Source organism: Helobdella robusta (genome assembly GCF_000326865.2).
Source record: "Helobdella robusta unplaced genomic scaffold HELROscaffold_31, whole genome shotgun sequence".
Lineage (NCBI taxonomy): Eukaryota > Metazoa > Annelida > Clitellata > Rhynchobdellida > Glossiphoniidae > Helobdella > Helobdella robusta.
In genome coordinates, this window is record NW_008704544.1 from 1,764,023 (window position 1) to 1,874,491 (window position 110,469).

Genomic DNA, 110,469 nt, shown 5'->3' on the forward strand with positions numbered 1-110,469 from the left:
TACATATATATATATATATATATATATATATATATATATATATATATATATATATATATATATATATATATATATATATATTCTTGTTATTGTTATTGTGTTTATTGTTATTTTTTCTTATTAATATTATTATTGTTGTTGTTATTATATACCAATCTTTAAAAATTTATTTTCAATCATTAAAAATTCTTTGAGTTATAAACAGCTCCATCAAATGTTGTTTCTATTCAAAATTTAATACTTTAGCTTAAACTTAAATAAATTTATAAAAATATCAATACTAAACAGTAATATATTGATAAATAAATTTATAACTAATTAAATTTAATAAATATATGAATAATTAAATAATAAAATCACAGAAAATAAATCGTAATGGATGGCCGAAATTCAGTTAACTCATTCACAGTACCTACTCTGATTTATCATAGTTGTATATACGGTATGCTGTATCGTATCATGATACATTGTTGCTCACAAGTCAGTCGTTCTGTATTTAAGATACACACACGCTAACTTTAACGACAATCCTTATTTGATATCATTGTTTAGGGATGATTATTACATTAAGAATTATTACATTATGAAATCGCGTGATGGCAATGTTATGCAATGTAATGTAATGATGTATCGAATGATTGTTCATTCGATACATACATTAAATTGGATGTTACAATAGCGACACGCGCACAATTCACGCATACATACACACATACACCCACACATACAATCACACTCACGTACACACACACTCACGTACGTACGTACGTATACACACTTTTCAATGTTTCAACGTGTGTAATAAATCGTTTCAACAGGATTTTTATTGCAAGAGTCTTTACAATGATAAGCAAGCCAAATAATTTTTACGATACTCTCTTGAGTAGAGAGTTTCTCAAATGTAATTACAAGAAACACCCAGCACATGTAAGAAATACACGCGAATCAAGGCATTACATAGACGTTGCATGAAATAGGCAGGAGTTTCTTGGCGTTCGAATCCAGTAACTGCAACATTGCTGCTAGATAACCTAGCCATTACACCACCGCGCCGCCCAGATGTGATAAATCATAAAATATCTATAAAAAATTAAGTGAAAAATAATTTTCTTCTAATTCTATTTTCACCAGTTTAAAAATGAAACCAGACAAAATTATTCATCTGAATTATAGTGGCAAATATCTTCAAGAGGTTTTTACTACTTGTTGTATGTAGTACGTTGAAATCTACAATAAATTCTCCCTACAATAAAGATATTCAAGAAGTCCTTTTCAAATGATGCCGATTTTGGGCACTCGAGATTATGATGAATTTCATTTAAGTTTGCTGCTGACTTATGAAATGCTAACAACCATGATATTATTATTATTATTTGTGGTAGTAATCGTTGTAGTAGGTGTAATTGTAGAAGCAGCATCAATAGTAGCAGTAGTAGTAGTAGTAGTTGTTGTTGTTGTTGCTGTTGTTGTTATTGTTGTTGTTGTTGTTGTTGTTGTTGTTGTTGTTGTTGTGGTAGTGCTAGTAGTAGTAGTACTAACATCAGCAGTGTAGCTAGCTATTGATTATTATTATGCAATGCAAAAAAACATCAATAATAATAATAATACATTTTATTATTTAGGCGTATATGCAAATATACATTACCCCCTCACAAACACACACGTACACACACATAATATATAAATAAATTATAAATAAATATATATACATAATTGTTATTTCTGTTATTTGTATAGATTATAATTGTCGTCGCTTTAATCTCTTCTGAAAGAATGCTACATTTGGATTGAGACTTTGTTGTTGTATGTTGTAGTATCGCTATGGCTGATGTTGTTGTTATCGACGTTGTTGTTATTGATGTTGTTGGTGTAATTATTATAATTATTATTACTATTATTATTATTGATGTTTTGATGTTATTGCTGATGTGATAAAGTGTCTCAACATTAACAGCTTAATAATGGATTATAACATTCGCTAACCTAACGAAAACCCTTTAAGACACGCACACTCACGTCTCTACGTAAAACACACGCACACCACACACCACACACACACACACACACACGTACACACATGCACAAATACACACACACACACTTAAAAAGAGACGTATAAAAAAAACCTAAAAAACCTAAAACTTCAACATTTTAAAAAACCTAGGTTTTTAAAAATTGGTTTTACAGCTTAGACACACACACACCTACACACTCCACTCACTCACACACACACACACACACACACACATACATATATATATATATATATATATATATATACCAATATATATATATGTATACCAATATATATATATATGTATATATATATATATAGCTTCGTTGTTAATTATTATCTGCCCTTTACACACACATTCTTGCAAACAAATAATTTATTGCTCATTGTTAGAGCTGTTCATTCACTGCAAACGGACAAACAGATGCAAACAAACAAACGCACAAACCAACTAACGAACTAACAAACAAACAAATAAAAATAAAAGTAATACTGAGGTGAAACTCAGATCAGCTAGTTAAGTATGTGTTATTGTTAATTATTTTCATTTATAGTTAAAGGCAGAGTCTAGCTCAACACAAACACACACCACACCACACACACACACACACACATACACCGTAGAGCAACACATACACATTGAATTTTAATAACATAATATATAAAACAATATATAAATATGTATAAATATACCCTTAGATACGTGTATAAACATTGATACACTTGTATTTATTATGTTCATATACAGATACACGTGTTACACACGCACGCACGCACACGTATTCAACAAATTCAATAACAATGATGATAGCAATGTGGATTGTAATTTGCAAATTTTTCTCAAGCTCGTTGTCGGTGCTGTGTTGTTAACGATGTTTCTTACTGTAGTTACTATCTTTATTAATGTCGATATTAATGCTAGTGCTAATGCTGGCTCGATTTGAAATCGTTGCTCTATATTCTGACAAAACTTATTTGCATTAAGAATATTATTTGAGGCTCTTTTGGCTTATGCTTTGTTGGTTAAAAGCTAAAATATTGACAAACCAGATTGAATGGTTGAATTGTTTGTTGGTTAAATATTTAATTGATTGAACAGTTATTCGATTGAATAGTTACTTGACTGAACAGTTGATTAACCGATTGAAAACTTAACTGATTTAATAGCTAAATGATCGAAATAATTTCAAGACTGTTGTTTGATTAAACAGTAAATTGGTTGAAATGATTGAATTGATATTGAATTGATTGAATAGTTACTTGATTGAACAGTCGACTACAGAACTTGAAATGATCCTAACGTATAAAAAGTTATTTGGACTGACGATCATCACCAATGATAAACTGATCGGCTCAGAGTCATCTCACAATGAAGACAACATCAAAAAAATTGTAGTATTTTTATACGATTTGACACTAAAAAAGGTTAATTTGGAGTCAAAATTTTTTAAATCTTAATAATTTATGAAAAAAAATTTGATTATTTCTTGAGAAAACACCCCTCTTATTAAATACTGAAATACTGAAGTTTATCCTATTAGTATATTTCAATTTCATAACGGCATGTTTGATGAAAATTCCCATGCAAAAAACCACGCTCATGCAAATTACAACACAATAGACACAAGACACTTATGCGCGTATGATATAAAAGAAAAGTGTGGTTTCTGTTTGCATTTGAAAGAGGTCACTTCAGAGCAAGTCTGTAGTTCCCTTAGTGATAAATGACTGCGGTTAAGTGACAAACAATAAAGTTTAAGTTAAATAAACAGTAACACGTGACAGAAGCTTGCTTAAGTAGCTTTGAAATGACAACAGAATAAAAAAAAATTGTTTCTACTATGTTTTTCTAATATTTTAAATTTAAAATTATATCATTTAACCGTTTTAACTCTTGTAATAGTAATTCTTTTAAAAATGTTGCCTATACTTCTTTCTACATTTTTATAGATGACGAGTCACCAATATGCGTTAAATCGAACGTTCTTATGTTATCATAATGAGTGATTCTAACATTAAACGATGATGTGATGATGCAGTGAGGATGGAGGCAAAAAAATTAACAATATGATCATAACACTGATACTGTTTTCCTATAAAACTGTTGTTGCTGTTATCATCTTCGTCGTCGTCGTCGTCATCATTTTAATCATTTACTCATTCATTACTACAGATGTTTGAGGTTTAATTGATTTTTTTTCATATCCCATGCAGTTGCTTTATTGCAAGAAGATTGTTATCGATCCCAGTCTAAATGATCAGAATGTTTCTTCATCAACATCTTCGTCATCGTCATCAACAACAACAACAACAACGCCATCATCATCATCTTCATCATCATCGTCATCCTTGCATGGCGAAACGAGTTCCGAATACTTCATCACCGTCAACTGTAAACACGTCAAAAGCCTGAAGGATGTCATAGTTGAAGTAAAATTTCATTCATTTATTAAACTTTCAATCGATCGAACATTCAATCAGTCAATCAAGTAGTCAATCGATCTATCTATCAATCATTCACTCATTCAATCAAACAAACAAACAAACAAATTCACAGGGGCATTTTTTAGCGTTCATCTTTCCAACGTCTGTTAATTAAAAAGACACACGTCCTGTGAGCTGCCTACATACACGCCTGCTAAATGGCGTCGTTTTACAAACCCTCTTTCCGTTCGAACACACGCACTGCGTACCTACTCGCACTAGCCAGCACAACTCGTCAACTACATTACGACCGTACGAAACTTTAAAAATATCAATATATTTTACCAAGGGTTGCGTTTCTTCGAAACGTACAGATTAACCACTGAATTGATGTTAACACTTTTCAGATGGACCTTTTATTTGACGAGAACCGCAGAAGTGCGCAGCAGAGCAACTTGAAATCGTCTTTCTGCACGTTTGGGCCAAACAGTCTCAAAACAATTCTCCTTCCCGAGTGTCAGAAGAAAAGTATTTTTCTCCAGCAACATTACCACTCCTATTTTGACGTGCAGAAAATATTTTACGAAAAGTTCAGTGCCGACTTCAGAACTGATGCGGATGCGATCACTATGAAAGACGTTCTTACCTGTATCTTTTTGGGTCTTGTGTCCATTCATTTATTCATTCGTTCGTTCATTCATACATTCATTCATACATTTGTTCATTCATTTGTTCATTCATTCATTCATTGATGCATGTCATGTGTTTTCGTTAACTATATCGTTTAATATTATTACTAAGTACTGTCAGTACTACATTCAATATCAACGTTGTTAACTCAAAATACACACGCGCACACACGCACACAGACACACACGCACACATAGAAGCAGCAAAATTGTTTTGAAATTAAGAACATTGACATACATAAGCACGCACACTACAACAATCCAACGAATGTAGTTTAGTTGCAATTTATTTGCTTGATAAATTTGACTGAGTTGCTATAATTTAGCTATTTAATTTAAAAATGACGAAAAAACTAAAATAACACACTTATTTAATTGCATTTTTATTAATTAAATTAAATTAAATTCTTTGATGAATTCACGGCATTATCACACTGAGCATGTTTAATGTGGCCAATCACAAATATTTGTTTTGTTAAGGTTGGCTGGCTACATATTGTCATTAATTAATAGTACGCTTTTATTTGTTGTTACTGTTATTATCTCCTCTCTCTCTCTCTCTCTCTCTCTCTCTCTCTCTCTTTTCTCTCTCTTTTCTTGCTGTTTCTCTTTCTCTCTCTCTCTATAGATACATTGTAATATCTTTAAGTATATTTATGTTTCTTATATGTTTTGGGTGTTGTTTCAACGTTAAGAATGTCTGACTCATTGATAAATATTTTTATATTTTATAAGAATTATCTGTTTATACTGTGTGTATATGTATATTTGTGTGTGTGTGTTTGTCTATTTGAATACTGTTACGAATTAAATACAAATTTACCTAATGACAACCGCCTACCTCCATCTTCATCTATCTATGTACCTTAACAACTGTCCTTTGACCCAACGCGTGAAGATTTCAACATTCAGGTCAGCGCTACTTGCGAAGATGTAGCATTGAAATGTGCTGCTGATCTACTGAAAATCATCGAAAAACTTGCCGACTATGGTTACAATAAATTTTTAAATTTATTTATTTAATTTTTTTTAATTTGAGAAAAAATAATTATAAATGCAAAAATATGCAGAATGATATAAGAACACAACATTTTAATTCATAATTAGTTGAATGAATGATTTGGGTGTCGTCGTGTTTTTTATAGACTTGCACTGTTGTGTCTATATTTATGTTTGTTATCATTGTTATGCTCAAGTTTGTGTTTGTTACATTTTGTTCTATTGTTTGCTAAGGGTTTCATATTATTTAGAATTTTCTTTTCTTTTTGGAGTCCGTTTTCATGTCCGTTTTTGTGTTTCACGAAATAAACTTGTATAAAAAACTTTATAATTTTAAGAAAATTTTTATTCACAAAGGTAACGCATTCGTGAAGCCAGAAGCAATAACACAATTCTACGAACCATCCCCATGGTTATTAATCGCATTTCTCTCATTCTTTTATTCATTTATTCACTCAATCCCTCTTCCATCCATCACGTGATCACATCAAATCACTCACTCAACCAATCACGTGACACACCCATCAGGTCAGGTGACAAGGTCGAGGATGATTGCGTCACGAAAGCCAGAGGTCTGCCGTGGCGATCTACAGAGATGGACGTCGCCAACTTTTTCTGCGGACTCAACATCAAAAAGTTTGTAATTTTTTTCACAATAAAATTTAAACAATTTTTACCATTTAGAATATAAAATAATTTGTCTCTTCAAGAAAAAACCATCTCTTTTTTACTAACTTCCATTATAATTTCTTCAAAAAACTTGTAACTTATTAATAAATATACCTATTTAAAATGGTATCAATGACTTTCGACCAGAGGGGGCATAGTCATCTGCATGAGTAGCGAAGCGCGAAAAAACGGCGAGGTGATGGTTCACTTTGACACCCCAACCGACCGCAACCTGTCAATAAAACGTCACAAACATCATCTGGGGGGCCGCTACATAGAAGTCTACAAGTCTAGCGCAAGAGATTTTTTAGGAGCATTGTCCTCCAGTATTTTTTTCAAATAATTTTTATTGTTATTATTATTATTATGAGTAGTAGTAGTAGTAGTAGTAGTAGTAGTAGTTGTAGTAGTAGTAGTAGTTGTTGTTGTTGGTGGTGGTGGTAGTTGTAGTAGCTGCAGCAGCAGCAGAGTCGGATTTAAGAATGAGAAAGGTCTCGGCAAAAAAGCGGTCTCCATAATAAAAATTGAAAACGTATCGAAAGTGTTACTGGTCAAGTTGTGTTTTATTTTTTCTAAGAGCAAAATTTTTTAAAAACCATTTTGATTTTTTAAAAATTACCAAATAAGGACCTTAAAACTTATACACCTCTGAGTCCGGACCTGAATACTTGTTTTTTTCTTATTATTTTGAAATTTTAAAATGTTGAAAAATGATACAAGATGTTAAACTTTCCTCCCAAGATGGCAACAAAGTGGCACAAAGGATGTTGATTGAGAAGTACGAGCTCTTGAATCCTGTTATCATTAGAATGAGAGGACTTCCTTATACCTGCAAACCTATACAAGTGGTTCGTGTGTGTGCGTGCGCGTTTGCGTGAGTTTGCGTGCGTGTGTGCGTGTGTGATTGTTGTGGTGTAAATCTTTTTTTTAAATTTAGATTATCAAATTTTCAATTTAATTTTTCCATATTTTAACATCAAATTCGTTTTCCCCCGTTAATTTTATATAATACACGAAATACAAATTTCAATAAAACTAGGTGGAGTTCTTCAAACAAGAGCCCAATTCGTGTTCGATACTGGATGAGGAAGATGGCGTTTTGTTCGTGTACCATTCAGAGGGTAGGAACACCGGTGACGCCTTTGTGCTCTTGGCCAATGAGGAGGAGGGTGCCAAAGCATTAAAGAAACATAAGCAGTGCATTGGTGCCAGGTACATTGAGCTCTTTAAGAGTACCACGGCTGAAGTACAGCAAGTTAGATTTAGATTAGTTTCGGAGATTTTAATAAATTTTAAAAATTATCATATCCGAAAAATATGTCTTGAATGTTATTATATGATGATTCAAGTTGTTGTAGCTATAAACATTGAGTAATTAACGTTTCTCGATCGCTTAACCCTTAGATAAACAATATTTCATAAAATTTTTAGATGTGATTATGAATGATAAATTGTATTGAAGATATTTTTTATCTTTATAAAAGCGTTCAACAAATGGCATTGAAATTATTTTTATATATTCATCTTTGCGAAAACTATGGTATAAAATTGTTTGAACTACCTCAGGTTCTGAACCGAAGTTTTGACCCGCGCTCAGCGTCCTTGCTCTTCAGCTCCAACCCTCACCTCATATCGTACCTCGGATCCTACGATGTTCTCTTGCCAAAAAACCAACAGACAAACGACATCTTCAAGAGCCAACAGCATCCACAGACGATTAAAACATTCCAGACCAACAAAACTCTGAACAATCTTCAGCAGGATTCAACTTTTAAATTTCAACAAGACTTTGCAACAAAACTCCAGCAACCCATGCCAGCAACAGCAGCCACAATGATGACAACGTCCCAACAGCAGCCGAAGCAGCAACAGCAGCAACACTCCACAAGAACCACTTCCTTGCAAAGCATCAGTTCAGTTATGGACTGCCTGCACATTGTCGGAACACCACCAGACGCCACCGTCAACGACATTGTACATTTCTTAGCCGATCACGCCAAAGATATCAGACATAAGGGTGTACACCTGGTCTACAACTGCGATGTAAACAGTTTCATTTCATTCAACATTTTACATTTTTAAAATAAACCAAATACTTTTTCAAGAAAAAAAAACTATTAAATTTTAACGAAACTTCAACAAAATCTTTAACTCCAACAGAATTGTAACCAAATAAACTTGCTATTACATTTGCAATCTTTATTAACTGTACCAGACTGACACTTCGCAACAAAAATCCTCTCCAGGGCACAGCGTCAGGGGAGGCCTTCATAGAGATGGTGGGTGAGAAACAAGCTGAAAGCTCGGCGACGAACAAGCACAAGAAGATGATGTTGGTATCGAGCAGACGACACATAGTCGGAGTTTTCGTCTGCTCTTTCGATGACATCGCTATGCACTTGTGCTACGGTACGCTGTACAATCAGCTAAAGATCAACTACATTAATGACGGTTGTTGCACGTCCGAGAAATGTACCGCAGGCGTTACTAACTGCATCAAAAATGTTAACGTTACTACTACTGCCGTCAGTAACACCACGAATACTCAAGCTGATTCTCCAACTTATGAAATCAACCCAATCGTCCCCACCAACAACAATAACATCGGCAACAACGGTTTCATTGCGTGCAACAACCTAGCCAACTATGCCAACAGCAGCAGCTACATCAGCAGCGGTAGTGGCTGTGGTGGCGGCGGCAGATGTGATGCTGGAATGTATTACGTGGACGGGGGAAGTGTGGTGATGATGTCATGTGACTGGCCGATGGTCAATAATCACGTGACCTGCAATCCAGGTACGTTGTTGTTCACGTTACGGTAATGATTTCAATGATAACGATTGTGATGATGTTAATTATGATTGTGGTACTGATGATAAAGTATCTTTACCTTTAAGATTGCGGATTTCATCAAGAGATTTTAAGTGTTATAAAAATTTATTATCTGGCCAGTTGTTAAGGATCCTAATTTGTTAATTACTAAACTTAATCATCTCATTCTATGATGAATATCTTATAGGATATTAACAGCGTAAAGTTTGAGCTAGCAGTCAACTGTTTTTCATCACCATAAACAGATACGAAAATTCAACAAGCAAAGACCACTCAATGAATGTGTAACGATTAATTAAGCCATCACTACTAACCCAACACTTATTCGCCGTTCATTATTAAACCAATTTATTAAAAATACATTAACGTAATTTATTTGAAGTGGCTGTCCTACCAGTTGCCATCAACAACATCGGGGCTAACGTGGTCATTCCATCATCGCCTCTCACTCCTATTTCTCCATCTCTCCCTCCTCCTCCTCTTCATCATCTTCCTCTCTCACCTCAATCACCATCTATAATGTTTAATCCAGCGCCAGTTACCTACCTACCATATTATGTAGCCATTCCAACAACAACAACACCCATCTTTATTAGCAGTAGCAGCAGCAGCCAAAACATCAGCGTATATGACAGCAACAACAACATCAACATCAACAACAACAACCACAACGTCGAAAACTACACTAACACTAACGACGTTTATAACATCAATTGTGCCAACAACAACAATTACAGTAACGACGACAACAACACTAACAACAACAATATGGACAATATTAGTGGCGACACTTGAAAGGGCTAAAAACAACAACTACAATAATAACGACAATAACAACAATAGTGACGACTTTAAAGACTGAAAATATAGAAACAAGTGAAAAACTAAGCGCTACTGTTTTAAAACATAATACAGATGACATCATAATAATACCGTGACGTCAAACAGTTCATGAAAAAAAACAAAATGAGATGGAAATAAAAAATTTTATTGTGACTATTTTTTTTAATAATAGCAATAACAACAACAATAATAGCTATAATAATGTTAATAATAATAATAATAATAACAACAACAATTATAACGATTAGTTTAATTTTAGACATAATTATTATTACCATTAGAAATTCTTTTGGCATACTAATCCAGATTCTTATCCATTACATTCCATTCACTATTTATCGATAATAAAACTTTAATTTCGTTTTAAATTACACACGCGCACGCGCACGCACACACACACACGCACACATATGTATGTGTAACAATTCAATTTGAAAATTGAATAGTGGAGTGAAAGAATAAACAAATGAATGAGTGGATGAATGAAAGAACGAATGAGTGCGAACAAAACAAGTACAAAGCTAAATTAACAGAAAATTTACAATTTCAACACATTCCAACTAAAAGTTTATTGACAGAGCAAGTCAAAGAATTGAATTATTTAACTGACTTATTTAAATAACTAGAAAATACAAAAATATTTGTCAATAAATTAAAATAATATTTAAAAAAAAACTAATCACTAAATGATAGCGACGATGATGATTACGTTGATACTGATTGGTGATAGTGATGATAATTGTACTAATGATAACGATGATGATGATTTAATCAGAGATGTATGTCATCAATGCTCTGCACTGCATGGCGATATGCTGGTAAATATGGATGTCCAGTTGATGAGGGCAAAGGCCAACATGGCCCCGAGAAACGAGCCCAACTGGGTGACGGCCCCGCACCATTTCAGGGCTCTCCTACCCCCGTATGCGTGCATCCTCGATGCCGCCGTTACTTTTGCGAATGAGAACAATGACGTCATTATAAGGGCTGTGCACACCTGAAATTTTAGAATAAAATTTGATTAAAAATAAATTAAAAAAAAAATAAAGAGGTTATTTAAGAGAAGATCGCAATCATTAAAGTAGTAAAAAAATTCCTCACAATAAGTATTGGACCGTAGACAGTATTTACGAGAGGTGGAGTTGGACTGAGAACAGCGATGACAACATGGAACACGACCACAGATAGTGCAGTCAATATCATGAAGAAAAATACTTTTATGCTAGGTTTTGGTATGAACATGGATGATAATGAGGACAGTGATCCAACAACTGATGAAAGCCTAACAGTAAGTGTATATACCACATTGCTGTATGGCAAACAGGTGTATGATTGTGTAGCTGGAATGATTCCATTGGTGGCCATGTTGATTGCAACTATTGATGATAAGTAGAATGCCAGGTGAGATTTCGATAGCTGAGGTTCTGCTAGATTCTTAACGACAACTGCAGACGTTGATGCATTGGAGTTTGTCTCTGAAGCTGACAGTGTGTATTGTGAGGATGGTGATGGAGAGATTAATTTTGATTCATCCTCAACATCTGCTGCTGCTGCTGCCCTCACCTCCTTATTATCTCCAGAACTTCGGTGGTGGTTATTTGAAACCAGGCCATTGTTTTTTCTATCAACATCTGCATTGGTTTTGTCATCGCCAGATACTGTTGCTACATTATCTGATGAGGCATTCTTCCTCAATTGATACTGATTCAAACGTGAGAAATTGAGCAAATAAAATGCTAAGAAACTAACAACTAGCAACAACGAAATAAGTATTAAGAATATCTGTACAGAAAATTTGGGTTGCGGATATACTGGCTTGAGTAAATATTTCACATCTTCGCTAGAGCAGTTACTGAATGTAGCATTGAGACATGAGGAATTCCACACAGTCACATTAGCACAAGTTGGGTTGCCTCCTAATCCTTGTCCTAAACCAATCAAACCTGGCAAAAGACCAGATAGTCCCTGACCAAAATAAAATGCTGACAAGTAAACTGAAGGGTATCTGGCCATATAGGGTAGGTACACCAGGGCCGATAAACAACTTGCCACAGATGAAAGTGAAAGGAAAAACATGAGGGCTACACTTCTTTCTGCCCTGCCAATGTAAGCTGTTCGGTCCCAGAAGAATGAATTCAACAAAGCAGACGATATACTGATGAGGATGATGATCATTGGAAGAGCTACGTCTCTCTTAGCATCTGAACACCCTGAATTTGATGAATTCTGCTTCTTCCTACATTTAATCTTCCCTGCTAGTGTATAAATTGCAGGAGCAATGTTGCAGCATTGGATGACAAGAGTCATGTAGGATGGCAGATTCCATCTTTCTGGTAACTTTTGGACCATGATTGGCAGTTCAACCCATAGCCCGACAACGTTGATCCAGGAGGATAATGAGAACATTGAGATCAGCGCGAACACCGGCACTATGACTGAATGATTGGTAGTGCAACCCATTTCTGATTGTATTGTATTATTTATTTATATATTTATTAGTGAAATGAAGAGCTTGATTTAATTAATGCTATGCTACTTTTTGTGGTTTGTCAAATCCAATTGCTATTTATTACGAAAGTAAAGTATTGTATAAGTGAGTGAGTAAGTGAATGAGCTGTACGTACAGTGCATGTACAAGTCTCCACTGATTAGAATTAGTGCTTACTACTGATAACTTAATATTTCAAATTATTAAAAATTAAATTTGTTTCCTTCTTCTTCTTGTGGTCATTTTTTAATTTTTACTGTCTGTTCCGTTAATTTCATTTATTTTAATGAAATTATTTTATAACTAAAAAAAAACAAAATTAAAATTGAAATTAATTAATTAATTTAGGACATTAATTAATTAATTAATATTAATTATTATTATTAAGTTATTAAATTTTATTTAAAAAGATATGAAAAATTAAAAAAAATAGAATTAAAATGTGATAGAATTTTTAGAATTGAAATTTATAAAAAAAAAATAAATACAAGGTTTAAAAACGAAATGATGAAATGCGAATGGATAAAATACGGGTCGAAAAAAAAACCTCGGAACGTTAATAAATCCACCTTATATCGCCAACAGCTTGCTTACATTAAAAATTAAATACTAAAAAGCATAGAATATAAAATTAAAAATTTTTAGCACTGATACATTCCAAGGTAGTTTGAGATCACATACGATGGAACGATGATAATATTATATATAAAACAGGTAAAATATAATTGTAAAGCATGTTAAATGAATCATTTATTTACAAATTATTTTGATAAAACACATCCTGTTAATTTTTAAGAGATAATTCTGAGGTATATTAAAGTAGTCACAGGAAAAATCATTTTAAATATAGCTATTTCATTGAAACATGCATCTTTTTTAATTTAACATTTGCAGTGTGCAAATGCAAAGTTCGAAGAATCATCTTAACATATAGTTCTGCAAGAACTTCGAATTATATGCTTCTATTACATAAAATCTAAATCTATATGTGAATGTGTAAATCCAGATGATACGTGATGTGTGCGTGCAAATATTAAAATGAGCACATGTTAGTTAAGATTAATTATTTCTAATACTTTCTAAGTATAAGTTTCTATTCACGTTTGCACTATGTCAAATGAAATTACAGCGGTCTATGTAGCAGATTTAAATTTGACTGGTTAACGTCTCTTTCAAGGTCCCGAATAGTTTTTAATTATTTTTCATCTTAAATTTTGTAGAATAATCTATGAATTTGCAAAACTACGAATAAATATATATATAATTGTTACAATGATATATTAATATGAAGCTATTGATTCTGATGAGTTTATTTTTCAGAAGAACTTCACTCAAAGGACTCTTGTGGTCATCATAACGAGCTTAGATCAAAATTATGCTTGATATGCCAATATCCTGATGTAATAATGCAGATAGTATATTTGCTGGGAATGTAGGCATGGATGCAAATGTAAAAATTTGAGCAATAAATGTATTTTAGTAAGTAAAGAGACATCAACCAATGTGAAATCGATGACATTTTATTCCTTTTTTTGAATATGTACTAGTAACTTTGTCTCCATGTTCATGACGTGTTTGTATGTTTTTTGTTCGTTATACTTAATGTGTTTGTCTATCTTTTTAACTGTCCGTCTGTGTGAATGTTTGTCTAAGTGTCTGTCTCTATGTCCGAATGTCTGGATATCTATTTTAAAATCTGTAGTGTTAGCTTTTCACTGAAAGGTAGTCGCTCTTCAACGCAAGTGTTATTTGTCTTGAGGCGTACAACACGTATGTATACGGTGCGTGCGTGCCCATGTGTTTGTGTACATGTTTGTATCTGTATGTGTGCATAAATCTGTGTAAATTTTATATGTTTCTCTGTTTATACATTTGCGTGTGTGTGTGTGTGTGCATTTGCTAAGTGTATCCATATATTGTACTCTGAATTATGTATTCATCTATTGGCGTGCATGCAATTTGTATGCAGTCTGAAGAAATGTACATTCGTATAGTTTATGTGATAGCCACTGCATCATCTTGGGTTATTTTTAAAGTCAAATATGACATTTGTTCGTTCCCTTCTTAAATGCAATACAGTCTGCCTGTGGAGTCATTGTACACGTTTGTGTACAGATTGCTCGTACAAATGTATACACATGTAAATCACATCAGTGTATATTAACAGGGTATCAGTGTACTTGTATATATGTAGTATGCTGTAAAAAGATCTGTCATTCATTCCTTCATTCTTTCAATCAATCATATTTTCTTTTCTCATTTACCAGCTTATTTAGTTCATCATTCATCTCTTCCTTCACCCGGTTTCATTCATTCATTCATACATTCATTCATTCATTCATTCAACCATCCATCCATCCATCCATCCATCCATCCATTCATTCATTATTCATTCATACAAATTTTCGTTCCTCCATTAATCAATTCCTTAATAAATCAATTAATTTAATTACTTCTGCTTTAACTTTGGCGCAGCTATTTTTATGAACTTGTATATATATATATATATATATATATAGAGAGAGAGAGAGAGAAAGAGAGAGAGAGAGAGAGAGAGAAAGAGAGAGAGAAAGAGAGAAAAATAGAAAGATGATGATTTTCTTGTTTATCCTGGCGTATTTTTCTTCGTAAATACATTGTGGACAAAATAAATTGTGGATACCGAACCGAGTGTCCAGGTATTCATGCAAGCAAATACCCATAAAAACTGACAACATTTATTCATACAGGCATGTGTGTGCTGGTATTTACGTAAGCAAATACGCGTTTATTTATGTATCAATGTCTGCCTGTGTGGTACGGCGAGTAAGGACGGTGTAAAGTAGGTTAGTGTGTCCTTCAAGCTTTGCACGCACACGCACGCACACGCACATATACGCAGATACGTCGCATACGCGTATACATTTAACGCAAGCACATACGCACGCATAAATTGATACATACGTGTGTATTTATTGCTACAAACGAGACTATACTATCAATACCATATACTTTAAAGATGACTGTATACATACATACAGACCTATATATATATACGCAAGATGTACCTCACAATACCAATGAATCTTGGTACTTATATAAAAACGAAAGCGACAAACATTCGCTGTACATACGTAAACGTACATATGAACACACAAAAAGAACATCCTTACACACATATACGCATGTGTATCAAGTAAATTTGTATGTACGTGTGTACATACATATGTACGTATGTACGTAATACAAAAATCTGTGTACAATCAATGTGTTTTTATTAATGGACATTTATATAAAGAACAAATATAGGTCGCAAAAATATCCTCAAATTATATATATATGTAAATTTATATAAATAAATGTCTATATATATAATATTTACAATATAGGTAATAGACACGTATGTATGCGTGTATTATACGTATGTATGCGTGTTTTATACGTATGTATGCGTGTATTATACGTACGTATGCGTGTATTATACGTACGTATGAATGTACGCTCTAGCTGCGAGAATGGTAAGATGGTGCTTCTATGTATATAGCGCGTGATCATCGGAACAAGTGTACACGCAGAAAATTTGCGTATACGCACACTACTAGTACAACAACAACAACAACAACAACAACAACAATAAAACATCAACAAAAATAACATTATTAATAATAAAAATAACAATAATTTGTTGTTGTTGTTGTGTATGTTCGTTCGTTAGTGCGTAGTGTGTTTGTGCGTCTGTCTGTCCGTGAGTCGTCTGCTGGCAAATTGTTTGTATGTCTGTTTGTTTGTTTTTGATTTTCTGTTTCAGTTTCATCTCCACTTACTGACCGGGAGTAGTTAGTTTGGTGGGTAGGTGGCTCTGAATGGGTAGCGCTGTAAAAATCAGTAAATAGGTTTTCGTCTAAATTGCCAAGTTTTGAAATTTATCGGATATCACTTTGAAGTTCTTGAAGCTGCTGCTTGCGCTAATGTCGTTGGCGGTTGAGTAGTTTGTTTTGGTAGCTGGGGTATAATGCATCAAAATAAGGCATTCATGGATTTATTAGTATTTATCGTCGTTATTGGATTATATTGAAAAAATATATTCGTGTATAAAATGCATTTGTTTTCGTCCATTGCCAATGGATAATGACCTGAAGAAGAAAATAAATTTTGCGGCGTTATAAAAAAAATTATTTTTGTCGAAAATTCAACACTGAAATTAACAAATTGACATGGAAGTTGTTGTATAATGAACAGAGTTAAGTTGTTTGTAGCGTTTCTCATGGGTTTAGTTTATAAACTATTAAGTTTGAAATATTGAAAATTAAAATGGTTTCTGCGTACTTTTAAATAAAACCAGTCACAGAATACGTCCATTTAGTTTGGAGCTATCATTTGGATACGTTTTTCAAACAGAAAAAGTAATTCATTTGATTTTTTTACAGTGAAAAAAAATTCATTTTTTTTATATTTTAATGTAATATTTTCAAAAGAATACAACCCAACCCACCCACGCACGCACGCACGCACACACACGCACACACACGCACGCAAACCAGTAAAATTTTCACGTGTATCTGTGCTTATTCCTACACATGTCTGCCTATCTGCTCATCTGTCCGTGTGTGTGTGTGTATGCTTGCATGCCATTGTGTGTGTAAATTATATATGAAAGCGTGTGTCTGGCTGGGAGCATGTGTTTAGATTGGAAGGTCGTTTTTAAATTGTAACATTGCAAAGCAAATCTTGCAAGGCTGTGAGCTAATTGAAATTAAGTCAGTGAAAATATTAAGAGTGGCAGAAAAGAAAACTGGGAGAAACATGCACGTACACAAACAAACACAAACACACACACAAATACACCCATACACACACGCAAACACATATACATACTCACAAATTTATATTTACAGTACGTACGGGTATGTGTATATTGAACGCTTATATATGACTGCAATTGTATTATTAATGTGTAGTACTTGGTATGTCAAGTGCGTGTGTAAATAACTGCAATTTTATATGGAAAAAATTTTTGGGTTCAGTAATGTTAAGTATCTACGTAACAAAAGTGAAAGTAAAACACGTTTTGTACGCTTTCATTACACTAGTGTACATCACTTTTACGGACTAAAATATAACTTATGACCTTCATGTATTTTGAGGTTCTCATTCCAGATATCATTCCCACGTCACCCTTCAGTCATATTAAAATTAGGAAAACTAATCAGTATTAACGCATACACATACACGCACTCGAACAGTCATATACACAAAAACATACATAAACACACGCATACACACACATGTATATATATATATATATATATATATATATATACACTATATACACTATATAAATACCATAACAAAATCATTAGAACATCATAATAACGTAAATTTAAAAAATGAATGAAACCAATGAGCGAACGAACGAACTAATGAACGAACGAACGAATGAGCGAAGGAACGAATGAATGAACAAATAAAATATGTTAATTAATTATTTATTTATAACATCTTCATGTGTTCATCAGAGAAAAAAACTTGATAACGATAAGCTTGAAGTGAAAGAAAGCAAAATATTTCTTTTATGTAGGCATACAGATAGACATAAAAATGTGTAATTAAGTTGGTATTGTATATATACAAACACATTTTACACATACCTTCTCATATTTACATACACACACACATACATGCATACATTCATACATACCCACATACACGCATATACGTACGTATACATATATACAAATACATACATATACAGAAATAGACATTCATATATACATACACTTATATGTATATATACATACATACATACGCACACACACATCAATATACCATAAATAGATAATAATTATATTTACCTACTTTTATCAAGGTAATAACAAAAAGATAATTTAATTGTATACATAAAAACCAGTAAAAAGTAGGTATCAGTTTAGATGCTTTGAAAAAACTGATGACAATTTCTTCAACACCTACACTTGCAAACACGGTCTTCCGAGTCAACAGTTTCATGTCTTTTTAAATTAATAGTGTACAAAAATGTTGTTATTAATTTATCTTTTTTAAATTTTTTATTGTCGTTCGCTCGTTCGTTCGTTCGTTCGTTCGTTCATTCACTAATTCATTCATTTTTTTATTGGCGCGTTTGTTTGTTCGTTATTTCATTTGTTCATTAGTTCTCTCTTTCATTCAATCGTTTAAAACATCGCCTGTTTATCAATAGATTGATTGAATTGCACAATTTAATGAATTTATATTTGATTCATATTTACAGTTCAACCAACGAGCCAACTAAATTGAAAAAATGTCTGCAATGATTTATAAATTATCTTCTTCATGCCATAATCAACTACCAACAACTCTTATTTGAAATCACAAAACAACGAGTGCTGCTACTACCCAAACTATTACAACCGCCACTAAAGTTACCGCAACTACCACAACACAAGCAAGGAAAACTTACGAAAAAAAAGTTTATCAATGGCAGCAACCAAACCTACGTCAAGTGGGCGAGCATCAACAATAACATCAACAACGGCACCTACTGGAACAACGTCAACCACAAAACAACAAACTATTTCCTGTCACCTACTGGAACAACGTCAACCACAAAACAACAAACTATTTCCTGTCAAATTCATAAACAACAACAAACAACCACAAAACAAACAAACATACATACAAACAAGCAAACAAACAAACTAATTAACTAACAAACAATCAAGCAAACAAATAAATAAACAAGCAAACCAACAAACCAACAAACAAACATGATAATAGAAGTTGCCCAAAAATTACCTCATGCTCGCGTTGACCTCATATCTATAATTAGCAACATCGGGATTTCCACGATTGTTTGTGTCACGTGATCGTCCATGTATTATGCACGTTGGTTATTGAAGCTGTTGGAATTATTCGACACAATGCTCTGCTGCGGACGGAAAAAGGTACCCACCCAGTACTTGAGTACTCTGTACTTCGATACTTAGTACTTGAGTACTTAGGCACTTAGTACCTTAATACTGATACTAAGTAACGTTGTAAATGTTGATGTCAAGTATGAACATTGGACATTGTTTTATGTGTTGGGTATATTTTTTTTGCATCATGTTTGATGAGTTTCATAGTTTCTGAAACAAATGTAAACTTAACAGTTGCCAGTTTAACTATAAACACACTTTCACGCACATACATACAAACACGTACACTGCACACAAACATACATACACACACACACACGCACACACACGCACACACGCAAATAATCCAGGAGAGCATTGAATCAGGAACCCAACGCCAGCAACAACAACCTCTCTACCAGCAACAACAGCAACCGCAACATCAGTCGCTCGTAGACACTGGGAGGAAATCTCTAAGATCAGTCCCTACATCCAGTGACGGCAAACGCGTGTCTCGCTACGCCTACAGTCGCTCGTATCCGGAATCGGAAGCTGTTGCGTTCGGTGGTCGCCCGCATCTCAGGGATAAAACTCTTGAAAGAACAGGAAGAACCGCAGACGGACATAGAGAGAGGTTGTGGGGATGATGAAGATGATGATGGCGATGATTGAATGATGAAATAAATGAATGAAAATGACGGGAATTTTAATGTCGTTACTGATTTAGCGGAAGTTTTAAAAATCATTTTCACACTTGCTCAATCCTCTCAGAAAATGGTTGAAAACGACATCGGCGACGACAACTGCACCTACCACAACAACGACGACGACGACAGCAACACCAGTTTCAACAATTCAAAAACAGCAGCATGTTCCTCATCATTTTCATCACCATCACCCTCATCCCTCCGAATCATATCACATCCATCGTCCAACTCAACAACAAAAACAACTAACTCAGCAGCAGCAGTACAAACAACAACCGCAAAGTTTAGATATGGGAATAAAATCGATAGAGACATTTGTTGACTACACGACAGTTGAGACTGTTGAAATAAACAAACGACCCGGTCAAACTTTGGGATTTTACATAAGAGAAGGTTGCTGGCTTTGTTTCTTGGGATAAGAAATATTTGAAACTCGTGATGTTTAAATGGAATTTACGATGAAATTTGCATCTAGCTTGTTGTATCTGAAACATCAGTCTAAAAAAAAGCGCTGCAAAAATGATTGTCTATGATGTTTTATACGCTTAGGTTGCTTTTAATGTTGTTGTTTGTGGTGGAGTAACGCTTGTTAGGCTGTTGGTGATGTTGTTTTCATGTTGTCTATGTTTATTAAACTGACGTACGTGCATTTTAATGCGTTTGTAATGCTTATAACGTTATTTTTGTAGCTGTGTTTGTTCATTATGTAGAAGTTTTCTAGTTAATATGCTGTTGCATTGAAGCAACTGCCGATATTAAAGACGCCGGTTATGATTTTTATCGTTTAACCACAACTTGCTTCATTTTGCTGGTTGCTAGAGGACACGTAATGCGTCTAAAGACACACTTAAGCGATGCAAGCAGCAATGTAGACGTTGTTATTTTTCGCCATTTAAATTTTTTTCTGTTGAAAATATTATCTTGTCCGATTTTTGTTACATGTCTTGCTCTTGTTGTTGTTCCATGTAGCGTTTTATTAAACGGTGAGGTGCATTTCTCTTCAAGAAATTAAATTCATTCACAACGTTCATTTCTACGTCAGCAAACTATGAAACCACATTTTCGCAATTCACAACATCCTTGAACTTGTACATTCAAAAGAATTCATGGTTACAAATAATTTTTTCCAAAAAAATTTGAAACACTAATTCAAATTTGTTTTTGATATCCGCGAAGGCAACGGCATCGACAGGACGGATGGAGTCTTCATATCGAGGATAGCAGCGGGCAGCGCTGTGGAACGCAATGGACTGCTGAGAGTAGGCGAAGAAATTTTGGCCATCGACGGGCTTTCTTTAAAAGGTGATGACGTCATAAACAATTACGTGATTCTTGTCTGATGACGTAATGATGACGTCACGGGACGATGTCGCGTAAGCCTGCGTTTAAGGAAGTATTTTTACGTGGTGGGTGTCTTATGACGTAAAGATGACATCATAACGCGTTGTCGGGGAAACCTGATGTCGTGTGGAATGTTGTTGCCATGGATACGTAATGACATGACGTCATGATGGGACAGTGATGTGGAAAAATAATGCTGTCGTAGAATTTTTTATTAACTTTAATTTTACGCAAAAAATTTGTAATTCAGTAAAATTTTCCTTCAAATCATTTAAAATTCTTTAAAAAAAACCAGAATTTTTTAAGAGAAAAAAATTTGTTTGTTTGGCAGGCGTCTGTTTGGACGACGTGGTCATCTTGATGTCTATTCCGAGCAAGCTGCTTCTAACGGTTCGAACGACGAGCAGCTGTTGCAAGAACATCTCATGTCCAAGCTTGCCTCTCACGCCGACAACCAGCGCAGCTACCGCAGTGGCTCCATCCTCACAGCAATCTCAGGTTCACATCTGTAGAATTGTAAATTGAATCAATTAAATGGTTTCAAAGGAAAAGATTTGATTTTAATTTTTTGTAAAATTTTAAAAATTTATTTGTTAGTTTTGAACGTTTAACGAGAAATTGATATACTGGAATATTTTAAAAGGTATTCGTAAATAGGAAATTACAACGCCAACAAGCATCAGTATTCGATCAATCTCACATCATCCAACAACAGCAATTACAGCAGCAACAAAAACAACAATTACAACAACACTATCTCAAATTACAACAACCTTCATTGTTAGCAAAAGACAAATATTCCAAGACACCCTACTCTCCATACGATCAAAAAATTCCAAAATCTTACTACCAAACTTCCTACCAACAACAACAACAACCACAATTTGACTTTGACAACTACCTCTTTCAACAACAGCAGCAGCAGTTACAACAACAACAACAACAACTTCAACAAAAATTTGACACCGTTTTCGGTTATCGTGATTTTCAACCACCTCGCCAACAATATCAATACTGGAGAGATGATAAATCAGCCAAGAAATCCGAAAGAAGACACCAAGCGGAAAGTTTGGATCGAAAATTTAATGGAAATGGTAATGGCAAAAAGATGAGGACTCTGGATTACTTTTCTGACAGCGAAACGCAATTGGGTAATCAGTACTTGAAACCACTCCTTGCCGATTCAGGTTCAATACGATTTTTTGTTATCTCTTCGTTAAAATTAAATTTTCTTTTTACAAGAACATAATTTTTGAAAACGTTTTAAACGGCATACAAACACCGTTAACAATTTTTTTGTTGCTAAGAACACAACAGCCAATGAAAAAATTTTTTAAATTGTTATAAAAAAATCAATCATATTATACACCACAACACACCATTTTTTATTGCGGTATTTAAAATGTACCATTGAAACCATCAGTTGCGAGACCAGGCAGTAGACTGGTCGGAGGCGTCTACAGAACCGCCAGTGATGAGACGGATGATTTATCGGGCGTTCGAGAACTTTCGAGGACTCTCTCAAAACGTCGGAAAGAGGCCAAACTGCAAATGATGGAAAGATGGAAAGTGGAACAAGAGCAGATAGAGTTAGAAAGAAAGATTGAAGAACAAGAGAGACAGCTTTATCTTTTGCAAAAACAATTAGAAAGAGAACTGCACAGAGGAGATGAGCAGAATATCGACGCGACCTCAAAACTCGGTCGGTACAAACCGATTCTAAGACAATGTTACAGTGACGATTATAGTAGACCGACTCCAGGTAAATACCGATATTTTTACCCACCTCTACAAAAGGAAGATTTCGATTTGGAAAGTAAGATGCGTGAATTTGAACTCGCGAAACAAAGGAAAGCAAAATCCCACGACCGCCATTTAGCTACTGACAAACAAATATTTTCTCAGCCAACCACACACAGACGTCGATACAGCTCCGATTCAGAAATCTTGCACACCGGAAATGAGGTAGTAGTGACGTCATCGCCATCTATTACGGCGGCTGCTAATGGAATTCCACTGCTGATGTTGACAAACGAAAATAAGAGCAATTCACTTCCGGCTGATATTGAAAATGGCGGCTCGGTCAGTAATGGTGACGATCCAACTCAACTGAAGCACTGGCTGCGAAAGTTGGATAGGCTGTCGTACGATTTGAAAGACTTTAACGGCAGGAGCAAGAATGGAATAAACAACAGTCAGAAACGAAAAGGTACGTCTCTCTGGTTTCATTTTAATATATTATTTAGTTTAAACCTTAGAACTTGTCAACTTTTACATAACAGTTACATTATTTTAATGCAAACTGTTGATCAATTTTATAAATAGTTGACTGTTCCAAATAAGTACAAAAGTCTGCTCAAACATTCAATACATGAGGGAATTTGTTAATTTTATTAATTGTTAATAAGATTCAATTAAATTTTATTGGTGACCGATCAAAGCCTCTCATTTGTAATTAATTCAAATAATTACGTCACTATATTTTTCATTCACGCCAGATTCAAATGGAGCAAAACTACATCCAGACATTCGCATAAGCCAGGCAAATGACGACTTCTTAGACTTAACTCAGCAACAGCAGCAGAAACTACAAATTAAACAGCAATACAAACCACCGCCAACAGCATCAAAACCCTACGACCAGCAAAAATCAAAAAAATCGAAACATTTAGAGACTGATAAAGATATAGAGACTCAACAAATGTCATTCACTTCGGAGGAATATAAATCCTGGTTATCAGACCGACGGATGCAGTCTAAAATTCAACGCGACCAAATGTCTAGCTCGCGTCTAGTATCTCACCACAGACCGATTTCTAGTAGAGACAGAGCCAAAATTGCGCTCTCGGAATCGAGGCAGAAGTTAGCACATGCTCACTTTGGACACGCTTCTTTGAAATTGGAGTTTGTGATCATTTTTTTTTATAATTTTTATTAAAAAATATATTTTAACTACTGTCAGTTTGTATAATCTCATTTAATCAGTCGTTTTGAAAAAATGTTCGTAACTGTAAAATGGTGCTTAGCCACCGAGATTTGAACATTTATACATTATTTCTAAAAAATTGTACTTCAAGCGAATAAATTAAAATTTTGGTGTAAACACTTCTTCCTAACTGTAAAAATTTTAAAATCATAATAAGCAGTAGAAAATCTTCCAACTTTAAAATTTTAATAGGCAACAACGACTTCGCAAACAGCAGCAGCAGCAACAGCTGCGACAACAGCAGTTGCTTCAAGCAACGCCACACCAACAAATTGCTCAATCGACTGAATCGCTCAAAAAACGATTTCTTACATCCTCTGCCTGCCAAACAACACCGTCTATAGACCCTGGTACCGTGATTGCTCATCATTATTCACTGGCTTCTATTTTAATTAATATTCAGTTATTGTTGCTATTGTTTTTAGTTATATTAAACATATAATATAAATGTTTCATATGTTAAGCGTGTGAAACATACACAAATATATATTTTTTAAAAGAGAAAAGAAAAGCGTTCAGTTTAGATCAAGATCCAACGGAGGCATTCGATAAAACTCAACCGATTTCTAAACACATCCCTACTACAAAAAATGTATCCACTTCTTCCGACTACCGCTACCGAGACTATGACGACCCGAAGCAAACCTATGACGAATACGATGACGTCGACAACAACAATGATCGACATCATCATCAGCAGCATTCTTTCCACCGGCGTCAGCAGTCTCTCCCCGACAGAAACGAGTTGGAAAGTAGCAGAACAGGCATGCAGGACGAGCGAATCGATCCCGAGCACGTTGAAGTTGCTCACCATAAGAAACACTCCCACAATCGTTACGACGGGAAAGGTGGAACAGCTACTGCGGACATTGTCGACGGTAAATCTTCCAAGCAGTTGAAATCGGAAAGAAGTTCTAGAAAGCAAAAGAATGATTTCGGTAGCCAAGGAGAGAAACTGAAAGAAGAACCGCTGAAGATACGAGTGGAAGATTTTCATCCTCATCTGACTTTTACAGCTGAGGAAATAGTAAAAAAATCAGGACACAAACCTCATTTTGACGACGACGACGATGACGAAATGCAAAGATCTACCGACGATCAATTAGCATCTGCCTCAACCGCTCAAGAAATCTCCCACACAACGTCTTCGTCGCGAAGAAAAAATGGAAAAAACGAACGTTTGAACGGAAGCATGTACGTGCGTATATTTTGTGGACATGGATTGAAGTCGTCGCGCAGGACAATACTACGTGATCTTTATTGCGTCATCAGCGTCGATGGCGTCAACAAAGCTCGAACTGCTGCCAAAACAGGAGCGCTGAATTTTGACTGGGATGAAGATTTTGAATTAGATTTGAAGTCAGCAAAAGTGATCGGGTTTTCAATCTACAGCTGGGACCCAGTAGCTAGACAAAAGTTGTGCTTCTCTGCTCAATTAATCATCTTTGATTTCCTGACGACTCATGGCAACCAGCGCAGACTGGCGATGAAACTCCAGCCAATCGGAACGTTGTACGTCGAAGTTCGCTATCGAGATCTGGAGGAAAGATTTTCTAGAGTAGCCTCTCTGTCAGAAACCGCCACTTTTCGAGTACCACTGGACGTTTTGATTGCTAGAGAAAGTGCTCTGAAAAGCAGCATCAGCAGTAAGGCAGACTACAAATTAGGGATGTACCAGATCGGAGGGAGCAGCAAGGTTCCGTGGATAGTTCGAGCTTGCGTTCGACAGGTCGAGTTACGAGGTATCGATTGCGTCGGTATTTACCGACTGTGTGGCTCATACGAGAAGTTGATGAGGCTAAAGAAAGAACTGGATGCCTGCGTTTTGCTGGAGTTCAATGAAGATCTCATATCAGTTGATAACATTCCGGATATCAATGTCATTACCGGTGAGGTTTGATTTTTTTTAATATTTGTTTTTTGTTACATTTTAATGACTCATGCTTTAATGTTGAATTAAAAATTTTATTCTTATTTTCTGAAAAATTAATTTTTAAGATAACATGTTTACAAGTTGGTAACTTTTTAAGCATCTCTTAAATTTGTAATAATTTTTTCTTCGTTAATTTACCTATTAATTCCACAACAAAGTGACATCATTTACATAAAACAAACTAAAATTTACCGAAAGATTTAATAAAAAAATTTCAAAACTGAACAAATTGAATGCAGGTTTATTGAAGCAATTCTTCTTGGATCTGCCTGAACCTCTATTCACCGGAGAACTGCAAGACATGTTCATTGACGCCATCAACGTTCAAATTGATTCAGATCCTGATGGCAATGCAAACCTCATGCTTAGCATTTTAGACTGCTTACCTAAAAACAATTTGGTTAGTTAGCTGGTTGGTCAGTTAGTTGGTTGGTTTGTTTGTTGGCCAGTTGGCTGGCTGATTAGTTGGCTGGGTGGTTGGTTGGTTGTCCTATTTGAATTTTTGAAATGCTCAACCAGTTTATTAACTTTAATTCATATTTAACCTTAATTTAAATTAAAAATTACTCTAAAATTAGTTTAATTATTTAGTCAATTAGAATGTTTCATAATTTTCAACTCTCACACGCCAACAAGGTTGTACTCAGTTTTTTGATGGATCATTTGAAGCGAATAGTGCAACACGAACAATTCAACAAAATGGACAGCCTGGCCATAGGGGACATATTCGGTCCCCTCCTCCTGTGTCCCTCTCTTGCCGAGGTCCCAGACGTGGCAGCGCCCTCGTCTCGCCAGCAAATTAAAAAATCTTTCCGGTTAAGAGAAGCGGTGGACCTAGCTAAGCAATCCCGCGTTATCACGTACCTGTTGGATATCTGGCCAGCTGACTGAGATGCACTGAATGAATTAATTTCATATTAAAATAGATTAAATAAATAAATAAAAATAAATAAAACTAAAAAAAGAGCTACATAGTGTCAAGTGGCATGCTGGCGCATACGTCTCACAAGACGGTGAAAAAACTAATTGAGAGAATTAATGAGTGAATGAATAAATCGAAATAAAAAATGATGAATTGATGAATGAATTGATGAAAAGATACTAACAGACGGATAAATTGTGTAATTAGAGGATAGATATCCCCAATAAAAATTTTATCTTTTAAATTATAAAATTTTAATATTGCAATAACGATGAAGCATCTTTTTCTTCTAAACTGTAATTACGTGAGGCTTGATTAAAAAATTACACTAAAAATGAAAATTTAAAAAAAAAATTGTAAATTTATGTAAATTTTTAAAAATTCTCAGAAATTTTTAAATCAAAGCTATCATACCTGGTACTATTAGGTAAAACGCATATTCGTACCCTGTACGAAATACCCGCTAGAATTCAAATTTTGACGTCATTTTGACCGCATAGATTTTTTAGTCAATGTTCCCATTTTTGTAGACATTCTTTGTGACTTTTGAGCGATAGAATAACCGTGTATATTTGTAGATTTACATATATATTTTCCGAAATTGCAGAAAGATACATTTCTGTGAATTTTTGTATAAATTTAATTTTAAACTCGATCGTAGATTAATGTTTCTTAATTTCCTTGTTAATTTAATTGTCGAACACACGCAATTGAAAAAACTGGCGCGTAGTAATGCGTTTTGGTTAACAAAAAAACTTTTTTTGGCAAATTTCTGACGAAGATTGATAAGTTAATTAAAAAAATTTAATGATTTAATAATAAATTCCATTCAAAAATAACGTCTATTAATAAAAAAGACGCTATTTTTTAGTGACAAGTTTATATATGTATGTATATATATATATATATATATATATATATATATAAATATATATATATATATATATTTGCCATTCAATCCTTCTCTCTTACCTAGTATCTAACGATAATTTTTATTTATTTCATTTTAATATTTTCCATTAAAAAAACGTAAAAAGTTAATTGATTTAAATATTTGCCATAAATATTAAATCATCATTGTATGATGTAATTCTGATGAAGGCCTGTAAGAGCCATTTTGAAATCCAGGCCAGATAACTAAGGAGGCCCATGCCAAATAACCCCTGACCTCCCTAGAACCCTGTCCTCTTTTCCAGGGCCTGATTGTTATAACAGATACTATCAGGGCCTGATTATCGTTATAATAGATACTATCCTTTTTTAGATACTATGTGTATATGCATGTAATGAAAAAAGAAGACATTTAAATTTATCGCTTGAGTCTCTTTTAACTTGATGCAAATGATGGTGGAATGGGTTTTTTCTTATGTTATAATTATATTATTTATTTATTTATTATTGTTGTTATTTATTATTATTATTGTTTATTATTACTATTGTTATGATGATGAAAATGATGACGACGACAATAATGGAGATATTTAACATATATACTACGGTATATAACTTTATTTGGTCTTATAATAATTAATACATATATGTATGTATGTATGTGTGTGTGTGTGTGTGTGTGTGTGTGTGTGTGTGTGTGTGTGTGTGTGTGTTTGTTTAGTGCGTGTGTGTGTGTGAATGTGTGTGTGTGACTGTGTTGTTCAGGGTGTGTGGTGTGTCTGGCGTGCAGTATTAAAGCTCAAAATAGGTAATTAACACTGTAATTTTAACGTATGTATGCCTCAATATTCATTCAATAATACTACGTACATAATATATATTATACGTATATAATATATATACGTATATATTGCAATAATAATGTGACGTATTTAGTATTAATGAATATTTTATCTTATTTTAAGATCACTATAATGTTAGAAAAATGCTTTAATAGTGAAAATAAGTTTTGTATATTTTGGGTTTTGCTCTACATGAATAATATAGTATTCAATTTTAAAAAGAATTTAGCTCATTCATTTGTCATTTTTTAATTCATTCATTTATGCATTCATTCAGTCAAGTGTTTTTTCATCCATTCAGTCCTCAATTCCTTCACACATTCATTCATCGATCCGTTCATACATCAAACCACTCGATCATTCATTCACTCGATTTATTTATTAATTCATTCATTCATTTTATCTTCTATTTTCTCAATCACGGCTTTTATATAAAACTATGAAAAGATTATTTTTAACGAGAAGCTTTGAAGCTTTAGAAGGCGAAAGATTTTTTTCTTAAATCAACAACTCAAATAACAACTCAAATAAACCTTTACTCAATTATTTAATTAATTATATATACAGTAGAGATGAGCATGGGAACGGGAATCGCGAGAATCCCATGGTTCCCATGGGATTTCCGTAGCGTTAGTATATCTACTTTTTTTACTGTTATAATTTATTATTAATATTACAGTTGCTGTTGTAGTTGATTACGATGTAATAGTATTGGATCAATCAATGGATGAATAGATTTTTTAATAATAATATAATATTCAGGTTTTTAGATCGTTATAAACACACACAAAAGCAAACACACGCGCGCGCGCACTCACACGCACAAACACGTACGCACACACACACATAATATTTATATAATATATATATATAAGATATATATGATATATTAGTATTTCAATGGCATGTAGTGAATTGTTATTTAATTTTTTTTATTTTGTGGCGTTTTTAAGACCTTAGGATGTCATTTTCAATCATTCATTCATTCGTTCATTCATTCATTACATCTTCTTACATCGTCATAACTTGATAACCTCCACTATGGCAGTGGTTGAGTCTTTTATTATATTATATTATATATTATCGAAAGAGATTGAAGCGGTTAGCGTGTTCAAATATATTAATATTAATTCGTTTGATTGTATCCATTGGGTTATTATTTTGCATTTCGCTATGATTGTTATTGTCATTATTATATAATTATTACTATAATATAATTGTATGGTATAAATATTATATATATAATATATAAATATACAATGTAATACCTAAATAAGGCCCAATATATGTCGAAGTACTTAATTAACGATTTTATATTTTTATAACAAATAATAATGATTATAATGTGAACTCTTTTATTTTCCAAAGACAGAGCATAAGTAAAATCAAAATATTGACAATGAAATAAAATTGAATATAATTAAATATACAGTTAGATGAATAAAATAAAATAAAGATAAAGTGTTAGAGTAATACGGATAGTCATCATTGCTCGTCATCTTATGAAAATAAGTAAGTACCATGATGATAAATAGTATAAAAAACTTCACTCATTGTTTCTATCACAGTACAGAGCATATGATGACGAAATTACACTGTTAATCAAGCTAAATCTAAAATAATCGGTCCAAGTTATATCAATTAAAGACATATTAAAAGGATTGTAAAAGCCAATTGGCGATATTTCAAAGGTATTAATTAAAATATTGCAATGCTTAAAGTCATCAATAATATTATCTTTCAAATTACCAATATATTTATTCATTTTAAATTGTTTTGATTTTATGAAGTTAGTTTCATGGCAGACAGTCAGTTCAAGTATTTCGATCGTGTCTTTGTTGCGGACAGCAATGTCTGGACGGCGTGATCTGAACAAGTCTGTTATTGGTCGTATCTTTTCCCCTTTCAAATCCGCAAAAATAATGATAATAATGATAATAACAATAACAACATTAACAATAATTATCATTATTATTATTATTATTACGATTTTTATTATTATTTAAACGTAATTCGTATATTTTTGGGTTTTTTATGACGAACAAAATACTTTTTTCTAGTTTAGAGAATAATAATAATTAATTATCACCTCGTTTATGACCTGCTAGATGACGTTTTTCTGTCTTTATTATCATTATTATTATTATTTTATTATTATTATTGTTATTTTTATTTTGAAAAAGATTTTCTTAATAATGATATTAGCTATGACTATTTTTCTAATCATTTCAGATGGTCTTATAGAAATAATAATATTAATTATTATTATTATTATCATCATCATTCTTATCGTGATGATGATGACGACGACGATGATGATGGTGGTTACTATTCTTATTATTACTTATAATGGTATCATTTATTGTTATAGAGATGAAGACGATGATGACAAAGACGACGACTGCGATATTGATGATGATGATTATTATTAATTATTATTATTATTCCTTATTATTATTATTATTATTCATTATTATTATTATTAACTATAACCTGCAGTTTTAACGTGCATTTTTGTGTTGACATTAGATAGTAGGAAATTCGTCTTCATATATATATATATATATATATATATATATATATATATATATATATATATATATCTATAATTGAATCAGTATTTTAAAATGTACAATACTTAATTTAATATAATTTAATAAAATTGTACAACCAAAGAATTGTGTGTACGTGTTTTTGTGTGTGTGCGTGTGTGTGGCGTGCGTGATAGAGATAGACAAAATAAAGAGTCAAAAGAGAGAGAGAAAAAAAAGAGAGAGAAAGAGAAAGAGAGAGAGAGAGAGAGAGAAAATGAAAGAAAAGAAGAGCGCGAAAGAGAGAAAGATATAAAAATGAAGATGATGTTGACATAACAGAGATGTGTTACTCGCTTTTCTGATGAAGTTTATATTTACATCTAATCAACAAAATAAGAAACTTAATATGTCTGTAAACACACAAACACACGCACACTCACTCACTCATACACACACACACATACACACACGCACGTGCATACACGCAGATACATCTATACCCAAAGTTATAAAATAACTTGCGTATACTCTCACATTTAAATGCTGATACATTAAAGTGATAACTTCAAAATGAAGTTGTCTGTTGAAATTAAATGTCCCAGAATCTAATAATGCTAACAACATCCAAATCAATAACACACAAAATATGGTATATAAAAAATATACATGTGTGTATGTACGGGTATTGGATAGTATAAAACACAAATTAGCAATATATCTCATTAAAGAGAACAAATATATAATGGTTTTATGTGTATTTGTATGGAAAGCGAGAATCTTGTGCATGCATGTACGTACAATGTACATAAGCTATATAGGAAGAGCCAGGAATTCTAAACAGTGCATCTAAGTTGAGGATGGTTTGGTAAGTTCTAGATGAATGGATGTTGGTTTATTTGTTATCTACATTAATGTTGTTGTTGTCTGCGTCATTTTGGTTGTTTATTACATTAATGATTTGTTGATTTTAATGATTTTATTATTGTTATAAATGTCAGTGAAGATGGTTTCGCCGTTGCGTAAGTGATGTTACAGTCAGTAGGTATTGATGTCACTCTTTATGTTAATGTAATTGACGTTACAAGTTTTTGGCTGTTGAATGTGTTGCTGCTACATAAATTTTTCTGATTTTTCTGAAAAACAACAGAAAATTACATTAACATAAGTAAAGCAAAGTCGTAGGATAACAACAGCAAGACTACATTTTAAAGTTGTCATCAACGGAAGCGGCAGTAACGACAACAACTACACTAACTACCACAACTACAGTAACAATTCAACAGCTACAACATCAATGACATCAACTACAGCAACAGCAGCAATTATAACATCTCATTAACGACTTCTTTAGCTACTAACTACTTCAACCGCACTAGAAAGACAAACTTCTTATCATGGAATACTAAAATATTTCTCATCATTTCGGTCAATAAATTTTAACATAGAGGATGAAAAATTTAAAAAATAGAAGTCTGTGAAATTGTAAAGACTGTAAATTATAAACTGTAAAACTTTCCAAGGAGCCGCTTTCTTAAGTATGGGTAACAGGATTATACAGCCATCGTCTCTCGCTTTTATTGTGGCTCTCCTGCTGACGCAATATGACTCCACACGTACGTATTTCTCTTCTCCAATCTCATTAATTTTTATTTATTGATTTTGTAAACATCGTCTCTAATTTAATTATTTAATTGACGGCTTATTGAAAATCGTAAATTTATAAAATCTATCACAAAAAAAAACATTAACTCAAACATCAACATTGACGCTAACAATAACATTAACGCTAACAATAACATTAACTCTAATAATAACATTAACATTGAGAAAAATTCATCCATAGAGATAAAATAATTTATAAAAATATTATTAAAAAATTGATGGACATGCCAAGCCATGTTTAGTGGAGCAATAATGAAACAAATAAAAGTCGAATCACGTTCCGCAAATCTCTCGTTCCTCCAAACATAATCAAATAAAAAAACGTGTACATACCTTTGTGTACGTACACTTGTATATCTCCTTTGTATAATGGTTTGTACGCCTGTGTATTTGTTTTCATGTTTCTAATTATTAATTGTGATTCAGTAAGTGTTTGGTTTTGTGTGTGTGGAGGGGGGGGGTGTTTGTTCGTATATCTGAAAGTTTGTGTTTAAATGTATGTTTGAATAGTATTGATATATGTATGTAAGTTATCGTATATGTTTGTATGTTTTTCTGGTGTGTGTTTGTATGTTTTGGTATGCGTCTGTATGCTTGTATGTTTTTGTATGTGTTTTGCATGTGTTTGTTTTTGCACGCGCCTCTTTTATCCTCAAGTTTTTAACATCCTCCGAGCAAATTGAGATAAGAAACGTCCTCCTGTCATATCAATTTCCATTCATTCATTTCATGGAGTCTTCATCAAAATTTTCCTTCCACAAAAATGAATAAAACAATAATTTTTTCACTGATTCAAACACGTACAACAATAACAACAACAACAACAAATAGATGAATAAAAACAGGTGCTAACAAAGAATAAATTAATTGAACGTAAAAATTATCATTATTAAAAAAATTGTATAAAAAGCGAAAAAACAAACAAACGAACAAACGAACTAACAAATGAACAAACAAACCAAAGTACAAACAAGCGAATGAACAAACAAACGAACGAACAAACAGAAGAATCTCCACGTTTGGTCGACTTGCTCTTATCTTCTAGATTCACTCACGCTATACATCCTCGCGCCAAAATTGTTAACCGAAAGTTCAAAGATCACGTGATGTGTGCGCTTGTGTGATGTCATCCAGAGATAAGATGGCTGCGTTTGTTCGTTTTTCCTCAAAAATATTTGCTTTTCAGTTTATCCTGAATGTACAATTTATCCTGATTGTACGATTTATAGTTGCTTATCGTCGAATAAATATTTTTCGCCTTTCCTAAAACGTCATTACACTATTAAATTTAACGTTTTAGATTTCAATTCATCACCAAAAACGACAGAAACAAAGAGAGAAGCGACGACATCAGCCACACCACCAACAAAATCGTCATCAGCAGCAGCAATCGCAGCAGCAGTTTTCTCATTCGCAGAGAACAAACGCGGCATGTTTAGTTTCAACAAGGGATGCCAACGCATTAAAGAGTTAACAATGAATCGAAAGTGTTTGAAGCGATGCTCCGCCGACAAGGACTGCAGGGGACGTACAAGACGCTGCGTTTGCGACGGCGCTTGTGGCTGGAGTTGTATCAAGATGTGTTCGTTTCAAGTTTTTTTTCCGTTTGAAGCTTTCGTGGTAGAATTTTTTAAGATTTTTGTATGTGTGTAATTGTGCATGTATGTGTGTGTGTATGTATGTATGTACGTACGTATGTATGTAATGTACGTATGTAAGCATGTATGTATGTATGTTAGTACATGTATATTCTGTATCATCACGACTAGCTCAGAGATGCGAGACTGTAAAGCTGCTACTGAATGGAAAGTTCCAGATTGTTCCATTCAGCCGGTTCGCCGCCATCGTCAAATACATCTGCTATCCAGGTCAGACCGCAAATTATTTATTATTATTATTATTATTTATAATAATAATTATTATTATTTTTACTAACATTTAACGAGTGATAGTTTGCATGCAAACATTTGAAATGACGGAAATAAAGTTTCATACAACTGAAGACGAGGCATCTTTGCATTTGAACCACCTCACTACAACTTCGTCTTTAGCGATGCATACATAATACACGTATACATTTACATTTATAAAATGTATGTATGTGTGTATATATAATATATACATATATATAAATATAGGGTTTGAACTAGTGGGCCAGAAGGAACGGGTCTGCCAGGGAGATGGGTACTGGAGCGGTAGGGCGCCAATTTGTAGGCCCCTCGTATCAAACGTTCAAAATATGGCTGCATATGAAGGTAAACATTCATTCATGACGTCATAGTGCGCGTCAGCGTTGTTTAAAATTGTTGTTTATGGTGCATTTTTAATTAAATACGCACGAAATACCCACACAGAAGGAACGTGTTCGAAACCACCGGCCATAAAACACGCCACTCACGACGCAAGCCCCGCCCTAAAATCATTCCCTCTCGGTACCCAGTTGACCTACAGCTGCCTCAATGGTTTCAAGTCAGAAGGGGGGTACAGGGCCCTCTGCGTAGGGCAGGGGCGGTGGGTGGGCCTTTCCATGACATGCCAACGTGAGTCGAAGATGCCAGTACTAGTTGTTGGTAGTTAGGCATAATTTCAAAATTTAAATTATTATTATTAAAATTGCAATCATCATCATTATTATTATAATCAGCACCGCCACAATCATCATCGTCATCTTCATCATCACCACCAGCCAAGCAGTGCGGTCATCCAGGCGACCCTGCGAATTCGATACGAGACGGAAATATCTTCACTTACCCGCACAAAGTTTCGTACACCTGCCTGGAGGGCTACACCAGGATCGGCCGCTACCAGATTCTCTGCCAGGCAGACGGCAGATGGTCCAATGTACCTCCGATCTGCAAACGTATGTGGTGAGACTGTCTCGTTTCGTTATATATTTTAACGAAACGAAACGATTTCGTCTAGTTTCGTTATATATTTTCAACGAAACGAAACAAGATTAATTTTATTTTTAAGAATTTTTTTTGTAGGTGACAAACACGTTAGGAAAGGAAAAAACGAAAAGTTTTATGAAACAAAATTTTATTTAAATTTTGAGAGAAAATTCTTACCTTACAATTTTATGATGTTAATTTAAGGGCTGGTGATGATGTAATGCAAAACGTTATTACCTTCAATTACAAACGCTGAATAATGTGATTATGAATGATAAAGTTATAGAAAAAAGATGGTTTTGATTAAATCTCATTAAATCGTAAGATATTTAAAATTAAAAATTGAAAAAAAAATTAATTTTCTTACTATTGCAGCAAAAACATGCAGAGAACTTAGCCCGCCAACGAATGGCTTGATAACAGGCATGGATTTCACGTACGGAGCAACTATAAGGTACATCTACAACTCAATATTTCCTAAAAATTTAACTTTATCAAAATGTTTTAAAAGTCTCCTCCGTCTCCTTAATGTAAATAAAATTTTAAAATGTTTTTTTTATAGATACAATTGTTTGAAGGGGTTTGTTATAAGGGGTCCATCCGTAAGAAAGTGTCAGTCAAGTGGGTACTGGAGCGACGAAACCCCAGAGTGTGTGCGTTAGTGCTTCAAAATTCTTTCCGTTTCACTCAATTGTTTTAGATTAATTTCAATTATTCTAAATTAATTTACGTTTCCTGTTTTTTTTTTGAATTCTAGTCTCAACACCACAGTCAAATCAAAATTTTTATTTATTAAAAATAACGAAACACATGAATTGAATGTAACAACAAAACAGTTGTAAATTGTGGCAGTCCGGGCCCAATATACAACGGCTACTACATCTCCCGTCCCGACACCAGTTACGGAGCTAATGTTACTTTTTTGTTAGTCCTACCTACACCATTTGTTATGTTACCAATGTTATTACTGTTTTTTTCACGCATTTTCGTCTCTCTTGCTCATTATCTCTCTCTCTCTCTCTCTCTCTCTCTCTCTCTCTCTCTCTCTCTCTCTCTCGTTTTCTCGTTTATTCCATTTTTTTCTTTCTCTGTTTCTTTCTCTCTCTCTCTCTCTCTCTCTCTCTCTCTCTTTCTCTCTCTCTCTCTTCCCGCTCTTTCATCGCTCACTCTTTCTCTTTTTCCAACAATTTAAGAAGCTGTTAAGTTTTGAAACAATAACACACCTTAATTTATCGAAGCTGTTACAACCACACGAACTTCGATGGAGCCTCAAACGTCGCCACATGTCTGGGCAATGGAAGTTGGTCGCACCCGGCTCCCAATTGCTGGGGTAGGTCGCATTCGGTCTGATGTCAGTTAATTAATTTCAAGTTAATTGATTAATTGTCAATTATCTCGCACTATGTTAATTAATTTTAAAATAAGATTTTAAAATTATTCGTGAAGAACTTTCATGTTAATAACAATTCTTGTTTAAATATTTCCTGGTTAATCGGTTAGTTAAAAAATTATTTTTTTCAAACTGGAGCGCTGCTGGTTCTCATCATTAGAAACTCATCTCAAATTGATCAAATGTATATTTCAAATTTTTTCAGTAAGTTACTAGTTCATTTTCGTCATTTCACACTCGACAGTGAAATGTTTCATCCCACAAATTGAGAACGGAACGCTGGACAACGCCACGAAGCATCTGCATTACATGAAGCACGGACAATCATTCAACTTCACGTGTCAGTCAGGATTCCTCAACGAGTTCCCATCCGATCCACCAACCTGCAAAAATGGGACTTGGAGTCGGAAAACTTTTTGCAAGCCTGGTATGCACACGTGTGTGTGTGAGTGTGTGTGCGTGTTTGTGTGTGTGTTGTTAGCGAGATATTTATTTAATTTATTTATACATATACATTATTAATAATAGCAATAAAAATAATTAACAAAAAAAAATTGTAACAAAATAAACTAAGCGCCGTGCAACGGAAGACCTCCGGAGTTGAAAAATGGTTTAGTGCGTTACCACTCATTTGAGCACGGTAGCAAGGCCCAGTGCATATGCAACCTCGGATTCAAAATCATCGGCGAACCATTCCTCACGTGTCACTACGGCAAATGGGTGGGTAGAATGCCAAAGTGCGATGAAGGTATGACAACGTGAGAAAATAATACATAATCCATTATCAACAAATCAGCGTATTGTGCAAGATTAACGCTACGAAGCATTGAATAACATTGATTAACATTGATTAACATTGATTAACGTTACGAAACATTGAATGACATTGATTAACCTTGATTAACATTGATTGACATTAATTAACATAACGAAACATTGAATAACAATGATTTAACTTCCAAATATACAAAACTTTATAACACATTCCTAAAAAATTCACAGTCTTTTGCAAATTCCCTGGCAACGTAAGCAACGGGCAGTTGTTGTTGGTCGGAGACATAGGAAAGTACGACTACCCACCTTACGCCACAAAAGTGAAACACAACCAGCAAATTGAATACCAGTGTGATAAGGGCTACGGCCAGGTGGGGAACAAAGCGGCAACCTGTGTGGACGGCCAGTGGAGTCCTCCCATGAGACCAAAGTGCGAGTTGAGAAAACATCCACCTCTACCCACAACTAGCAAGAAATTCTATTGAAAGACATTTACAGAATTGTGATTTGTACTTGTTGAACATTTTGAAAAATTCATTTCACTTGTATATATTATTATTTGATGTGCATTTTCTTCGTATATGTAGATGTACATTTTATTTTAGATATACAATTTCGCATTAGAGTTTATTTATTAGTGTAGTAAAACATAACTAGAGTTTAGTCATATTCATTTTGGTAGATATATACCTATATTCGAGACTTGAGAACAATTTTTAACTGTTCTTTTGTAAGGTAATCAGCATATTCGATACTTATCAAACATTTTTTCCCAAATATTTTGTGCAAATTTAAATAAATATTCAAACAAATAAATGAATAAATCAACAAACAAACAAATAATGTCACAAAATAGCCGCCAAGAATGCAACCAAGAAAAAGATAGAGAAATTCATTTTTAAGAAAACATGCAAGCGAAGAAGAAGCACCCTATTTGAACGGCATTTAGTGAGAAGCCCCCTCGTCACGTTAAGGCAGTCCTTCATGAAAGGGATAATAATAAAAGATCCTCATCAGAATGCTTAGCGTTGTATGCACCTCAAATTGCTTAGTTATATAACTAATCCTATCTACCTACTTATTAAATTATCTAACTTATGATATCTTAGAGTGTATATGAGTCGTGTATATGTTAGCGCGTTACAGATTTTAGGCCCCTTCCAATCAAACATACCCTGTTCACAAGGTAGGAGTTTAGAACGCAGATAGGCAGGTAGGACGCACCTTTCACCGAACCTACTACGCTGTCCGATCATCCATTTTTTAACGCAAATTCTCCCAAACATAGGTTACATTAGCATTTGTACATACGCATGTATGTAGGTTATATTTATGACATACACAAACATACAAACAACGGTTCAACACACAAACATACAAATACATACATAAATGCATACATACATACAAGTTATAATTCACTCGCAAAAAAATTTGCACGTCGTTTTTATAGCCAGTTGTGTTTCGAAATAAGTTGACGTAAGTTTTATAGGCATGTCTAGTTAAATATGTTACAAGTGATAACGAAATGGATGACCTAAGCTTTCTAAGTGATGACACTATGGGTCACTATCAACCCATGTTATGTAATGGTGTCATTAGTGATTTGGGTTAAATGAGTCTCAAAATTGAAAAATTTAAAGCTCTTAAAGACGTTTTAAGTTAGATAACATTACATTTGTTGAAAAACTTCAATATTCTACATACTTGTTCTCCAGCATAATACTTTCAATGCTACCACAGGACTAATATCCAAATATAGTTTCTTTGTATAGAAAATTTTTGTGTTCCTATTATCGTTACTTAGTTTGTCATCGTTTTGTTTCAAGAATAAAAATGGTAATTAATATTTAATAAATTATTTAATTTTAGTAACGCACGTTTTTTATTTTAAATAAAAATTTTTATTTCAACAGAATTCATCTCATTTTTTAAGACCGAAACCGAATGGAACCGTTCTAAGCAATCCTGATGAAGAAGTTGTAAAAATTTCAAAAAATTTTATGCTTCATGGGTGTGTACATGAATTTATTTTATATCAATCAATATTCAGTATTTTATATCTTTTTTATTATAGATTCAAGCATTAAGTGTTTATTTCATTGTTATTTAAAATTTAAATTAAATTTCTCACACCTGTTAGTTAGTCTTTGTGTTGGTTGAAGTTACTTGTACAAATTTCTAATTTTCATAATCCTCCTTCATAATTAATTATTTTTGAATTTAGAGCTACTCAGAAGAAAGATGAATTAGCTAGTGGCCATCCTTTGGAATACTCTGAGAGACATGTAAATTTATTTTATTATATTTTATCATTTACTATTACAGATTGGGATTATAACTTTTAAATGTTATAGACTATAGAGATTAAAATTATAATTAATTTATATGTACAATTTTTCATTTGTTCAGTATAGAGCCAATTTGGAACTCCAGGATTTTGCAATGCTACGGGCTCATCATGGGCTCCATGCACCATTAAGATTGCAAGTGGAGAGAAAAATCGCTAGCAGGGTAACTATAACATTGGCTTGGTTGTAGCCCCTCTAAAAATTTTTTGGAATGCTCTTATAAACAAAAATTTTTCTCTTTTTAATATAGAATAATAATAATTTAATAGTTTAATTTAACTGCTACCTAATTTCCTTGCTATGCCTTTAACTTTAGCACTACCTTAAATTTTTGTTTTCTATTAAGTTATATTTTAAATATTTTAAAAATGTAAATTACTAATTTTTTAATATTTTGTTGTTTTAATTAAATTAATTGTGATCAAGGTTGGAAGACTGAACTGCTTGCCATCATCAAACATCATGTTGGACACGCTGACTGGTAGATCAGACATCATGGACTTTCAAGATGTTCTTGGTGGTCAGTATAAATACACTCTAAAAGTTGACAAGGCTTTATTTTTTGGACTCATCTTACTTATTTATACCTCTTAAATATGATTGATTTCAATACTCACAGATCCTTTCCACAGTGAGAGAGCTGGGCATCCTCATATCCTTATGGAAAAGCAGCTTGGCATTTTGTGAACTTTTATAACTAACTCTCATTAGAAATAACTTCTAGATGGATGACAATTTTTCATTTAATTTTTTCTTCTCTTTGTTGTTTTTTTTGCGTTAGTTAAAAGTTCAAATCATTTGTTTGTTTCTTCCGTCAGAGTGTTAAATGTAAATTCGCCGAATAGAGTTCTGTGTGTTCATTGGTTTTGTAATCAACCATTGGTAATTTATAGCATTGTCGAGTGTTCAACATCTATCTAATCTTCGATGCTATATAAATTATTTCTTAATTTAATTTCTGACTCACCGTAATTTTGCGGTTTAATTCAATAAGCGTCTTCGGATTTGTAATTTTTTTAAATTTCGGAATGGCCGAGGAAAACGTTTTTTTGTTTGTTCCAAATATAATTGGTTATTACTCTATGTCTATGATGTGGGATGCTGTCAGTTTATTTGATCATTTCATCACCTCATCATAGAAAATGATCACCATGGTCACATTTTTGGTCATTTCATTATTTTTATAATTTATGACCAATTAGTTAATTTAATTAATAACAATGAGACGAGATCAGTGACTTTTTAATCAGAGATCAGTGACTTTAATTTTTAAAAAATAAACAATATTAATATTTTATTCCTTTTAGTTTAAGTTTTACTCAGTAATAAAAATAAATTGTTTCAATTATTAAGTCATTTTATTTCACTATTGATATTAAAATTTAATATAATACTAATTAATGACTAAACTAATATAATACCAATGATTAACATTTTTACCAGGCTATTTAAGAATATTGCTACTGCTAATTTCCATGTATGTCATGCCAACAAACCACATAGTTGCTGCTTGGTGCTACATTATAAGTGGACTGTTGGACTCTCTGGATGGTCATGCTGCCAGATTACTTAATCAAAGTATGTATTGTATTGTGTTGTATTTTAATAATCATATCTTATATAAACGTGTGTTGTGTTGTTGTTATCTTATATAAATATATGTGTGTGTGTATGTATATTGTAGATGGATATACATAACCTAGACAAGATAGTATAATGGTTAAGATGTCTGGCTCGGCTGTTGTAGTGACCGGATTTGAATACATTAAGAGAAAATTTAAAAAATTTTTCCTACCACCCTAATAAAATGAGCTTCCTAATTTCAATTTTATTAACCTCATATTAGGCACAAAATTTGGAGCATTCCTGGATATGTTGACTGATAGGTGTGCAACAATGTGCTTGCTTGTTGTCCTGGGGACATTTTACCCTAAGTGGATGTTTGTCTTTCAATTAGTGATGGTTGTAGATATAGCAAGTCATTGGATTCATTGTCAGAGGTAACTTAACTAGGCAGAGAAATTTTGTTTTATCAGTATAATTAACAGTTTGATCATTTTTTGTATAGTAGTCTAGTCAGTGTTGTCAATTTGGAATGGTATTATTGAATCTTTTCAATTAATTCCCCATTTATAATTTATTCAGTTCAATTTGAATTTAAACTTTTTTTTTTCAAAAACTTATTTAACTCTTAAATAAATTTATCTTTCCATCAAATTCATCTCTAGTGCTCTGATGAAAGGGTCAGACAGCCATAAGAAAATTGACCTATCTGGCAATTCAATCTTGAGATATTACTACACAAACAGGGTGAGATCTAGAACCATGGTTATGATAAATGGTAGTGATGATAGATAATTATAATTAGAAATGATGATGACGAAGATGTGTAGGTAAATGTGTTTGTGCATAAAATACATAAATTATGTTAAATTATGTTAAATATGTTTATGTATGCATACATTTCTACTTTGCAGACAGTATTGTTTCTTATGTGTACTGGCAATGAAGCATTTTATGCCATGCTCTATCTACTAAATTTTACATACGGGCCTATCAGTTAGTTATATTCTTGTTCCTCTGTTATTTATTTATTTGATTTCACTTTAATTAATTAGTTAATTAATTTATTTATTTATTACGTTGAATATATTCGATGGAATTGATTTATTTATGATAATACTCACGAAAAATTCACATTTCAGATAATTTTTTTTTTTTTTCAAATTTTTTATTTTCAGTTCCTCTTGGGCCTCTGTCATTTGGCATCTTTAAGTTCTTGTGCATACTGACAGCTCCAGTTGCCGTCGTGAAGAGTTTCATAAATTTAGTCCAGATGTATGCAGCATGTCTGAACGTCGTTTCCATTGATAATGACGATAGGAGGAAAAATGAATTTAAAAGTGAGATGAAGATGTCATAAGCTTGAGAGGGAGAAAGTTTTTTTTTATGTTTTGTTAGGTTCATTTGTTGTCACATAAATTCTCATTAACGCTTTCGTTTTTTTATGAATTTTTTAATTATTTATCTTTATATTATTTAATTGCCGTGTTATTTTTAATTAATTTATACATTTCTATATTCTCGATGTTGACCATTTTCTAGATATTTCATACATTAATGATCTTTTTTCTTAGTTCTGTGAATAGCATTAGTTTGTAATAAAAAAAAATCATTAATTTATTTTGGTTAGTTTCGTTGAATTTTAATTTTTTTGAATATTCCAGCGAAAGTATTTCCATCAATTATAACTGAGTGATTTGTGTAAATATATGTACACAAAGGTCATGATCATATATACGCATGCATTTTATTACAGACAATTCTATATTACAATTTTATTACGCATTTGTTATTTGCATGTAAAATTTAAGTTTAAGCCATTGATTATTGTTTATAGTTATCAAAAAGCTTCAATAAAACTTCATGAATTTGCGTGTTAATCATGGAGTTTCTATTAAAAAAATCATTTTATGTCCGTGTAAATATTGTATATGTATTTCCTATATTTCGGTGCTGATGACCTGTTACTTTTTATCGTACGTCATTTTTCATCTTGAAATGTGAATTTATTCAATTCTGATTTGTGTATTTTATCTCAATCAAATGCTGTACTTGATTAAAATTTAAAAAAAAATACAATGAAATGATAAATAAATAAATAAATACTATACATTACATGTGGTTCAGTCTATTTTGCAATTCTATAATACTGCTATGATCTTATAACATGAAAAGATCGTCAGAGTTTTAAAAGTTTAGTTAGTAATAAATAGTGGTAATAGTATACTACCGTAAAATGTGTTCCTTCTAAGTATTTAATCAGTAGAAGCATGGTTTAGACTTTAAACTGAAAGCTAACACCACCATACTAATTTCTTAGCGAATGTTGTAATTAAGTACGATGAAGATGATGTTGATGACGATAATGATGATGGTGAAAAAATTATAAATGGAATTTTAAAAAATAATGTAACCACAATTGAGTATTATGGTGATGATGAAGATGACGCTGATGATAAAGAAGACATGACGATGGATGAGGACGATCTGATGATGGTGTATTAGATAGCAGGCCCAATACTAATCAACAAAAACAAGCAGATCTTCAACTGTAGCTTGTACATTCGACTTTGAAACAGTGAATCTTTTTTTATTGTTTTTCATTTTTTTAATTATTATTTGCTATGTTTTTTTTGTTCGGTATCTCAACCTACGTTCTTATTTTTATATACGATAATACTAAAACGAAAACTCAATGAATTTAGCTAGCTTAAATGGACCTGTAATGTAATTAACATTGCACGTTACTTTTGAAAACATCTCTGTAACTATACGTTCGTTCATTGCACCGATATTGTGTAGGGTAGGGATCTAGACAACCACTGATGGAGGGGAGCCAACAATTTGAAAATGTTTAAATTTCGAATTTGCGATAGTGTAGCTTGGTAGTTTGAATTAGACTGGCGAATTTTTGGTCGATTTGATTTCCAACATTAAATGGTGCTTTCCTGTAAAAAAAATAGAGTACTACACACACTAAACGGACACACAAATACACGCAACACCAACAACAACAACACCTGACGGTAATGTTTTTCAGATTTTGATGCATTTAAATGTTGTTATTATCTTCTGATGTGTTTGCATATCGGTTCAAAATTTATAACCCCCCCAAAAAAAACAGAAAAAAATTCCTTTCTTTGACTTTCGACTTTGTACCATCGTGTTATTTATTTTCATTGAAACGTTTGAATTTTTAATTTTAATAGCTGACAGTTAATTGCAGCGATAGTAATAGCGTTAATTGTGTCGGCTTTTTTCATAATATATACATGGCAGTAGCTTACGACTTGCTTACCTGTTCACTTAATTTTCTCATTACTTCTTCACAAATCGGTGCTTAAATTTTACGGCCTATAAAAAGATGATGACGACGATGACGATTGTGATGGTGATAACGACAACGACGATGAAATGATGATGCTAGTGACGATAATAAACGCAACGAGTAATTAATTTTTTGAACTCTTAAAAATCTTATATAGATGGGTTTTTTTATAGTCTGCGTACGTTTGAAGAAAAAAAATTAATTGCATATATACATAAAATCTAAATTTAAAAATTGGAACATAAAAATTTTTATTAATCTATAATTCAAGAACACCTGTGCTTTAAAGTTTTTTCTTACTGTTCTGATGGTTGACGATGCACTGGAATTTATCCTAGCAGTATTAATTAATTCTTTTTAAATCAATTTTAACTTGTTTTTTTTTAATTTTCTTGTTTAACATTGTAATTAAATTTATTAGAAAATTATTCAAAATTTGGAAAAATTTCCAAGTTAAAAATCGATAATTGAGGATATTATGCAAATGTAAAAAAAAATGTATGTATGTATGTATGTCGGTGGCCGGTCTAGTGAACTAGTTTTCAACGTGCGTGATATAAAATTTATTTTTAATGTAAGTATATAATATATGTATGCATGTGTGTGTATGTTTGTTTGTGTGTATGTTAGTTTGCTTGCTTGCTTGTATGTATGTATCTGTGTATGTGTGCATGCATATTCCCATGTTGATAAGCTGTATATGTTGCAATAATTGATTTTTTATAAGCATATTTTTTATCCTCCACACGATGTGTAACCTTCCTAAGGTATGCCTGCTTCAAACTGAATGTATTTAGACCATGAGGTTGTACATGTTTGTATGTTTCTATATATGTGTATATGTTTGTTTGTGTGTGTATACAAATGGGTGTGCTTGTCTGTATGTGTGTATATATGTGCTTTTGTCTGTATGGATGTATGCGTTTGTTTGCATGTGTGTATATGCTTGTTTGCACGTACATATTTTATCGCTGTGTCAAGGACTAATATATTCAGATATAAAAATAATGTGTTCCTTGGTTTGAAAACTAAGACTTCTTAGAAAATTGCGTTATTATAACCATTATGGAGTGCGAGCGAAAGGAAGACTCATGTAGTTTTTAAACGAATTTTTTCATGTTTTTTTCATGCGCGTGTGTTTTTTTATGAAACGTCTTCATTCAAGATGCATGCAGACGTTATGTAATAGTATTCCTTCGCTGTATGAATGTAGCACAAGTTTTTTTTTTTGTATTTTTACCAAATGATTTACAACATTCGCACGTGTGAGAACTTTACGTATAATGTGAAATAATTTCAGAGTAACTTAAAATGAGTGTTGCCTTGTGCGTAGCTAACAATTTTCTAGACTGTTTCTAGACTTAGTTTTTGCTAATTCTGTTTATTTTATTAAAGTTTAATTCAGTTTATCGATAGAAATGCTGGACTGCACTTTTTCTGACTCTTGATGACGTAATTGCTGATGTTGTTGATGACGTCATTGTTGATGTTGTTGATGACGTCATTATTGATGTTGTTGGTCAGGTCATTGTTGATGTTGTTGGTGATGTCGTCACAGTTCCGTTGATGTTGTCGTTAATGTTATCAATGTTGCTTTTAATGTTATTGATGTTATTAGTGTTGATGTTGCTGCTTGCTAGTACGGTGAAGGGAGGGTAACGCATTTTCTACGAGATGTCTGTTATTAATTTGCTCTTAGTGAATGGAGTAGGAAAGATGGATCTTTTTTCTAGTTCAGTGTTTTTAAAAATAAAAAAAAATTTTTTGCAGTATTTTTAATCTAAAAATTTAATTGGATTTTTTTTAAAGATTTAAAAATTACGTTGTAAAAATAATAAAAAATACTAGGAAAGTAATCTAAGTGGTAGAATATAAATAATAATAATAATAATAGCAGCAGGAGCAATAGTGATGGTATTAGTGGCAGTAATTACTATCACCGTTACTACTGGTAATGCTGTAGTAGTTGTAGTAAGTAGTAGTAGTAGCTGTAGCAGCAGCGGTGGTAGCAGAAGTATCAGCAGCACCGGCAACAGTAATAAAAATATGTAATAATACTAAATTATAAGTAATAATAATAATAATAATAATAATCATAATAATAATCATAATAATAATAATTATAATAAATGATGCGATCCAGCAGTTCTGTTTCGTTCCTTTTTTCTCTCTTTTTAAAGGTTGAAGACATGCAGACGATCTTCTTAATATTTCATACAAACGCCGATTATTTTATTTAATGAATACAAATAATAAATCATATTCTGAACTTCATCCTCTCTTTCTCTCTCTCTCCCTCTCTCTATCTTTCTCTCTCCCTCTCTCTATCTTTCTTTCTCTCTCCCTCTTTCTATCTTTCTCTCTTTCCCTCTCTCTATCTTTCTCCCCTCCCTCTCTCTATCCCTTTATCTTTCTTACACTTTTCTTGCATTTATTTTTAATTTTATTTATCCTTCTTTATCTTTAATGTTCTTCAGTTTTTTCAATCTTCTCTGTTTTTTTTGTTTTATTGCGTTACTCTATTCTCTTCTCTCTTTCTCTTCCTTTTATCTCTCTCTCTTTCTTTCTTTCTTTCTCTCTCTCTCTCACTCTCTCCATCTGTTTCTTTCTCTTTTTCTTTTAATTTTCCTCCTCTCAGTCGCTTATTTTTAATAAACGCATAAACACATACATGTATATCATAAAATATACATGTACATAAATGTGTGCCCATGTGTACGTGAGTGAACGACTGCCGTACGAACAATACAAACAAATGAAAGCTGGAGTTAGTAGGTCCACTTTCGTCTAGCAGTATCGATGAGTAAGCACTAGTTGCAATGAATATATACCAATCTATACGGCATATATACCGCATGTATACACTATATATGCATTTGATATACCGTATACCTAGTGTATATAAAGCATATATATATATATATAAATATATATATATATAATTTTTTTATTCGTGTATATATATATATATATATATATATATATATATGATCATATAGCACATATATTGATGTTTAGCTGAATGTCAAATGTACAATACAGTAGTTAATTATAGATTTCATTGTGTTTTTTTCTTTTCTCTCTCTCACTCTCTCTTTTTCTTTTCTCTTTCTCTCTCTTTCTCTCTCTTTCTCTCTCTCTAGATTTTTCTTTCTCTAGTTAGAATTTTGTATGTGTACGATGCGGATGTTCGCTTTTCACATAGAAAAATTTTCGGTTTTGGTGCTTGGTATTTTTTCCGTCAGCCCAGCAAACGAACTAGTGTACATTTTTATGGTGTCAATTACCTCAATTTATGCACATACACACACTCACACACACGTACACACGTATATACGTACCGTACATACACACCTACATACAAATATATATGTGCATACAGACACATACAATTCATCATTTATGCGTAGATATCTAAAATTTGTCGCATCTCAATAAAGTTCAATGTTTGATAGGGTGATATATGAGCCATTACATAGTTCAGTAATGAGTGAGTAATTTAAATAAATTTATTACACATTCCATATACTAATATAGGACTAAAATTTTGACAATTGCATGCACGGTACATACTATCTACACACACACACACACGCACACACACACACACACGCACACACACACACACACACACATATATATATAAATTTCTTATAATCTTATGTTTCTATAGAATGAATGATATCTACATTTAAATCTTTATAACCGCACAGAGATATGCATTCATTTTTACAATATTTTTAATATTTAGCACATAGTGAAATATGATATATACATTATACAACATGGTTGTTAACGTGTATTTATGAATATAATACATTTAATGGTATATATATAATTATTTATATATTTAATTTAATGGTTTTATATGTCGTATATGGCACATATTATGTATACAGTATATGGTACATTAATATATTTAATATAAGTTGCATTATTCATAAGGTTTTGTACCCTATATATATTCTAATGCATTAGTATTGTTCTTTTTTCTGAGCGATGTTAAATCGTTCGTAGTTTTTTTAGTTTGCGAACATCATGGCTACGTTTGAATGAATGCATCGCTAGCAGAAGTGTTTATTTTATATGTTTAAGTCTGTAATTTCTTGGATTTTTTAAAATTTAAATTCAGTTCTATTGCTAATCTACACTTATATTTTATTTTTATTTCATTTGTTAGTTTTATTTTAGTAACAACTAACTTTTGCTACTTTTACTCACTGAGTGAAATTGCAAAAAAATTAATAAAAAATAATGTCGGAAGAGGAGAATCAAGACATTCAACTAAAATCCATTTCGCCTAAGTACCGTGAGGGTGCAGGTGAGGCCAGCTCTGATCATCTACTGCTGAATTCACACCACGAAAGACATGATGATTCCAACAACAAATTATCTAGTGCTAGTACCATTGCCAACAACTCACCGACCACAAAAATTACCACAGTTACTGAGAATTCAAGCAGCAAGGCCACACCACTGGCTAGTATTAAGGAAGTTGAAGTTGAAGTGGATGGGTGCTATGGAATTTTAGTTGCCATTGCCTCCTTTCTTAGCTGCTATGTCGTTGGATTGGTGTTCATTGCCTTTTCAATACTTTATCCTGAACTGGTTATCTATTTTGAGGCCAAAAAAGGCACAATTGGTTGGATTGGATCTTTGTATTTGGCAACAGGAAATCTTTGTGGTTAGAATACATTTTTAATTTAGTTTTGTTTTGCTACTAAAGTGCTATTTAACAAAAAATATATCAACAGCAATTGTCAATTAATATAATTTTAATATTAATAGTTTTTTATTGTGCTATTAAAATTAATTAAACTAAGAATTCTTTTTAAAAAGTATTCAATAGTCTACTTAACCTTCAATCAGTTTTCATTTGTATTGGTTGAGACATTAGATTAGAATCATTACAATAAAAGGAAATATTGATTAATTCATTGTTAAAATATAGTACTATAATTTTTTTCAAAGTTTTATATTTATTACATAAATTTTAAATAAAATTTATGCTCTTTATATGACCATTGATTATTTTAATGCTTATTTCAGTGTTAAATTACTTTGAATAAGTGCTCACCTCTGTTGAATTTTTGATGATTGATGAAGCATTTAAGATAAAACAATGTAATTGCATTGTTTTGTTACAATTACTTAACTAATATATATATAATACCACAATAACTCTTTATTGTGATAAAATTAACCATTTTTCTATGGCAAAATGATTTATGAAAATTTTATTAAATCCACAATATTATACACATATTAATAATAGCAGCCTATTTTTTACTGGGTCCAAATTTTTTTTGTCACATTTTTATTTATTCTTATAATTTGATTTTCCCCCTAACCAAGGTATTATGTTGGGAGTTGGCATTCAGTATTTTGGGTGTCGGGTGGTTGCTATTGCTGGTGCATTCGTGTGGAGTCTTGGTTTTTTCCTCAGTTCATTTGCCAACAATGTGGTCACATTGTATTTTAGCTATGGAATTGTTGGAGGTTATTCTTTGAAATGTGTTTATAACTACAACCACTGGTTTTTATTATTGCTATTCATACTATAATGTACTTCACAAGTTAGGACATATCATTAAGATATTGATGTTGCTTATCAGTTTGTATAAAAATATTTGTTTTTCTCTTTTACTGCCTGAGTAAATTGAAGATTGAAGTTTAGCTAATTTGAAAATTATATGTTTATTTTATATGTTTCATTTTTTTTAAGTTTGTTCCATTGCTCATTAACTTAATTTGATTTGATTGTATTGCAGTTTGACGAATTCAATGATTAAAGTTTCAAATAAAAAAAAATTTCACCCGCCGACAACGACAACACTGCCAAACAGGAGTTGGGTTTAACATGGTGACGATATCAAGTTTTGTGATAGTGCAGAAACATTTTAAGAAGTACAGATCACTGGCAGCTGGCTTGGCGGCAGCTGGAATTTCGCTCGGAACCATCACATCTGGTCCACTTACCGGCTTCCTCATTGGCTACTATGGCTGGAGGGGGGCGCTGACCATTTTGTCAGGGCTCACTCTTAACTGCTGTGTCTTTGGATCATTTTATAGGTTTCTGATTTTAAGTTTTATGTTTATTATTGTAAGTAAATTTTGAATTTCTGTTTTCTGGACTGAAATATTTTGTTGGACCTTAGTTAAAATTAACAAAATCGAACTCACAGGTATCCCAGAGCTATCAAATCAAAAGTTATCACAATAGGAGAGGAACCAAATAACAAAATAAAAACCGTCAGCTTAAAAACATCTGCACCAACATCGCTAACAATAACAACGGAAAAAAATAACTCAACAACACCTAAACAACAACAACAACAACAACCTCAAAATAAACAGCTTAGTCTGATGACAAAAAAACTCTGCAAAGATCTTTCTGATCTTTCATTATTCAAGAACAAACAATTCACAGCTGCCTGCATAGCAACATTACTCTTCAACCTGGGAACCAGCATGTTCTACCAACACACACCTAGTCGTGCACTGACCTACGGAATTGCCAAACAACCAACTTACCTCATCCAGTCAGTTGTCGGTTTTGTAACGTTAACGGCTCGAATTGTTGGAGCTGTGGTCGGTAATTGTAAATGTACAGACAGGATATTACAGTACGGGCTGTCGATACTTCTCGGTGGCCTCTGTTTGGTCTTCACTTCACCTGCCACCACCTTTCTTAGCATCTGCGTCATTGCATCTTGCTGTGGGTTTGCTGCAGGTTTGCTCAATTTTTTTTAATGTGTTTTTAATGCATTTTGAGAAGTTTTTGTTTGTAAAATTAATTGTTCCTAAAAACGATTCTTTTTTATTATTTTCAAATTCAACACCATTTCCTTTATAGATTTACCTACCTTTTATAATTGTTAGAAGCTATTTAGTTTTGTTTTCTACAGTTGTCAAGAGAAAATTAAACTTGTTTAAGCATTGATTTGATGTGCTACTGCAATGTATATACACTGTACACAACACAATGTATATAGCATATACAATTACTTATACATGTACACTATGTAACGTAGCAATACACACAGATGTTTACCACATGGTTACGTATGCTGTTTAGTTAAATGGTGAATGATCTCTGACTTATTGAAAATTTCATTGGTGGGTTCATCCAAAGTGAAATCATCATGCACACCTCTTTGGAATATGAAGTTAAATAGACTGTTTTATACACTACCAAACCAGCCATTACACTCTAATTTATTTCATACTCTCAGGGAATTGTATTAAAAATTTTATTTTTAAAATTTAATTTATACTCGAAAAAAACACGATAAATAATTTAAAGAACAAAGAAACCATATATGCATTAGCCCGTACGTCAATAGGATATTTTTTAAGAATTTACATATAATTTTTACTTTCTATGTCATAAATAAGCTACAAAAATTCAATAGGTATGCACAAAAATATTTCAACAAAAGAAGCTGCTGGCATTCTATGAATGAAACTGCCTGACACACAAACTAATTTTGATGTAGTAAATTATTGAGTGAGTGAGTGAGTGAACGAATGAATGAATGAGTGAATGATTAGATGAATGAATGGGCAAATGAATGTATAATTGATTAATTGAATGATGGGATTATTTTGATGACTGACTGTCTGGCTGGATAAATGAATGAATGAAGGAACGAAGGAATGAATGGAGTGTATCAATTAATGAGTAGATCAATGACTGAATGAGTAGATGAATCAATCAATGAATAAGCTGATGGATAATACTGAGCTCTTTAAAGTTCTTCAAATTAAAGAGAGAATTAGAATTGTTCAATGAGTTTGTCATTCACATGTTAGAGTGAATAAACAATTGTAGCAATGTTTAGGGTTCTGAAATAGTACTTCAAATTTTTATTTCTAAAATTAATAATTGCCTATGATAAGTAAATATTGTAAGTGCATCATGCATCCATATAGGATATTTGTCATTTTATTGATTACAATCTATGACAGTTATAGCAAATTGATAACAGATTTTCTCTAAGATAACATAAACTCTAGATTTGTCATTTCCATCTTCAGTCTGTCTCTGCTTCTTCATCTTTCATTGTTAATCAAACTAATGACAAATCGGTTACACTAGGAGATTTGTCAAGACTTTATAATTATTATGCAACTACATGCTATTTTTATGTAATAGCATGTAATTGACATATTATATTTGTTATATAATTGCATATTATGTCTATTGTTGTATAATTATACATTATAATTTGTATCTAGTTACATTTTATGGTAGTCATTAATGTAATATTTTTTAATTAATATTAACATAATTTTATCTAATACATTTAATTGTATCATCTACTTATCAGCTAAAGTGATATTGTCATCATAATTTGTATGTCATTCAGTTAGTATTTGCTTTGTCAGACTGATCTTTGTCAATCTTAGTAATTTAAAGTGTCATCATCATAAGCAGAATAGTTGTACTGTAGTCTAGTTGATATCTAGAGAAAATCTCAACAGTTCTATACTTATCATATCACAACAAATATGATGCTCTTATTAATTAATATGTTCTCTTTGAGTCATTGTTCTATTGTACAATCCACTGGTTACCATTTAATTTGAGTTGGATTGTCTTTTATTGGTAGGAATTTTTATTTTCTACTACTACTACTATTACTACTACTACTACTGCTACCACCACCAAAGTTACTAATAAATTGAACAGTGCATCATTAGCAATTTAACACTACATCTTATCATCATGGATACCATACAGTAATAGGGTAAAAACTGTCCAACACCATGTTAAAATAAATTTAAAATGAGAAATGAAGCAACGATAGGATAACAATTATATCAATACAACAGAAATATATAGTAATTTAATATATATAATATGATTCAATGTTATAGTATAATATATATATATATAATATAATATAATAATATAGTATAATATACCCCTAATATTTTTCAACCCAGGTCTGACCATGACAATTCAGACGACGGTGATGACAGACATTGTTGGGGTGGCCCTCATACACAGGGCACAGGCATTCATACTGGTCTTCATGGGCTTAGGGGCTCTCATCAGTGTACCCCTTGCCGGTTCATTTCATTTGTCTCTAAATCTTGGTTGTTATTTATCACGTTATGTAGGTCAATATTGTCAATTCATAATAACTGAAACTGTCTCACATTGTCTGCAATTTATATTTGAAAGTTGTAAATTTTGCTTTATGAGTTGTTTATAATTGGATGTTGTGTTGCGATTTCATTTTTGTAAAAAATTTATGACCAAGGGTTCTTTTTCATCAATGTTTTCAGTTTTCAAAAGTTTTTTTTTATTGTTTGAAACTTTTTTATTAATTTTTCCCCAAAGGATCTATCTACGATTTAACAAAAGACTACAACATCCCATTCTTCCTGTTTGGTTCCTTCCAAATTTTCGGAGGCCTCATCATGGTTGTAGCCCACATAGTCATTAAAATTGCATCAAAGCGTATTTTGGAAGCTCCACCAAAAGTTTAATCCTTTCTGTTCAGCTTTCTTTTTTGTTTCTAAAAATTTTTGTTCGTTTAATTTAGTTTTATTGTTTTTTTTGTTGTCCTTTTTTTTCTAATAGAATTTTATGATTTTATTGTGTTTTTAAGGTTATTATTATCATTGTTGGGCTTTTTTTGTTATTGTTTTTTTTTTATTAATTGTTTTTATTTGATCTTTATTTGTTTTTTAAAAATCTGAAATCGTTTTATTAATTGATTATTCAATATTCTCTGTTGATGATTTCAGCTTAAGTATGCAGAGGCACCATGGCTATGTGTGTGTGCTCGTGTAACAGCTAAGTTTAATTATTTTTATTTATTTTTTCTAGGATGGATTTAGTTTGCCTAAAAAAATTTCTTTTTGGATATTTATTCATTTGGAAAGAATTTATTCATGTAAAATGGAAAGTTCTTTTCATGTGTCGGTGCGTTTAAACTGTGCATGTTCAGACATGAAATAATTGTACTGAACAAATTGTAAGGCAAAAAAAAATATACAAATTTCACTGATAAACATTTTAAAAATTGCCTGACTTAATTTCTATTTTAAGTGTATAAAATAAAAAAATAGATTGACAATTTTTTTTTTCAAAAAAAAATTTCAAACTCATTATATTACGACTATAATTTTATATGGCTTAAGATATAATTGCGATGTGTAATGATATAATTATGACATATAATGGTGTATATTTATATAATTATGATATATATATTTATATAATTATTGTATAATTATAATTAATACAGATACCATATAATTGTTTTCTATTATAAGACTACAAATGCTATTTGCAATACATTTATCATGATTGTATAGTTCTATCCTAATTAAAATGCCATGTTAGAGCAGCACATTTGAAGATATAGATATATCCAATTATATTTATATTTATTTATTTTAAGATTTTATTTTAATTAGTTTTATTTACTTTTTATTTTATTTTTTGTTAGTTTTCTATCATTAATCAAACTTTCAGTTTCCTCAAGATAAACTCTATAATTAAGCTTATATATTTTCTTGTTCTTCGTTGTTTACATATAATGTTATCATTTCATTGTTTTGTTATTGATTGTTATTGTTAGAATATATATATATATAGATAAGTTTTGTTACAGTTTTATGTGTGTATATATATATATATATATATATATATATATATATATATATATATATATATATATATATATATGAATATATTATGGTTGTTAGTTTATTTATTATCATGTTATATTTTTGTTGAGCATTACGTTACGTATTTATTTCTATTGTTGTTCTCATCTGGTTGTTATTGTGGTTCCATTTTTTTTAATCTTAAGTTTGGTGTTGAAAATCGAAATGGAATGATTTCTATTAGCCGTTGAGATTTTTATTACAACAGTTATACCCAGCTCAGCTTTATGTAACTTGATCCAAGTTTTTTAATTGTATTACACGTGTGTGTAGGTGTATCTGTGTGCGTGCGTGTGTGCGTTTTCATATATGTTGAATAATCTGTTTGTATATAATTATTTCAGTTTACCTTATATATTTGTAATACATTTGTTCCCATAAATACACGATACATGTTTATGTTTATTCATATTTATAATCACATACGTGCATTAGGCACAGAATAGTCATAAAGAAAGGCATATAATTTATATAAATATATATATATATATATATATATATAATGCAAGCTTATTTTACAATTAAAGATATTATTTGTTATATTATACTAATTCACTATGAATGTACATGTGTGTTTATGTTTTGTGTGTCTATTTGAGTGTGCTCAAATTGCCAAACTAAAAATTTTTTCATTTTTCTTTGTCTTACTATCCATCCGTCTTTATTCTTTCTTTCTTCCATTCATTCTTCTTTTCTTCCTTTGTTCCTTCTCTCTGTCTTGAAACATTTTATAATTGCAGAGTCGTTGGGTGCCACCTATATACTTTCTAAGAACAGTCAGATCTAATTTAAATGTGTATCATCTAAGTGGGTGAGTATATGCGTATGTGCGCTTGATTGCACGCGTGTATATGCAGATGCACGCACGCATGTATGTGTATGTGTGTGTTCATGTGTGCACGACTGCGTGTACTACTTTATGGAGATGTAATGATTCTATGTACTTTATGGAGATGTAGTAATTCAAACTGGGTTTGTTCCTTTACGTACACACGTTGAATGAGTTACATGTTGATAGTTTTTAAGCATCTATCTAGGATATAATAGCAGCTGCTTTCGTCACTTCACGTGCGTCTAGTTAAGAGTTGTTGAGAGGAGGTGCTATTTTGAGTTGTATGTATTTTTTAAATGGAAAGCCTTTTGCATGTTCAAAGAAAGATCTGATTTAAAAAGTTTGATTTTGTTTAGTTAGGATCGCAAAATGTTAATTTATGCTGCTTTTTTTCTATAGTTTCTCTAGAACTGTAAATAAATCAACTTAGCGGTCTTCATTCATATTACTGGCTCAGGCTAGACTGGACGAGACGTAGAATTCTTCCTCATTAAATAACATATTCGGTAGTTTCATAATCTCAAAAGCATCATCAACTTTCTTTACATTTACTTCAAAATCATTGGAAAATTATCATTCCCGTGGGAATTATTTGGAAACTAGTGGAAAATGGTGGATGTTTTTGCTGCTTCAAATCGCTAATCTGGGTATTGATTACCAAATCACGCATCACGTGTATTTCTTTATCATTTTTCCTCCTCCTCTTCATCATCATCTTCTTCATCATCTTTCGTTTCTCTCTCTCCTCTCTCTCTCCCTTCTTACATCTTCATAGTATAACTATCTTACTGCTAATTAGTTTCCTTACATTTGCAATTTTATTTCATTCAAGATATTTTTAATTAATTTTTTTTCTTTACAATTAGTTTACCTGACATTTAATAATTTTCGAGATTTTTTTTCTCGTTTAAAGATATATCTTCGTTATGGGCATAGTCATTGAGATTGAGTTTGTAGTACGCCAAAAATGGACCAACTATCTGACCTGTTTTTGGTAAGGGTAAATCGGAATCACTTGAGAAATTTTTTCGGATTTGGTTGGAAATAGTTTTTAAATATCAATTGGGCATTGCTCGTGAGAGAGCCTAAAACTACACTGATGATTAATGACTTATATTTCCTTACAGGCTTGTTCGCCGATGAAATCTTCTGTAAAATGTGTCTCTCTGATATCACAAATTACACGTTTGGTTTAGTTTTTGGCGAGCATTCAGTTAATGGTTTTATTTTGTGTTTGTAGAAAAGTTCTCTAGTGATGGCATAAGTATGTGTGTGTTTGCATGTATGTGTAATGTAATATATCTACGTTTGTGTTTGCATGGACTATTGCGTTTATTGTTGTTATTGGCTGTTATTATTGTTGTTATTTGTTGTTGTTTTTATTGTTATTGTTATTCTTAATGTTATCGTACGTTGTTTTATATGTATTCCCATTTAGTCCTTACATGTACAAACGAGCAGACGAACAAACAATCTATCGAGAGTTTATGCTATTCATTATGTTTCTTGTCGTTCAAGTTTCAACATTTTCGTCGTCGTAATTATTAAAAATAATTTTTTTCAATATAATTATTATATCTTCAAAATGTGATTCACGCCGATACGTGCTAGCTAACTGAAATGCAGCAGAATATTCAATTAATTAATTAATTAATTAATTGAATATACAACGTTAATTAGAATTAGTATTTTGCCAATTAACTTGCTAATTATAATTAGTTATATATTTGTACAATTATGTGTATATATGTGTATATATGCATATAAATATGAACTAATATAAATATAAATTTTCCTTTAAAGGTATTTGTGTTCATTCACTTGTAACATTGTTTCGTTATTATGTTAGAAATCGTTGACAATAACGTAATTAATTAATCAATTGGTTGACTGATTGATCGGTCGATTGATTGTTTGATTGATTGATCGGTCGATTGATCAATTGATTGTTTGATTAATTGATCGGTCGATTAATCAATTGATTGATTGATTGATTGATTGATTGATTGATTGATTAAATATTGACTGCAAGCATCTATAGACAAGTATTTGTGTAAATATAGGTAATATTACTATTTTCTTTACTACTAAACTTAACTACTAAACTTCATATTAACTTTTTCACGTTGTATGTATTACGATATATCATGTATATTATGATTTGTAGTGTATACAGTTATGTCTATGCTTGTGTTTGTGTGTTTGTTTGTTTGTGTGTGTGTGTGTGTGTGTGTGTGTACAAAGTGTGTATGTATAAACATTAACACTCAGACCATGCATATTTCATGTATACGTCATTACATTTTATGTGTAATGGTGTTTACCAGATCACTGTTTTCAGATATCCTTATCTCTATTAAATTTGTGTGTGTGTGTGTATGTGTGTGTGTGTGTGTGTGTTACAAAAAATTCTTCATTTATTTTTGTAATGTTTTTTTAGTCTAGGTGTTGAGCAAAAATTTGAAAAAAATTCTTCGATATAACCTAGATTGGAATGGAGTTTTTAGAAATATATTGGCGCCGACGTGATTTTATATCTATTGAATTGTTACGTGAGTAAGCACATAAATATGCGTGTATATATCTATAACACGTCATCTATTAAAAGATATGATAGAAGTAAAATTGAGTCGTAAAATTACGGTTCTTAAGGTCTGCGAATGTTTGTGCTTTATCATTTGATGATCATTATTTAATCATTTTTTTGTATTACCATATATTATTATTGAAATTTTGATTCGACCGAATGAAATTTTTTGATGATTTATGGTTTTTTAAATGCTCACCAAAGTTAGTGAAATGTTTGTGTTTTTGTATCAAAAAAAAGGTTGCCTAGAACATATTTATTCATCTATAATTACGAACGTACGTGTCTTTTGTATTCTGTATTTGAAAATGTTTTTCCGTCTGTTTTCTCGTCTGCTATAACAACATGTTGTTATATGTTTTCATAAAAATACATTACGTGTATGACTTATTTTTTATTCATTATTATTTATTTAATTTTTGAAAACTCGTAACTTAGTATATAACGTATATAGTTTGATAGTAACAATATTCATAATGTGTTAGTTCACTGCAGTTACATTGGAAAGTTGTGCCTACATATTTCAAAAACTGGATTCTTAAAATTTGAAATCTTTTTGAGGAAGTCAATGGAATGTGTGGATTTGACCTCTTCTTGACACTCCTAATAACAACTCGTGCTTAACAATCCTCTATAGTTCAGCTTCATTCAGTACTGTAAAATATAAGGTGTAGGTGCGCAGGTGAATATTAAAGGATAAAATAAATGAAAAAGTCTTAAAAAATATAAAAAAGATTCTTAATTTATTATTTTCATTTGGTTTAAATTGTTGGATTGAGGTTAAAATAGAAAAAACTTCTAATTGGGAATATAACATGTGCATTCGAATTCGACCTACTGTCTTTGTCCATTAATAAAATTAATCACTACAAAAAATTATTTGTCTATGCGCTGTGACGTTTCCGAAATATTTTTCTTTTGGGGTAACATTTACTGCGGGTCTATAAAGCTGAAACATCTTTAGCAGAGAAAAAGAAATTTTTATTCAACAGTTTTGGGAAACAAGTTATTTAAAACAAAAATTTGTGTTAGTATTTTTAGCTGCTTTATTTAACAAAGTTTTGTTTATTTTCGTGCTCGTCGGTTACTAACCTATTTGACGGATTCCATACCCTACCTACAATCTTGATGATTAGAGTTTCTTGCCTAACCATTATTAAGTGAAATTTATTTTAAAATTTTTTTTCAGCAAACTTTTGTATGAGTCAAAAAATAGAAAAGCCTTCACTAACAGGTCATCGCATCAAGACCCGGAAAAGGGGTAAGTTGAAGTGTGTGAAGTCATAAAAGATTTTATTTTGTTAGGAGTTACCATATTTTTTTAATTATCAAAGTGAAACTTGATACATTTGCTTTTAAAATGAACTTGAATTTATTACCTGACATTAAATCAAACTTAAAATTATTGAAAGATGAAAAAGAAAAGTATGACCCTTCAGCTTTTCGTGATGCCATTGTACAAGGCCTTAATGAAGCAAGCAGCGATATAGATCAGGTACTTTCTTAAAATTTACAGTTTTAGACCTATTTTAAATTTTTTAAAGTTTGAATATTTTAAAAGTGAAGATGATGTCTAATAACTCTACTGCATGATGTGGTCAAAAAGTTGAACCTAAAGTATAATTGCTGGTTGTAACTTCTAATGTATAAATTGTAAAATACAATTAAATGAGATAAATAACAAATTTAAAAAACAATTTATTTTTACTTGTTAGATTTCCAAGTTTCTTGATTCGACAGGCTCTAAATTAGATTATCGTCGTTATTCTGAATCTCTTCTTGACATATTATTCGCTGGAGGAATTCTAGGTTTTCAATTGTTCCATTTTCATTTTATTTTATATAATTATATCGTAGCTTTGTATGATTTTTCTTCATACTTCACATAAACTATTTGTTGGACTGTAGCGTAATATAAAATTTTGTATTAAATAACTATTAATTTTCATTTGAAATAAATTGTTTTTTCATGAAAAATCTAATTTCTTATCCATTCATTACAAATTGACAGCTCCTGGTGGGTCTATACTCCAGGATTCCACTGAAAAATCCAACAACATATACAACAGGTTGTTCAGTTGGGGGATTTTATTTTTGAATTTTGGGGAATTTTATTTATTTCATTTTTTTCTTTTCACATGCTTAAATATTTTTTTGCACATTATATTTTTCATCATTATTATAATGAATATGATTTTTTATTAATACAGATCAGTTTTCAAAGCTGATGGCTCCTTTGAAGTGTTAAAAACCCAATATGAGGTACATATCTAGCTGATATTCCATCATATGTATAAATATTGATTTTTAAATTTTTATGTGTGTTTACTCTTGCTTAATTTCTTAGGAAAATTATTTTAAAATGGCTCATCAATAGTCAGACTGATTATTATCTATGAGTAATTATAGACTAATAGTAAACCAAAGATTAATTTTTTTTTCAAAGCAATTAATTTGATTGCCTCAATTTTCTCTTCTTCTAATAATCTTATTCAGATATTGTACAAGCTGATCAGGCGCTACAAGTACCTTGAGAAGAGTTTTGATGATGAACTCAAGAAGGTGTGTGCATCTTTGCACTGTTTTCATACATTTTATGTGTACTGTGTATTTGAAGTTTATAAAGTATGGTAATTCTCGCAATCATGGAATGTTAGCTCATATGTTAAATTTAAATGTTTTATTATTGGTTAGAATTGTTGAAAAATGGTGTGTAGGCTTGCATATATGTCTTGGAAATTATCTTAATAAAATAAAGATACCAAGTGATATATTTTATGGTACTATAAAATGTATAGCTGATTTATTTACTGACATTCCTAAAAATTTTTATGAAGAAGGAAGATTAATGAGAAATCTTATAACAGGCTGGCTATAATTGAAAAATTTGTTTGTACCCTGGATATTTATATTGTTAATAGAATAGTATGAACTATTCATTTTAACCATGGGAAACTGGAGTGTTTGTTTAAGATAATTATTGAAGTTTTGTTGCATCCTATATGCTTGTTTATAAAGCCTTTTCTCTTACTGTGTCTGAGTGTATGCTCATTTATACATTCTTCTTATAAAAATTCAAACAAACTTGTGTAGACAAAGCCAATCTAGCTAGGTCAACAACCTACAAATTATCCAGAAATAATTGAAATAATTATTATTAATATTTGTCTAATAATTGTAGTCATTATTTGCATCTATATTGACTTTGACTCCTACCTTGGGGAAACTGGGTCTCTGGAGGCTAAAAAAAGATTGATTGATTACTATTTAACTATCTAACTTTTTTTAATTGAAGCTACTACTATGTGTATTAATTTTACTGTCACTAATTGATCACTGCTGTTAAGCTTTGGTTATAATTAACACATATTTAGCATTAGTTTTATTTGTTAATTTTTCATCAATCTTTTCTTATATCATTATATTCCAATTTCCACTTCTATTCCCAATTATTAAATTTTTTAATTATTTTAGAAAGTTTTTTATTTTCGAATGAAATAATTTTTTCTTTCACTGAACCCAAACAACAACCTCCAGCTGATCCTGTTCTTGAAGGGATTCAGCATCGAGGAGAGGGAGAAGTTGGCAAAAGTGATCGGCATATGTCTGTCCAATGGACTTGGAAGCCCGGCATCTCTATTACCACTGTTTGATGCTCATCTTGTTAAGGATGGTATGTCTTTGCCGTTCTCAACTCTTATTCCTATTTGGGTCTTACTATGTCAAACTATAATAATTGAAAACATTTTCAATTCAAATGATAAGTTTAAACGTTCAGTTGATAATGCTAATGACAGTAACAATGATACATGTGAACATTCAGTTATTAGAATTAAACAGTTAACCAGCCAACCAAACAATGAATAATGTTCTATCTGCCTATCTTTTTATCCATCCATTTATCTATCTATATAATCAACCATACAACCAGGTCTTTCACTGGAGTTTGCTCAGCACATGTTTCACGCATGGCTGCGGGAAAAAGACATTCAGAACGTTGGCAATGCACTAAAGAAGTCTGGCATTGAGAGCAGATTATTGGTGTGTATGTTTGTGACATGTCATGTTGTGTTTTGTTTTTCCTTTGTTCGTTTTGGTTGTATTATGGTGATGAGGAGTGTGCTGTTGAATGGATTAGATAGTTGGCCATAAAAATGATTAAATATATATTTATTCATTTGTAGATAAGTTAATGAATTGATGACTGATTGCTTGACATAGTGTTTTTCTAAGTGTTGTTATTTTTGATTGAAGGAAAAGTAGTATAATAATTTTTCTCTCCAATCTAGGAACTTCTTCCTATCAACAAACGTTCTCAGGAAAATTTTGAATCGGCCTTCAACACACCTGGATTGGAACCCATCATAGAGTTTCAGGTGGAGTTTCACTCTAAATTTTTCATCTTTATCTTTTAATTTTTTAATGTCTTATCTATCCTATCTTTTATTATTTTTTTGTAGTTTTTATTTATTTCATTTCTTAATTGTTCTGTTAAATAGCTGTTACATTTTTTTTCCTTTAGAGAGTGAAAGCGAGTGCAGAGATGAAGAAGGGAGTGCAATCTAAACTTGAAGAAATGCTCAAAAATGAAGAGCCAATCAAAGATGTCAGTTTTTCTTTAAACTTAAACGACAGTCATCTCTCTTGATTAGGGTGTTTAACTATTAGTAAAATAGTTTCTAATTTGGATTGTGCTTCATCTCATCAATTCATTTTAAACATTGAAACTTCATCTAACAGATGATTGCTCTAATCAAGGAGCACATGTCCAAGACAGGCATGCAGGATCATGAAACAATTGTCATGGTATGCTCAGTTAATGCTATATTTTTTAAATTTCTGTGATTTATTAATGTATCAGCTAGTTGTAAATAATCAAGCTATTCGTTATTTCAACTTTTTGTTGGATGAATAAAGCTATTAAAAATTAATTTAAATTGAATTATTTTTTTTTTAAATTGTGAATGTCAATCAATCTCGTGATGCTTTGTCACCAGGTCTGGAACACCCTGATGAATGCAGTTGAGTGGAACAAGAAGGATGATTTGGTTGGTGATCAGGCCATCAGACATCTCAAGCAGTACTCATCACTTCTTGCCAGTCTCACTGAAACTAACAAGTCCCAGCTGACCTTACTGCACAAGATCCAGGAGTACTGCTACGACAACATGAACTTCATCAAAGTTTTCAGTAAAATTGTCATCCTCTTTTATAAAGGTCGGTTCCCTGTGATAGTGTCCTATTTGAATGGATGTAAATACTTTTCTACTTTCTAGTTAAAAATTATTGTTTTTTAACTGCCGATATTGTGATGCGAATTTAATATTTGAGATTCATTAAATAATTACACTGTACAACTGAAAAAAACACACAGCTGACGTACTCGATGAAGATGCTATACTGAAATGGTACAACCATTCACACTCTGCTAAGGGCAAGACCATCTTTCTAGAACAGATGAAAAACTTCATTCATTGGCTTCAAAGTGCTGAAGAGGGTTAGTTCTATGATTTATTTTATTTCATGCCAGCCTGTTTATCTCATTATTTTATGATTCATGGTTGCTTGTGTTAATAAAATCAGTATTCAAGATGAAATTCTCGTATTTCTTTTGTTTACTGCTACTTAAATTTTGATCATTTCTTTGTGGTCTTCAGTGTCAATGTTAATAATTAAGTTTAACCTTTTGCATTTTTGTTAATACTTAGTTCAATTACAAAATTTAAATAATTATTTTTGATTGAAAACGTGCTCAGTTATATTGTTATTGAATATACAGATTTTTTCTTTTTACAGATTTATAAAATATTATTAAAGATCAAACTTAATTTTTTTCTATTATCTGAACAGAATCCGGAGAAGAAGAAGAAAATTAAGCAAAGACTATCAAGTGGTTATTATTCATCCCAAAATATATTAAGTGGACGCATGCTTGTGTGTGTGTGTGTTTGTTTGTGTGTGTGTGTGTCTGTCTGTCTGTTATCAAAATACATTAATATATTTGATTGACATTATTTACGTACATATAATATAATATGCATACAACCTTATAAGGCTTCAACATGCAACTAATGATGTTAAATAAATGAACTATCGGCATCTTGGCAAGTAAACACAGCAGTCCTCCTATTGTTATTTTTATATAAACGCGCCTACACTCCCATGCACTTTTTAATATTTAATACATGGAAAATTGTTAACCTAAATTGAATTATTTCACAACTATTCGCATAACATGTGAGAGCTTGTTATGTGTTTGTATATAAAATTGTTATAGTTTTAAACTACATTTTACAATGAACAATCGTTAATATAACTAATTATTTGTGTGCGTATCTGCATGTGCATACAAATAACCGGTGTGTACGTTTAATACATTAGTAACGTTTTTATACAGATATAGCGTTGTATTGATGATTCGTGCAAGTGTATATATATATATATCCAACCACCAACCTGTTAATCTTCAATTTGAGTTTGATTGTTTATCAATACTTTCTGGATTGGTTGTTGTTTATGCTGGTTGTATGCCTGTCCCCTGAATGCGTTCTTACATTTATTTTTATTAATTACTACTCTCAATCATATATTTCTACATGTCGTTAAACAACCAATATTAATATTACTATCAAATTTTTAAACCCTTATATTTATGCATTCTGAAATAAAGAAAATATTTTTTGGTTTGAATAGTTTTGGATCTTGAGAAAAAAAACTACTAACAGTTAAAAAGTTATTTAAAGTTGGCTCTGATGAAATAATAACTGAACGCTAATTATTTTTGTTTACCTAAGTTATCTAATTTACTAACTCAGGCAACAATGCAACTATAAGTGTATATGGTCCATAATTTTAATGACTTGCATCCCAAATTAACCATCCCGGCGAGTAACTAAAATCAAATTTTCATATTAAGAGGATTGTTTTAAACATAGCTTAAGTTTAAGGTGAAGACAAAAGTTGAATTTTCTAGTTTAATCGTTCTGATGAATTTATCTACAGAGCCCATCTAAACACAAATGATACATTTATATTTCTCTATATTATGTCACAATATAACTACTAGTGAAAATGAGTAATACAGCAAATTTAAGTACATTCAAAAACTTTTTATAAAATTTTATTTTTCACTACATGACCTTATTGATAACAACCTCGAAACATAACCAATCATCAAAACACGATACAATTATTCATTACTACTATAGGTGCATAACAAAAACAGTTGTCATCAAAATGCCATCAGCATAATGTTCAGTAATCTTAATATTTTCGTCATAACGCTACAATGCTTCAACTGCATAAATGTCTTTAGAAAGCAAAAAGAATGAGGAAAGCCATCATAAGACAGAAAAGACCCATAGCTTCTGAGAGGGCAAATCCTAAAATGGCATACGAGAAGAGCTGTTGCTTTAACGATGGGTTCCTGGCATATCCAATGACCAAACTACCAAAAACACTTCCGATACCAGCACCTAGAAATTTGATAAGTTACTGATGACATAGATTGTTAATAGTAATTGAATTTGACAGTAAACGATAGCAAGCATTTTGAAAAAGGTTTTTACAAGAAAAATCCATAAGACCACGGATCTTGAATAAACCAAAAAATGCAGTTATCTAAGTTAACCAAATAAAGAAGATACTATATTCTCAAATATAATACAAATGCCAAATAATTCACAGCTTTAGAAAAGTTAAAAAATATCAATCATTAGCTGGAAGAGATCTAACCTGATCCAGCTACTCCAACGGTGGCAGCACCAGCTCCAATGTATTTGGCTGCCTGGTCAATGTCCCTACGAACTGCTGTAGTGTGCATGAGTCTTGACAAAGTCATCATAGCAGGAACTTGGCATTGCAGAGATTGGTGAGATGATGTTTGGGATGTGTTCAAGGTCTATGGATAATGTTAAAGAAAAATTATCTAAAAATGAAGCAAAATATACTTTAACACTGTTAAGTTCACTACATATTTCAACTGTCAAAATCATTATATTGATTATATTACATTGCATAATTATGGTGTAAATAAAAATTTTAATACTCAGGATACCATTACCTCATAACCTTGAACAGCTCTCATTGATGATAAACTACCCAAAAGTCTGCTTTGTCCATTGGCAATGGCCTGCATGTATAAGAAAATGATTAGTTATAAAAAGATTAATATTGACTCCTAGCTTGAGAAAGTGCTATAAAAATGTCAATGGCTATCAGAAAATAGATTTATTTCACAGTTTACATCATTTTCGGGAAAAATATTCTTCATTTAGCCATAGGTTGACATTTTATTCATGACAATTTAGTAGGCCTAATACCTGATCTTCTTATTATCGCCCGCGTCAAAATGACATTACAAACGAAAAACTCGTCAAATTCAACAAAAGTATAATTTTTGTAACATTTAAAACATTGACCCCGATTCTGACGGAAGGAACGAACAGTTTTGCACAGTACATCGTGAATTTTGGGTCGACCTTGACGAGTTAACCGGGTGTCTGTAAATTAAAGAATTAGCATATGAAAAAAAATTAAATACAAGTTCAAAATATGCCAAAGTATAAAATAAGTGTTTCCTAACCAAAAAAAACTTAAAATTGAAAGAAAAAACGTTTAATAAAGAACAAAATTAATTTGAGGAAGAGGTGCTCACCCAGCAGCAAATTTCACGATATACCAAAGAGACTAAATAGCTCAGCAACCTTCAGCAAATATACATTAAAGGATAAAGATCTGACTAAACGTATAGCCTGTCTTATAGTTACAAATTCGGCGTTAATTTAGCATTCGCAAAATAAATTTTAGCCACGTTTTACTTCAAAAAAATTTAAAGAAACCTGACCCCTAAAATGTAAGGACATCTGTAGATGTATTTATTGTGTACTTACGACTGTACCTAATGCAACGGATGGCGCCTGGTTTTATTTCCAGATAAAATTTGACAGTTGACTCTATACGAGCAATTTAGCATTTGTATCTACACGGAACCCTTCAAACGTACGACTCGCCACCTTAACCATTTCCCAGTTTAATTTCTTCCGGCTTTAAAACCAATATAAACTAAACGTATTTCAAATTTTGAGACAATTTAAACAAAACTCGCTTGATTTATTATAAAATATAATATAGCCAGTTCGAAAAAATTTCAAAATTAAATTTAATTGACGATCTCTGGATTGATGGATATTTTGAGCATTGAGTGGCCTCTGGCAATGCTTACCGTTAATTTCTCACCCCCTGATTCAATGGCTCTATAAACATCATCAGATGTCAGAATGGATTTCCCATTGATTTCAGTTATTATATCACCAGATTTCATACCTCCTCTGATTCGATAATTAAAAAAAATGAATATTTTTAGTTATCAAAAAATAATATAAATTAAAATTGAATATATACATAAATATCCGAGCATAACATAATTTATATTACAGTATAACCACATAGTAAAGTTTTGGAAATGACAGAAAAACAACAGCTAAACAAACTGGTGTGCACAGAAACTAGAACTGAAAAGTTATGCAAAACTTAAAAAAAAAACAACACAGAGCATACATTTCAGCAGGAGAACCAATGACCACCTTATAAACCAGCACCCCATGATCAATATGCATCAAATCTCGGTGCTGAACCTTGTACGTCATCAATAGATCGGGTGTTAGTGTAACCATTGTTATCCCAATGTATCGCTTGCTGGCTGATGATGACGAGTCACTTCTACCAAACCAACCCCTTGATTTTGCTGGAAGGAAAATTATAAATACGTGAAAATATAATTATCACTAAGCTGTATTGCATAATATACAAATTTGAATTAACCAGGAATAATATTTTATAAACTAAATAGAATAATACATTGAATAACACTTTAAATAACACATGCGTATTGAAAAACAGCAAAACTTTTATATGCGTAATGCTAAACTACTTGTACAGAACCAGCCATTAATTTGAATCTGGAAACAATCAAATAGGTTAAAATGGCAGTAAACCTCAATAAAAATGAACAAACCGATTATGAAGCCAGGATTAAATTACCTGAAAATGCACTTGATAACGAGCTTATTACAGGGATAATAAATTGCATATAAAGACAATTGTTCAAACAGTTGTTCATAAAATAATACTGATTTGTTATAAAAAAAAACCAAACAAACGACATTTATATAAAATATAAATTAATGATTTCTAGGAGGCCTAGTAACTAAAGTTCGGCAGGTATCATTAGCGTCATTACTCTCGGCAATAGAATTAACGTCATCTGCATTATCAACGTCATTATTGTCTATCTGAGATATATCTTTGTTTCTCTTACATCTTTCTTCGAGTTGGGCCGCCTTGTTCAAGAATTCGTTGGCATAGTCAGAAGGAATGGCAAATGAGATCCCCGTGGTTACCATCATAGTGTTTATTCCTATGGCTTCGCCTTCCTGGGCAAGAAAAATTTTTTATTGAAATGTCTTGTAGAGATCATAATTGATTGAGAAAGAGTTTTTGTACCTTTTACATAATTAAATAAATGCTGTAGAGAAATTTAATAAAAAAAGTTTGGGGCGAAAACTATGGCTTTGAAATGACAAAATGTTAAAAAAGTAACAAAATCTCACTAAATTCACTAGAGGACCTCCAGAATTTCCAAACTATTTCAAAAAAATTAAAATTTATTTACAATTAATCAATTAATTAAGGCAAAAACATTTAAAAACCAAATTAATTTATTGAAACAAATCTTAGAAACAGACATTAATGTTGGCATCAGTTTGAATGTAGCTGATATCTTTGTTATACAAGCCCAAGTCATGGCTCTTCCTATTGGCAGAGCTGATAATACCAGCTGTTACTGTGTTACTCAGCTGCAGAGGACTGCCCATGGCAACAACCCACTCCCCCGGTCTCAAATTTCCTGATTTACCTAATTTTATTGTTGGCAAATTTTCCTGTAAAATTTTTGAATTTTAGATTGAATGAATGACAAAACAAAGAATTGAAATATTAATAATTAAATAATAAAACTTAGGAAACATTATTAAAATGAACAAACTACAACTAAAATAGAAATAAGTGATATTTAAACAATTTAAAAAGAAAAATAAAATTCAACTGGAAAATTGAATTGAAACATACAAATCATGTGAATAAATGAATCTAAATTAAATTAAATATGATGTCTTACTCCTGAGATTTTAATAGTGGCAAGATCTGAAACAGAGTCAACAGCTTGCACCAGTCCAATCTTCTGGGTGCCGTCATTTAGTCTGACCTTCACCTTGGAACTGTTGCCGACAACATGAGCATTTGTGATTATGAGGCCGTCACTTCTTACAATGAATCCTGAACCATTGGAAACAGCTATTGTTTTGCCTGTGAATGGGTGTCTGTCAATCAAATCATGTTGCACTTATAATGAATTGAAAAAAAAATTGTATATTTATAATTTATATAATATAATCTTTAGGTTGACCAAATTTAATCAACAACTAATATCTGTAAATTGTAATAGATGAACAATTTTTAAAATACTCAATTAAACATGCCCTATATAAGTGTTAAAAGTTTGATTTCATAACAAAAAATAGCCTAAGCAAGATCAAAAGAAAGCTATTTTCGAATCTTTAAAAAAAGATGTAACTCTAACTTTCCAGATATTTCTATGTACACAACAGCTGGAGCAGCTTTCTCAACAACGTCAGCTATAAAATTAAAATGTTTTGCGTTCTTCCCTGAAGAGGAGTTGTGGTGATTAGAGACATCAACCTTCTCAATGGCTTGAACATTTGATAACCAACGACTCCTCCGAATTGCTTCACAGAGAATTAATGCCGAACCGGCCGTCAACAGATGGTACGGTTTTAATTTCGACCAGAAGGGCTCTTTAATATTTAGTGAGGTTTTTCTGTGTAGATATCTGGGTTGCATAACGAGAATAGTTTTTAGTTCGGAGGCTGAACATGGGGAACTAGAACTCAACGTGACTAATTTGCTTTGAGAAAAAAATTTATCTAGCAATTTGAATGGCTTTAAATTCAAAATTCGACAAAACATTTTGTATTAAAACTGTTATGACATTATTCCAAGAAATATTTAGTTATAAAATGAGGTAAAACGCAAACAAAATGAAATGATATTGGAAATCAAAAAGCGAGATGTTTAAAAGTAGACATCTGTTATGAAAATAAACATTTATTCAAATATTACAAGACGTCATTATAGAGAAGATAAATAATATGCATATGCCAGTTGAAAATTAAATGAATGCTACATTCCAAACAAAAATTTGAGATAGTCAATCATTAAAGTAACATGTTATATATGATGGTATTTAATTAAGCACAATCATATACTTAGAATAGCACAATCAGTTTGCTGTGAAACTGTTCACCATCAGTTTGCTGTGAAACTGTTTGAAAGTTATCTTTCGAGAATGAATTCATCAAAGTAGCTGATAATTTTAATTGAAAATGAAATCAGATTATGGTAGATTGCAAATACAACGCATATAACACATTTGAAAAGTCAGGTCATGGCCAACTTTAAAAGCTTGTTCGGATGTACGCTCGGGATGCTCAAAAGATATTTCAACTTGAACGTATATTAACGTTCATATTCTGTACATGTATATTTCTATAAATATATACATTTTATTAATATATATATATATATATATATATATATATATATGTTTATTTATATACTTATATATATAATAAGTGTACACATTGTGCATTGCATAACACGTATTAAATAATGCGTAAACTCGTAATGTTATGTACAGTACATGTTATACGAACTTGTACATGATGAATGCTATTACATTGAAGTAATTATGTTCGCGATGTATAATGTATATAACACTGCTACTTATTGTTTTACATCTGCATATGTAGGTTTTCTACTTGATATATTATACAGTAACATATGTTAGTAGAAGTACATTTTCATGTAAATATATATATGCTTACCAACGTTATGTGAATATGTGCGTTATAATAAATAATTACTTTGCATATGATCACCAGCATTCTGCATTGGAAATATATGGTTTGAATAATTGTATATGGGTTGAAATACGTTTTGTAATGGGTTCAACTAGAGTAGATGGATGTTGATAAATTATTATAATGTGCACTTTTCTGGTTGATTGATTAAAAGTTCAGCTGTTAACAAATTTATTCGAAAGATAATTTTTAACCGATATTTCCAGCCAGCGTTTGGATTTTTAATATTTGACTTCAATTTTAGATGCAAAATGACTGAGTCTAACAATTTGGAATAAAAGCAGATTTGACAGTTTGTTATTATTTTGCATCTTTTTCGCAAAACGTTATACTTATTGACTTAATTTTCAAATTTTAAACATTTTAATTCGGATTTTTACTTTCTGCTGTTTCAAAATCCAAAACTGTAACAATGTCTTCCATTCAACACACGACAGAATTTTCAAAAATTTCAAGTTCGGTTTTAGTTTCTGGAACGTTTGAAGCTTGCCTCTAAACTAAAAGTTGGTTTCTTTTCAACGTCACCAATTTAAAGATTTAAAAGTCGTTTCAACTAATTCGCATCTATCATTTTTAATAAAAAATTTATAATATTGCAATATTGCAAAATTTCAATTCAGAATTCAATATTTTCCTTATGTTATCTTATTCCTTATTAACAAATTCGATTCAATCTTAGTAGCTGGCCTTTGAGATTCTTTTCCAGCATCAGCATGCAATATTCCGACTGTTACCAGCCACATCATCTACAGCAACAACAGCAACAACATAGGATTCGATCCATGTCATGGTGTGATGGAGGAGAGATCAGTAGCAACAATGGCGGCCATCACCACATCATGGCAGACGACATGCAGCTTCACATTGCTCAAGAAGAAGTCACCATGTCTACAACAACTTCAAATCTAGGTCTGTCTGACTCCATAGAATTGCCAAGTTGCAGTTCTGAAGTTATAAATTTGAAGAAACCTTCTGCTCGTAAAAATGCCTGGGGCTGCTTGTCTTATGCAGACCTTATTGCTAAGGTTAAGTTAAAATGCTTCAAACTCTTGAAATAAATTTTGAAATTTAAAACTAAGACAGTCAGAGAGCTCAATTTTTTATTTTAAATAAATTGAAATGGTCTAATGTTCAGATGCTAACATCTGACAAACTTGCATTGTTCCATCTTAGTCTCAAATAATTAGATGCTAATAATAACTGAGTTCTTAAGCTATCAGATAAATAATAATCAAATGATAAATTTAACATTTTTAGGCTATAGAAAGTTCTCCTAACCAACGTTTGACATTGAATCAAATATATTCATGGATGGTTGAAAATGTACCTTACTTCAAAGCCAAGGGGCAGACCAACAGTTCGGCTGGCTGGAAGGTTGTAAGGATGATGATGGAGATGAGGATAATGATGACAATGATGTTAATTATGTTTGAGGTGATGATGAATGTGATGAGGGTAAGGATATTGTATTAGCTTGATGATCTGTCTACAATAATGTGTGATGCAGAATGTTTATGATGACAAATTGTTGGAATGGTAATGTAAAATCGCGGCAATTTCCTAGCACTTTAACTACCTGTTTGTCTGTCTATTCTCTATTATAATAATGATGAAATGATAACAATACTAATGATGATAATAATGGTTAGAAACATTTTAATGCTTGTTATCATGATGAATAAAATGGTAACTGTGAACAACTTATTCATGAAGATTCTGCAATTTTTTGAAAGTTTTGTCAATTTCAATAACATTGCTGTTTGATCTTAACTTTTGGGAATGGTGTAAATAAAAATACCGGAGAAAAAGGCTATTTATATTTCTCTAATTCACCCAAACCTAGAATTCAATTCGACACAACCTGTCCTTACACGGCCGATTTGTTCGAGTTCAGAATGAAGGAGCAGGAAAAAGTTCATGGTGGATGGTAAACAAAAACAACAGACTACAAAAAACTCCAAGAAGAAGATCGGCCACCATAGACTCAAAAACTATGGAAAGAAAAAAGAAAATGCCAGCATCACTTTCAATAAACTCAGATAGCCTCCCATTGGATGGAGTTTCATTGATTGGGGGTAACAATAGTAGTAGTTCGCCATTATTCAGGCCTCAATACAGCCAGCAGCAGCAACAACAACAACAACAGTTACATTATCAGCTACAACATCAGCAACAATTTCAGCAGCAACTACAACAACAACAGCATCAACAACAGCAGCAGCATATTCAATTACAAAAGCCTTTAGATAGCTTTGAAACTGCCTTCAGATCATTAGACAAGCATCATTATAACAGCGGCAGCAACAACTATATTAGCAACAGTAACATTAGCTACAATCCTAACAGCTTCAACAATAACATCAACAACAGTAGCATTGTTAGCTGTTCTTCCAACAATAACAACAACATTAATGTGATTATGGTGACCAACAACACTAACAACATCAATGCTATGACGTTCGTTAACATAACTAATATGAACTATCCTAACAACTATTCATTCAACAACAATGGCAACAACAACAACAATTTAAACAATAATAATACTAATTTTTACAACAATTTAAATTCCTTTGGTGCTCCCAGCGGTGTTAATAACATTAATAGCAGTAATAATAACAGTAACAGTAATAATGGTGGCAAAAATCTTTTTTGTCCAATGACATCTGGTGTTCAACAACAGCAACAACAACAGATATATCCCAACAACAACATCCACAACAATTTAGCGAAACCAATGATGCCGGTACTTAGTCCCGTAGCAAAACCAGCTCATGAAGCAATCACTGTCGGCAACAACAACAACAGTATAAATGGCAACAGCATCACTGACACTCAACACTACAGCAACAATAGCAGCAGCAACAACAGTAACTACACAGATCTTTTTAGACTGCCAGAAGAGGCATGGCGCAACTACCTACCACCGTCACCAGATGGATTGACTGAAACCGTAATCTCCACGGAGAGCCTAACTGCCTTGTTAGAATCGGGCGCTGATTCCGAAATTGTAGACTTAGTTCCGCCTAGTTTGAGCTCATTGAATGGGGACTTGAATGAAGATGTTGTAGCTGCTGCAGCTACTCATCACCATAACCCTCTACCTCTTCCTCATCATCTTCCAATCGATAAAATAAATAAAAATGTATGTGGAAGTGTTCAGGTGAAGGTTGAGGAGGAATGCAATGGTGGTGGTCTAGGTTCAGCTGCTGGTGGTGTCTGTCTGCCATCTGATCATAACATCCAGGTCTGTCTGTCTGTCTGACTGTCTGACTGGCTGTCTGTTTGTGTGTGTAGGTGTGTGTGTGTGTGTGTGATCCGTTATCAGCTGCACTGCAAATTAAATATAACAATATTTTCAATTGCGAAAAAAAGAAAATTTATGAATGTTTTTTAATGTAGAACTTTTGAGTAAAAGTGAGAATTTTAATTAAACCGCTGACTGTGCTGCTGAAATTTGTTTGGTTGGTTATCCTATGATTCCGAGATTAATTGCTCCTTTATAGTTGAGTAAATCAAATGAATTTCTTCTCAGAGTAAATTACAAGAATTTTTTTCATCATTTTATCTTTTGATCTTTTTATTAACCTAAAGTAACTTTTTTGATAATGAATTTTCTCTTTTTTGCTAAAGTAACTTTTTTGATAATGAATTTTCTCTTTTTTGCTTCCACGTTAAGTTGTAATAATGTGTGTATGTGTCAAATGGTTTTTAATGCAATGTTTTGTAATGTAATGTAATTTAATGTAGTGTAAATGTATTGTAATGTGATAATAATTAATTGCATGCAGTCTGCAACAGTGATGGACAACTTGTGCAACTTGACAACTATAAAGCAAGATATACCCAACAACAACAGCGCGTACAACATTACTGCTAGCAACAACAACAACGACATAAACGTTAACTGCAACGCTAGCAACAGTAGTAACAACAACAACAACATAGGCATCATCAGCAGCAACAACAAAAGCAGTAGCAGCAGCAGAAGTATGTTGTTGTATAATATCCTACAGAGCAAGGACAACAGTAACTGCAACAACAGTATTAAATCAGAAGTCGATGACAACAATAACTACTGCCCTAAAATTGTTGAGTTATTGTCATCTACAAGTTCCAGCAGCAACAACAACAACACTAATAACATTACTAACTACAACAACGACATCAAACACGACAACAACATCAGCAAGATGGATGACCAAATTGTTTATCATGCAGACGGCTGTAACAGTAGTGGTATGTTTAATTTTGAAAAAGACATCAACGCCGATAATAACGTTGAGATTTATTCTGGATTCTTAGACAATAACAACTACAATAATAACATTAATAATAATAATAATAACGATGATAATAATAATAATAATGACAATAATAATAATAATATTGGTGAAAGCTGTTTAATTAGTGAACTCATAACAGAAAAAAATAACCCCGATGTTTCTGCTACTACTGATATAAATAATAACAACAATAATAATAATAATGATAATAATAATAATAATAACAACAATGATTATAATAATAACACTGCTACTACTACTGCAACTACTAACACTGCAACAACTGCCAGTACTTTCAGTAGTAGCAACAAAATTATTAAGAGGTGTAACGTGGTGCTAACCAGTAGATGCGATCTAGAATGCGGCTTCAATGTTCCTGATAAGAAAAAATACAACAACAACAATAACAACAACAATAACAACAACATCAATAATAATAGTGACAACAACAGTAATAATAATAATAAGAACGTTAATAGTAGCCTAAATAATAGCATTAATAATAATAATAGTAAGGACATTATTGAAATGGAGAGTTCAAAAAATATCAACAACCTAAACCCTAATTCTAAAAATAGTAACAGCAACATTAACAAGAGCCTCAATACGACTAAAAATAGCAGCAGCGACAACAACGACGACGACAATGGCGGCGAGAATGGGGATAGTGATGTCAAGAAAGAAGTGACTTCAAGTTGCGACGATGTGGTATCATCGTCGACACCATGGGATGATGTCGTCATGTCGACATGCTCCCACTGATGTGACTGATGCGATGATAAGTGAAGAAGTGAAGATGATGACGGAGAGAGAGAGAGAGAGAGAGAGAGAGAGAGAACACGATGAAGACGAGGACGATTTTTTTTATGAGTGAGTGATAGCGATGAAATGTTGGTGAATCATTCTTTGCTAATGTGATTATGGCGTAATTATGACGTTCTTTAATGATGATGATGATGACGAGTAGTATGACCGCAGTGAAGCTGACGTTTCGAATTGTAAAAATATTTTCGTGTATATTTTATTTATACTCTTTTCAGTTTCATATATATGCATAGAAACTAACTGACTGACAGAAAAGAATGGCCCTTGCGCTCCTTATAAACAGTGACTTGTTATACTACAAATTTTGATTAGCATTCTAGTGGTAGGACAGATTTAGGTTCTTTTAACATTACAAAGACACACACACACACGCAAAAACTTAGAGCTAAAAAATGTATATATACACATACAATTTAATGTTTTTTTTGTCAAAACTGAACATATTAATTAAATCAGTATAAAGGTTATAGAGATATGAGAAAATATTTGAGAGGTATATATTTGCACGTTTTTTTTTGAAGGTTTTCTTTTTACTAATTAATAATTTTTTTCATTCGTTTGTTCGTTTGTTTGTCACATATTTTTCTTTCCAAATAAAGACTAATATATATATATATATATATATATATATATACATACATATAAATGTTTGTGTGCGTGTGTGTGTGTTTGTTTGTTTGTTTGTATGTATGTATGTATATGTAGCAAATATACATATGTACGTGTATATATGATTGTAAAATCAAATTGTTATTTATAAACTGCATAGGATTACAAATTTCTGTGTCCCTTGTTCTTTATTTTGTGGCGGTTTTTTTTCACAATATTTATACCATGCGTCACGTGCTTGTACCGTATCGTAATGTTTCTTATTGTTATTCGTAATATTATTATTGTTATTTTTTATGTTCGTCTTATTATTCTTTTTTATTATGTTATTTTTTTATTATTATTATCGTTATATTGTTATTGTTATTTTTTACTCAAATATTTGAAACGGTTGAATTGCCTACTTATGAATATTTTCGATTAAATTAATTTTACTTAAAGCTTATTCATTACATGTGCACGTTCAAGTAAGCCTAGATTTATATATATATATATTATTCATATGTTAACGTATGTTAATGTTTTACATATATACCTAGTTGACATGCACGCACACACACACACACACACACACACACACACACACAAATATATATATATATATATTTATTTATCTATATTGCCTTTATTTGGTGCTAATCTAATCACTTATTTTATTAAACAAAAAATTTATTTTATTTTGTTTATATATATATATATATATCAATTTATGTAAAATGTAATGTCAAATGTTAAATTACACTTTTAGGTATTTAGATGAGGATTGTATAAATATCTTTATAATAATATTTATTTATATGCATGTGTGTGTGTGTGTGTGTGTGTGTGTGTATGAAATTACATATATTATAGTTAATTTATATATATATATATTTTTTTCATATATATTTTATTCACATGTTAAAATGGTATGCGTGTGTGTGTGTGTGTGTGTGTGTGTGTTGTGTTATGTGTTGTGTATGTGTGTGTGTGTGTGTTGTGTATCAAAATGTATATGTATGTTGTAAATATATGTATCTAAAAATTGAAAAATTTTTAAAGTCGCGTGTATAGTTATGCATATAAACTATTCATACACACACACATGCACACACATACATACATACATACATACATACATACATCGGTGCTTCTTCCTCCGCCCGCTTATTGGCTGCAACTAGTGATGTTAGTTGTGGTTGGTTGAGGTCGTGACCCAACACTTCCGTAGGCACCAGACTCGATGACGAGTCTGTTAGATTTGCCGTTGGTTTCAGACTTGGCCTAAGTATACAAAATAAATATCTGTGTCGTTGCGACGCGGAGGCGGACGAATTTGGTCATCATGGTTTGGTTTGCCGTTTAGGTGGAGGCCGTCAACTTCGTCATTCAGCTTTGAATGATTACATTTGCCGGCTTTTTTCTAAAGCTTCTATTCCTGTTTTGAAAGAACCATCTGGCATTTCAGTGCAAGATGGCAAGCGATCAGACGGTTGTACTCTTACTCCCTGGAGAGCCGGTAAATGTTTGGCTTGGGATGTTACGGTTCCTGGTACCTTGGCCGAGCGCTACGTTCACCTTATCAGCAAAGAATGTGGTTTGGCTGCAATCAGGGCATCGGACAAAAAAATTAAAAAATATGAACACGCCCTGCCTTCCTTAGATTTTTTGCCAATATGTATCGAGGTCCTTGGACCCATTGACCCCAATACTTCAAAATTTATTAAAACATTGTGTAAAATGATTGGTGTTCGGTCAGGTGACAACAGAGAGTTCTTTTTTGCAATAAACCACATCTCGTGTTTGACTAACGATACATTAAAGTGTTAACCCTTTTAATCAGATGTTTGACTGTTTGGTGTCATTCATCACGATTTGGTTTTAACATACATACATACATACATACATACATACATACATACATACATACATACATATTACTGTGCCGACAACAACGATGATGATGACGATAAGAAATGGTGAATGGAATGATGATTCGGACTTGTATTTGGATGAGTAAATGATATCCAAAGCGGCACAGTACGTATACTTGCTTGTATCCGTTTGTGTATGTCTGTGTTTGTTTGTTTGTTTGTTCGTGCCTGTGTATGTGTGTGTGTCACGTAGGTATATACAATAATTGAGTTTTGATGTACTTATATAAATTTTTTTTTCAATACGATATCTAGTCCTTTCTTTTATGAATACGTACGTGTATTTTATTTGTTATATTTTCGTTCATTTAATTTTTTCTTTCATTTGTAGGCAGGCTGTCCAATGTAATGCATGCATGTATGTATTCATTTAACTGACTAAATGTATAATTTCTTGCATTTATTGTTATGTTTTATCTATGTTTTATCATCCTAGAGAGAGAGAGAGAGAGAGAGAGAGAGAGAGAGAGAAAGTGAGAGATCTGAGTTAATCTTTTTTTTAGAGATTTTTTCGACCTTGATATTTAAACTATTTTGCCATATTTTCGCTATTTTCAGAGTAAAATTTTTGAAATTATAAAGCTTTCTAACTTTAGTTAAAATATCAGTATCCTTTTTTCGTAAATTCATTCATTCAATCATTCATTCATTCAGTCAATCAATCAATCACTCTTTTTATTTTATTTAAAATTATTTTCCAAATTTTTAAAAAAATTTAACGCAAAAATTCTTACATGTCTTAAATCATTCATATAATTATCATTTGCTGCTGAATTTTATAATTTAAATAGGTCTGATCATAGATATATATATATATATATATATATATATATATATATATATATATATATATATATATATATATATATATATATATATTGTTATGTTATCTGCAGATCTATGTGTACAAACCACATGCATAAATATATCTAATCATACATATTTTCTGTATATAAATTGAAAGAAAAAAGTTAGTTAATAATATTATTTTAACAAATACTGCATGTACCTTATTGTATGTTACGTATGTGTTGTATTTATTACCTTTAACTGTTGTATGTGTAACAGTTATTGCCATGAGAGATGTATTATTGCTTTGTGTGTGCGTGTGTATGTTTGTTTGCGTACGTGTTTGCATGCGTGTGTATGTGTGTTATTTATTTTCTAAATGTTATTTAATCTATGTATTTTTGCTCGTTAAAGCTTCATTCGTTTCAGTAAATGAACAACTTTTCTTTCAAGTTTAATTTTTCACGTTTATATATTAAGTATGTAATGTATAAATTTTATAGATTTTTGTTTTCTAATCGATTAAAATGAAACTATTAAAGCTAATTTAATTAGCGGTTAATTAATTATATAATATTTGTTAACTAATTGATTGTTCGGTGGTTCATTTAAAATCTTTATTGCTATGAATAACTCTACAATGGTATCTAAAACAGAATTGTTATCATTCATTCATTATTATTATCATTATTATTTTAAAAACTTTTTAGTTTATTATTTCTTTATTTATTTCATTAATTCACAACAACAACAACAATATTAATAAATAATAGTAGTAGTATTTTTTGAAGTTAAGTTTTCGTTACTACCTATATAAATATATACTATATTATAAATTCATTCTTTTTTTTATTCTGTTTTTTTTCTTTAAGTTTGACACACACACTGGCACACACACGCACACGCGAACACACATACGAACACACACGGACACATATATTATTATTACTCATTATATTATACTATACTAACACTAGCCTTCACATCACAGTTGCTCAATTGTTCATTATTATTATTATTATTTATATATTTAATGATAATTATTTTTATTATTACCATTGTCGTTGTTATTATTATTATTCTGGTATTATGTAATATATTTAAATTGTAATGTTAAAAACGATAATGTAATTCTTACAAAATATTATACTATAACACGAATATATATATATCAAACATTTCTGCCAAAATTATTATGCTTTTGACTACTTGGTTGGACAGCTGTAAATTGAATTCAAAGTCACACATGCACACACACATACACGCACACATACATGCACGCACACACAAGGACAAAACACATACACACTAATAGAAAAACAGATACACACATATATGTGTATATATATACATATATACACATATGTGTGTATATATGTGTGTATATTTATACATTCATTTGCATGTGGTAATTTTATGTCGGAGCCAAAAATATATAAGTGCAATTATCTACATATATATATATATACATATTTATTTATTAATTTTTTTAGCATGCATTTAATAATCATTTTTGCGTTAACTTTTTACAAAATTTGTCGCTAATTACTAATATTATTATTGTTGTTATTTTTATTATTATGTAATTATTTTATTGAGATAGTGTAGATGCTTTATGTAGGGCACATAAGATTGATTAAATTCATACAAATTCTTTAGTTCCTGCATTAAAAATTTGGTAAGCATCGCATTTGTAAGCTTTCTGGATGTTAGGCCCTAAGTTGATTCTTTTTTTTTCTCTTTATTTTTTCTTCAATTGTTAATGTTGTTTTCATTTTTGTGGTAATTTCAATTTTTATAGACTAATTTTTATGATAAAAAATAACAAATTCAACAAAAAAAACTAGTTTTTTTATGTAATTTTTTAATTTCAAAACGTAGATTTCTTTGTTAGTTTTGTGGGCACCCTCGACGCTGTGCATAGGGCAAATGGCAACAGACATTTTGGATATGATAAAATTGGAGTTTGTACATTTTACCATTTGGAATAAGTAGATGGACCTCAAACATACTGACATCGCTTTATTCTGGCAAATAATGGAATATCTACAGTTATACCAATGGTATTATTATAACATTTTGAAGCAATAAAGTTATTTCTAACACATATACCTACATATATACATCCATATAGGTCGACAAAAAATATATTTATGAAAATAAGAGAGGGAGATGGAGAGAGAGAGAGAGTGAGAAAGAGAGAATAACAGAATAACATGATTTCTAATCAACAGTATGAAAATCACTGGGTTTCCATTGAAAACGGTTAACAAATATATTATATAATATAGCTTGTATTAATATTCATATGAAATAAATTTTTAAGATTCAACGTAAAATCGTCAACAAATTAATTAATTAAATTCATCACAACATCATTTAGATGAGAAGTTACATAGTTTACACGTTTTCAATGCATTTATTATGACTACAATTACAGATTATACAATACAAGTTTCATTTTTTCTTCGCGTCACATCAATAGTTTACATGTTTTTCATAGATTTCTATCACCTCTCTCGCTTTTTCTTTCTTTCCTTCTCTGTCTATTTGTCGATCTATCCATCTATCCATTTGTCTTTATCTCATTTTTTAGTTTAAATATTCATTGGTCATATTTTGAAAAAAAATGTATGGAAGCTATAATTTTTTTAAAGGTATGTAGTGTCATAATAATAAAATTATAACTATACTAATAAAAGTAATTATTAATAATATATATATATATATTATATATATTATCATTATATATATATATAATATATAAATATATCGATCAAAACTTAAAATGTATGTACATCGTTATTAAGTAAAAAAGTAAAGTAAAAAAGAAAACAGACAGATACAATACATACATACACACACACATACATACACACACACAAACAAACACACAACAAACAGAAAATATGCCTATAGGTAATATGACATCACGGGAACGGTAAAGACAAGAACTGCCTGACTATCCAACACTCCAAAACAACATTACAGAACTGAACAAATTTACAATAATACTTATACAAAAGTTTAATATCTTCTACAAAACTATAACATTTCACGACATTAATTCATTTTATATTTAAAAAGTTAAACGTCTAACGATTTTGATGACTACATTAACTTCACGATTATTCGGCATGAGGTGCACGTTTTTTTAAAAAACATAAATAATGAATTAGATCGTACACATACACACCATACTCTCTTTCTCTCACTCTCTTACACACACACACACACACACACACACACACACACACACACACACACACACACACACACACACACACACGCACGCACACATACATCGAATTTTAAAACAGGATCGGCCAAATTCTTCCTCATTAGATTTATCAGGAGAAAAATGGAGAGGCTCTGACGTCACTCATTCATTAATATTTCACACGAAATAATAAATTAATAAATAAATTACAAAAAATAAGTAATTAGTTACTTATTGGTGAGTGTATAATACACATCCACAAGACGTAAAAGCCTTCCAATTGATATTATTTTCGAGTACTATAGTTCAATTCTTATACTAAAATTTTTAAAATTTTATTATATGAGATATTTTTATAGCATGTGTTATGTTCTTTGTGTATGTATGTATTTTGCTCGTGATAAGGTGTGTGTGTGTGTGATGTGTGTGTGTGCACATCAAACGTATGTGAATGCACTAATGTACATACAAAACAAACACTATTATTCTAATACAACATCTACAAATGAAAGTGTCACAGAACAGAACTGTTGCTTACAACACTAACTACACAAATTCAACGCCAATAACGGGGCCATTTAATTTCTACAGAATGGCCGCTGGTCACCTAAGCTATTGGATAATTGTAATAATATCAGCTGTACACAATGTTCACACATGTGTGTGTTTGTTTGTGTGCGTGTGTGTTTGTTTGTTTGTGTGCGTGTGTCTACAAATCTTTTACCGTATCTTCTGGTACGACCAAGAGAAGCTTCTGAGTAAATAACGTGATGTTATCTGGGTGAAGTTTTAAATTTTCTTAATAATTATTTTTAAACTAATTAAGTAATAATATATCAATAAATTACAAATATATATTGCTAAACAGTACCACATAATGTGTGTGTGTGTGTGTGTGTGTGTGTGTGTGTGTGTGTGTGTGTGTGTGTGGTGTATGTGTGATGCGGTGATTTACATGTATTTACATCATAGACCCCATATTTGTTTTGTTGTAGATCTTCCTGAGAAATAATTAAAAGAAAATTGTATAAAAATGAAAACAAAAAGTTAATTCACAAATTTTTCAATCGTTTTATGTTTATATTTTAATATTTTATTTCAAATCCCACCACAAACCGATTAATTGGTTGAATTTTTTTGGTTTCGACTTCCACTGCACAAATATGACGTAGACTGGAATGCCCGTGGCTATGATCAAACAGCCCATACCTGCACGTGTTGTGGTGATGTTTATCGCGGTTTAACTCTCGCTAACTGAAACATCAATTGAAATCTAGAAAAAGATTGACTGGTTAATAACATCCATGATGAAAGAGATGAAAGTTATTTTATTACTGTATGTAAATTTATTTAGAAGTAAGTGGTGTGGTGTTATATTTGCGATTTCAGAATTAAATTAAATTTGTCGATTTGTCTTCTATTTTTGAATATTTTTATGTTACTTTTCCTTTATAGTTTGTTCTACGTTTCTTATAGAAATTCTAATTTGATTTCGATGGTTTAATTAATTTTTTATTCTAAACTTATTTTGGACTGTATGTCTGTCGGTCTGCCTGTCTGTCTGTCTGTCTATCTGTCTGTCTGTCTGTTTATCTGTCTGTTACCTAGTCTTTTAATAATAAAATCATAATTTGCGAATTTGAATTGACCTGTTTCAACGGGCGATGTAAACATAGGTACCAAGATGATGAACGCCGATGCGAGTACGTACAATATCGGCCATACAATCCACACCTTGATGATTTTACAAAAATTATTTTTAATATTGTAAAATTTCTTTCAAAATCATTTTTAAAACATTTATTTATTTAGTCAATTAATCGTTCATTCGTTAGTTCATTCGTTCATAAATTAGTTCGTTCGTTCGTTCATTCATTCATTCATTCACCCACTCACTCAATCATTTAACCATTCATTCAATCATTCATTAATTCATCCAACCATTCGACTGGCCAACCTTGATCGGTCGATTCATATCCGGTTTGGTGTACCTGAAGTAGAGCAGGGAGACGATTGAGATGGCGATAGCGAGCCAGTTGACGAAAGAGACATAGTTGATGAGTTTGTACATGTCCGTCGAGACCAGGTAGATACATGAAAATAACCCCTGCGATTGTTGTTTGCGTTTTGTCTGTTGTTGTTGGGTTGTTTGTTGTTGTTGGGTAGTTTGTTTATTGTTGTTGATGTTGTTGTGTCATTGTCGTATTATTATTGTCTGCTTTTCATTGTCATTTGTGTTGTTTGTGCTGTTGAATCTGCCGCTGTGTTAATTAGTAGTTAAACACTTGACTAACTAATCAATCAATCAGTTAATTAGTTAGTTAATTAATGGATTAGTTAGATTTAGTAACCATAAATATGACAGCGGGTGCCGGGGTGAGCCTTCTGACTTGCACGTAGCTGAGGACCTGGGGCATGTGGCCCTCCCGAGAGCCAACATAGAATAACCTTTGTCCAAGTATTTAGTTATTTTTTTAATTCAATTTTTATTTGATATTTTATAAATTCAATTCTCGTTCATTTGATTTTTATTATCTAACGCTTGCTTATTCGGAAAATTTATTTAAAAAATCGAAAGCTTTGCATTTAAGCAGGAGTAGCGAATACCTAAAAAAAACAGCATACAATATTTATATCTATAATTTCAATTCAATGAAACAAAATTAATTAATTTTTAATAAATAATAATAATTCAATAATAATAATAAATGATAATAATAAATGATAATAATAATAACAATAATAACGAATAAAAAGGGCTGACCTCGAGGTAGTAAATAAGATGCCATTAACCCCGCCAAAGGTTGACAGGGCTACGAAGACCGGCATGACCCAAGCCATGACTCCATACATGCGCTGAGCAAAGGTCTGCGTAAAAGTTAGAAACCTTCATTTCAATAAACACCATTTTTTATCTCTTCCCTATTGTCAAAAACATTTTAAAATTAAAATTAATTTCAAAATGACTAAAAAGTACGAGTCGAGCAGCACCACTGACCACTGCCACGGCTTCTGAAGCGATCATCTCCTGGGGCGAGATGACCGAGAAGTAGGCGACATTTGCAAAGAAATATACGACAGTGACCAAGATAGTTGATATCCATGACGCCAGTGGTAGATTCCTTTAAATAGAAAAACATTAAAAACATAAACTATTTCGTTAATTGGCTACTGGGCTACGCTCACAGGTACTTATGTCACTCATGTATAATCTGCGAGTCTGCTCCACCGACAAAAGTTAAATTTCTCAAGATGTCATTGCCAAAGTGAATTACGAAACGAAAATATTGACGAGTGAATAATTGTTTCTAATTATTATAAAAAATGAAAAAAAAATTTATTCTATGATAAATTGTACTCCTACTTATAAGGATCTTTGAGCTCTTCAATGACGTAATTCAAATAATTCCTGTGATGACGTCATGCAAACACGGATTTAATTTCATTTGCAGTTTCGATGAATGTTGACGTGAACAAAAATGTTTACGATGATAACAACAACAACAACAACAACGAACGACTGTGATCATGACAATTATGACGATGATGACGGGGGTCAGAGTAATGGCAAAATGATAACGTCGTTGATCTATATTTATCCAATCATACACTCATTCATTCATTCAGTCAGTCATTCATTCATTACATTCAGAGCCACACACAGACCATCCATTATAAGCAAAGAGTCCTTGGTAGAATGCTATCGCCAGCGATCCAACTCCTATCTTTGAGTTTTCAAAAGGATCTTGGAAGTGTTCTACGTGTCCTATTTATAATAATATTGATTTTTATTTTTTTTTATTTATAATTAAAATTATAATTTATAATAATTATTGATACATATATCATTGATATCATGCAGGATATTATGGAAATAAATAAGATGATATACAATGTGTACATAATGTCCGGGCGGCAATATTGCGTAGAGATCTACTGCTATCACATACAATGTGTATTCACATACGCTTTGTGTGCTTGTTTGCGTGTGTGTTTGTGTGTTTGTTGATACCTCTGAAAATTAACTCAGTAAAAATTAGTAATAGAAATGTTTTACAACGCAATGCGGTAAACACTTTACAGTATTTAAACTTCTTTATACTTTACAACACTTAATAGCAAAATTTGTTGCTTTGTTACATTTCAACTCGACCACCAATCACCATCATACAACGCACGCACGCACGCACACACAATCACACTCACATACACACACACGCACACGTAGCATAAACATTTTATCTGTAGTACCTAAAAGTTCGATGAATGTTTAAAAATAAAATTTCGGGTGAATGATTTAGGTATAAATAGAATGTAACTAAAAATAGAAAAAATTATTATTAGAGAAAATAATTAATAATAAATCAAAGCTAGGAAATGTAAATAAACAAGGAATATATTGGAAGACGTTTCGAGAAGTTGGGGAGGGGGTGGCTTTAGGCGGAAGAAGATGCTAAATAAGAATGAATGACGGGACGAAATAAAAACAAAAAATAAAAGAATGATGATTGGGAAAGAAGGAATGAAAGATGAATAGAAGAAATGGTGAATAAGAAATGAAAAAAATGAGAATTTTTTTGAATGGAAAACCAATTAATAATTATTTGGAACAACTAAGGAATTGAGATCCCGCCTTTAAATGAAAATATATTTAAAATGAATTAATGAAAATAAAATAAGAATAAATAAAAAAAATATTAACAATGAATAAAACAAAAATTAAACAAGAACTGATAAAAAAAAGTTAAATGATAAAAACATGAAAAAAAAACAAAAATCGAAAAGTTAATAAAAAAAACTAACGTTCACTCAACATCTTTTAATCGTGTGAATATGGCATGTGTGTGTGTGTGTGTGTGTGTGTGTGTGTGTGTGTGGGTGTGTGTAAATAATTGTTTGTTTGTGTATGTGTGTCTAATTGTTTGTTTGTTTGTATGTTCATTCATCAACCAGCCAACCAACCAACCAACCAACCAACCAACCGAGAAACATTTGTACGAATCCAGTGATAATGATTAGGAAGAGAGCCAGGAGTTTTGCGTACGTGAAAACATCCTGAACTCTCATGGACCACTTCACGTCCAGTGCATTCACAACTGACAGGATTGCTGTTGTATAATGCAGTGTGTGTGTGTGTTTGTACGTGTTTGTGGTTTGTGCGTGTGTGTATGTGTGTGTGTGTGAATGTGTAGGCATACATGAGTAATAAATGAATGCATATAAAACTTTACATAAAGCTTATAAAAAGCCAATATAGCATATATAAAGCATATATATAAAGTATTAGATAACCCCATATTTATTATTAAGCCTATTTATCGTACATAAATAGCACATACAACCGCAATTTCTGTACGTGTGTGTTGACAGCCACTTGGAATTTGTAAATCTTGCCTTTGCTCATATCAAAAACTGTTGCCTGTTTGTCGAAAGTAAGCTAGAAATGACGAGATGAACATTTTGAGAGGTTCAGTATTTTAAATCGGAGAAGGCTCAACTTGTCTACAATATCATGACCGACAAAAATTTCATGTGCAAACTTTTTAATTCACGACAAATATTTATTCCTATCACTCTCTGCAGAACGAACAGCGTCATCTTCTTCCTCATCATCGCCATCATTTTTCACATGGCTACACGATGGTATTGATTTTCTGAACAGGTAGGCAAAAAAAGAGGATGTCGGTAGGTAGGTAGATAGGTAGGTGGGTTTGTATGGAAAGACGATCATGCGTGTGTTTGTGTGTGGGTGTATATGTGTGTGTACGTATGTATGTGTGTATTTATATATGTATGTGTGTGTACGTATGTATGTGTGTATTTATGTATGTATGTGTGTGTGTGTGTATGTGTGCCATCGTCATCTCCATCCCCATCACCATCATAGTTGTCACCATCCTTCATCATCACATCAACACTATCGCAGTCATCATTATTATGACGTCATTACCGTCATAATTTTCATGTCATTGTCGCCATTTGATGCTTTGCACGTCACTTGCATTTGTTAACTTCGATTTGTTGGCAAAATACTTATTTAAATGAAAATTAATGCAAATGAAATTGAACACCAATCTACGTATCATAAAAACAGGCCCGGAACTAGGGGGGGGGGCAAAGGGGGCAAGCGCCCCGGGCGGCAAATTTTAGACATTTTTTAAAAATTTGAAAAATTTATTCGCATTTGTTATAATATGGATGATGGATCAAAGTAAATTTGATTTTTTTATATTACTCATTTTTAATTTTTTTTTAAATTTTTTTGGTTTGTTTTTTTTTCTATGTAAAGATTAAAATATAAACGCAAATATTATGAGCAGAATCTTTATCTTATTTCTTATTTGTAATCTTTCCCTTATTTGATTTAAAAGCACGCCGCGAAAAATATCGTATAGTATAGTAGGTTAGTTTAGTCGTTTTCATGTTAGAAAATAAAAATGGATGGCAGAAAAAAATTTAGTGGAGCTGAATACAAAAGAATTGCTAAAGAAAAACGAAAAAAAGAAAGCGATGTGCTGTCACTAACGCCAAAATTAGAAACGTTATTCAACAAATCTAATGTTAATGTTAGTATCATAGTGAATAGTGATAAAGAGGGCTCAAAAGAAAAATCAGGTAAATATTTTTATTATTTCAAATTTTATTAATTGAATAATGGAACATTATGCACAATGTGTATTAATTATGCATCCTTTTGAATAAAATAATTTTTTTAAATATTTCGTATTTAGATGACATGGAAGCTAAAGAAGAGATCAAGGAGAAAGTATTTTGGTTCAACTTTAATTCAACAAATGAAACTGTAGAAGAATTATTACCTCAACAAGACCCCACAACTAGTCTTCAAAAGACATCTAAGTTTTCAAGCTCATTTCGATTCGTTCGGTTATTCGATATCCGTGTTTTTGGATTTTTTACTAATATTTTGTGATTGTAGTAGTAGAAGCAGCAGCAGTAGTAGTAGCAGCAGTAGTAGGTAGTAGTTGTTTGGAAAGCTTTTTGAAGATAGCGTGCATATTAAACATTCGATTCTGTTTGATAACGATTGTATGCAAATTAGAAAATTGTTCAACGCACACACGTCTACACGTAAATGTATATATGTACAAATACATAAACACATGCACTGCACATACACAAACATACATACACATTTAAGTAAATGTGCCTCATATACAATACATAGGTAAACATAATGTAAATGTTATGGACCAAAAATAATAAATACATTTTTATAAGCAGCAATGTAGGTAGATGTGTTCTCCATCCATCCTTCTTTCATTCCAGTCATTTCTTTTTCAATTATTTATTCAATTGCTCTTTCTTTCTTTTTTCGTTCACAATTTCATTACCTCATTCAGTCGTTCGTTTGGTCGTTTATTTATGCGTTCGTTCGTTCATTCATTCATTCACTCGTTCCGAGATGTCAGTTGCACGCGTCGTGCAATTTCAACTCATCAACTCACGTATTGAATATCTCGAAGCTCTCCATTGCGTCCTCCCGTCGCTTATTACTTTTAATATTTGTTTTTTTTATTGCCCTCATAAATATTCAGCTGCCAGTACCACATGAGATTCAAGATTTTCAACGCAAATGTCACGATAGTAACAGCAGATATGGTGAGCTATATTGCTTTAAACAGTTGTAGGACAATAAAAATGACAAAACATCGAGCATTAGCAAGCAGTGTTATAAATCATTGAAACCAAATTTCAATAAACTCTTCAAAAACAATTCCTCACACACAAACTCCAAAATAATTTTTAAAACACCTAAAACGCACCCACCAATACAAATTGCCGCCAAAAGACGAACGGCTGTTTCCGGCTGCTCACACTCCGGAAAAAGTGGCTCGATGACGTAATTGGCAAACGTGAGGGCGACGACTGCAGTCGAACAGGGTCTGACGATCATACATTCCACCCAGAGTCTCAAGAAAGCAGGTAGAGATCCAAATGCCTCCCCTATGTATGCGTAGTCCGCTCCTGACTTTACAATGCAAGTGCCTAAAATAAAAACAACGTAGATGGATGGAGTTTTCGTGGAATGAAGGTGTGCTAGGAAGTTTATATTTAAGCAAAGTGACATCTTGTATTGTGAATACATTGTCACGAACTAAACAAAACAACATTCAAACAATATTTTTATTGCCGAGACGACTACAATACAACCAAATTAACAAATATTTCCGAAGTTAATTTGTGTTGTGTTCATTAACAACGAGCAACGAACCTAATTCAGTGTAGCAGTAAGCTCCAATCATAGAGAAGACCCCACAAGCCAGCCACACAATGAGGGAAAGCCCAACAGAGCCGACCTCCTGGAGAACTCCTTTGGGACTGACGAAGATGCCTGAGCCGATGATACTACCAACAATTACTGTTATGCCGTTGATTAGAGTGATCTTGCGCTCCAACTTCACCGCACCAGTGTTCACGTCGTCTGTCATTTCCAGTCAGTTGACGATTGGTAGTGGAATGATGTTTATACTTTATATATTATAGCGCAGTTTGTTTTGATTCTAAAATACAGAGATCTGTTTTATAATGTTTGATCCTAGCTTTTGCTCTTTTTTATTAATACTTTGTATATTTTATGTGCAGTAAGCTTTAGTTCAAATTGTTTGTGATTGTACGTTTCATTTAATTGTTACCTGATCGCTTAATCAAGCTCAATTTTGAATTTTCAAAATTGTTGATAGCTTTCGAAAGTTTTTAACAATATAGATGCAACTTGTAAATATTTATTTCCGCATAAACAAACCTAACAATGTAATCAGATGTCAGATGATTTACAACTTGAAGTCCAATGGTCACACAAAACGCGTTAAATTAAATTAACCTAAAAACTTAATGACTACTGTACCAACCCAGCTGGCAAATTTTAACAATGAATTATTAAGTAACTTTCAAATTAATAGTCCTAGAAATATTCTCCTAATATAAAATAATTGAAGAAAAGACACAAACACAAATACGAATGTTTCACTAATAAACTTTAACGCGGCATTTTATAGCAAACAACCAAACCTTTAAATTCATTCATGCACCTAGCATTTATATTTTACTCTGTAAAAACAGATGATATATATGTGCGCAATTAACACGTGTTTGTTTGTTCATAGATGGATAGGACACCGGTTTCTTTATAATCCAAAGAATACGTTATAAAGGTGATCTCCAACTCAAACTTCTCTTTTGTAGGTATATTCAGTTTATTTCCATTTACAAATTTCAAACATTATTTTTAGATAACTGGTTTCTCAATAAGATCTACATTACAATCATATGTATATATCTCTAGTATAGTATTGTATTGTTTAGTGTAGTATAATGTAGTATGGTATTGTATTATATTGTATGGTATTGTATTGTATGGTATTGTATTGTATGTTGTTAGAAGTAAACATATGTACACGTGTGTGCGTATTTCATGATGCGTATTGTGTTGTGTTTTCATCATATGCATCTATAAATAGTACAAGTTGCTGCTGCTGAGATGACGGGAGGAGGTTGAAGGTTAATCATCTTTTAAGAGATTTGTGAAAATTAGTAAAAAAACCCTTTTAAAGATGAACCTTAGGTGCGTATTATCTATACAGACCATGTGAAAAAAAACAACCATGAAATTTTATTTTATAAATCATTCATACATCCCTTAACAAGTGCCCGTCTAGGAAAGGTGAACTTAACGTAATGGAAACTGCGAGTGCGAATTCCGATTCAAAATCCGAACAAGAAATAGAAAACGTGTTGACTGAAAGCATTCCGAACGGTCAATAAATTTTTAATTTATTCGTTTTAATGAACGAGTCAATTAAAATCTATTTTTATTTTATACTTCTCCAGATTTGTATTTATTGTTGAATTCTAAGTAGTCCTTCCATGACATGACACATGACGTGAATGACAGTTGACAACATGAACGATCGTGACATGACGTTAATTATAAATTAAACCATTTTGGTTTGATTTTTTCATTTCTTTTTGTGCGTATTTCATCATGTTTTTTCGCTTTAAGTTAATTAGCAAGCTTGTTTGATGATCAAACTTTGGTCTTATCAAAAATTTACCACGAAAACAGTGAAAGTTCAAATTTTAAAATAATAATAATTTTATATATTAAATTAAATTCATATAAATTATACAACAGCCTGTCCTGGGACACAAAGCGATTTGGCCGGCAAGGCATCGTCATGTCAGGGATGTCCCAATCAAAAGTTGTGCCAGTCAGGCCAAGCGAGCACTGATGATCCGGGTTTATTTCATTTTGAAACTCCATTTTGATCAGTATCAAATTGTTACTTTCAAAATTTAAATATGATAATACTTTAGTAAATAAGTCCTAGTAGCTAGTGTAATTAAAAAATCTCCTTTTTTTTAATTTAATTACTCAAATTTATTTATTGTTAATGTTTCACTAACATCAACGCTAAATATTTTCAAAAATGCTATTCAGCCGTAGCTGAAGTTGCAGAGCGCATATCATGCATTAGGCATAAAATTGTCATACTCTCCGGGAAAGGTGGAGTTGGAAAAAGCACGTTCACAGCCCAACTGGCACATGTGCTTGCACAGAATGAAAACAAGCAGGTAATCAGTTATGGTTGTTATTGCATGAAATAATAATTAAATGAATAAATAGTAAATAAATGATTAAATAAATAAATTAATAAATGAATAAATAGTATTTTCAAATTAATTGAAATGAATTCATAAGATTGGTATCATGGATGTAGACATCTGTGGTCCATCCATTCCTGTCATGATGGGCTTAGATGGACATCAGGTAGTAGTAACATTAGTATTATTATTATTTATATTTTTATTATTATCAATCAAATAATTGGTTGATTGATTGGTTGATTGATTGATTGATTGATTGATTGATTGACAGGTACATCAAAGTGCCTCTGGGTGGTCACCTGTGGTAAGCAAAAATATTTTTTGATGCTATTTGACTTGATATGATAATTATATGGCATATTCTTCTTCTTACTTATAATAAGGGCACTGAATATTATTTAAAATTAATGAATGAAAATCTTTTATGTGAAATAATAACTTGCTGAATAATAATAATATAAATAAATATAATAATTATTGTTATAATTAGTTATCAGAAAACAATGTATCAGTCATGTCAATTGGTTTCATGTTGGATGGTCCTGATGCTGCTGTTATATGGAGGGGTCCGAAGAAAACTGGTGATGATGACGATTGAGATGATGAAGAAGAAGATGATGATGATAAGAATGAAGATGATGGTGATGATGAGGATGATAATGATGAAGATGATGATGAGAATGAAGATGACGGTGATGATAATGATGAAGATGATGATGAGAATGAAGATGATGATGAGGATGGTAATGATGAGGATGAAGATGATGATTGTGATGATGATGATTGAGATGAAGATGACGATGATTGAATGATTATGTTGATGTTATATTGGTTATATGGTGGTGAATTAGTGGTAAAAGAAAAATTAATAGTGATGAAAATGATGCAGATGGTAAATATATATATATATATATATATATATATATATATATATACATATATGTGTATATGTATATATACATATATGACTATTTTTATTACTTTTATTTGCTAAAAAATATTAATCTGACATCTTTTGCCATAGGTATGATTAAAAAATTTCTCTGCGAAGTTGACTGGGGTGACTTGGACTACCTCCTTATAGACACGCCGCCTGGAACGTCGGACGAACATCTTGCCATTGTGCAATACTTCAAAGAGGCCCATATAGATGGCGCGGTTGTCATTACCACACCCCAGGTTTGCTGTTAAAGTATTTTATTTTATCTAAGTTTATTTATGAAACGCATAAAAAACGAAACATTTATTTATTTATTCATCCAAGTCTTTTTTAAAGAGTTCTATATCTTAATTACTTGAATTTGTAATGTATTTTTCTGATTTGATTTGTTTAGTCAATTAATTAATTAATTAATTAATCTGTTAATGAATCTATTTAAAATGTTTAGGAAATTTCCTTGGTTGATGTTAGAAAAGAAATAAACTTCTGCAAGAAGATTGGGATAAATATCTTGGGAGTTGTTGAGAATATGTCGTCGTTTGTTTGTCCAAAATGCAGAGTAAGCTATTCGTGAATGAATATTCAAAAATTCACCTTTGTGAATTTAATACTGCTTACAAAGTTGATTATCTCTATCTTCTAGTAAATCTGAATGAAGTGTAGTCTAAGTAAATTTGTTCAAGGTACAAAACTCAGCTCATTTATCTCAAACAGAAATCTAGTGAAATTTTCCATGCCTCAACGGGAGGCGCATCTGTGATGTGTAAAGAAATGAATGTTCCATTTTTAGGTTCACTACCCTTTGACCCTAAATTAGGTTAGCTGGATGTACTCGTTTTTTCTACATTTTTTTTACCGAGTTTCAATCATTTGATGTTTCATTAAGTTCAGTTATTGACTTTTCAAATGGTATGCTTTATCTATAATTTGATTAGTTTTATGCCCGTTAAGAAGCAGTTTATTGAGCACATGTTACATTAAGATTTGTGTGTGTGTATATGAATGAATGAATGATTGAATGGATGAATTAATGAATGAATGATGAATGATCGCCATACAGCTCAGTGCAGTGATGAAGGTCAGGTTTTCATCTCATCGCATCCTGAAAGTCCTGCTGTTGCATCTCTTCAACAGATTGTTCTAAGTTAATCTCATTCTCTTTTTTTCACAATTTTTATTTTATTTATTTAAATAATTTTCCAGTTTATTTACTTTTCACCTCATTTTTAATGAAATTTATTGTGCTACTCGATAAAATTGTTCTTTTTTTTTATCCCGGTCAGAAATTCAAGATTTGTGTGAGAAGAAAGATATAACCGTCGTTGAACAATAGCCTTCAATCATATATTTGTGTTTTTTGTATATATCTTATTTGTTTTTTTTTATGAATTTAAAAATTGTATTTAATAAAAAATTAATTGACGGTCTTTTATTCGAATAATTCATTTTAATCGTCAAACGTTTTAACCTTGCTAATTATTTGAAAATTGGTCCTAACTTTCCTCTTGCATGTCTTATGAATTCAATTCAAAACGTGTAAATGTGTGTGTTTAGATATGCCTACTCTTGTACACCTAGGTTTATGCAACAATACAACAAATTTATAGGAATAAGAAAGATGAAACAGATATAAAAAGTATAAACATTTGTATGTAAATTATTATAAGTATATGAGATATATCTATGATATGCATAGATATCATTGATATTTATATATATATATGAAGTTATTCTATGTATATTAGATATACAGAACAAAGTATAATTATTTTTTGAAAGTATATAAAAAGTATAAACATTTGTATGTAAATTATTATAAGTATATGAGATATATTTATGATATGCTTAGATATCATTGATATTTATATATATATATTAAGTTATTCTATGTATATTAGATATACAGAACAAAGTATAATTATTTTTTGTAAGTATTATTAATCCATGAAGGTATTATCATGTAACAAATATGGATATCATAAAACGTATATGAGATATATATCTATGATATATATAGATATCTTTGATATATATATGAATATATATGAGATTTTTCTATGTATGCTAGATTTGATATACAGAATAAAGTATAATTGCATATAAATGTATTACGTACATATAGTGAACGCACCAATACCTGTATGTATACACATGTATAATCTTCTATTGTATTGTTTACCTTAGCATTGTGAATGCTTCATTTAATTTAATTTAATTTTCTAGTTAAATTTTCCGTTGCATTCTATCTGGGCATTGGTTATTGTATGTGATTTTATGCGTGTGCGTGTTTGTGTGTTTGCTGCTGATTAACGTTTAATTAATTATATTTTAGTATTCAATAGTTTATGCTTATATAATAGTCACCAGTCAAAGTCAGCTATTCCATTATTAAAGATTAATAAAAGATTGAATCTCTTTTTTTTTGATTTTTCACACTAATTTTTATTCAAAATTTTAGTATTTTGGTTTAGATTGGTTAAGTAAAGTAAAAATACAGATTTAAACTATCAATATGAAATACTAAGAATAACATTTGATAATTATATAATACTTCAAATAAAAGTAAAGTATAGAAATTTTTTTTCATTTTGTATAAAAGAGACATTACATTTTTGTGCTTTATTTTGAATTTAACCTAAAATACTAAATATAAATGTGATGATTTGTATTTATATATTCAATATTATTAGTAATATAAATTAAGTTTTATTACTTATTTTATTAGTAACAAATCATCGAAATGCCCGTAACTCGAGGTATGTTGAGGCCTGGTGGAGATGGTTCAATGAAGAGCTTTGTAATAATACTCACTGTGGTTGGTCTGATGTTTCTGATGTACTACAAGTACAAACTAACTTCATATACGTCAACTCCTGAGATAGCTGCTGCCAAGGAAAGTGTTTATGGGGAAAATAAAATGGCCAAAGAAGTTGCCAAAGAAATTGCCAGCTTGAAAGAGCAGATGAATCGATGGAAAGACGAGTACCATGTTTGTGATATAAATAGTTCTATATATTTTTTAAAACTATTTTAATTTTTAGTTTGAATATGCTAAAATAATTTTTCCAGTTGGACAGTAATTAACTATACATGTATGTAGGTAGATCTAAACCAATTTTTCAATATCGGAATTTTAAATTTTTTTGTGCATTTTTGATCAAATATTTTTTGTATTGCCAAAATCACACTCATTCAATTTTTTTAAATCTGCTTCAGTTTGATTAATAAATAAATTTTGGTATAGTATTTTTCAATATTTTTGTTCAACTTTTTATAATATTGATGAATATTTCAAATGAAATATAATAAAGCTAAAATTTTGCTGCTCAGACATGTAAAACTGATAAGGAGGTACTGGAGATCAGACAGAAAAAGGTTGTCATTAAGAAGGACATGGAAAATGAACTGGATAACATGAGGAAAAAGTTATATGACACCAACGATGAGTTAAAAATTCAGAAGGAAAAAGTTGAAAACTTAAGCAAGAGATTGGTGGGCCTTTCAATTATCTCCTTCCATTTTCAACATCTATTCCTTATTTTGAATTCAAAATATTATAAAAAATTTTAATTTCAATTTAGAAAGATGTGCCATGTTTTTTTAAATTTATTGATTTTACTAATTAAATTTTCAGGAAGAATGCACTGATATAGCAAAACTTTTTAAAGGTAATATAATAAAAATGCTGTATGAATGTTATTTTCAACATCTACTTACAATAACTTGTAGTGATATTGCTAACGTTGTGTGGCTACTACATTTTTTTTCACAGGAAATGGTGATCAACGGGAGATTTGTAAATTAAAAGTGATTGAATTGAATAGTTATTGCAGTGCTGAAATGGGTGCTTTTGTTAAGAAGACAATGCCTTATAATGAGTATTTTATTTTCTCTCTAGATGTCATTTTTCAGAAAGTCTTAATATGTTATTTTTGTTTGCAAAACATTAACTTGGACCTTTCATACAAACATTTTTCATACACAACCATCTTTCTGAATTTTTTATAAATGCACACAAAATTTTATCTATCTCTGATCCTAAAAAACTGAACTGCATTTACTTGCTATTTTTCTTGAGAAAAAAAACTGTTATTATTGAAGATAATTTTTAATTTAATCCTCTATAAAGACCACTTTAAATTATTTTCTTCACCAGTATCAAACCACCGTCGATGACAAAAGATGAAAACTCGTCAGTAAGTAACAAACAGTCGGGTGTAGGAACTGAAGCTTTCATAGAATCAGACGGTAAAAATCAACTGAAAGGAAAGCTCGGAGATAAAAGTATTCTCATAAGTGGTGCCTCTGATAAAAAATTCAATCAACAACGTACGATAATAAACGATGGAAAATATTTGCCTAAAATCTTGCACGATTCAAATGTTGCTGATGTTAACAAGAATGCAAAACAGGTCGATAATGTTAACGCAGGCGGTAAGGAAGATTTGAATGACGCTGATGGTAACAAAATGGTCATCAAGATGCCATTTTTTAATGATGTGGATAATTCTGATGGAAAGATTAAAAGTCCAGTCAGAAATGTTAGCAGTAAGATGGTCAGTACTCTGAAGAGGAAAGATAACGATAGCAGTCTCAGAAACGATAGTAATAATAATGATAATAATGACGACGATGATGGTGATGCTGTTAAAAATGATAACAAGAATGACGGGAGTGAACTTAACAAAAATAGAAGTGGTAAAGAGATGAAGAATAATGACGATAGCAATTTTAATAACACTGGCAATGATAACGAGAATGTCGAGTATGGCAAAGATGATGAGAACGCAGATGATAACACAACAAATGAAACTAATGTTGCCGATGACAAAAGACTAATGATAAACGATAAATACCCTATTGAAAAAGTACTCAAAACGGCGAAAAATAAAGCTGAAGAGGAACTTGTTAACCGGAATGATTTTTTCCCAAAAAAATTTTACAAACGAAATGGCAGTCAAACAGCAGATCAACAGCAGCAGCAACAACAAGGGCAGTCAACAAAACAACCTCAACAAAAACTTAAACAGTCGCAGACGCAACAACAATCATTACAGCAACAATTTCTACTGCAGCAACAAAAGCAAGGTGATATACAACCTCAACAACTACAACGTCACGATTCTTCACACCTTGCAGAGAAACAACAACAAAAATCTTCACAACCACCACTACCACCATCGAAACCATCCAACTTTAGCATCCAACACGAACAGCTGGAACAACAATCAAAAAAATTACAAAATGACTCACGCAATGAACTCACCCCGTCTGCAAGCATGCCTACTAAATCAAATAACTTGATAGAATCAAAAGAAAAGTCACTGGAATCTAGGAGAAAAGAACATGCTAGCATTCTTGACGGACAGCAAAACGACAATCGGAAAACTCCAGATAGTAAAACATCAAAGCTAGATAAGCTAGAAGATAAATTAGAGGACGTTGCCGACGATGATGAGGACGTTCCTAAAAAGGAAAACAGCATCAGAGCTGGTAACCAAAATCTTAATGTTATAATAAGAAATAACTACACAAACAATGACATCCTTTTCCAGAAAAGAAACCGATTTTGATTTAGACATTTCTACACCTTTTTCCGCATTCTTGCTCCAACATTCCATAAAAACGAAATAAAAGATAGTATATAGGGTTTAGTTTTTAAGTATACCTATTGCTACTGCATTAGTTATTGAAACAGTTTTCAATGGGTTTTTTTTTATCATTCGTCGTTAAGTATGCCATTTGTTACGTTCACAAATTGATGTGTTCTATGTTCTGTTCATGTTTTGTGTTCCTATTTTGTTTTTGTTCTGTGACTTGTACGATGTAATGATAATAAATTTTAATTAAATGAAATACAGCCATTGATATTTTAAGTAAGTATTTTAATGCCTAACTTGTTATTTCTTTTGATTTTTTAAAACGCTCCCTTTCATTTAAATAAGAAATGTTACTATTTACATATTGATAATTAAGTGAGTCGGTTTGACTGAGCTCATACATAGTTCAAAATAAATGTTTATCTATCAGCAAGTTGTAGAGTACTTGCAAAGTTTAACTTATAAACACTTTAGACTAACATTGCCCTGAGAGCAAAGTTGTTGTTTTCTTACATATTGCAACAATTTCTTACATACCGTTACACTGTTTGATTAAGCTGTGATATGCTGAGTTGTATCTCATCAATTTGTCACCCACAAATTCATTATTTATACACTACTTGCTTGTAACTTGATGTATTCGTTATTTCGTTGAATTTCAGTTGAATCAAGACAAGAATGTTGCTTTCTTGAATTATAAATATTTGTAGGTTGAACATTTTTACCGTTTAATAAAATTAAAATAAAAGTATGCGTGTTTGAATGTTGTTCAAATTATTAAAAAAAATTTCTTAGATAGACAAACATTCTATACCCAAACGATATAAAAAAAGATAATATGTAAATATAGTTGGATGGATAGATAGACAATGATCAAAACGTAAATAATGATTGAAAACGCCAACAATAATTTAGATACACGGGTTTGATATATTAACAAATAATTTCAGAATTTATAATAATAATTTAAAATTTCAGTTGACCAGGGTCGCCCAAGACTTCTCTGGTGCGGAATTTAACGAAGAAGGCGTCATCAGTGGAATTGAAATCTTGCCTGAATATCTGAGCATGCTGCCAGGCATTTTCACCATCACCTCCCATAAGTTTGACATCCAATCTAAGAACAGCTGAGTTCTTGAAAACATTCAAATCGTATTTGATGCCAGGTTTCAGGTTGAGCTGGATGTTTTTTTCATTTGAAATTGTCCATTCAACAGTTGCATTGTTGTATGTGGTTGATGTTACATACACAAGTACATTCTCTCTGACAATTCTTGAAACTAAATTCAAATCAATTTTCCACGTAAGAGAACCAACCTGACTTCCAGGTGTTCTAGACAGGTAAACCTTTTTCCAATCATGTTCCACTTTTCTGAAAATATTTTCAGAAGAATAAACCAAACTAGACCAGTTGCTTACTTCAAGATAAGAACCAGTGAACCGTTTGTACAAATCTTTAGCAGAGTTATAAACGATCTCAAATGTTTCGTGTTCTTTCTCTAGCGGCAGAAGAGTTATTGTGTGAGGTACAAAGGTTGGAGGACTTCCAATTTCACCTCTTGCAATTCTCCATTCTAATGAACCTGTTGTCCTGCCAGAATATTTTTCATCTTTTTTTTCTGATGGCTCATTCAACATGTCCACTAATTCCAATGCAGTTGCATTTAAAATTCGATTTTCAGCTTCTGGTGACAGCCTCAACAATTTGAACCTTTCTTGCCTCAGTGTAATTAATGCTTTGACTAACCAGCTTTCTTTGCATTCCTTTCTTCTTCTCATGAGAGCCTTGTGGTCAGAACTGTACTTCCATGTGACATCTTGAATGTTGTTCAATGAAAAGGCAAATATGTAAGTGATCTCTCTGCCCCAGCCCTTTTCGTAAAGAAGATTTTGATCACAAACATTTTCACAAGGGTCACAGTGCAGCCACCTTTGTTGGCTCTCTGAATAAACTTCAACCCAAACATGATCAAAGTTTGCGAGAATATATCTGCAAAATTATGTACAATTTGTTTAAAATATTTTCTAATAATAATAATTTCATTTTAATTATTTTATATTTTTGAAAAATAAACAAGCTTGATAGTTTACCTTGTCTCAAAACCAACCGATCTGCAAATCAATGCAAAGCAATTGGCCCATTCTCCACACCTGCCACGTCTTGTTTCCAACAATTTCAATGGATTGTTATATCTAGGGAATCTGATTTCAACTGAGCATTCAGAACATTTATAGAGTTCTGTTTTATAAGCTCCAAAAACTACTTCTTCCAATGTTGGTTCAACATAACCAATAAGTTTAGACTGACCGCAGCAATCACATTCAGGCGCATCTACCCAAGTAAAAAAAGAATATTTGAACCAATACAGCAGCTCTAACAGGAAAATATCTTTGTAATATCGGCCATCAAGTCCAGATTGCTCCATTCTTTTTTTAGTTCGATCTTCAACTGGGCCAGTCCACAAATGCTTGATTCTTAAAATTTCTTCATACAGAAACATTCTGTCAAAATTGTCAGATAAACGAACAAATAAATCTAATTCTGATTTCGAATAAGGGCGTGGAATAGTTTGTTTGAGGGCTCTTTTTCTTGATCTGGTGGCTTCCTCTTCACTGACGTTCGTTAGGGAATTTCGTAAAACGATCTGATCATAGTAATCTTTCAAGTCTAGCTTGACTTTCATGATTTTACCCATAGATATTTTTACTGGCATCTGATAAAAATTATCTTTTAAGGAGTACCCCATCTCGAGCAGGCAGTCCAGCCCTCCGGGTATTTTTCCCAAAACAGATTTGACGACTTCATCATTCACGTCGATTTTTCTAAATTTGTTCGGATCTGATAAAATTCCGTCAGCAAGTTTTAGTAAAGCATCAGCCGCCTTCATAAACTCTGCCTCGCTGACCGTGTAGTACATCCTCATGCTGTTGTTTTCAATCATTTTTTTAATTCTTGATGGTTTTATTTATTTATTATGACGAAAAACTATGTAACATAAATCCACTTTTAGTTGTTTTTAAAATTTAACCGAGAATCAAAACTAGATAAGAGAACAGCGCTCCACCCGAAACACAAAAACTCAATGCTTCCTACCACACGTAACCCGCGAAAACCATGAGCAAACTACGTAATCAATTTTGAAATTTTACACGTACGAAATTACAAGTAAACGGAATGAATCACAAATCGTCAAACAAAATTTTCTAAATGTAAACTTTCAACAAGATTTCAATATATAAACAATAATTATCAAATGGAATCGACTAGGTAGAGATGAAAAAACGGATCATTCAATATGGCATCATGTGTCTTAGCCTTTTGTAGATCATCCGATTTTCAGAAAAGCCATCCTGTGAAAAAAATTATCAAAATAAAGTTATTAAAATCAAATGCTGAGCGTAAACCCACAACGAAGGAATTTATTAAAAAGTAAAGAAAGACCAACCATCCAGAGAATGACTCGGAAGTCATTGCTACATGAAAGGAATTTATTTGGCTCAACTGCTATACATTTCTGAAAGAAGTAACGTACACTCATTCATCGTATATAAATTAATATATATATATATATCTTAAACTTCGTCATCATACAAATCATTATCGCAAATCCACAACTCCATTATCACATCATAACTAATATTTGGAAGTATAAAACAAAGAAACACGTATAATAGTACTGACCATGACAGAGGCGGAATGCAACGAACAGGTACCAAGGGACTCAATCATCAAATCTCCATGCTTAACGCTAGAAAAATAATTAACACCATCAGTTATTTCTATTTAAAATCGCAACCTGTAAAATTTATAAAAATATTTTTTTCATTTTTTTAAAAACCGGACTTTGACAGACGCAAAATCCATAACCAAAAAACTTTAAGTATTGAAGAGGCAAAAATTCACTTCTGATACGAATTGATGTCGTTATTTTTTGTCGGATCCTTACATGATAATCTCCAGATCTTAATTGTAGCATCTCCAGAGCACGAGGCAAATAGATTTCTGCAAACAAAAAATATAACCTAAAAAATATTATACAAAAAAAACGTAAAATAAAATTTTTTCGAAAAACTGCTAGAAAAAATATCCAAAGAATAATCAAAATAAAGTAGGATAAAAATAAAAATACCCTTGATAAAGAGTCGACAAATAAGTGATCTTGCTATCATGTGCAGTTGCCTTACTGACCACTAAAGATTTGGCCACTGCATCATATATGTGAATGCTGTTACCGTGCCCAGCTATTATAAACTATTTGGAAAAATATGGCTAGTAGATGGATGGATTAAAATGAATAAATAAACGGATGAATAGATAAATGGATAGATAGATGAATGATCGAGAAGCATGAATCGAAAGTTTGATTAAATTGATGTAAAAAGGTAAACATTGTAAAGTTCAATCATAGATTTATTAATTCTATTTCAGTATTTCGAATAAAACATTTACAATTAAAAAAAAATAATTATTTTCAATAAAATAATAAATAAATATCGAAATAAACATTCGTAACAACAGACTAACTTTTCCAACAGTAATAATAGACTGAACACTATATGGGTATATTCTCATATCACCAAGGTAACTGTTTTAATTTAATTTCAATTTCTTTATTACCCATCATAATTTTAACAATTTCTTCGAATAATATTATGTCAAAAATATATTATTGTTATAATTATAATTTATAATAAATTATATTATGAATAATATAGCGCCCCACCCGTCAACGTAATTGTATCTGTGAACAGGTGACCAATTGTTGTTGACTGACCACTGATATATAGAACCGTCCAAGCTACCAGTTAGGAAACAGTCATCTAAGAGAGAGAGAGAGAGAGAGAGAGAGAGAGAGAGAGAGAGAGAGAGAGAGAGAGAGAGAGAGAGAGAGAGAGAGAGAGAGAGAAGAGAGTGAGAGAGAGAGAGAGAGGAAGAGAGTGAGAGAGGAAGAAAGAAAAATGAGAGAGAGAGGAGAGAGTTCAATTGGCTAGTTTGTCGTTTGGTGATTGATTGGCTAGTTTGATTGAGTGATTGGCTGACTGCTTAACTACTAGTTGATTGATTGATTAAATAACTTTTTCAAGTATTCCAAAATAATTATCACCATTCATTCAATCATTTTGTTTATAAATCAAAAATAATTTAACCAAGACATCTCTTATACCATCAATTTTGTTGAGTGCAGTTATCGTTTCTCTATGTGAGGCCAATTTTAATTGGTTCTGAAGGTTGAATGATGGCGTGACGTCATTATCGTCGTCATCATCATTATCTCCTTCCTCATTATCATCACCATCTTTGATCTTTTTGGCTTTCTTGTCATTCTTCAACACCTCTATTACAACTATTTGATGTACGAGTATGAATTAAATTATTATTTTAGTTAAAAAAATCTTTTAATCAAAAATTTAAACCAAATTCTGACTAAATTTCATAGATACAAAAACAAGATAATAAAATATGTTGAAAAAAATGCTTTTCACCGAACTAAAAAACATTAAAAACATGTAAACGTCGACATAAATTAAAAAATTATGATGAGATTTTAAGTCTCGGATAAATAATATACGAAACAATTGACTAAAACATCAGAATTAAGACAAATTTTCACTGATTCTTTAATAATAAAGATAAATTTTCATTGATTTTTCAATTATTTTCCAAGAAAAGGCAGTCAAGCAACCAACCCACCTACATAATTGTCAACGGCAATCAAAATGAACTGATTCCTAAATGACAGCATAAAGGAAATATCTGCAAAATTTAAAAAAAAAACAAGGAAAACAAGAAGCATAAATATAATATAGCACAACTAAAAATAGAAAAATATTCCCAAGACTACCTTCATTCTCGACAGGTTTACACGAATCAATCATTCCTTTGTCGATGTGCCAGGCTAGTAATTTCTCGCCCCCGGAGAAAAAATAGTTTGAAAATATTGGAATGGATATCAGGACCTTTTGAATGGAAAGTATTGAATTTTGAAAAAATATTTAAAAAAAAATTAATTTGAAAAAATTATCATTTGAAATGGATCAATTAAAATTTAAATTAACGATCTTCAGCTAACTAAATAAAAGTGATTAAATTTTTATTTAATTTAAAAAAAGTTGATTTAAATAAGAATTATTAATTGAAATGAAACAGCTAGAATTTAAATTAATGCTTTTAGGCTAAGGAAAAGATTTCTTAAATAAAAATATGTTGTAAACATTCAAAAATAAACATATTCTCTTTATTTATATATATATATATATATATATATATATATATATATATATATATATATATATATATAATTAAATAATTATTTGATTAATTAAGTTTCAAAATGACAAAAAATTTGTAAGTATAAAAATGATTAACCCTAGCTAGCCTTTCCTCCCCAGAGTAAACCTTAAACTTGCTACCATCATCAACATCCCATAACTTAATTGGAAGAGTTGAAACAAAATACGAAATCAATAATTTTTAATTATTTATTATTTATATATTTATTGAAAATAGGTAATTATTTATATTTTTCAAAGTCAAATAAATTTTATTTCATTTTAAATGTCGCAAGTTTTTGAAAAGTTAAAAAAAATCTAATCAACTCATTGCATACAATGATTTGGTGATCGGATGATGAACTGATGAGTAAACACTTCGAAGTTATCATCCCACCATCCTCTTCATCACCATCATTGTTTCCATTTTCTGGGTTATATTTCTTAGACTTTGTACAAACTGCCTTTGCATGGAGGCAAGCTATGGGCCTCGTGTGGCCATTCAACTTTTGTACAATTTTTCGTTTCTGTAATCGTAGGATAAATATATATATATATATATATATATATATATATATATAAGTATAAACTATATATATATATATAATTTTATGAATTATAGATATATAATATAACAGCTGTTATGTGTGTTTTATATATATTCATGTATGTATATGTTCTTATATTATGTTCATTCATAACACAACAAAGAGAAAAACAAATTTTGTCACTAATAAAATAAACTAAGATAGAAAAAATTAATTAAATCATTGGAACCTCTGTATCAATAATAACTATAGACCCATCATCTCCACCAGAGCAGTACCTTTTCAAAATTAATTAATATATTTTAATATTTTAAATTTCAATTAAAAATTAGTTAAATATTATTGATTACCATTTCATACATTAAACTAATTAATTAATTAATCCTGAATAAATTTACTGATTGCAAATAAGAAAATAAAATGAAAAATATCTTTAATTCAACAGTTGAATAAAATGATAGAAAAATATATACCAAAATGAAAATCAATCAATTAAAATTTTAAATTAATTTTTCATAATTCAATCATAATATTACATTGATTAATTAATTAATTACTAACTATTAATTATTAATACTACAATAGTTATCAATCAGGACTTGAAAAACAAAATAACAAAATAAAGATTATAATGAAAATTTTAATTAACTTTTTGGCATAACCCTGACAGTGCCTGCAATTCAGTTGAAAACACGTTATTTACATGTAAATATGTTGTTGTAATTTATATAAAAGATTTTATAAAGTTAGGTTAGGGTTTTTTCTATTTTCAGATTAAAATTTACATTTCTATAAAAGTATTTTCACAATTTTAAATCATGGGCACTCACTCATTCATATTTACTCTAGCGTTGCAGGCACTGTTCTATGATTTTGCTAATTTTTTTGCTACTAATATAATATAATGTTAATATAAAATTATAAATATACCTCTTTTCATCAATTTTTTCTAAATGCCTTGCAAAATCTGTGTGTGGCTTGAAAACTGTGGCCTGATCAAAAACGTTCGACAGAACCATTTTTCAAATTTACGTTAAGAAATAAAAAAAAGTTAATTTTGGAAAATATAAAATGGTGGTCAAAATGGTGGTCATCGATATAAATACCCAAAAAATAAACTTTGAAATATGAACTGACCGAACTTTCACATGACGATAATAGAATAATTACCTTAATTATTTACCAAAGAAAAGAAAGTAAGAAACTGTTGAAGTCTATGCTTAAATTTTTTCAAGAGTTCATTAACTATACTTAATTACAGCTTTAACATTCACATTTGTAAATTAATCGATGAAATTAAATTATAATTTTATAATAATTTCAAAATTTAGTTTAAATTAGCACAATATTTGATTGGTTAACTTTGAGCCAGTAACAATTCATTCCAGACAGCAATGGGTGTAGCTACATGGAAAAGCTTGCTTGCATTGGTCAGATGATGTGTGCATGCATAACTTGGTGACTTTGTTTCATAAAATTTATCAATTTACGATCATTTTCTCTCAAAATTCGTTCTGCAACTGACCATTTTCTTAATTTATAATCCACATATTTTGATATTATCTTTTATACGCAATGTTGCTCAGCATTTAAAATATTTTATAACATATGTTAGACATTCGTGAAAATGTTTGAAAATTGGAAAAAAAAACAACATTAAAACTCATGTAAATAGGATAAAATGGATAAGTATTATTGAAATAAATTATGCAAGCAATATTTTAATGAAATACGTGCGTAAACACGCCCGAGACGGATTGCATAACGCATCCTTTTTTCATCATACGCATAT

At 31.5% G+C, this 110,469-nt stretch overlaps 16 protein-coding genes across 16 annotated transcripts; 10 read left to right on the top strand and 6 right to left on the bottom strand.

Annotated features, from left to right (window-relative positions):
- Window positions 1–6,535: 6,535 nt before the first annotated feature.
- Window positions 6,536–9,617, top strand: HELRODRAFT_82008 (hypothetical protein; the record flags this gene model as incomplete). Its single annotated transcript, XM_009022390.1, has 6 exons — window positions 6,536–6,762; window positions 6,943–7,121; window positions 7,537–7,643; window positions 7,835–8,166; window positions 8,709–8,838; window positions 9,042–9,617. 6 exons carry the CDS (start codon window positions 6,536–6,538, stop codon window positions 9,615–9,617), a joined length of 1,551 nt encoding a protein of 516 aa, XP_009020638.1.
- A 502-nt stretch (window positions 9,618–10,119) lies between these two features.
- Window positions 10,120–12,930, bottom strand: HELRODRAFT_192329 (hypothetical protein; the record flags this gene model as incomplete). Its single annotated transcript, XM_009022391.1, has 2 exons — window positions 10,120–11,467; window positions 11,572–12,930. 2 exons carry the CDS (start codon window positions 12,928–12,930, stop codon window positions 11,258–11,260), a joined length of 1,569 nt encoding a protein of 522 aa, XP_009020639.1. The 3' UTR covers window positions 10,120–11,257.
- Window positions 12,931–26,533: 13,603 nt separating this feature from the next.
- Window positions 26,534–27,688, top strand: HELRODRAFT_81875 (hypothetical protein; the record flags this gene model as incomplete). Its single annotated transcript, XM_009022392.1, has 3 exons — window positions 26,534–26,753; window positions 27,037–27,197; window positions 27,434–27,688. The coding sequence occupies 3 exons, from the start codon at window positions 26,534–26,536 to the stop codon at window positions 27,686–27,688; spliced, it is 636 nt and encodes a 211-aa protein (XP_009020640.1).
- Window positions 27,689–35,147: 7,459 nt separating this feature from the next.
- On the top strand, window positions 35,148–39,188 carry HELRODRAFT_174963 (hypothetical protein; the record flags this gene model as incomplete). Its single annotated transcript, XM_009022393.1, has 12 exons — window positions 35,148–35,241; window positions 35,418–35,516; window positions 35,787–35,903; window positions 36,003–36,188; window positions 36,335–36,508; window positions 36,915–36,993; window positions 37,102–37,196; window positions 37,376–37,463; window positions 37,778–37,869; window positions 38,174–38,356; window positions 38,504–38,677; window positions 38,932–39,188. 12 exons carry the CDS (start codon window positions 35,148–35,150, stop codon window positions 39,186–39,188), a joined length of 1,638 nt encoding a protein of 545 aa, XP_009020641.1.
- A 2,894-nt stretch (window positions 39,189–42,082) lies between these two features.
- HELRODRAFT_81815 (hypothetical protein) lies at window positions 42,083–43,977 on the top strand (the record flags this gene model as incomplete). Its single annotated transcript, XM_009022394.1, has 6 exons — window positions 42,083–42,125; window positions 42,498–42,632; window positions 42,901–43,054; window positions 43,283–43,364; window positions 43,532–43,613; window positions 43,796–43,977. 6 exons carry the CDS (start codon window positions 42,083–42,085, stop codon window positions 43,975–43,977), a joined length of 678 nt encoding a protein of 225 aa, XP_009020642.1.
- A 6,222-nt stretch (window positions 43,978–50,199) lies between these two features.
- Window positions 50,200–55,446, top strand: HELRODRAFT_174965 (hypothetical protein; the record flags this gene model as incomplete). The annotated part of the gene is made up of 6 exons (XM_009022395.1): window positions 50,200–50,629; window positions 51,301–51,444; window positions 51,792–52,017; window positions 52,131–52,678; window positions 54,898–55,023; window positions 55,298–55,446. The coding sequence occupies 6 exons, from the start codon at window positions 50,200–50,202 to the stop codon at window positions 55,444–55,446; spliced, it is 1,623 nt and encodes a 540-aa protein (XP_009020643.1).
- A 5,807-nt stretch (window positions 55,447–61,253) lies between these two features.
- Window positions 61,254–65,555, top strand: HELRODRAFT_82136 (hypothetical protein; the record flags this gene model as incomplete). Its single annotated transcript, XM_009022396.1, has 12 exons — window positions 61,254–61,314; window positions 61,466–61,548; window positions 61,769–61,862; window positions 62,065–62,130; window positions 62,500–62,615; window positions 63,591–63,726; window positions 63,985–64,094; window positions 64,343–64,429; window positions 64,576–64,659; window positions 64,794–64,859; window positions 65,051–65,270; window positions 65,428–65,555. 12 exons carry the CDS (start codon window positions 61,254–61,256, stop codon window positions 65,553–65,555), a joined length of 1,251 nt encoding a protein of 416 aa, XP_009020644.1.
- A 379-nt stretch (window positions 65,556–65,934) lies between these two features.
- On the bottom strand, window positions 65,935–68,771 carry HELRODRAFT_185717 (hypothetical protein). Its single transcript, XM_009022397.1, has 5 exons — window positions 68,710–68,771; window positions 68,474–68,554; window positions 68,116–68,184; window positions 67,788–67,953; window positions 65,935–67,528 (listed from the first exon to the last, which is right to left on the bottom strand). The coding sequence occupies exons 2-5, from the start codon at window positions 68,513–68,515 to the stop codon at window positions 67,365–67,367; spliced, it is 441 nt and encodes a 146-aa protein (XP_009020645.1). The 5' UTR covers window positions 68,516–68,554; window positions 68,710–68,771; the 3' UTR covers window positions 65,935–67,364.
- Window positions 68,772–69,213: 442 nt separating this feature from the next.
- Window positions 69,214–71,972, bottom strand: HELRODRAFT_82139 (hypothetical protein; the record flags this gene model as incomplete). Its single annotated transcript, XM_009022398.1, has 7 exons — window positions 69,214–69,382; window positions 69,612–69,745; window positions 70,331–70,486; window positions 70,664–70,696; window positions 70,799–70,993; window positions 71,230–71,431; window positions 71,686–71,972. The coding sequence occupies 7 exons, from the start codon at window positions 71,970–71,972 to the stop codon at window positions 69,214–69,216; spliced, it is 1,176 nt and encodes a 391-aa protein (XP_009020646.1).
- A 2,041-nt stretch (window positions 71,973–74,013) lies between these two features.
- On the top strand, window positions 74,014–75,044 carry HELRODRAFT_136557 (hypothetical protein; the record flags this gene model as incomplete). Its single annotated transcript, XM_009022399.1, has 3 exons — window positions 74,014–74,076; window positions 74,309–74,425; window positions 74,895–75,044. Coding segments are annotated over 3 exons (330 nt in total), but the record flags the coding sequence as incomplete, so codon positions are not given.
- Window positions 75,045–84,862: 9,818 nt separating this feature from the next.
- On the bottom strand, window positions 84,863–93,669 carry HELRODRAFT_112809 (hypothetical protein). The gene is made up of 12 exons (XM_009022400.1): window positions 92,927–93,669; window positions 92,482–92,700; window positions 89,676–89,801; window positions 88,354–88,459; window positions 88,058–88,102; window positions 87,692–87,815; window positions 87,458–87,561; window positions 87,045–87,141; window positions 86,651–86,800; window positions 86,343–86,427; window positions 85,810–85,902; window positions 84,863–85,470 (listed from the first exon to the last, which is right to left on the bottom strand). The coding sequence occupies exons 1-12, from the start codon at window positions 93,141–93,143 to the stop codon at window positions 85,403–85,405; spliced, it is 1,434 nt and encodes a 477-aa protein (XP_009020648.1). The 5' UTR covers window positions 93,144–93,669; the 3' UTR covers window positions 84,863–85,402.
- A 1,179-nt stretch (window positions 93,670–94,848) lies between these two features.
- On the top strand, window positions 94,849–97,408 carry HELRODRAFT_81831 (hypothetical protein; the record flags this gene model as incomplete). Its single annotated transcript, XM_009022401.1, has 9 exons — window positions 94,849–94,951; window positions 95,153–95,286; window positions 95,414–95,485; window positions 95,591–95,623; window positions 95,810–95,900; window positions 96,344–96,498; window positions 96,708–96,818; window positions 96,974–97,076; window positions 97,320–97,408. Coding segments are annotated over 9 exons (891 nt in total), but the record flags the coding sequence as incomplete, so codon positions are not given.
- Window positions 97,409–98,999: 1,591 nt separating this feature from the next.
- Window positions 99,000–99,829, top strand: HELRODRAFT_174973 (hypothetical protein; the record flags this gene model as incomplete). Its single annotated transcript, XM_009022402.1, has 2 exons — window positions 99,000–99,248; window positions 99,590–99,829. The coding sequence occupies 2 exons, from the start codon at window positions 99,000–99,002 to the stop codon at window positions 99,827–99,829; spliced, it is 489 nt and encodes a 162-aa protein (XP_009020650.1).
- Window positions 99,830–100,431: 602 nt separating this feature from the next.
- On the top strand, window positions 100,432–101,832 carry HELRODRAFT_174974 (hypothetical protein; the record flags this gene model as incomplete). Its single annotated transcript, XM_009022403.1, has 1 exon — window positions 100,432–101,832. One exon carries the CDS (start codon window positions 100,432–100,434, stop codon window positions 101,830–101,832), a length of 1,401 nt encoding a protein of 466 aa, XP_009020651.1.
- Window positions 101,833–102,825: 993 nt separating this feature from the next.
- HELRODRAFT_81998 (hypothetical protein) lies at window positions 102,826–104,777 on the bottom strand (the record flags this gene model as incomplete). Its single annotated transcript, XM_009022404.1, has 2 exons — window positions 102,826–103,849; window positions 103,951–104,777. 2 exons carry the CDS (start codon window positions 104,775–104,777, stop codon window positions 102,826–102,828), a joined length of 1,851 nt encoding a protein of 616 aa, XP_009020652.1.
- Window positions 104,778–105,150: 373 nt separating this feature from the next.
- On the bottom strand, window positions 105,151–109,696 carry HELRODRAFT_174976 (hypothetical protein; the record flags this gene model as incomplete). The annotated part of the gene is made up of 13 exons (XM_009022405.1): window positions 105,151–105,210; window positions 105,306–105,374; window positions 105,542–105,608; window positions 105,990–106,111; window positions 106,385–106,445; window positions 106,584–106,680; window positions 107,025–107,204; window positions 107,552–107,614; window positions 107,703–107,817; window positions 108,591–108,656; window positions 108,907–108,955; window positions 109,327–109,350; window positions 109,608–109,696. 13 exons carry the CDS (start codon window positions 109,694–109,696, stop codon window positions 105,151–105,153), a joined length of 1,062 nt encoding a protein of 353 aa, XP_009020653.1.
- Between the last annotated feature and the right edge of the window lie 773 nt (window positions 109,697–110,469).

Excerpts from the sequence above, each read along its gene's own strand:
- HELRODRAFT_185717 (XM_009022397.1), bottom strand. The coding sequence starts at position 68,515 with ATGTACTGTGCAAAACTGTTCGTTCCTTCCGTCAGAATCGGG. Across the intron at positions 68,185-68,473 it reads TTCCTTCCGTCAGAATCGGG|GCCATTGCCAATGGACAAAG; the intron begins GTCAATGTTTTA and ends TTATACATGCAG. Across the intron at positions 67,954-68,115 it reads GAGCTGTTCAAGGTTATGAG|ACCTTGAACACATCCCAAAC; the intron begins GTAATGGTATCC and ends CATTATCCATAG.
- HELRODRAFT_112809 (XM_009022400.1), bottom strand. The coding sequence starts at position 93,143 with ATGACAGACGACGTGAACACTGGTGCGGTGAAGTTGGAGCGCAAGATC. Across the intron at positions 87,562-87,691 it reads CTTCAGAAGCCGTGGCAGTG|ACCTTTGCTCAGCGCATGTA; the intron begins GTCAGTGGTGCT and ends ACTTTTACGCAG. Across the intron at positions 87,142-87,457 it reads ATCTTATTTACTACCTCGAG|GTTATTCTATGTTGGCTCTC; the intron begins GTCAGCCCTTTT and ends ACTTGGACAAAG.